The sequence below is a fragment of the Eurosta solidaginis genome, chromosome 3 (assembly GCF_040869045.1).
Source record: "Eurosta solidaginis isolate ZX-2024a chromosome 3, ASM4086904v1, whole genome shotgun sequence".
Classification (NCBI taxonomy): Eukaryota; Metazoa; Arthropoda; class Insecta; order Diptera; family Tephritidae; genus Eurosta; species Eurosta solidaginis.
This window is the reverse complement of record NC_090321.1, coordinates 225,610,420-225,754,598: the sequence shown is the minus strand read 5'-3', so window position 1 is coordinate 225,754,598 and position 144,179 is coordinate 225,610,420. Positions and strand designations below refer to the sequence as shown.

The 144,179-nt window shown below is 38.1% G+C and overlaps 5 protein-coding genes across 5 annotated transcripts; 4 read left to right on the top strand and 1 right to left on the bottom strand.

Annotated features, from left to right (window-relative positions):
• Positions 1–37,214: 37,214 nt before the first annotated feature.
• LOC137246997 (uncharacterized) lies at positions 37,215–46,267 on the top strand. The gene is made up of 5 exons (XM_067778063.1): positions 37,215–37,573; positions 42,463–42,718; positions 44,792–45,129; positions 45,700–45,911; positions 45,975–46,267. Exons 1-5 carry the CDS (start codon positions 37,322–37,324, stop codon positions 46,240–46,242), a joined length of 1,326 nt encoding a protein of 441 aa, XP_067634164.1. The 5' UTR covers positions 37,215–37,321; the 3' UTR covers positions 46,243–46,267.
• A 12,588-nt stretch (positions 46,268–58,855) lies between these two features.
• LOC137246996 (uncharacterized) lies at positions 58,856–65,970 on the top strand. Its single transcript, XM_067778061.1, has 5 exons — positions 58,856–59,230; positions 63,457–63,712; positions 64,937–65,274; positions 65,349–65,560; positions 65,629–65,970. Exons 1-5 carry the CDS (start codon positions 58,982–58,984, stop codon positions 65,894–65,896), a joined length of 1,323 nt encoding a protein of 440 aa, XP_067634162.1. The 5' UTR covers positions 58,856–58,981; the 3' UTR covers positions 65,897–65,970.
• A 26,928-nt stretch (positions 65,971–92,898) lies between these two features.
• On the top strand, positions 92,899–93,385 carry LOC137245145 (mitochondrial ribosome and complex I assembly factor AltMIEF1). The gene is made up of 2 exons (XM_067775332.1): positions 92,899–93,185; positions 93,247–93,385. Exons 1-2 carry the CDS (start codon positions 93,018–93,020, stop codon positions 93,283–93,285), a joined length of 207 nt encoding a protein of 68 aa, XP_067631433.1. The 5' UTR covers positions 92,899–93,017; the 3' UTR covers positions 93,286–93,385.
• Positions 93,306–93,906, top strand: LOC137245144 (mitochondrial translation release factor in rescue). The gene has a single exon (XM_067775331.1). The coding sequence runs from the start codon at positions 93,306–93,308 to the stop codon at positions 93,786–93,788; it is 483 nt and encodes a 160-aa protein (XP_067631432.1). The 3' UTR covers positions 93,789–93,906.
• Positions 93,575–96,286, bottom strand: LOC137245143 (RING-type E3 ubiquitin-protein ligase PPIL2). The gene is made up of 4 exons (XM_067775330.1): positions 96,169–96,286; positions 95,150–96,101; positions 94,391–94,542; positions 93,575–94,321 (listed from the first exon to the last, which is right to left on the bottom strand). Exons 1-4 carry the CDS (start codon positions 96,198–96,200, stop codon positions 93,892–93,894), a joined length of 1,566 nt encoding a protein of 521 aa, XP_067631431.1. The 5' UTR covers positions 96,201–96,286; the 3' UTR covers positions 93,575–93,891.
• Positions 96,287–144,179: the final 47,893 nt, after the last annotated feature.

Here is a 144,179-nt window from a genome sequence, read left to right as displayed (position 1 = left end):
ATACGTAGTCAATTATAAATAGGAAAGTATCACTTAAAAATGCGAAAGGGCTATATGGAAATGAGCATAGTTAATTGTAAATGCGAAAGCGTAATATAGAAATGAGAAAAGTGAGTAAATTTGGAATGAGAAAGCATTAAGTGAAAATGCAAAAGTTATTAAGAATAAAAATTGTCAATTGTACTTTAAACATTGAATTTAAATAAACGTGTAATAAAAAGTATATCGAGCAATGGCAATAACTACAAATTGGTATGGTTTAAATGCACTGCCCACGAAAGAGATGCCCACATGGTAATAGGCGAGCAAAGGACTTCCTTTGCATTTTATTTACGCACACAGCACAATTGTCTTTAAACTCCATTTTGGTGGTGCTCGAAAAGTTCAGGTATAAGTTTTTATTTGGTCAGTTACCGATAGACTTATAAATAAATTCAAATATGTATTTATAACTAACTTGCTGCAAATATACTTTCTAATCGTAAAGTGGTTTATATAAAAGTGTAATACAAAGTGGTTTATGTAAAAGTATAAATAAGGATTTCGAAGTCCGTGATAACAAAGCCTTATTAATACCTAGTGTTATTTTAGTGTAGTAAGTAGGTAGTGGTTAAATACCATCCGAAAAGCTAACCACGGTTTTAAGTTAATTAAGCAATTAGTTTGGATCTGCTTTCTCATTTGAAACTGACTATTCATATTTCCAAGTGACGCTTTCGCATTTACAATTGGCTAATCTCATTTCCAAATGACGCTTTCGCATTTACAATTCACTATTCTCATTTAAAACTGACTATTCTCATTTATAAGTGACTATTCGCATTAATATGTGACGCTTTCGCATTTACAATTGATAATTCTCATTTCCAAATGACGCTTTCGCATATACAATTCACTATTCTCATTTACAACTGACTATTCTCAATTACAATTGACGCTTTCGAAATTTCATTTACAGAAAGCGTCACATTCGCATTTTCAAGTGATACTTTCTTATTTATAACTGAGTACGTATTGTCAATTCCAAATGACGCTTTCGCATTTTCATTTGATGCTTTCTCATTTACAAGTGACTATTCTCATTTCCATATGACGCTTTCGCATTTAGAATTGACTATTCGCATTTACAACTGACGGTTTCGAATTTTCAAATGACACCTTCTCATTTACAAGTGACTATTCGCATTCCCAAAGGACACTTTCGCATTTACAATTGACTAATCTCATTTCCAAATGACGCTTTCGTATTTTCAATTCACTATTCTCATTTAAAACTGACTGTTCTCATTTACAAGTGACTATTCGCATTTCTATGTGACGCTTTCGCATTTACAATTGACAATTCTTATTTCCAAATGACGCTTTCGCATTTACAATTCACCATTCTCATTTACAACGGACTATTCTCAATTACATTTGACGCTTTCGAAATTTCATTTACAGTTTTCTCATTTACAAATGACTATTCTCATATCGAAGTGACGCTTTCGGATTTACAATTGACTATTCTCATTTCCATATGACGCTTTCGCATTTATATCTGACACTTTCTCATTTACAACTTGAAATGGTGTAGTAGGTCACTTTGACCACACCAAAAACTTTAACACAATTTTTAACATAATTTAAGCACACAAAATACACTGATTGGAGTTTTAGAGAGTAAAAATAAAATTCTGAACAGATTAGCTGAATAAAAAAGGTACAAATAATTGTTAAATAACAAAAACAGACAGTGGTAGTTTAACACATTCTGCTGTGGTGAGTGGTGAATGTGACCTACTAGAGTTTTGTGAAGCTTGCTTCACACTATTTTTCGTTCCTGCAATATCACTATCTTAAAACTGTCTCTGGCTATATCAGCAGAAGCAGCCAGAGAGCGGCAGTCATCTTCAACAGCAATTATTAATTTTTAAATGAATGCATTGACGTTGTTCTTGCTGCCTACTTCTTGAACTTTCCCGTTGTTGCTGGCGTTAATCTGAGTGCGCAGTTATGCTCCATTGAGAAATTTCTTTCACTGACTGTTTATCGTAACTAATAGAAGCAGACAGAATAAAATCAAGACACAGCCAATGATCTTGGGCTAAGCAACCAGCAACCCGTGTTCGGATTTCAATAACAACATCATCTTACGACTATTGATGGGTTTGATTCTAATTAAAACAAGTAAAGGTGGGAGTAAGCAAGTTGTGCTTTGCTTTTATATTTAAAGTCTTACACTAGATGAAATAGTCTTAAAATTCTAAAAAAAAAAATCATCAATAAAAGACGTAAATACTAAAAACTTATGAGGATATTCTCCGAAGCGATAATTTACAAAAGAATAGCTTCGTCAAAAAACAATATGAGATCCAACAGATATGCGACGATATGCCAAGGATTTCAAGGACCCATATACCAGGAAAATCTTATACAATGCCTTAGTGCGTTCCAAGTTAGAGTATGCATCAGTCATCTGGAATCCCATATACTCCTCACACTCTTTAAGAATTGAAAGAATTCAGCGCAAGGTCATACGATTTGCTCTTCAACCTCTGCACTTTGTTAATCCCCTGCCACCCTACAATGCAAGATGCATGCTTATCAATGTCTTGCCACTTGAAGTTAGACGTCTTGTTCAAAACTTAATGTTTATTTTTGACATAATATCCGGTGCCATTGACTGCTCAGAACTACTTGGGCAGTTGAATTTCAATGTCCCTAACAGAGCTCTCCGCTTTCACAGTACATTCCGCGTTGAAGTGCTGCGTTCGAATTACTTCAGTTTCGCACCTCTTATAAGAGGTCTTGTAGAATTTAATCGCCTATCCAAAAGCCTTGACCTGGACTTTGCCATGCCAAGGTCTCTGTTTAAGGCACGCATTGAGTCCTATTACTTATCTCAGTAAATCTTACTTTAAAATTGTTAAACTAGTACTAAGTTAACCTGTAATCTAGTCAGTAAGGTTGTTACCATTTGACTTAATAAAGATATGAAATATGAAATATGTTTCTAACAAAATTAAGTTATTCTATCATCACCAACTGTTTGTTGACGCCCAGACTATTTCGGCCATTGCTTAAAAAGTAACTCCAGTCATTCCTGCTTTGCGATAACTTGCACCAATTGGAATTATCTGAGCATAACATGACCTGCGAAGCCTTTGGGAAGATTGTTGATACCTGCACTCAAAAAAATTCGTAACAATCCCTGAAAACGATGAATAAATGGGTTTGATTTTACCCCATAAAAACGCTTCCCTTAATCTATTCAATCAAATAGTTTTCTCAAAAACCGAGATGTTTTTTTCCTAGGTTATAAAAATAATTTTTTTTAATGTACCCAAGTTGTGGCATGTGGCATTACCAGAATAAGCCTTACATACAAGGTATTTGTATGTATGTATATACCAGAATGAGTTTCACTTTGTATGCACTTTTATGCATAACAAAATATTGACCACACGCAGGCAAGTCATATTGCATTCATATTACAATATCGACCTAAATACGTTATGATAACCCCAACTCAGCGGGAGTTCAACATCACATACATTTTCCGACAGCAAGACCTAGGTTAGGTTAGGTGGAACTGACCGGTCCATGAGGATCTCACATAGACTGATTGAGTCCGTAGTGTTACCAGAAGTTTGTTTTAACGACCAGACTGAAAAACCCTATCAAAAACCAGGACCTATGTTATAAAATAACTCCGTCCTCTTGGCAAATACTAGAAGCTTCCTAGGACATAAGCCACTTGCTGCTTCTAGATCTGACAGCTGTATCACTCCTAATAGCTGGAGTCTTAGCCTGGCAAATGCATGGCACGAGCACAGAACGTGCTCGATCGTTTCCTCCTCCAACCCGCACTTCCTACATCTGCTATCACTGACCAAGCCTAATTTAAAGGCATGTGACGCCAGAAGGCAGTGTCCAGTCAGAATACCCGTTATGAGTCTACAGTCCTCTCTTTTTAATGATAGAAGCAACTGCGTTAGTCCTACACATAATCTTCGACACTTTACAGCCCCGCGCTTGAACCCACGCCTTTCCCGTTTGGTCGATCATGTGCACCTCTCGCCGACCGTTTGTGTAAGGCTTATAGAATCAAAAACTATCCGGTCGATTTTGTTCAAACTTTCGCATAAGTTGCGCATACCTCACGCGGTGGTTTGCACATGAGTTTGGTTGCGATCGATGCACAGGTCTCGAGATATAGGCCTAAGCGGGGACCCGGGTACCCCTAGAATGTGTTTATAGAATATGGATATCAAATGAAAGCTGTTGATGAGTGCTTTAGTAGAGGGTAGTTTTCATACTCCTGGATGACTAGGGTATCGAGATATAGGCCAAACCGTGGACCCGGGTACCCCTACAATATGTTTATAGAATATGGATAACAAATGACAGCTGTTGATGAGTGCTTTAGTAGAGGGTAATTTTCATACCCCTGGGTGACTATGGTCTCGAGATATAGGGCAAAACGTGGGCCCGTGAACGCCTAGATAGTGTTTTTACATTATGGGTATCAAATTGGAGCTGTTGATGAGTTCTTTAGTACAGGGTAGTTTTCATACCTATTGGTGAATAGGGTCTCGAGATATAGGCCAAAACGTGGGTCAGGTTAACACTAGGATGTGTTTTTACATTATGGGTAATTGAAGCTGTGGATGTGTGCTTTAGTACAGAGTAAGTTTTATGCCGCTGGGTGACTAGGGTCTCGAGATATAGGCCAAAACATGGACCCGGATATACCTAGAATATGTTTTTACATTATGGGTATCAAATTGAAGCTGCTGATGTGTGCTTTAGTACAGAGTAAGTTTTACACCGCTGGGTGACTAGGGTCCCGAGATATAGGCCAAGACATGTACCCGGATACCCCTAGAATGTGTGTGTATTATGGATATCAAATGAAGGCTATCGCTGAGAGCTTTAAAGTAATTTTCATTGTGATATTCGATTTAGTCGCATCAACTTGGCAAAATTGATAAAGATGCATGCGAAACCGAAATAAAGACACGAATTAATAATACCCACATACCTATTTACATACGTCCTATTCGATTTGCCTGAAATGTGGTATATAAGTTTGCCTATATTAGTATATACGATGCTTTTTTCCGGGAAGTAGACCAGAGACGGACTGGGACTGGGACTGAGACTGAGACTGAGACTCGGATTGGGACTGGGACTGAGACTCGGTATGGGACTGGGACAAAATATATACCACCCTCTGAGACTGGCAATAAAAAATGAAGAATGAGAAAAACTTGAGAGAAGAGAAAAGAGAGAAGGAGACCGAGAAAAAGATAGAATGAGACGAAGATGGAGATAGATGAAGCCAAAAATACGGAGGGAGGAGTGAATACAAAGATTAGGGAAGAGTGTAGAGGGGGGAGGGCAGAATTAGACGGAAAAAGCTTATTAAAATATATGCAGATAGACCAAATATAGGGCACAACAACGTCTGCCGGGTCTGCTAGTTCTGTATAAATAGTAAAACATTTTCTACAATAAATTCAATCACTTTTTAACGCTACACTTCGGCGTTCCTCCTTTTTATTTATTTAAAATATTATATGGCGATCCTGCCAGTTCGATCTTTAAGCATAAAATTTGCTGAACAAGCGAAAATTGCCTAAACGATCTTACTGGAGGAGACCCTTGCAAATTCAAGGAAAAAGCAAAAGGAACAATTTTTTTTTCTTATCCTAAAAAACAATTGATCTTCACGCTCAAAAGTTGAGCGAATGTTCGTACTTATGGGCAAGGCCAGCCTTCGCAGCAAAAGGACAACAAAAAACACAGCATACTATATTAATGAATGGCAGTTTGGCTACATAATATAGTGGAATAATATTAGACACAGCTTAGACTAGCATTGGAAGGAAAATTGAAAATAACAGCAGCAGGACCCCAGCACTGGGCGTGAATGGCGAGCAGGTGAAGTGGAATATACTACCGGCAGACTAGCAAACCAGCAAAGAAATTTATAACAGCAACACAGATAGGGTAGAGCGAGGAGGATTTGACATAAAATTGAATTTTTGTTATTTTCGACAAAAGCTTATCATATTATTAAAATATTTACATTGGTTACTGTTCCTTAGATATTTAAGTTCAAAATCATTTATAATCGAAACACGACCACTTAATATTTTTATTGGTATAAAGCGAAATAGAGAAAATGACAAATGCGTCAAATCATCCCACTTTTAAGGAGGATTTGTCACTGTCTTAGGAGGAATTCACAATATGCAGGAGGATTTATCATGTTACTAATTCCAAAGAAACTTCAAAGATTAATTTTTTGTTTTGTTTAGACATTTATTTCATTTATTATTTTAGTTCATTTGTTTACATGAGTATTAAAAAAAAGTACATGAAGACAATGCAAATAAAATTTTAGCGGACGTCAAGACCTGAAAAATTCACTTTAAACTGTATCTTTCCATTTCGTGTAGAGGTACCAGCCAATTGTATAGGATCTGGAAGTTTGGCTACCAAATCGGTTGGTAGTGCTAATTTGATATCTTCAACTACAGGTTCGCAAAAAGTAGATGTATTGTTTTGTCTTCGAAAATATTTGATTATAAATAAAAATAAATGTAAGGCGCGATAACCTCCGAAGAGATCTAAGGCCGAGCTTCTCTTCCAATTTGCGTCGTGCTCCTCTTGATTTTCCCTACAAATTGGCCGGACCGGACCTACATGTTTTATGCCGACTCCGAACGGCATCTGCAAGGCAGATGAGTTTTCACTGAGAGCTTTTCATGGCAGAAATACACCCGGAGCGCTTGCCAAACACTGCCGAGGGGTGACCCCGCTTAGAAAAATTTTCTTCTAATTTAAAAACCTTATTTCTAAAATTTTGATGTTGCTTTACTCGGGGTGCGAACACACCACGGTGGCCGGCAAATTACTCACCCTTGCAACAGCTATTACCAATCCAACATAATAGAAGTTCCTATCATTTCCAAATTTAATGAGGACATAATCATCGCAAACGGCCTCCACATTCTCGGTAAATTTAATTTTTTCCAATTCTTCACTCATGGACTCATCGCTTTCCTGCCATATCAACGAATTGTCGGAGTCTCTGACGCTATAGTTATCACTGTCATTACTGGAAGAATCAAGTAATACACGTTTAACGATCTTTGCTTTTTTAATTTTTTCTGCTTCTTGTTTTTTGGTCTTTTGCAATGTGAGATCTATTAATCGATTTTTTTCCGGGGTTTCAGTGTAAATTCTTGATTTTCCTGCCGGACGACCTTTGAACATTTTTCGGGGTTTTAGTTTTGGCAGCGGTCGAATGTTCTCTGGTGTGTTATGAAGCGTTTCAACCACTGAAGTGGTTAAAACATTAGGAGTTAAAGGAATCTCAGCCAAGCTGTTTTCAGTCGGATAGTTTGAAGAGCAAATCGGTCCATCGTTATGTTCTTTGTTCCCTTCAAATTCTTCTACTTCACAAAACTCGCTTTCATCAAATATATTGGAATTGAAAGGGTAAATTCCTGTAGACGAAAATCCCTTTGTAATGTTCTCTGGGGAAAATGCTCTGAGAAAAGGGGTAGATGACAGAGACGGAATATCGTATATTGTGATTCCTTGTGTTTTTTCTCGGTTATTTACAATGTAATTGTTAAATGAGGCCTTGCATTGTTTCTTAAATGGCCCAAATACCCCTACATCTAATGGCTGCAATCGATGAGACGTGTGCGGTGGAAAAGAGAGTAAAACAATCCCGTTATTGCGGCAGAATAAAATAGCTTCAAGTGAGCAGTGAGACGCATGATTGTCCAGAAGAAGAAGAATGGGATTTTCTTTTGAACATTTCGTAAAATTTCTTAAATGTTTCAAAACATCAAGGAAAATTACTGCATTCATCCAACCACTGTCTGGAAAAAGTCCAAGGGATCCCGACAATGCTCCTTTCATGAATAAAGGGTTCGCTCGTTTGCGGGGGCATACATATACCGGAGGCACATGATTTCCTGTTGCATTGACAATGGCACCCATTGTTACTAGAGTTCCTCTCTCTCCTGAAGCAGTTTGTGAAACAGTTCTCTTGCCTTTTTCAGCAATGATCTGAAATTTTTTAATTAAGTCAAAATATCCTTTTAAAAAAATATGCGACTTACTTTAACAGAATCCATTACTGTTGTGATACCAGTCTCGTCGAGGTTGTATATATCTTCAGGCTTAAACGAGTGTTTTAAGAGAAGACTTTCAAGTTTTCCGAAGAAGTCTAACACTACAGGTTTGGTAAAAGCTCGAAGGCGAGCTAAACTTATATTTCCGGTTTGCGTAAACTAATAGTTGGATTTCGTCTCATAAAACCCCATAACCAAACTTTTCCTGCAGCTTGATCCTTATCCCAAGAAGATGGGTATCTTATATTGTTCCTTTTTACATATTCGTAAACAAATCGTTTTGCCATATCAAAAGTTAATCCGTGATGCAAATTTGAGCAGCTGTTTAAAGTATTCCGCCAGCTCTCTTTCTTCAAAATTTGATAGGACTTGCCCTACAGAGTATTTAGTGCTAGCCTTGCCTTGTAACTCGTTAGGTAGCCGGTTTTTAGAAAGAAGCTTGAGCCGATAAATTATGGTTGTCCTGTTTACATTATATTTTCGAGAAGCACTCGTTGGCGTTTCAATTTTACTTTTTCTGTCGTGTAGCGCTTGCTGAAGACCTTCTTCATTAATAACCCTCTCGGGATGTTTCCTTTTGTATATATTAGGCATATTACCCTAAATATTATAACAGTGAAAGCACAAACACAAAAAAAAAACTATAACAGAGCACTAGGAAGATAAAAGGAGGATTTGACAATTTGATAAATCCTCCTACTGGGCAAATGTCAAATCCTCCTTTAACGATCAATAAGTATTTGTTATCAAACTTACCGAGTGTGCTTAATATTATCACACAACTGATCTTTGAATTAGTTTTGTATGAAAAATAATATCTTAAATCTCAGAGAGTTAAAATAATACCAATTCACTGTAACGCTGGACGCAGAGGAACTAAGCAAGCAAAATCAGCAACAAAACGCCACAAAACCGAAAAACACGTGCAGCACCAAGCAGACCAGAAAAATGACTGACATATTCATGTATATTGCTCAATAGTTAACAGGCTTAAAATATGGATTTTGATATTCTGTGTATCTATCAAGGTTTTCGTTATATTTGAAAATGACAAATCCTCCTTTTGTCAAATCATCCTCGCTCTACCCTAATGTTGATTTTCGGCAACAAGTTGGAGTAGCAGAAACTAAGTATAAATTTTTAGAATAAATTGAACGGCCTTAGGGACGCTAAACCATTAGCAAAAACTTCAGTTTTTGCTTAGGAATTTTTTTTTTAATTAGGACGGAAAGATAACTTAAGACCTAATGTTAAAATTTAAAATGTATTGAAACAAAAGAAATAATTAAAAATTTAAATTCAAAATGTCAGGAATTTTTTTAAATTAAAATCAACATTTTGAAAAAGTATAACATAAAATATTTCTACAATTCAAAAATTTTGTCGTAAAAAAAATTTTTTTTCTCTCCTCTCCAATTAAACTTTAAAAAGAAAATAGAAAGAGTTTCAGTTATTCCCTTGGTATGAATGACATAAAGACGGAAGAAGAATCTCATAAGATATTCGAAAAGTGTGAAAACACAATAACAAATTTTATTCAAATATCAGAAGAGATTCTAAAGAAAAGTAAACTTGAAAAGCAAGGTCCGACACCGATTACCATAGAAGAGTATCGGCGACGAAACAAGCCTATCAAAAAGGAAGAAATTCCTAAGATACATTCTCCGATTATACAAAGAAAAAGAAAACGGGGAGGTAAGCAATTTAAAAATAAAAAGGAAATAGCTGAAACTTTTAAACTCTTAAATAATGTCAGCATAGCTTATGTCGACACAGATTTTTGTTGTAAACAGTAAACATACGATTCTAACGACTTATCTCAAAACGAAAACAGGTAAGGAAGTCTAAGTTGGGGTGAAACCGAACATTACACACCCAGCTGTACACTTGAAATGCTGTTGTTTGTTTTGTGTGCTTAATAGTGTCACAAGGCTGCGCAACAATACTTATACATATGGTTCTATTCTGAACTAATTTTCGTTTAAAAGAAGCAAAAAGGATACAGAGACTAACACCAATGACCTTGAGTGGGTAATAATACAGTTTTCCTTCAGATATTGGGATTTCCCTACTGTTTACAAGTAAGTATATACAAAAAAAGTATAAAAAGGGCAGGGTTATTAACGAAATTTTCCAACTTTTACTAGAAATAGCTTATTACCTGCGTCTACACAATTTTACAAAATCTTTTATATAAAAGAAGGCTATTTAACCGATTTAGTCCATTTTTACTGAAAATATTTCCAGTTAAACACCAAATTGTTCGTCGAGTTATGACTCCAGAAACGTTGGGAAATGCATTGTAAGAAAGGAGCAGTACCACGCCCATTTTCAAGATTTGAATTTTTTTCCATTTCTTGTTATAATGGCACAAGTGAAAGTCATTTATATAAAAGTGGGCGTGGTCCTTAACCAATCTTTTCCATTTTACTAGAAACATTTCCTGCTATAAGGAAAATATTTGTACCCAATTTTGTTGCGATATGTAAATTTTTCTTCGAGTTATGGCTCCCGAAACAATGAAAATTGCTTAGACAAAAAAGGGGCTGTGCCACACCCATTTTCAAAAATTTTAGTCTTTTACAATTTAATGTTATAATTCAATTTAGAAAGTAAAATGCTTTTGATACAAAGCTGTTTTTCGCTAAGATATAGCTTATTATTTTCGTCTACGACCCTTTTAAAAATCTTTTATATAAAAATGAGCGTGATCTTTAACCGATCTCGTCCAATTTTGTTACGATGCGTTAATTTTTCTTTGATTTATGGCTCCCGAAACATAGAAAATTGCTTAGTCATAAAAGGGGCGGTGCCACGCCTATTTTATAAAATTTGAATTTTTTCGTATTTATTGTTATAAATCCACTTGGGAAATGAAATACCATTGATATAAAGCTCTTTTTTGCAAAGATATAGCTTATTTTATTCGTCCACGACCATTTTAAAAATATTTTATATAAAAGTGGGCGTGGCCCTTAACCGATTTCGTTAATTTTTCTTCAAAGCATTCCATATAGTAAAGGCAAACTCTGCCGTATTTTGTTAAGATAGGTTTAACGATTGATTACGATTAATATTTGTAAAATTGATTTTATCACAAGTAGGCGGTGCCACGCCTATTTTAAAAAATGTTTTCATATTTTAATCAAGAGTCTCAATATCAGTCCACACGTCAATCTTCAACATTCTAGGTGTATTATTTACTAAATAATCAGGTTTTTTGTGTTTTCCAAAATGTTATATTTACAAAAAGTGAGCGTGATAATCATCCGATTTCGCTCATTTTCAATACCAATCTATTCTGGATCCAGATACTGGGTTTCCGATACTGATGATTTTGATATATGGAAGTCTATATCTATCTCGATTCCTTTATACCTGTACAACCAACCATTATCCAATCAAAGCTATAATACCCTGTGTACAAGTACATCTGGGTATAATTAACAGTCTCAATATAAATATTTCATTTATTAATTTTATTTAACAATAAAAAAAAATTTTTAACATAAAAACTCACTTCATTTCATAATAAAACGAAAAAGAAAAAAGACGAGGTCATCTCACTCATATCTACGTTTATATTTAATCAGGAAGCACATCGCTGATAGTTGCATTGGAGGGAAGACTGTTATAATATGTGTGAAAAGAAGGTATCATGAAAGGTAATAAGGATTGCAAATCTTTTTCCTTTTCCGCTTTTATTATAAACCTTCCATTAAGCAGTGGAATCTTCTAGATTTTAATTGTACTTGAACCCCTATTTAGAATATTAAAAACTTTGAAATGCTCAATTTCATTTAGACCAGTTTTATAGTAAACGAGCCGGACCCGTGCGTATCTGGCGCTACAAATATAAAAGTCTCATTTCAAATATCAACAGAAATCAGCTGCTCTATCAATCAAACATCTATAACTTACATGCGCTTGCGCTGCCATCTGGCGAATGTTAGCAACTGCCGGTAATGCAGTGTTAGTTCTAATCAAATATTCACAATAGTGCCGTAGTACAAAAAGATTTATTTGTGTGCTCACAATCAATTATTTTTAACAAATTATTTAAAGAAAATATAGCCAAACAAAAGCACTACGACAATGTCCAAAGCTCGCTAATAGCACGAATCCCCATATTTTCAACCAAAACTTTATTTATAGATATGGATTCCAAATAAGAGCTTGAAAGGGACCCGTACATAAAAACAGCAATTAGAAATAATATATAATATTTTCGCGAAATTGGTTTTTTTATATCGTAACCAATTAATAGAGGGACTCATTTAACCATATAAATGCCTTATAAAGTGTGTAGACGTATAAATTTATCCAGTGCGTAAACGAACTGTCAAATTTTGTATGAAAAATCATTTACACAATTTGTGTAAATTTACGCGCACATTTCATGGTGTAAACGCGGTAATCTCAAAGGAATGCAACCTTGCAAACAATTGCCGTCCGTATGATTTAATCGGGGATTGCCCGTATTGCTTTTTTAAATGTACGAAAACATTTTTGATGAATTTTATTAGCCTTATACGTAAATATTTTTGAAGTCTTTAATGAGCTCAAGGCCTATCGAAAAAATAAAACACAATGTTTTTCTATTGTATTTTACATATATTCGTCGATATTTCGGTTTTATTCTAAAACCATCATCAGGACTAGGAAACACAAAACAGAAAAAAACAGAAAAAACAGGTACAATTGGTTATCAAAATATTTCTTTCATATAGGTATATAAATTTAACACTAAACACAACTTACACATATGACTATGTTGGATCGACTGATCATATGTTCGAAAACAAAATAATAAAAGAGCTTAAACAAGTAAAAGTAAACAATTTAAAATACCGCAATTGTAAACAAAAATATGTACTAACAACAATGTAAGGAACAACTGACAATGGGAACAGAAATATTTGTATACATATGTACGTATGTATGTATATTCATTGCTTATTAGCTATTAGCGGGAACATTGTTGGGTGCTGCTGATTTCGATGAGCGCTGTTGTTGGTTGAGAACCAAATTCCTATAAACATGAGCACAAAAATCTGTATCATTTTTTAAATTCATTTTCTTGTCATTAGGGGTGTTCGTAATATGTAACATTTCCAAAAAATATCTTTTATGGTAATTTTTCGCTTTGTCCAGTATAACGACATTTTCAAAATCTGGACAGTGCCCTGTATCCTTACAATGGGCTGTTAAGGCCGTCTTATTTTCAGAATAACTGTTTCTAAGTTTAATATTTGATTTATGAGCGGAAATCCTTGTCTTTAATTTTAATTTAGTTGTTCGTACATATACCTTCTCGCATATGTTGGATCCGTCGCCGTTGCATGGTATTCGGTAAACGACGTCAGATTTCTCGTACTTTAAGATTCTATCCTTCGTATTGCTATAAATCTGCCTCAATGTATTATGATATGTAAAAGCTATTTGGTACTTCTCATTGTCATATAAATTCGAGCTCTTAATCCTCTCCGCTATTCCCTGTACATATGTGATTGTTTTGTATATTTTATCATTTGATGGTGTTGTCTTCTCTTCATTAGGATCTCTGGCATAGAAATCCCGGACCAGTTTATTAATTAATTTATGAGGGAACTCATTCTGTCCTAAAGTTTTTTGAATAATCTTAACGTTTTTTCTGTGATATATTTTATCGCTTATTATTAGGACTCTACCTATAAAGTTTTTAGCCGTGTTTATTATTGTTTTTCTTTGATGTTTCGAGTTGAAGTTCACCAGTCTGATGTGAGCTATTTGATTGTACTAAGAAAACGTATGTATTCTTAAGAACTCAAACGTATTATACAATGGGTCCAATAGTCTTATCTTGATAAAGATCCGTTATTCGCGACATAACAAAGTTTACAATAAAAACCTATCGCTCCACTTTGTAAGTTTTTCATTTAGCAATAATCGTTTACTACGACTTAAGCTATTTCAGCGGTATACTAAAATGTGCCGCTGTGTTAAGAAAATGTGTTTGCAATAACTACTTATCAATGTCTAAAATTCTTCGTAAGTACCTGGACGGACAGCTGTTTAAACAGGTGTTTCGGTTATATCTTGTAAATCTCTTTAAAGAGTTTTCTCCCAGGTGTGAACTGTTACAAGTGCATGCAGCCGCTTCCTGCCATGGTTGCACAGTACATACATATATATATTTCGTATTATATCATGTACCATAGTCATGATCTTTGTTTTTGGCAGTTTCAAATAATAATATTTGCTTTGTTCTAATTAGACAAATACCAAGAATTAAAAATTCCTCAAATAAATGTTTTCATACATTTAAAACCAATTAGACAGCATTGTTGAATTCTTTGTTTTTCATATGTGTTCAGTTTTACTTAAGATTTTTTTAAAGAATTAATGAGCTTAACAGAGGTAAATAATACTTGTTATTAAATTATTATATTTGATTTTATTGGGAAAAACTGAACAGAAGGAAACATTTACTGGCATATCGCGATGGTACCATTTCGAAAATCAGCACGTCATCATCGTCAGGCAATTTCGTAATGTTTTTTATTACTTCAACAGGCAGCCACCGTGGTGTTATTGTAGCGTGCTCCACCTACCACACCGTATGCCCTGGGTTCACACCCCGGGAAAAGCAATATCAAAATTTTAGAAATAAGGTTTTTCAATTAGAAGAAAATTTTTCTGAGCGGGGTCACCCCTCGGCAGTGTTTGGCAAGCGCTCCGGGTGTATTTCTGCCATGAAAAGCTCTCAGTGAAAACTCATCTGCCTTGCAGATGCCGTTCGGGGTCGGCATAAAACATGTAGGTCCCGTCCGGCCAAGTTGTAGGGAAAATCAAGAGAAGCACGACGCAAGTTGGAAGAGAAAGTCGGCCTTAGATCTCTTCGGAGGTTATCGCGCCTTATATTTATTTATTTTTTTATACATATATGTACTGTGCAACCATGGTAGGAAGCGGCTGAATGCATCTGTAACAGTTCACACCTAGGAGAAAAGTCTTTGAAGAAATTTACAAGATCCAGGTACGATATTAGATGGCGCTATACTTCTTTGGCCATAAGGCCTCCATCCATGCTGCCCCGAGGCCTTAAGCCTTGTTATAGTTGCTAGCGCGATATTTTTGGCCGTTAAGTCTGCAGGCGGGATGTGTACAATGGCATGCAATTCTGCTGTCGGGGTAGATTTTAAGGCTCCCGTTATGCTGATCGAATTTTAATATATCATTCATCTGCACCCATGCGCCGACACAGGAGGAAGACGATGAGGTGAAAGACACATTAGAACGCACATACGAGCGCTGCCCCCATCATGATATAAAAGTCGTGCTTGGCGACTTTAAATCCAGGGTGGGCAAAGAAGGTGTTTTTGGTCCTACAGTCGGAAAGTTCAACCTACACAATGAAACTTCTCCTAACGGACTGGAAATTGGTTACTGGCGGCCACGAAAAAATAACTGGTAGGATGAAGAATGCCGTTGTACGTTATCGTGAGTGGAAAAGGGAAGCGAGACGCCTTTTCAGGAAGAAAAAAGCAGAAGCAGAAGGGCGTGAGTGCGAGGAGCTTGAGCTGATAGCCACCAGGAATAACGCCCGAAAATCTTACCAAAAAATACGGCGACAGACGGAAGGCCTCAATACCGGGGCAAACTCCTGTAGGAACGAAAACGGTGACGTTGTAACTGATGTCCAGAAAGTGCTTAGATTACGGAGAGAACACTTCTCAGCTCTCCTAAATGGAGGCAGCAATTCACCGCGCAGAGATGAAGAACCCGATCCCGCAATCAATGATTATAGAATATATGTCCCCCTCCCGATTATGACGAAGTTAGAATAGCAATAACCAGATTGAAAAACAACAAGGCCGCGGGCGCTGATGGATTGCCTGCGGAGCTATTCAAGTACGGCGGCGAGGAGTTGGTAAGGCGCATGCAGCAGCTTCTTAGCAAAATATGGGCGGACGAGTGCATGCCCGACGGTTAGAATCTAAGTGTTCTTTGCCCAGTCTACATGAAGGGGGATACTGCAAAACGCACCAAATATCGTGGAATCAGCCTTCTTAATATCGCAGATAAGGTCCTTTCAAGTGTATTGTGCGAAAGATTGAAGCCCACCGTGAACCGGCTCATTGGACCTTATCAGTGCGGCTTCAGACCTGGTAAATCTACCATCGACCTGATTTTCACAATGCGCCAAATCTTGGAAAAAACCCGTGAAAAGAGAATCGACACACATCACCTCTTCGTCGACTTTAAAGCCGGATTCGACAGCGCGAAAAGGAGCAGCATATATGCCGCTATGTCTGAATTTGGTTTCCCCGCAAAACTTATACGGCTGTGCAAAATGACGTTGAGCAACACCATCAGCTCAGTCAGAATTGGGAAGGACTTCTCGCAGCCGTTCGAAACTAAACGAGGTTTAAGACAGGTTGACCCCCTATCGTGCGATTTCTTTAATTTGATGCTGGAGATAATTATACTAGCTGCAGAACTTAACCGCACTGGAACAATATACTATAAAAGCGTGCAATTACTGGCATATGCTGATGACATTGACATCATCGGCATAACACCCGCGCTGTTAGTTCTGCTTACTCCAAACTGGAAAAAGAAGCGGTAAAGATGGGTTTGATGGTGAATGAGAACAAAACGAAATACTTGCTGTCATCGAGCGAAGAGCCAGCGCATACGCGCCTTTGCAACCACGCTACAGTTGGCAGCCATAATTTCGAAATAGTAAAAGACTTCGTTTGTTTGGGAATCAGCATCAACACTAGCAACAACATCAGCACTGAAATCCAGCGAAGAATCAATCTTGCCAATAAATGCTACTTTGGACTAGGTAGGCAATTGAAAAGTAAAGTCCTCTCTCGGCAAACGAAAATCATACTCTACAAGTCACTTATCGTACCCGTCCTGCTATATGGGGCAGAAGCATGGACCATGCCATCAGCAGATGAAGCGGCTTTGGGAGTGTTCGAGATAAAAGTTCTTCGAAAAATTTATGGACCTCTACGCGTTGGCGATGGCGAGTACCGAAGAAGATTTAATGATGAGCTGTACGTGCTATACGCAGATATCAACATAGTCCAGCGAATTAAAACGCAGCTGCTGCGCTGGCCATGTTATGCGAATGAAAGATAATGCTCCGGCCAAGAAAGTGTTTCTATCGGAACCCGCCTATGGAAGCAGAGGTAGAGGGCGGCCCCCACTCCGTTGGAAGAACCAGGTGGAAAACGATTTAAACTCCCTTAGTGTGACCAATTGGCGCCGGTTGGCGGAGCGAAGGAGCGACTGGCGCGCCTTGTTGGACGGCCATAACCGTTTAGACGGTTAATCGCCAATTAAGTAAGTAAGTTATGCTGATCATTGATACTCTGCATACCCTCTCAAGTTTTTTGGTATACGTAGTTTTTTGTTTGGCTGTCCACCAAAGAAGAACCCCACAGTAAAGTATGGGTTTGACAATTGCCGTAAATACCCAATAAGAGAGTTTGGGATAGGCCCCACGTGCATCGTAGCATCCTCTTGCATGCATACAGTGCCGCGGAGGCTTTCTTCGCTCTCTCTTCCACACGGAGTTTCCACGATAACTATCTTGCATAACTCCTTGATACTTTGTGCTATATTTTTCTTGCAGGGCTAAGCCTCTAAGCTTAAGCTTAGTCCAATTAGGGACCTTATACTTCCTAGTAAATAATACTAGATAGGTTTTTTCCGCGTTGGCGGTTAGCCCGACTCCATATGCCCAGGTATGTACATCCCGAAGTATCTGATCCATCAGAGAGCTGATTGTTGTTAGGCTTCTGCCGCCTATGATGACTGAAACGTCATCTGCATATGCCGTAAGTTTGACTGGTCCTCCATCGAACCGTCTAAGCAATTTGTTTATAACCAGCGTCCACAGCATTGGTGATCAAACCCCACCCTGTGGCGTTCCTCTGTTTACAGATTTCGTTGCCTCGCACAGACCCCATTGCGATGTGATCATTCTGCAGCTTAACATGGAGTCGATCCAATTCGCTAAAGCTGGATGAACTACAATCGAGTTAAGACTGTCAATGATAGCTCTTTTCGAGACATTGCTGAATGCTTCGGCAATATCCAGAAAAACACCTACGGCATATTCCTGGTGTTCCGGGATCTTCTCTATATTCATAAACACCCTATGCAATGCAGTATCGACTGACTTGCTTTTTATGTAAGCATGTTGTGCTGAACCTCTACACGTTGGCGATGGCGAGTACCAAAGAAGATTTAATGATGAGCTGTACGAGCTATACGCAGACATCAACATAGTCCAGCGAATTAAAACGCAGCGGCTGCGCTGGCTAGGCCATGTTATGCGAATGAAAGATGATGCTCCGGCCAAGAAAGTGTATCTATCGGAACCCGCCTATGGAAGCAGAGGTAGAGGGCGGCCCCCACTCCGTTGGAAGGACCATGTGGAATACGATTTAAACTCCCTTGGTGTGACCAATTGGCGCCGGTTGGCGGAGCGACGGAGCGACTGGCGCGCCTTGTTGGACGGCCATAACCGTTTAGACGGTTAAGCGCCAATTAAGTAAGTAAGTATGTTGTGCTGAAGAGTATAATTCCTCGTTCATTTTTCATTTTATATACACATCTTTTAATCTGTCTAGGGTTTTGAGTAAAAAAGATGTCAAACTAATAGGCATGTAGTCTTTCGGGTACAGATGACTGTTTTCCCCGCTTTCGGTATGAAGATTACTCGATCCGTTCTCCAAGATTGAGGGACGTGGTTCAGTGTTATGCAACCCTCAAATATTATTCTTAGACATTCTATAATCGTTCCACCAGCCATCTGCAGTATAGCAGGGAGTATCCCATCTGGTTTCCTTCAGCTGCTGTTAAAAATCACAGGTTGTTGAATATTAAGCAACTCTTAATAGCGAGGTGCAAATTGCTTTCCATGCATGTTTTATTCTTTGCACAGTACATATGTACATGTATTTCGTATAATATCATGTGATAGTCATGTTTTTGTTTTTCAGCGGTTTCCATGAATCTAATATTTGGATAGTTTTTTTTTTTTTATAGAAACACAAAGAATTCAACAAAGTTGTCTAATTGCTTTTAAATGTACGAGTATGAAAACATTTATTTGAGGGATTTTTAATTCTTGGTATTTTTCTAATTAGAACAAAGCAAATATTATTATTTGAAACTGCCAAAAACAAAGATCATGACTATGGCACATGATATAATACGAAATGTCTACTGTGCAACCATGGCAGGAAGCGGCTGAATGCATTTCTAATATTTCACACCCGGGAGAAAAGTCTTTGAGGAGATTTACTAGATATAACCGAAACAGCTGGTTAAACAGCTGTCCGTCCAGGTACTTAAAGGCCGCGGTACAACGACATTTTTCATATAGATACGTTTAACACAAGCTTATGCATTCCAATAACATCGCCACAATCAACCAATATGTTGCGTTTGTAAATATGAAGGAACTCCAGACTTGCCAATTGAAGTTTATTATGCCTTGCCCATTCACATACAAAATTTCCCGAAGCACTGTTGTAAAAATTCTCCCTGTACAACAAAAGTACTTGCTAACATATTTTGTGTCGTATTCGATTGTTATATAGCAGTTTTTAATTGCGAAAAATGTTAGAAAATTTACCAACCAGTGGGAAAAATAATTTCACTTGCAAAGTGTGCCAACACCCTTAGCCAAAGCAAATGTCAAATTCTTCTTCTTATGATTTGCTTGGAAAAAAATTGGGGAGTTGGCTACTTTTCAATATCAGATGGCGCCAGTGTCGCTTATTCTACCATTCTCCATAAAAATACGTGCAATCTACTCATAATGCATAAGCATGTGTTAAACTCATCTACATGAAAAACTGCTAATGTGTCGGATCTGTAAGAAGAATTGTAAACATTTGTTTGTGTTGCATAATACGTCTATCTCGAGATAACCGGTTACTGCTAACATATTTTCTTAACACAGCGGCACATTTTAGTATAACGTGGAAATAGCTTAAATCGTAGTAAACGATTATTGCTAAATGGAAAACTTACAAAGTGGAGCGATAGTAAGAATTTGGTTTTTATTGTAAATTTATTATCCCGCGAATAACGGACTTTTATCGAGATAAGCGGCTATTGCTCCGATTGTGTAATACGTTAGAGTTCTTAAGTATACATTAGTTTTTTTAGTACAATGAAGTAGTTCACATCCAATGTAGTTATCAATAATTTTCATACCAGATATTTCGTTAAAAGAAATAAAAATAAATAAAAACACTTTTTCTCTCCCTGGATTTGACCTCACAACCTTCCGATTGCAAGCGAGCTTTAACTGCGTTGGTTGGAGTTGAAGTTCTTCACCAGTTTATGATTTGTTTAATGTTAAGGTTACACATTAAGCATGAATGCATTAGTAAATTACACTTGAAAGCGTTCCATTTGAGCAAAAACTGCAGTATCAAATCAGTACCAATGAGTGAGAATAGAACCACCAAGAAATCGATGGAACTATTTCAAGCAATTAAGAAGGTTCCTTCTCGCGAAAAAAACTCCAAAATTAAATGGAATAATGGTGACGGTTACGTAAACTCTAAAGAAAACGTAGTAGCTGAAAAAGTTTTCCAGCCTATATTTTACGAATGCCGCAGAAAATGTAAGACTAAAATATCACCGACTCTCCAAAAAAGTACCATTGTGTTTAATCTAAATGAAAGCGGAATCAATATTCCAAGTTTCTCAAAAATATCCTCGGAAGTGTTTTGGAGAAACTGAAAGTTCTTTAAAAAGCGTTGTGAAAAAGAAAATCGAGTTTTGTTGATAGACGTGGCTCTGCAGCTGGATGGAAGAAGCTATCTGAGGATGCAATAAGCACAATAAGAGAATACAGTAACAGTTTCCAAGCTATGAGAGTCATTGCACAGGAAGGGACTCAAACTGCTAATATTTTCGCACCGATTTAACGCTTTCGAAAATGTATGCATTATTTTGTGACAAATATGCATACATCGCAATCAGTGAGCTTGTCTTCATATTGGAAGGTTTTCAAAGTTGCATGACTTAATAAGTATATAAGTGTTTCTAATCAAAACAACAACCAAGATCTAGTTCAACGATTGCAGAATGGGCAGTCAAATGGGTAGATAAGAGAACTACTAGCAAAGGAACTTCTACCTTCAACTTACAACAGAAATTGCCAACTCTTTTCCTTTTCCTTTGCATTTTGGCTTAAATCGCGCCATCTCTTATCACACTCTATGGACTTTATGCCCAGATATGAAGATTTATAAACAAATTTTGAGGCGTTCTTCACAGCACTCTGTTTTTCAAATTTTTGAGATAGGGTATTTTCAAAACGGCAGCCGAGATAAAGTTATATTCTACTCAGCTGTCGAATTATAATATTATTAGATAAAGATTGCTTAAAATAAGGTTAACATTAAAATACAGCGTGATTCAACATTATATTTCAATATTTCGCTAAAATATTGCTGTGACCAAAACGAACAAGATTTTTTCGAATTTCATAAAAAATTTTCGAAAGATTGGAGCTCAAAACAATCATGTCAGCCCCTTATCACTCATTACCTCTTGGTCGATTGCAAGCATATTTTTCATCGCACAAAGATCAAAGATGGTACGTTGGAAAAGTTCCGACTGTCTCATCATTTCTGAAGCTAAAGATATTCGCAATAACCACAAAAAGATCCTCCAAAATTAAAAAATTTTTGAATCTGTATTAATTTTATTACTTATTAGATGTTTAAACCTTTGAATGGTATTCTTTAAATTGGTGTTCCATAGTAAAATTTTCTGAGCTTTCCAACTTCAGTGAGGAAAACATAAATAGGTATACGAATATTTTGAGAAAATTTAATGATTTTTAAAAATGTCAAAAAATGTTAAAATATCTAAATTGTATCCCATTCTTCGGAATATTTTCCTAGTGATCCCGAATATCTTTAGCTTCAGGAATGAGGAGAAATCAGCTCCTTTCAACGTATCATATCTGGTCTGGCTTTCGATAACTAATACGCCCACAATCGGCCGAGATGTGTTAAGCGACCAGAGAGTTTTTAACCTCAAATTCTCGAAAACCTTGTATGAAACTCAAAATCATTCCTCCCATATATTTTTTTCGTCTTGCGTACAGGAATATGTGAGTGAAATATTTAAATGCAATTTTGGGTCATTTGAGGGCCGCTGTGGTGAGGTGGTAGCGTGCTCAGTCTACAATACCGAGGATCGTGGGTTCAACTCCTGGTCAAAGCAACATCAAATTTTAAGGAAAAAGTTTTTTCAATTTGAAAAAAGTTTTTCCAAGCAGGGTTGCCCCTCGGAAGTGATTTGGCAAACAGTATATTTATATTTTTGCAATGAAAAGCTTCTCAATGAAAATATATCTGCCGTACAGAAGTCGTTCGGAGTCGGCACAAGACATGTCCCGCCAATTTGAAAATTAAAAATGAGCACGACGCAAATTGAAGGAGAAGCTCGGCCTAAAATCTCTTCGGAGGTTATCGCGCCTTGCATTTATTTTTTATTTAATTTTGGGTTACCCTGTATAATGTTAAACGACCATACGCAAAACTGGGCCATAGAAAAAATCTGAGTGAAAACCTTTGGGAAACACTGACCAGGTAACTTCAATACAAGCAAGACAATACATGTATTAATAAGAGCTTTTATAAAGTAGCTTTTATTTAGCAAGTAGTAAGCGCGTACAACCACCAACAACTAGGCGCTGACTAATATTTACTTCAACACCGGGTGACTCTTAAATTTGTAAAAGATATACGCAAACAGGTTTATCTCCTTATGTATGCTCGCATCAGCGCCCTTCCGACTTCAGCACACCTAAGCGAATTCCAAGCACACCTCTGCCATTTTTGCCTAACACCATAGCATCAATGAATCGCAGTCAAATATGTACTCACAACCAAGAGATTTCATTTCCGGGTGTACGCCATCGATTTATTGGATAATAGATGAGAAATAAATATAAATAAAATAATACTAAAAGCTAGAAAATAATTAGGTAGGTCCTAGGTACTAGTCATCACACTCCTCATCAATCTAGAGTGTTGATCAGACGGTTAAATAAAAGCCTTGGGTGCGTGAAATTTCTAAAAATGTGAGGCGTAGCATAACCTTATTAAGGTTCAGTTGGTCTTATATATGACTATCAATAGAAATTTGACGCGTCCAACGCTTCTCTTTAATTGTCTGATCAACGCCCTAGATTGATGAGGAGTGTGATGACTAGTACCTAGGACCTACTTAATTATTTTCTAGCTTTTAGTATTATTATTACTTCATGTAAGTATTGTTTTCAATAAACCCGTTTAATTTAAAAAAAAATTATTTATTATTTTCTTTTCAGTTTTTCAGTCTTTATTTAATTGCATATTATTTCTCATTCTATTTAGTTCATTTAGTGACTCATTATTACAAGGCCTCTTTCCTGACAATTTGTTACAATCTAAGTCCCCAATACATAATCCTTCCAAAGACTTTACACGACTCCGCGCCACGTATGCTTGTCCCTCCTCCAACTCCAAAATATTTTGATGTCACTTCTACCGGATTGTATGTAATATTTGTTCCAAATATGAGCCAAATCGGACATCATAGGTCGCTTTCTAATCTTGTATGTATTATGTGTTCCAAATATGAACCAAATCGGACGAAAAATACGATTTTTGTGAATATCTCGATCCTTGCGCCACCTAGCGGCGATTTTTTTTCATAGGTCGCTTTCTATTCTTGTACGTATTATGGGTTCCAAATATAAGCCAAATCGGACCACAAACACGATTTTTTCAATATCTCGATCCTTGCGCCACCTAGCGGCGATTTTTTTCTTATTATTGCATTGTCATCGGGTTCTGAACTATATTCCAAGTTTCAAGCTTATCGGGAAGTTACTTAAATTTTAATCACAAAATTCGTTCACAACGGCCGCGCATGCGGCCTGCCTGTCAAGTCAAGCTAAATAAAACCGTTTAATAATAAATAATAAAATCGTATTTTGATTTATTTCACTATGGTTGTTGCATCAATAAATCGCCTGAGCCATTAAATTAAGCAATGTAACAATTCAAAGCAGAGGACATAAAAATAATTTATTTGCAGTATTTTTACAGATTAAATTTTCTAAACAATCAAATAATCATAAATCATTGAAGCTGGGTAACAATACTATTTTTTTTTTTTTGTAAAGTAAAATACCTGAATGTGGGCATTTATTTATTGATCATTATATGATGCATCATCATCATTAATTGGCTAAGCTATTTTCACCGTTTCATAAGAAGTCACTCCAGATATCCCTGTTTCGCGATAACTAACGCCACTTGGGAGCACCAAGGGGGTCAAGTCTTCCTCCACCCACTCGCCCCTCCCAACTAAGTTGAGGTCTCCCTTTTCCACCGCTTCCAAACTGCGGTGTCGATTGAAATACTTTCTTGACCGGAGCGTCTTCGTCCATTCGCATAAGTGTGATGACTAGTACCTAGGACCTACTTAATTATTTTCTAGCTTTTAGTATTATTATTACTTCATGTAAGTATTGTTTTCAATAAACCCGTTTAATTTAAAAAAAAATTATTTATTATTTTCTTTTCAGTTTTTCAGTCTTTATTTAATTGCATATTATTTCTCATTCTATTTAGTTCATTTAGTGACTCATTATTACAAGGCCTCTTTCCTGACAATTTGTTACAATCTAAGTCCCCAATACATAATCCTTCCAAAGACTTTACACGACTCCGCGCCACGTATGCTTGTCCCTCCTCCAACTCCAAAATATTTTGATGTCACTTCTACCGGATTGTATGTAATATTTGTTCCAAATATGAGCCAAATCGGACATCATAGGTCGCTTTCTAATCTTGTATGTATTATGTGTTCCAAATATGAACCAAATCGGACGAAAAATACGATTTTTTTCTTATTATTGCATTGTCATCGGGTTCTGAACTATATTCCAAGTTTCAAGCTTATCGGGAAGTTACTTAAATTTTAATCACAAAATTCGTTCACAACGGCCGCGCATGCGGCCTGCCTGTCAAGTCAAGCTAAATAAAACCGTTTAATAATAAATAATAAAATCGTATTTTGATTTATTTCACTATGGTTGTTGCATCAATAAATCGCCTAAGCCATTAAATTAAGCAATGTAACAATTCAAAGCAGAGGACATAAAAATAATTTATTTGCAGTATTTTTACAGATTAAATTTTCTAAACAATCAAATAATCATAAATCATTGAAGCTGGGTAACAATACTATTTTTTTTTTTTGTAAAGTAAAATACCTGAATGTGGGCATTTATTTATTGATCATTATATGATGCATCATCATCATTAATTGGCTAAGCTATTTTCACCGTTTCATAAGAAGTCACTCCAGATATCCCTGTTTCGCGATAACTAACGCCACTTGGGAGCACCAAGGGGGTCAAGTCTTCCTCCACCCACTCGCCCCTCCCAACTAAGTTGAGGTCTCCCTTTTCCACCGCTTCCAAACTGCGGTGTCGATTGAAATACTTTCTTGACCGGAGCGTCTTCGTCCATTCGCATAACATGACCTAGCACGCGAAGCCTTTGGCAGGTAAAGCGTGATTTTTGTTCATAAAGTCGTCTTACTTTTCAATTGCCTACTCAGTCCAAAGTAGCACTTATTGGAAAGAGTTATTCTCCGTTTGATTTCTAAGCTTACATTGGTTTTGTTGTAAATGCTGGTTCCCAAATAGACGAAATCCTTCACAGTCTCGAATTTATATCCGTTAACAGGGGCGTGATTGCCAAGGTGCATATGCGCCGATGCTTTCTTGGATGACAACAAGTACTTCGCTATATCCTCACTTACCGCAAGAACCATTTTTTTTTTTTTGTTTAATCCAAAGAAGGCAGAACTCACAGCGCGTTTTTTGAGACCAATAATATCAATATCATCAGGATACGCCAGAATAGATTGTACCATCACAGTTTAGTCCTTCTGTTAGAGCCATTCTATTCTAGAGCATTGGGTTAAAGAAATTGCACGAAAAAGAGTCGTCTTGTCTGAAGCCTCGTTTGGTCTAGAATGGCTCGGGAGGTCAATCCCAATGCTTATGTAAGTATTAAGTATTAGAAAAAATTTGGCAGCCTCACGGCTGCTCAACCAAGAGCAAACATTTTTAATTTCTGCTTAGGAATTTTTATTTTATTTTTTTTTTAATTATAAAGAAAATTACACTATATTATTAAAATTCAAATTGGGCGGCCGCCGTGGTGTGATGGTAGCGTGCTCGGCCTACCACACCATATGCCCTGGGTTCACACCCCGGGCAAAGCAACATCAAAATTTTAGAAATAAGGTTTTTCAATTAGAAGACAATTTTTTTAAACGGGGTCGCCCCTCGGCAGTGTTTGACAAGCGCTCCGAGTGTATTTCTGCCATGAAAAGCTCGCAGTGAAAACTCATCTGCCTTGCAGATGCTGTTCGGAAACGGCATAAAACATGTAGGTCCCGTCCGGCTAATTTGTAGGGAAAAACAAGAGGAGCACGACGCAAATTGGAGGAGAAGCTCGGCCTTAGATCTCTTCGGAGGTTATCGCGCCCTAAAAAAAATTATAAATAAAACAAGTAGGGAAAGCTTGGAGAGTGGAGCCGTGTGTAGAAGTCCACGAAAGTTGGGAAAGCTTCTGACCGCCATTCACCTGGGAATGGCCAGAGCGATTCTTTTGCATGCGGTTCAAGCAGCTCACCACTGCCGGCCGCTTGCGGCCAAGTATCCTCTGGGTAGCCGCTAAACATCCGTTTAGCGGTGAGCTAATGTGAGAAGGCGACAACCTGGCTAGGCCACTCTGACATAATCAGTTTAAGGGCTAGCCGGGGAGATCTCATCGGCAGCGTCTGTACACCTCTAGGTGCGGCTGCAAGCGGGCGTCTGTCTTGGAGCAAGCGGCTCGCTATATAAACGTGCAAGTAATATTTTCACCCCCCGCTGAGCGGGTTGTGCGCTGGGCTTGGGACCAGCCACGTAAAACCATACTCCAATGAAATATAACAACAAGCCTCGGATAAATACACTCTCTATTGATGACGGCCATGGCAAACGTTTGAAGGACAATGAATTGAGGGCATGCACCTGGAACGTCCGATCCCTGAATGGGATTGGTGCAGATGCCCGGCTGGTTGATGTCCTCGTCAAAGCAAAATCTGACATCACCGCCATCCAAGAAATGCGTTGGACGAAGCAAGGAAGAAAGAAGATCAAAAATTGTGACATCTATTGGAGTGTCCATACGAATAAGCGCAGTTTCGGCGTCGGATTCGTGGTGGGAGAGAGACTTTGTCGCCAAGTGCTGGCGTTCACGCCTGTGGACGAGCGTCTCACCGCTATCCGAATAAAAGCAAAAGTTTTTAATATATCATTCATCTGCGCCCATGCGCCGACAGAGGAGAAAGACGATGAGGTGAAAGACACTTTTTATGAACAATAAGAACGCACATAAGATACATCAAGCTACATGGCTGTCTCTTGATCGAAATACTCGGAATCAGATCGATCACGTTGTGATAGATGGACGGCATGCGTCCAGTGTTTTAGATGTGCGCACGATCCGAGGACCTAACATCGACTCGGACCATTATCTCGTTGCAGCCAAAATACGCACCCGCCTCAACGCGGCTAAAACCAAGGAACAAAAAACACAAGGAAAGCTAGACGTCGAAAAGCTTCAATCACAACAGACTGCCAATGATTTCGCAACTCGACTCTCACACCTGCTCTCTGAGAGCATTCCTGAAGGAATACAGGAGCATATCTCCAAAGCACTTCGCACTGCCGCCGAGGAAAAAATTGGTTACCGGCGGCCACGAAAAAACAACTGGTACGATGAAGAATGCCGCGTTGCAACCGAAAGAAAAGACGCTGCCTACAGGGCTACGTTAAAACGAGCGCGACAAGAGGCGTGTGTGAACGCTATCGTGAGTTGAAAAGGGAAGCGAGACGCCTTTTCAGGAAGAAAAAAGCAGAAGCAGAAAGGCGTGAGTGCGAGCAGCTTGAGCTGCTAGCCACCAGGAATAACACCCGAAAATTCTACCAAAAAATACGGCGACAGACGGAAGGTTTTAGGACCGGGGCAAACTCCTGTAGGAATGAAAACGGCGACCTTGTAACTGATGTCCAGAGAGTGCTTAGATTATGGAGGGAATACTTCTCTGCTCTCCTAAATGGAGGCAGCAATTCACCGCGCAGAGATGAAGAAACCGATCCCGCAATCGATGATGGAATATATGTCCCCCCGCCCGATTATGACAAAGGTAGAATAGCAATAACCAGATTGAAAAACAACAAGGCCATGGGCGCTGATGGATTGCCTGCGGAGCTATTCAAGAACGGTGGCGAGGAGTTGGTAAGGCGCATGCAGCAGCTTCTTAGCAAAATATGGGCGGACGAGTGCATGCCCGACGGTTGGAATCTAAGTGTTCTTTTCCCAGTCTACATGAAGGGAGATACTGCAAAACGCACCAAATATCGTGGAATCAGCCTTCTTAATATCGCATATAAGGTCCTTTCAAGTGTATTGTGCGAAAGATTGAAGCCCACCGTGAACCGGCTGATTGGACCTTATCAGTGCGGCTTCAGACCTGGTAAAACTACTATCGACCAGATTTTCACAATGCGCCAAATCTTGGAAAAAACCCGTGAAAAGAGAATCGAAACACATCACCTCTTCGTCGACTTTAAAGCCGCCTTCGACAACACGAAAAGGAGCTGCCTATATGCCGCTATGTCTGAATTTGGTTTCCCCGCAAAACTTATACGGCTGTGCAAAATGACGTTGAGCAACACCATCAGCTCAGTCAGAATTGGGAAGGACTTCTCCCAGCCGTTCGAAACTAAACGGGGTTTTAGACAGGGTGACCCCCTATCGTGCGATTTCTTTAATTTGATGCTGGAGAAAATATACTAACTGCAGAACTTAACCGCACTGGCACAATATACTATAAAAGCGTGCTTACTCTCATATGCTGAACACCCGCAATGTTAAGTTCGGGTGTAGCCGTAATAAGGGAAAATCACCATTTAGGAAAATGAACCTAGGGTAACCCTGGAATATGTTTGTATGAAATGTGTATCAAATGAAAGGTGTTAATGATTATTTAAAACGTAGTGGGCCTTAGTTCTTTTCGAGATATCGCAATAAGGGTGGACCAGGGGGACTCTAGAATGTGTTTGTACGATATGGGTATCAAATTAAAAGTATTAATGAGGGTTTTAAAAGGGAGTAGCCCTTAGTTGTATATGTGAAGGCGTTTCTGAGATATCGACCAAAATGTGGACCAGGGTGACCCAGAACATATTCTGTCGGGTACCGCTAATTTATTTATATATGTCATACCACGAACAGTATTCCTGCCAAGATTCCAAGGGCTTTTGATTTCGCCCTGCAGAACTTTTTCATTTTCTTCTACTTAATATGGTAGGTGTCACACCCATTTTATAAAGTTTTTCCTAAAGTTATATTTTGCGTCAATAAACCAATCCAATTACCATGTTTCATCTCTTTTTTTGATATTTGGTACAGAATTATGGCATTTTTTAATTTTTCGTAATTTTTATATCGGAAAAGTGGGCGTGGTCATAGTCGGATTTCGGCCATATTTTATACCAAAATAGAGTGACTTCAGATAAGTACGTGAACTAAGTTTAGTTAATATATATCATCTTTTGCGCAAGTTATCGTTTTAACGGCCGAGCGGAAGGACAGACGGTCGACTGTGTATAAAAACTGGGCGTGGCTTCAACCGATTTCGCCCATTTTCACAGAAAACAGTTATCGTCATAGAATCTATGTCCCTACCAAATTTCACAAGGATTGGTAAATTTTTGGTCGACTTATGGCATTAAAAGTATTCTAGACGAATTAAATAAAAAAGGGCGGAGTTACGCCCATTTTGAAATTTTCTTTTATCTTTGTATTTTGTTGCACCATATCATTACTGGAGTCGAATGTTGACATAATTTACTTTTATACTGTAAAGATATTAATTTTTTGTTAAAATTTGACTTACAAAAAAAATTTTTTAAAAGTGGGCGTGTTCGTCATCCGATTTCGCTAATTTAGCACACATATAGTAATAGGAGTAACGTGCCTACCAAATTTCATCATGATATATTCAACGACTGCCAAATTACAGCTTGCAAAACTTTTAAATTACCTTCTTTTAAAAGTGGGCGGTGCCACGCCCATTGTCAAAAATTTTTCTAATTTTCTATTTTGCGGCATAAGGCCAACGCATCTACCAAGTTTCATCGCTTTATCCGTCTTTGGTAATGCATTATCCCACTTTTTCGGTTTTTCGAAATTTTCGATATCGAAAAAGTGGGCGTGGTTGTAGTCCGATTTCGTTTATTTTAAATAGCGATCTGGGAACCTACATACCAAATTTCGTCAAGATACCTCAAAATTTACTCAAGTTATCGTGTTTACAGACGGACGGACAGACGGATGGACGGATGGACGGACGGACGGACGGACGGACGGACGGACGGACGCACGGGCATGGCTAAATGAATTTCTTTTTTCACCCAGATCATTTTGATACATAGAAGTCTATATTTGTCTCGATTAGTTTATGCCGTTACGGATTACCGTTATGCGAACAAAATTAATATACTCTGTGAGCTCTGCTCAGCTGAGTATAATGAAATAACAATGAAAAGCGTTGCTTAATAAAAATAGTTGAAGTGAGGAAATCTAACTCATTTATCTTTATTAGTTGTTAGAAACATCATATTAAAGAAATAAACATAAGTTTGGCCGGTCTCAGTTAGGAAAACCTCGCCTCTAGAGGTGCCATAAGTTAGATAATAAATAGGAAGGATATTATAGAGTAAAAGACATTGATAAAAACAACAATTTTACATTAATACCACATAGAATAGGAAATAGTGATAGGGCCAATAAAGATAAGGAAATAGTAATTCATGAGAATAGGCTTAAACCAATACAAACCTTATTAATAACCAAAATACTTTTATCAGAAATCTTATATTTATACAAATAAGCATTCCACTTTATTCATTCATAAATATCACTAAACACAAAAGAAAAACAAAACAAGAAATAAATGTTAACCCATGGCGGCCACCGTGGTGTGATGGGTAGCGTGCTCCGCCTACCACACCGTATGCCCTGGGTTCACACCCCGGGCAAAGCAACATCGAAATTTTAGAAATAAGGTTTTTCAATTAGAAGAAAAAATTGTTTTTTACTAGCTAGAAATTAAAAGAAATGGTCCCTGTACAACTTAAGCACACTCTGTATGTCAGTTACCAGGTCGCCATTGGCATTCCAGCGGGAATATGCCCTGGTCATCCGTCGAATTTCTTGGTAGAATTTTTGGGCATTATTCCTTATCAGCCATCATCAGCATCGCACTCACGCCGTTCTGCTCACGTGTTATCCTTCTCAATAGGCGTTTATTTTTCTTCTTCGCTTTACGATAACGCTCAAATATATTGCGCATTGACACGCTCGTACACCTCAGCGTTCTTCTTTTGCGACGTAGCGCGACATTTCTCATGGTACAAGTTGTTTTTGCGGGCTCGTTGGAAGCCTATGGTGTCAGCAGGGGCGGTACGTAATAAATAAGATAAATATGCTCCCTGCCCGGTCACATCGTCAGGTCGAAGATTACAGGTGTGAGAACCGAGTTTAGTAGTCAACAGCTGTCTGTTTCGTGGACATCTTTTCGACGGCAACATATATGTATATTGGTATATAAATATATTGTTGAAATAGCATATCTTCGCGCACCTTCTCAATTTTGAGTTAGCAAGTCAAGCTGTATATACATTTTTCAGTAAACCGTCATATTTTCAGTGGATTTTTCAAAATTTTTATGTTTGCAGATTCATGTTTTTGTCATAAAGGAGCGTGAATGTAAATGGCTTTTTAATTAATGTAATTTAGATGTTAACATTGGGCGCTTTCGGCGAACACAAGTGTTGATCAACCTTTTATTCAGCTGCCTGACAGTTTGTTGACATTTTGAAGTATTGGTTATAAATGAAATGTTTTCCTTAATATTATAATGAAGTATGAAAAATAATTTAAGAAGTCATTTTCCTTAAAGTTTAAGAATAGTTATTTAATTTGACAGTTGTCTCAACTCGCAGTTCAGAAAAAAAATGTCTATCACTCCACTGACGGAAATATGCTTACTAGGGATGATAAATGGATTTTGTACCAAACGAGGAAAAAAATGTACCAAATCATCCAAAAGTCTTCGGATGTGTATTTGAACCATAGATGTTAAGTAATTGATGATTGATTGCTAATTAACCTTCATTTGCGAAATTCTCTAATTCATTAAACAATTAGAAATAGTCAACTAATTCCCATTAGATAAATGAATTTTTTTTTCTAATGGTAAATCTAATTGCAATTAGTTGCCATTAGCAAAAAAAATTGGGTTACCTTTACAATTAGAAATGTAGTTGACTTCTGCTAATGCTATTAGATATTCAATTATCAATTATTTTGATAAAGATAAATTTTTTTCAAAGAATGATTGAAGTGAACGAATAATGATGTAAATAAATATAAATAATTGATTCTAATTCGAGCTAATTGAATATCTAATTGCATTAGCAGAATTCAACTACATTTCTAATTGTAAAGGTAACCCAATTTTTTTTGCTAATGGCACCTAATTGCAATTAGATTTACCATTAGAATAAAAATTTCAATTATCTAATGGGAATTGGTTGACTGTTTCTAATTATTTAATGAATTAGAGAATATAAACCAATTGCATCAATTACTAATTCTAATTGCAATTTAACATGTATGATTTGAACCAAGAAACTTTCTAACACAAATTAAAGGTAGTATATCAGGGAAATATGATTTATGAAGAAATACTTTTCCAGTAAAAATAATAAAAGAAGTTTATCGATTGAAACGTACAATTATGTATATATGTATATAAAAACATTTCTTTGTTGAGTACCAGTAAGGAACATTAAATTAATATTTTAAAAAATTAACAGCTGCATTCAATGCAAAAACATTTCATAAAAACATTTTATATACAAAAGATTTAGATTCAGTTATAAAAATTTACAAATTGTCCAATCACTACATTAACAGTTCTTATTCATTGATTTCTTTAAATACCTCAGTTGACAAAAATCTTTTTTTCGTATATATATTATTACAACTATTGTTAGCTGATTTCATCAAGTATTTAGTGTTTATTAAATTCGAAACTGTGTTTGTTTGAATTCTATTTCTACACTTAGTTTTAATTAGATTTTGTGTAGAAAATTACTTATGTTGCAGGTGTAATTTAAAAAAAAAAACATTTGATTTGAAAAAAATTCATTTGATTTGAAAATAAAATTCATTTGATTTGAAAAAGTTTAATTTCATTTGAAAAGAGTTTCATTTGTTTTGAAAATAGTTTTCTTTTATTTCAAAATAGATTCGTTTATTGTGAATAAGTTTCATTTGATTTAAAAAATGTTCAGTGGATTTCAAAAGCGTTCCATTTGATCTGAAAAGGATTCATTTGATTAGCAAATTTATCTTGCAAAAGGTATAATTTGAACTAAAAAAGTTTCCTTTGATTTGAAAAAGGTTTCATTTAATTTGAAAAAAGTTTCATTTGATTTAAAAAAGGTTTTATTTCGTTTGAAGTTTCATTTGATTTGTAAATAGTTTTCTTTTATTTCAAAATAGATTCATTTAATATGAAAAAGGTTTCATTTGGTTTAAAAAAGTTTCATTTAATTTGAAAAAAGTTCATTTGGTTTAAAAAAAGTGTACTTTTATTTATAAATAGTTTCATTTGACTTCAAAAATGTTCATTTGATTTGAGAAAAGTATCATTCGAATTAAAAAAATGTTTGCTTTGATTTGAAAAAGCTTTCATTTAATATGAAAAAAGTTTAACTTGATGTGGAAAAAGGTTCATTTGATAAAGAGTCGCAAATCCATTCATCTATGACTGCGCCAAATGCTCAGCGACAACTAATTGAGTATGCACAATTGTGCCACTATTTGCCGATGTCTGTTATACATCCAAAGCTTGTTATTGTTTTTGAGAATGTTATGTCGAACCGTCTGTGCTAGCTAATATGATGTGAAATGGCTCCTCAGCTATTCTCTTTACTTAAAATTTTTAGCAAAATGCGCTTTACAGTCGCTTGAGTCCCGATACTTCGGGGTTGTGTTCTCTACTATAGAACATTCTATATAAACAAAAGCAAATGCCTTCATTTGATCAAATATTATTAGACACTACAATGTGTACTCTCATTCATAAATAAAACATTTTCTCAACAAAACACTCTCTCATATATTCTCATTCGTTATCTTCTGGTCATTTTTACACTCAGCTGGACAGACCTCACAGAGTATATTAATTTTATTCGCATAACGGTACCCCGTAACGGCATAAACTTATCGAGATAGATATTGTAGCAAGTTGGGTTGTGTATATATAGATTTACTTATGTATAGCTTCTTAAACTCTCTCTTCAAAGATAACTGTTTGTTTATAGTTGTATTTCTTTTCATTGTTAAACTATTATTTATAGTAAATCAAGTAGCTTTAATTTTCATGTAAAAAACGGATTGTTAAGTTATTTCGAAATGAGATATATGGATTAATTATTAAAGAACTCTCGAACGAAGCAGACGTATCCTTAATTTTGTCGGCATCCTACAACATAGACTTCTATATATCAAAATGATCTGGGCGAAAAAAGAAATTCATTTAGCCATGTCCGTCCGTCCGCCTGTAAGTAAACACGATAACTTGAGTACGTTTTGAGGTATCTTAATGAAATTTGATATGAAAGTTCCCGGCCACTCATCTCAGATCGCTGTTTAAAATGAACGATATCGGACCATAACCACGCCCACTTTTTCGATATCGAAAATTTCGAAAAACGGAAAAAGTGCGATAATTTATTACCTGAGACGGATAAAGCGATGAACTTTGGTAGATGGGTTGACCTTATGACGCAAAATAGAAAATTAGTAAAACTTTTAGACAATGGGCGTGGCACCGCCCAATTTTAAAAGAAGGTAATTTAAATGTTTTGCAAGCTGTAATTTGGCAGCCGTTGAAGATATCATGATGAAATTTGGCAGGAACGTTACTCTTATTACTATATGTGTTCTAAATAAAAATTAGCAAAACCCGATTGACGAACACGCGCACTTTAAAAAAAAATTTTTTTTGAGTCAAATTTTAACAAAAAATTTAATATCATTACAGTATATAAGTAAATTATGTCAACATTCAACTCCAGTAATGATATGGCGCAACAAAATACAAAAAAAAGAAAATTTCAAAATGGGCGTGGCTCCGTCGTTTTTCATTTAATTTGTCTAGAATACTTTTAATGCCTTAAGTCGAACAAAAATTTAACAATCCTTGTGGCATAACTTCTATGACGATAACTGTTTTCTGTGAAAATGAGCGAAATTAGTTGAAGCCACGCCCAATTTTTATACACAGTCGACCGTCTTTCCTTACGCTCGGCCGTTAACACGATAACTTGAGCAAAAAACGATATATCTGTACTAAACATAGTTCACGTACTTATCTGAAGTCACTCTATTTTGGTATAAAATATGGCCGAAATCCGACTATGACCACGCCCACTTTTCCGATATAAAAATTACGAAAAATTAAAAAATGCCATAATTCTGTACCAAATATCAAAAAAAGAGATGAAACATGGTAATTGGATTGGTTTATTGACGCAAAATATAACTTTAGAAAAAACTTTATAAAATGGGTGTGACACCTACCATATTAAGTAGAAGAAAATGAAAAAGTTCTGCAGGGCGAAATCAAAAGCCCTTGGAATCTTGGCAGGAATACTGTTCGTGGTATTACATATATAAATAAATTAGCGGTACCCGACAAATGATGTTCTGGGTCACCCCGGTCCACATTTTGGTCGATATCTTCGCAAATACAATTAAGGGTCACTCCCTTTTAAAACCCTCATTAATACCTTTCATTTGATGCCCATATCATACAAACACTTTCCAAGGCTACCCTAGGTTCATTTTGTGACAAATGATGAAGGAAAATCGTTCCCTAAAACTTCACCCTTGGTTTACAATTATCGGACTCATAATTAAGAGTGCTTCGAAAACATGTCAGAGGTGATTTAAAAAAAACGATAAAGATGCGTACAAATTTAATCAAATTTTTAAATTAAAAAATAAAATATTCAAATAAGACGAATTGATAGCTGAAGTAAGAGAGCAGAGACAAGTGGCTCCACTTTTTAGTATTACCATTTGCATGTATGCATGAAAAAGACAATTTTGTCTCCGAAGCTCTCAACTGAGTATGTAATGTTCGGTTACACCCGAAATTAGCCTTCCTTACTTGTTGAGTGTAAGAATTTGCGAGACGGCTCTTATCAGCTCACAATGTGTAATACATATTTTCACTGCTGGATAACTTTTCCAAGACGTTGATTTCACGCTTCTAGATAATTCTTATCTTAACCCAAGTACAACTTCTTATCAAATTGGCATTTGCAAATATTTAGCAACAATATAGGGCGACTTATCATATAATTTGAAATATCGAATTTTCGGTATATTGGAAATTTTTCTATGAAACGATTACATCTACAAAACGTAAGGTTTGTTGCTGGTTTAACTCAAATATATGAAGATAGTTCTACATCCAAAGCTTTTTATTGTTTTTGACATGTTAAGTTGAACCGTCTGTTCTAGCTAATAAGATATAAATCAGTTCTTCTTTCTACTTCAAATTTTTAGCAAAATGCGCTTTACATTCGCTTCAGTCCCGATACTATACTTCGGGGTTGTGTTCTCTATTATAGAACATGCTATATAAACAAAAGCAAAATGCCTTCATTTGATCAAATAGTATTAGATACTACAATGTGTACTCTCATTCCTGAATAAAACATTTTCTCATCAAAACACACTCATTTGTAAACTCTCATTCATTATCTTCTGGTCATTTTTTATTTTATTATTTTCATTAGTATATTTTGAATAAATACCCCGCAATCACCATAAATCTGTTTCAGTTGAAGGTTGACAGTAGTTCTAAACAAACGAGAGAAATCAACTTAAAAAGTTGATTTGTTGTGAAATTTTTGTAGATCTCGGAGAGAAATGACGACAGATAAAACTGTTGCTGAAATTGAATGGGTTAAAGGTACATTATTACCTGAGCTTTTAAAGAGCGATAATTTTAAAGAGGATAATGGGTTAAGTGATGTTATATATGAAAATGTTAAATTAGATAATGTAAAGGTAAAATTTATTGGCCCAGAAGAAGCTTTCATGCTAACGAGTTGTTATCGTGCTGTTATCACATTCGAGTACGCCGATGGTGGACCAAAAACAACAAAGCTGGTTGTCAAGGTGAGATAAGTTTTTGGCAATATTTGAATATAAAAATTGAGAAAGTGTTATATGTGATTGCATGTATTTTTATACGAGGAGACTAAAAAAAGTTCGATAACCTCAGCAGTAAAAAAACAATATTCCAAAAACTTCTGAAAATTATTTACATGTTTTTTTTTTTTATTTCTCTTTTTGCTGTTTTTTTTTTATTGTACTTATTTCTGGATGATAGTCAATTCCCTAGTATTAGTTTTGATTTAGCTTTTTTTTTTTTGTATCTAAGAAGAAAAGAAAATTGTTTGTTTTAAACGCCCTATTGTGGAGTAAAATGATTATGTGTTCGACGCTTCCTTTCCATGTATATATGTATATTTATTTGAAAGGGAAAAGCAATCTTCGTTTTCAGCTAGTAAACAATTAAATCTTCGTTTTTCGAGGGAAATAAAAAAAATTGTCGATGGAAAATTATCTTTTTTCGACCCTCACTAATTTTCATTGAAAAATATACTGGAAGAAGTTAAAAGGAATATTTTATAAAAACGATGCAATATAATTAAAATAAAGTAAACACTGTTATCATACGGGGAGACTAATAGAATTTCGACAGTTTCTATAGTAAAAAATTTAATATTTATTGTTAAGCTGCCGCAATTAGTCGGAAAATTAAGTACACAAATCTCCGCATTTTTATACTCAGTTGAGCAGAGCTCACAGAGCATATTAACTTTGATTGGATAATGGTTGGTTGTACAGGTATAAAGGAATCGAGATAGATATAGACTTCCATATATCAAAATCATCAGTATCGAAAAAACTTTTGATTGAGCCATGTCCGTCCGTCCGTCCGTCTGTCCGTTAACACGATAACTTGAGTACATTTTGAGGTATCTTGATGAAATTTGGTATGTAGGTTCCTGGGCACTCATCTCAAATCGCTATTTAAAATGAACGATATCGGAATATAACCACGCCCACTTTTTCGATATCGAAAATTTCGAAAACCAGAAAAAATGCGATAATTCATTGCCAAAGACAGACAAGGCGATGAAACTTGGTAGGTGTGTTGACCTTACGACGCAGAATAGAAAACTAGTAAAATTTTGGACAATGGGCGTTGCACCGCCCACTTTTAAAAGAAGGTAATTTAAAAGTTTTGCTCGTTGAAGGTATCATGATTAAATTTGGCAGGAACGTTACTAATATTACTATATGTATGCTTAATAAAAATTAACAAAATCGGAGAACGACCACGCCCACTTTAAACAAAATTTTTTTTTAAGTCAAATTTTAACAAAAAATTCAATATCTTTACAGTATATAAGTAAATTATGTCAACATTTGACTCCAGTAATGATATTGTGCAATAACATACAAAAATAAAATACAATTTCAAAATGGGCGTGGCTCCGCCCTTTTTCATTTAATTTGTCTAGGATACTTTTAATGCCATAAGTCGAACAAAAATTTACCAATCCTTGTGAAATTTGGTAGGGGCTTAGATTCTAGGACGATAACTGTTTTCTGTGAAAAAGGGCGAAATCGGTTGAAGCCACGCCCAGTTTTTTTACACAGTCGTCCGTCTGTCCTTCCGCTCGGCCGTTAATACGATAACTTGAGCAAAAATCGATATATCTTTACTAAACTCAGTTCTCGTACTTATCTGAAGTCACTTTGTATTGGTGTAAAAAATAGACCAAATCCGACTATCGATATCGAAAGTTACGAAAAATTAAAAAAATTCCATAATTCTATACCAAATACGAAAAAAGGGATGAAAAATGGTATTTGGATTGGTTTATTGACGCAAAATATAACTTTAGAAAAAAACTTTGTAAAATGTGTGTGACACCTACCATATTAAGTAGAATGAAATTCAAAATTTCTGCAGGGCGAAATCAAGGGCTTTGAATCTTGGCAGGAATACCGTTCGTGGCATTACATATATAAATAAATTAGCGGTACCCGACAGATGATGTTCTGGGTCACCCTGGTCCACATTTTGGTCGATATCTCGAAAACGCCTTCACATATACAACTACCACCACTCCCTTTTAAAACCCTCATCAATACCTTTCATTTGGTACCCATATCGTACAAACACATTATAGAGTCACCCCTGGTCAACCTTTATGGCGATATCTCGAAAAGGCGTCCACCTATAGAACTAAGGCCCACTCCCTTTTAAAATACTCATTAACACCTTTCATTTGATACCCATATCGTACAAACAAATTCTAGCGTCAGCCCTGGTCCTAGCGATATTCCTAAATGGCGTTCACCTATAGAACTATTACCAGCTCCCTCTTAAAATACTAATACCTTCCATTTGATACACATGTCATACAAACACATTCCAGGGTTACCCTAGGTTCATTTTCCTACATGGTGATTTTCCCTTATTTTGTCTCCATAGCTCTCAACTGAGTATGTAATGTTCGGTTACACCCGAACTTAGCCTTCCTTACTTGTTTTCTTATATTATTACATTTCTTTTGATATTTTTTTTATATTACTTCATTCAATTTTAATTCCTTAAACTTTTTTGCTTCTGAGAAAAAACAAATAAAAGCATTTCTGAAACGTCCTACGATTTTTCGGGATGTTCCAAAACTACGTGTGCATACTGGGACCAGAGAGTTTTGAACACCGTTTTTTCGAACAAGTCATATAAAACTTATAGAACGGTATATTTTTCCTGCTTTTTCGTCCCAGGTATACGTGGGCGCCGTATATACATTGGGGTGGTCTTATAATTCAAATAAACGATTTGTCCAAGGTCACCCCTTCAGATGGCAATAATTAGGCCAAAGATATCACACATAGATTATGATCCTGCTTAGAGACTTTTAAAGGATGTCACAGAGGAGTCAAAATGAAGATTTTTTTATGGAGAATACAAAATTTATATTAAATTGGTTGATTTCTAGTACCCAAAATCAATAATATAGCTGGCGATACATATAAATTTTGATCCCAATAAGAATGAGTTAAGGGGTGTCGCACGGTGATTAAAGTTCAGATTTTAATATATTAAATCTTAATAGAGCAATTTGTGTTAGTTTTCTCGTCAACACTTCAAACGCGTCACACTCTTAGCGAACTTTTGTTAGTCCACCCAGTGCTGGTATCTACATAGAAATACTCATTTAATTAGTAATCGCGGCACGCAATTCCGCTTACCTATGTATATATTTTTCTTAACTAATGTTATTAGCAGCGGCGGCCACCGTGGTGTGATGGTAGCGTGCTCCGCCTACCACACCGTATGCCCTGGGTTCACACCCCGGGCAAAGCAACATCAAAATTTTAGAAATAAGGTTTTTCAATTAGAAGAAAATTTTTCTAAGCGGGGTCGCCCCTCGCCAGTGTTTGGCAAGCGCTCCGGGTGTATTTCTGCCATGAAAAGCTCTCTGTGAAAACTCATCTGCCTTGCAGATGCCGTTCGGAGTCGGCATAAAACATGTAGGTCCCGGTCCCGTCCGGTCAATTTGTAGGGAAAAATCAAGAGGAGCACGACGCAAATTGGAAGAGAAGCTCGGCCTTAGATCTCTTCGGAGGTTATCACGCCTTACATTTTTTTTTATAATGTTATTAGCAAGTTAGGTTCACTTGTGTAATGAAAAGAAGTTTTATAATAACTGACCTTTTTTATTACATCGATTTAATTCGGGATAAAAAAAATGGTCTTCGTCTAAAAGTGTGTCGGAGCGTAAGCGAACCCTGGAAAGAATTGGGCAGGGAAAAACATACATCTATATTGGGTCCTAGGGCATATAGGAATGGATGAAAATAAAAACGGGGATGAGCTAGCTAAAAAGGACGCATCCCTCGAAACTTGCTCCGTAGACGTCCTAATTAGAGGGGGCGAAATTAAGAGAAAACTAGACATGCACATGATCGACCAAGCGGGAAAGGCGTGGAACCAAGCGAAGGACTGCAAACTGTCGAAGAGCATATGTAGGTTTTACAAACTTGGACTAACAAAGTTACTTCTATCATTAAAAAGAGAGGACTGTAGACGCATGATGAGTACTTTGACTGGACACTGCTTTCTGGAGCCACATAATTTTAAATTAGGCTTGGTCAGTGATAGCAGATGTAGGAAGTGCGGGTTGGAGGAGGAAACGATCGATCACGTTATGTGTTCGTGTATCGGCAGCTTTTAGGAGTGTTACAGCTGTCAGATCTAAAAGCAGGAAGTGGCTAGAAACCTTCTAATATTTGCCAAGACAGAATTATGTTATAAATATTTTTTATGGTTTTTAATAGGGTTCTTTAGTTTGGTCGTTAAACAAACTTCTGAACCCAGTCAGTATATGTTAGATCCTCATGGACCGATCAGTTTAACTTAACCTAACCTATACAACTTGTATGGAAAAACTGAAATCGCGTTTGATTATCTTTAAGCATTAAAATAAAAAACTGAAATTTTAACAGACCATGTTTTTGGATGTCCTGAACAACATTTTCACAATACTAAAAGGAATAAGCACGAAAACAAATACAAGCAGGATAGCCTAGTGCTTAAGGCTACAGCAGTTTTACCATGTAACTCGCGGAATCTCGGTGAAAACTTTGATAACATTACGAAATTGCCTGATGATGATTACGTGGCGGTTTTCGAAATGGTACCATCGCAATATGCCAGTAAATGTTTCTTTCTTTTCAGTTTCTCTTAAAAAAACATAATAATTGAATATATATTTAAGCCGGTGTTAAGCTCATGAATTCTTAAATATTAGGTATAAATTAAACACACTTATAAAAAAACAAACATAAGAAAGGAAAACAGAGTTTTTAGGTTTTGGGCACAGCCTAATGCATATAAAGCTATTACCAGAACTACTTTTTTCAAATTAATTATATTTGCTGGGAGATATTTAATGAATTTCATTTTAAAATTACAGAGAACACCAAATCTGCCTCAACATGCTTTCGAATCATTACAATTCGAAAAACTCTTCAGTAATGAAATTAACGCCTATAAAACTATTATGCCGGCACTTGAAAAATTTTCCCAACAAACTATTAATAAACCACGATTCTATTACGGAGATTTGGGTGAAAATTATGCAACATTGGTGTTACAAGACTTCGATATGGAAAATTGGCGTATTTGCAAACAAAAGGTGAATCTATCGTTGGGACACACGCTTGTGGCAAGTAAGTAAGCGAACAATAAAAAAAAACAATTTAGGGAGACTAAGGGCCAGATTATGTATGTGGCCATGACACTTTGCTTCGCAGTCACTGACTTTCCCACTCACCACTATATAACACCAGACATTTCACAAAAGCACTTATGTCTACTTTCACTCACTGAAGTGATTGAATACTCTTATATCATTAGAATGTTCGTTCACACGAGAAAATACGACTCGTCGCGCTTTACATAATTTTCCCCTAAGCTCGGCCGAAACCGAACATTATAGGTCTATGTGTAATATATTATGGCATCCCACGTAATTCAGGTCCTTTTTGTAAAAAATAGTAAGGTATCCTTAGGCTTACAAACTTTTATCAAGGGTTGAAAAGAAATTTTATAAAAACCGAATCATTTAGGAGGGCATTAAAATTTCCAATTCAGAATTGAATGTTTATGTAAAATCTTACTTACATATATAGCGTTGTTGCCTATATGTTACTTTTTAAAACTAACAATCATATTTTCAGGACTACTGTAAAAAATGGACGTGGGTTTCAGCTGAGTTCGCTTATTTTCATAGCAAACAGGTATCGACAGAGTTGCATTCGACCAGATTCCGCCATAAGTCAACATTTTGCTTACTGCATTGATGTTATTGTGAAAATATTTGCTAAAAGGTCGCGAGACAGCCCATTTTAAATTTTTTTTTTTGGGCGTGGTCTGTAGACGGATTCGTTCATTTTCACCAGATTTATATTTAATAGCAGAGCTGGCACTCCTCTTAAATTTCAATATGTTATCTCTAACACCCTTTGATTTATGATTTGTAAGATTTCAAAGTTAACTTTCGATGAGCAAACATCAAGATATAAAATACAAGCAGACATATTTCAAGTAAACGATATGCATTTCGTTCGGTGAGCAATCGCCTACGTCAAGTACGTAAACTTCTCACACGCTTTATCACGAATTAAAAAACGTTTACCAGTAGACCAAATCATTCTTGAGACGCATGACCTACTGTTAGTGACATTGGTCCAGAACCTGGAGCGGCCATCGTGTCTAAAATATCCGCTTTTAGAGCACAGATTTGGATATCATTTGTTTACCATTCACCGACCGAACATTGACCATTCATCGTAAATTATATACCATGGTCCGTAGTGCAAATCTACACATATTTAGTAGGCGAGCCTGTCGTCAAAGGAACGATATGTTTGTGTTAAATGGTTCCCGAGTTATTAGTGAATGAACGTCCGGATCTGGAGCCGGCAAGGACCACATAACTATGCATAACGCTTTTCAAAATCTTTGAGAAGTGCCTTCATCGCTAACAACAATAACCAACTGTTCATTCTTCACCCATTCTACTGTCTATCGCTTTGTCGTTCGCAAATTTAAGTAGAAATTTTTGGCAATATGTGACCGTTCACCGGTTCAGCGGTTCTACCAGCAGCTCTGACACTCCTCATCCCCATCAACTCAACTGGTTACAACTTTCCTCCACGGTATGTGTGTGTATATGTGACTGATATAACACTAGCAAGTACGTAATTGCCGTGCATCCGTTAACACAGTCTGATGAGCATAAACTGCAATTGGTGTACGGCTTTGTCGTACGCGGAACGGATTGGTATTGACGACGATTAAGGCCCAATCAGATTCAAGGGTTGTGTGGCGGAACCATTTCAAGGGGTAGCCAGCACAAACCAAAGCTTCTTCAATCCAATTTTTTACCTCACCTGCACGTTGCTAATTCTGTTTATTTAGCAGATGGAGCTCTGGCGATCCCAAATTCCTCACGGAAGGAGGTTCACTTTATCATATAATATCGCTGACAAAATGGTCGGAATACCACTACGGGTGCTATTTTACGGACCATACCATTACAATATCGATGAAGCTCCTATCCTGCTTATCGCTGTAAGAAGAATAAGAAGCAAAGCCCGATGATAATAACGCCAACTTAATTGATATCGCATAAATATTTCACAAAAATTTCAAAAACTACATACATATGTATGTACATTGCTTTTTAAAAAGCGTATAATCAATAAAGACTAAAACCCTAATAAATTATTCTTACACAGTTAGAAATCTTGGCACATTTCACGGCATTGGCTTTGCTCTGAGACACAAAAATCGTGCAGAATTTGATCGCATCACAAAGGACTTGAAAGAGACACGTTATGAAAGGAAAACTATACATCCTAATTTTCAAATTCAAATCACAACTAGCGCTGAGCGCGTTGTTATTGCAACAAAAAAATATCAACCTCATGTAGATTCGGAGTTTTTGGAACGATACAAACGACTTACCCAAGAATATGTGTTGTTTGGGCGTCAGATGGTGAAACCAGTAGAGCCTTTCGTAACTTTATGCCATGGAGACTATTTGCGCAATAATATAGCCTTCAAATACTCAGAGGTGAGTATCAACAATACATTAGCTAGATATGATATCGGTGAGTTTGGTAATTCTCTACTTTAGTTCGCAACTGCTAAAACTCGTCCAAAAATATCGGGAGAGATGGCAAAAGACGCGCTTTGGACCCAGTATCACGAATCCGAAAGCGGAAATTGAAAATTGTATTTCTTTCCGGAGATTTTGCAAACAAAATTTAAAATTTACGTTTGGTTTTGTAATTTTGATGATTTTGTTTTATACACAAAAAAAAAATGTGGGTAAACCGGTGTTGAACCCGCCCAGGGTAATTTTTTATAAGCACGGCCGAAGGCCCCCAAAGCAGAAAGGTGCTCTGCGCAAAAAGACTATGTATCCCACCCCCGGTTTCGGAGCGCTCCGCCGCCATTTTTATTTTTTTTGGAAATATCTTTTGACAGAAATAAACTTTTTAATTTCCGCTTTCGGATTCGTGGTCCTGGGCCCAAAACGCGTCGTTGCACACCTCTCCCGGTATTTTGGACGAGTTTTGGCAGTTGTGAGCTAAAGTAAAGAATTACCGTTAGTTTATATATTTTATTGATTCTCTTGTAGAACAGTGAAGAGCCAAATGATTCTCTAACGTTCGATCTACAAACGATGCGTCTTTGTTCGCCCATGTTGGACTTTGTTACATTTTTGTCATTGTCTTGCTACACTGCTACGCGATATGAGTATTTTGATCAAATATTCGAAGAATATTATAACCAATTAACAAAGACGTTTAAAGAGAATACGGAAGTTGCTGAAACTCCTGATTATTTGAGGTTAGTGAAGAATAGAAAACCCAAATTTTAATTACATAAACTTTTATTCTTCTCTTTCTTCAGCCCTGAATCTTTGCTGAGCGAATACAGGCGCTATCTGCCATGCGGTCTCAGTTCTGCCAGCTTCTTCCTAATGCAGCTAGTAGAGCCGCTTCAACTTACGTCGGAAGAATTTATAATGCGCAAGCTTAGTCTAGAGGAACAACGACAAGACGTATTGACTCGTGGTGGCGAAGTCGTCGATCGTGAGTTATCAAATCAAATGAAAGAGTTATATGACTTTGTGCAAAAGAATGGTCTAAATATATTTAAGAGTTTTGATTATGTTTGAAATAAAGCTGACGAACACAACTGGAGATGTAATGAATTGATTTTGCAATTTAGATATTACAGATTGTGATGAAAGTGGTAATAAAGGAAAACTATAGACCTTACCCCGATCTTAGTGAAAAGTAGAATAAAATGAAAAACACTCCCGAAGTTTGTCAGAAGAGTGGACCGGGGCCATGCGAGATTTAGATTTGGTGACTTTACAATTCCTTTAGCTCAATTAACATAACTATGTCCAAGAAGAGGTGTAGTGTAAACAGCCAACAATTTAATCCCAGATATTTAAATCAGTCTGATATGCTACCCTGCTACAAAAATAGTCTAATGTTCATCAACACATAAATATGCATTTGATAATTAATGCTGACATAGCCATTAAAACAGGTGTGTTGTACAACACACAACCAAACAAATTTGAATTCCAGCAAATTTGCAAGGTATGCATTTCCCATAGAAGTCGCAGCAGAACACAGATGTGTAGGTACATATTTTGTGTCGAGTTGTATGTAGGTATGTAAGTATGTATGCTTAAGGTAGATATGCATGTAAGTATGTATGCTTAAATGTAAATATGTATGTAAGAATATGTTTAGAATAATTTAATATAAATAAGCTGAAATATTTGAATAAAGACACATTCGAAATTCACTCATCAACGTCTCAACACTTTTCATTCATTTTTAACCTTTTATATGACGATCCTGCCTATGATTCTACTGGCTGAATTTTCAGCCTAATTTCATAGCTGGCAAGGATTTTACTGGCTGATTACAGCCTAAGCCTTGTAAAAGAAGCAAATGATGTTTAGCAATTTTTACGATAATTTACGGGCTTTATAATCGAACTGATGCAGGAGCACTAGATATGACCAATTTGGAGCACTCAAGAATGACACCATTTAGCAATTTATGGGCTTTATAATCGAACTGAACATTTAGCAATTTTTATGATAATTTACGGGCTTTATAATCGAAATAATGCAGGAGCAGTGGATATGACCAGTGAAAATATTGATATTACCTTGGAAGGAACTGACCACATCAGGAATAAACTGGCAACTTAAGTATAATACGTATATTAGATTAGTTTTAACAATTTAAAAATTATTGTTGGGCAGGAAAATATTCGGGCAACCTAACGGCTGCCTATTGACAAGCAAAAATTATATTTTTGCTGTAAAATTTTTTTTTTCTCCTACTTATTGAATTATGTTCCCAGAAGAGGACATACAAAATCAAAATCAGTTTGACCAAATTAAGGAAAAATAGTTACAAAAATAAAAAACCGAATCCAACAATGTAAACATTAGGGTGTTTAAAATACAATTTTGTTAAAAAGTTTAAATTTTAAAATTATGGAAAGATCAAGAAAAATTAAAAGTTATGTAAAAGGCCTACTTGAGGACCTTACAAATGAAATTAAAATTGTAGATGAGGAAAAAACTCTGATTTGGTTGAAAAGTCATTGGAAACTTATTGAGATGCCTGGGGAACCAACAATATGGAATGTTAGGAACCCACTCGCAACAGCAGCTGAAGAGATATATAGATGGGAAGTAAAATTTATGGGAAGAACAGATTAAAATATTGGAAAAATTTTTTAATAAAGGAAAAAAAACCACAAAAAAAAAATTTTCCTGTCTGCATATTTTTTACGATGGGAGGTCAAGAATCAAAAATAGAAAAACCAACGGCAAACGTTGTAAACTCAGTCCAAGTAGTAGATCATACTGAGGCCCTAGATACTATCAAAATCATGCTTCTAATAATCTGCGTAGTCAGTTGCATCAGTTTGTTTCTGAAACTCTACTCAACCCATAATAAATTCCTAAAAAAGCGATATGCTAGCCGCGCAGACAGTTTAAATAAGGTTTAACTAAATTTTAACTGCCATCCCAAATGGGCAAATTGGAAGATATCGTTAAACTACTCATAGAAGAAAAAACGATAGGAGAAAAGTCTTACAAATGTATTAATAAAAATACAAAAGTTAAGGCAGAAACAGTAGTAAAGCATCTTAAAATAATAGTTGAAGCATTTAACAAAATAGGAAAAATAATTCAACAGTTAAATGGTAAACTCGACGGCAATCGAAAAGACTAAGCATATCAAATTTTTTCCAGCATTAGAGACAAATTGGTGTCCTCACTGGCAAGATATGATATAGAATTCATAGTACCAACGAGTTTCAAGAAGGAAATAGAAATAGACTATAGCACATTCCTTCTGGAGTCAGCATCCGACTTAGAAAAGGAACCAGAAGTAGAACAAAAGGAAAAAGAAAAACAGGAACAAAAAGAAATTTTAACAGCGACGCCAAAGTACCAAATAAGAAAAGACAAAATTGCTCAAACCACAGTAGAATTCTTAAAAACGGCTTCGTCAATTCTACCTGAGTTTGATGGTAAACATGAGAACTTACATAGCTTCTTAGACGCACTAGATATCCTAGAACAAATTAAGGATACTCACGAGACCATAGCAGTCTCCATGATAAAACAAAGCTCAAGGGAACAGCTAGAAACCTTTTGAGCACTGAAAATTCAATACTAGCAATAAGGCAAAAGTTGAGTTCAGCAATTAAAGGTGAATCTGTAGAAGTTTTGACGGCAAAACTCCTAATCGTCCAACAGCGCAGTAAAACAGCTAACCAGTACACTGCCGAAATCGAAAAATGAACAAAATCGTTGGAAGGTGCTTACATATCAGACGGTCTTGCACCTGATGTGGCAACCAAATATGCCACTCAATCAGCTGTAAAAGCCATGTGTAAAAACTCGGCTAACGAAAGAGTAAAACTGATAATGCAAGCAGGAAGGTTCACAACTATGAACGAGGCTATTTCAAAATTCGCGAATAGCTGTACTGAAGTCACCCAATACAGTGTTACGCCTGACGCGCTCCCAAGGTAATTACCGAGGTAACTTCCGAAGAAGCTACCAAAATAATAATGATCGAAGTAACCAAAACCGAAGATATTACGGTAACACTAACAGATATAATAACAACAGTAGTAATAGACAAAATAATAATATACAAAGACATAATTTTGGAGGTCAGTCAAGATCATCCAATCAGAGTAACGCAAGCAATCTCCGTAATATAAACCAACAGGAAAACCAGCAAACTCCACTCCAACAGTAAATTCTAACGGTAATAAAATATGCACATTCAACTTGCATCTAAACAGCTACATATCTTCCAATACTACCCTAAATAAGTCAACTTCGACGTTCCTGATAGATACAGGAGCGGATATCTCAATAATAAAGAAGGGTCAAATTGACAGTAATGTCACAATAAATAACTCACAGATCACAGATTTAAAAGGTATTGGCCGAGGCATAACAAGCACACTTGGATCACTAAAAGCAGATCTAACAGATGATAGTCTTTTAATACGACATAAATTTCACATAGTAGAAGAGAATTTCCCAATCCCATGTGATGGAATTTTGGGACTCGACTTCATTAAAAAATATAATTGCATTTTAGATTATAATAAAAATGGGGACAGCTTAATACTACGACCATATGACTACCCAGAAGATATAGTTATACAAATGACAAATAAACCAACAATTAATAGCATTACAATACCCGCAAGAGCCGAAGTAATTAGACAGGTTCATATCAATAGTCACAAAAGCGAACTATTAGTACCTCATCATGAATTGACGAATGGCATTTTTGTAGCCAACACGATAGTAAACTCAAATCAAGCTTTAATAGGAATAATAAATACAACAGATAAACATGCAATCATTCAAGATTATGACATCAAAACAGAAAGTTTAGAGGATTATGTAATAATTGAAAATACACCTCACTGTAAAGCTAATAATAAAGAAAAGTTAGAAAGATTGAATAAAAATTTCCCACCATTCGCTAGTAAATCACTCAACACATTATGCTCAGAATTCGTTGATATATTCTCATTAGAAACAGAACCAATTACGACCAACAACTTTTACAAACAAAAGTTGCATCTGAAGGATGTATATTAAAAATTATAGACTACCCCAAGCACATAAGAATGAAATAAATAAACAAGTAAATAAACTAATTCAAGATGATATTGTTGAACCATCAACCTCAGAGTACAATAGCCCTATTTTATTGGTACCTAAAAAATCTCTTCCGGGCAAAGAAGAAAAAAGGTGGAGATTAGTTGTTGATTTCAGACAAATAAATAAAAAATTAACAGCTGATAAATTCCCTTTGCCTAGAATAGATGATATTCTGGATCAATTGGGAAGAGCGAAATATTTCTCATGCCTAGATTTAATGTCAGGATTTCACCAAATAGAACTCAGCCCAGAATCAAGAGATATAACATCCTTTACAGCGGACAACGGTACTTATCGTTTCAAGAGATTACCTTATGGCCTCAAAGTAGCGCCAAACTCATTCCAGAGGATGATGACATTGGCATTCGCAGGTCTAAAACCATCACAAGCATTCTTATACATGGACGATTTAGTCGTATTAGGATGCTCTGAAAAACATATGATTAAAAATTTACGGGATGTATTCTCCACATGTAGAAAATATAATATAAAATTACATTCGGACAAATGTCTATTTTTCAGCCAAGAAGTCACTTATCTTGGACATAAATGCACAAGTACTGGAATTTTACCACACCCAAGCAAATTTAAAATTGTTCAAAATTACCCAACTCCCATAAATGCCGATGAAGCAAAAAGATTTGTGGCATTTTGCAATTATTATAGAAGATTCATACCAAATTTCGCGGAATACACCAGGATTCTAACAAGACTTAGTAAGAAAAATGTAATTTTCAATTGGACAGACGACTGCGAGAAATCTTTTAATTACCTAAAAAATGCATTAGTTAGTCCAAATATCCTACAATATCCCAATTTGATAAAGAGTTCTTTATTACAACCGACGCAAGTGGTTATGCTTGCGGTGCTGTGCTAAGCCAAGAATATGAAGGAAAACAATTACCCATTGCCTATGCCTCAAGATCATTTACAAAAGGCGAAATAAACAAAGCCACAATCGAAAAAGAATTAGCGGCCATACATTGGGCAATTATATATTTTAGACCATATGTTTATGGCAGAAAATTCACAGTGAAAACGGATCATCGACATTTAACGTATTTATTCTCAATGAAAAACCCTTCATCTAAATTAACTGGAGTCAGGTTAGATTTGGAAGAGTATGACTTTGGGGTTGAGTACATAGCCGGAAAAGAAAATTACGTGGCAGACGCTCTGTCACGAATAGATATCAATGATTTGAAAGAAATGTCAGTACAGGCATGTAAAAAATTGAAAGTCACGACAAGATCGCAAACTAAAAAGAATTCCAGTAATAACAGTAATAGAAATGAATAGAAGAAAAGTCACAAAGAGAACCCTATAATATACGAAGCGCTTAATAAATGTGAAGTAAAAAGACTAGTCCAGCACGTTTTCGATCCTCCGAAATTATATTTCAAAAAAGGAAAGAAAATTTGTAGTGAAATATATATAGAAAATCAAATTGTTGAGGCGAAGATTGACTTAGGCCAATTCTTTACCAGGCCAATGGAAAAAGCCGGCAATTTGGGAATTAAGAAAATACAGTTGTCCTTAGGAGACAAATTGTTTAATTATACTCGAGTAGACACATTTAAGGAAATAGGTACCAAAGTTCTCAAAAATTTAACTATTGCATTAACTCCGGAGGTTGTGCATGTGACGGAAAATTATAAAATTAAAAAGATTCTTCAAAAATATCACGATGATCCTGTTAATGGTGGCCACCCAGGAATCAATCGTACAACTAATAAAATAAGACAAAAATATTATTGGAAAAATATGAAAAATGATATAAGAAAATATATAAAGAAATGCGATAATTGCAATAAAAATAAAATTTATAAAATTTTCAAAGAACCAATGATTTTGACTGAAACACCACCAAAGGCGTTCGAAACAGTAAAAATAGATACAATTGGACCTTTACCAAGATCATTAAATGGAAACGAATACGCTGTCACTCTAATATGTGATTTGACTAAATACTTAACTGCAATTCCTATACAGAGCAAACATGCAAAAACAGTAGCCAGAGCCATATTCGAGAATTTCATATTAATTTATGGAAGTATGAAAACAATAATAACGGATATGGGATCTGAATATAAAAATAGCCTGTTTGAAGAACTATGTAAACTTCTCAATATTGAACACAAAACATCTACGGCGTATCACCACAAAACTTTAGGCACTGTTGAACGTAGCCATAGAACTTTCAATAAATATGTGCGTTCATACATATCCATTAACAAAGATGACTGGGATGAATATCTCAAATATTTTGCATACTGTTACAATACTACCCCATCTACAGTCCATAACTATTGTCCATTCGAATTGATCTTTGGCAAAAAACCCCAGACTTACGAATTTTTACAAGAAAATACGGTAAGCCCATTGTACAATTATGAGGCTTACGATAAAGAAATTAAATATAGGTTACAAATAGCACAGGATAGAGCCTTTAAATTAGTAAAAGAGGCTAAAGAAAAACAAAAGATTAGTTATGATAAAAATATTCACTATAAGGAAATAAATATAGGAGATGTAGTGTTAGTAAAAAATTAATCAGGACATAAGTTAGATAATAGATATAAAGGGCCCTTCAGAGTAGTAAATATCGATGAAAACAACAATTTTACATTAATTCCCTATAAGGTAGAAGAAATCGATGAATATAATAATTATACTCTAATACCCTATAAAGAAGAAACTACTAATAATAAAAATAATGACACTTTAATCCCATCTGGAATAGAAAATGAGGATAAGCAAACATTTCTCAGTAACATTGAGAATAGCAATATCATAAATAATAAGACAATAAAAATACACAAAAATAGACTTAAATTAGTAGAATAAGAAAATGTTTAGCCTACAAACATAAATAACAAAAGTAGAATTAATTTATAAAAATAGAATGCTCATGCATTCTCCAAATGCATAAGCATTCTGAAAAAAAGGGAGATGTAGTGTAAACAGCCAACAATTTAATCCCATATATTTAAATCAGTCTAATATGCTACCCTGCTACAAAAATAGTCTAAATGTTCATCAACACATAAATATGCATTTGATAATTAATGCTGACATAGCCATTAAAACAGGTGTGTTGTACAACACACAACCAAACAAATTTGAATTCCAGCAAATTTGCAAGGTATGCATTTCCCCTAGAAGTCGGAGCTCAACACAGATGTGTAGGTACATATTTTGTGTCGAGTTGTATGTAGGTATGTAAGTATGTATGCTTAAGGTAGATATGCATGTAAGTATGTATGCTTAAATGTAAATATGTATGTAAGAATATGTTTGGAATAATTTAATATAAATAAGTTGAAATATTTGAATAAAGACACATTCGAAATTCACTCATCAACGTCTCAACACTTTTCATTCATTTTTAACCTTTTATAGAGGAACCTATATTAGAAGGACACTCGCAGAGGAAGTTCGTGACCCTTTCTCTTTCCCCGCAGTCAACATGTGCATCCTCCATTGTAAGTAAACCCATATTCTACGTGTTTCTTCGCGTGTTACCCCATTGGCCATTGCCCTAATGTTATGGAAATGATTCTGATGGTTTCTTCTGCTGCTAACTGTATCGTCCTCTTAAGTGTATCTGATTACCTTAGAGGATGTAATCGGGGAGTTAGGTGCCTAAACGCTGTGCCTGGCTGTTCTTGGCTGGCTAAGGATATGCGCATTCTAGCCCTCTTATTGAATTTTATAGTAGGAAACCCCAGGCTCTTTCGATAATCTTCTTCCGCCTTTAAGATGCTTGCTGACTTTGGAGGAGCGATGGAGAGTGTGAGTCTGCTCCGACGAAACAATAATACCCCAAAGTTTTTATCAAAGCGCTTATTGGTCCTTCGGTCACAACCTAAGAGCTTGAGTCACCTCCAAGGAGATTTGGGCCGACTTTCTCTCCAAACTTGAGATATGTTACTCAAAATTTTCCTTCAAATCGATGGGATCTGTTGTCTTGTTGTTATGTCCCTTCATGCGGATTTCAAATGCCAGATATACATTCGAGGGGTTTGCCAAGTCACTTACAAAGGCGGCCCCATTTTTGCAAAAATTTTGTGTGGAAGATTAATTTATGATATTACTTGTCCTAAGGCATGCACAAACAGCGTAAGCTCAGTTTAAGCACAAATTTAATAATAAGGGGCTAATGGCTTCAAATACATAGTACGGTCGTCTACCTGCGTATCACCACCTTCTAGGACATTCCATCCGTTTCTGAAGAACGTACTTTATCATCAGGTATATCATGTTGCTGCACCCGCTGTAACCACAAAATAAATCCCTTGAAGCTTAACGGCAGCATTACAGATGTAAGCAGTCTTTTTCCGGATATGAATCCTGCCCTAATCTACTTAACCCTCTGGGCGGTTAAGGCTCATCATCTCTTTCTTTACTAGGTAATTTAAGATCAGATTGGGCTACAGATGTCTCAGCTTAGGACAGTCAACTTGAACACCTCTACATTTTGTTTCATATATACAGTGATAATGTCTTCCGGTTATTTGACAAAATCTCCAGGTAAGGAAGATATCGACCCAGAATAAGTCACCTGGGTTTTTTGATACATCCTAAAAATGGTCAGCCACAATACTTGGACTCTCATACGACTATGCGCTGTTAACACTTCCACGAAAATAGCGAGGTGAACTTTAGTGGTTCGGTGGGCTTTAGTAGTTGAGCTGAGCCAAATAGAGAGAATTATCACAACTCGTTGTTAAAGATAAAGTATTTCAATGGCCCCGCGAAATATGAATGTCCCTACCGATAGTAGGTGTACAGTATGTTGGTTCACATTAGTCGAACCCTTTACGAACATATACTATTTATACGTAGATCCCGTTGCCATTGCTCATTAGCTTTTAATTTGGTTGGCGAAATTCGTTCTCACATCATCTTAATTATACTCGCTCAGATTTAGCACTGTCCGAAAGTATGCACCCTGGGAACCCACAAGTTAGTATACTCTAAGAACACTTGATATTTATGAGCCGGTATTTTGTGATTGCACGTTTGAGTAGGCTGGCCTACTCGTTCGAAGGTCTCGTTCTTAACTCCCTCCCACACTTAAGACAGCGTGGCCCGGGTAGCTAACTTAAGTATGGTTTGAACGTTGGTCATCACGCTGTGGGTTATAGTTTTTGTAGGACTTTGCCTCGGTGTGATACGTTTTGTTTTTAAATCTTTCCATAAATGAGTTCGCCCATTTATAACATTATTTAGTAATCTACCTGGCAAATATCATTCCGATTACTCTATTTTAAACTATTTATTGAGTTCCAGTCCGTTCATTTTGTTATTGTTTAATCTATATTTATTTGATTGGCATATTAGCTGCGCCACGATATTCATTAAGTTCCATGGAAATTGCATATGTCTGTTCGGAAATATGTATAACAATATATATGGGGGTTTGCGAATATCCAAAATTTCGAACTATTCGTAGCGAATCGAATCGAATTATTCGATTTGAGGTTCGATCCGAATTTTCTAAGTGTTCCAATTATTCGAATATTTCGAATGTCAAATTTGACTGCAAGCCTTGTCATATGAATGAAAACGGCTTTCCATTGGACGTCAGTTGAGTTTGCCGTCTGATTTGACTACGAAGTAAATATTACGAAAAAGGAGAAAATGGATATTTTGACACTAAAAGATCATATACCGTTTTGTGGGAAATAATGAAACTGGTTGTGAAATTAAATGCAGACATTATTTTAGGTTAGGTTTTGACTATACGCTTGATTTGGGTCAGTTATGTGACATAATGGAAATTGCTTTGACAAAAAAGAAATCAAGAGCTCAGTTGTATGCAATTTTTTAGGTCAGTTATTTTGACGTAACGCAAAGCAAGCATTACTTATTTGTTCTTATTTTTTATTTTTCTAAGAGCCGTTTTCACCATCTCTAGTCAAATAAGAATTTATCTGAACCATAGCAAACGTTTAGATAGCTTCATTTGACAATTTTGGTTCAACAAAACCTATGGTAAATAAACGAAAGCCAACAAAAAAGCTGATTTTTATTTCCTTTATATTAGGTCGGTTGAATGTTTGTACGCATTTTCAATACAAATCTTGCAATCGATCTTTAAGTAACTTCTCATTAAGCTACAAACGTGAAACCTCAAATATAGGTTAAGACACCGTGACAATGCAACAAAAGGGTGGAAAATCCGTTAGGTGGCGCACGGATCGAAATAATTAGATGAGAGCTTAAACCTGCTTTAGGTAATTCTCGACGAGCTAGAGACTTGAAATTTCAAACTTGATTCAAAGGACGATGACAGTTTAAAACGCATAATGAAAAGTTTCTCTAGGGGGCTCACGGATCGAGATATGTAGAAAAATCGTTACAGAACGGAGAATTGAGCTACAAACGTGAAACTTCACAGATAGGTTGAGACATCGAGACAGTGCAACAAAGATTAAAAAAAAATCCGATAGATGGCGCACGAAACGAAATCATTAGATAAGAATTTTGAAATTTGGAGTTTTGAGATCGGTTTTTAAGTAACTTCTTGGTGAGCTAGAGACTTGAAATTTCAAACCTAATTCAGAGGCCGATGACAGTATAAAACGCATAACTAAAAGTTTCGCTAGGGGCGCACGGATCGAGATATTTAGAAAAATCATATGGAACGGATGGGATCTTGCGATCGATTTTTAAGTAACTTCTCATTTAGCTACAAACGGAAAACTTCAGATATAGGTTAAGACACCGGGACAAAGGAAAAAAATGAGAAAAAAATTCCGTTAGGTGGCGCACGGATCAAAATAAGATGAGAATTTGAAAAGCTTTGAATTTTGATAAAGATTTTTAAGTAACTTCTCATTGAGCTACAAACGTGAAACTTCACAGATAGGTTGAGACATCGAGACAATGCTACAAAAAGATACGGTAGATGGCGCACGAATCGAAATAATTAGATAAGAATTTGAAAATTTGGAATTTTGAGATCGGTTTTAAGTAACTTCTTGGTGAGCTAGAGACTTGAAATTTCAAACCTAATTCAGAGGCCGATGCCAGTATAAAATGCATAACAAAAAGTTTCGCTAGGGGGCGCAGGAATCGAGATATTTAGAAAAATCGTACGGAACGGATGGGATCTTGCGATTGATTTTTAAGTAACTTCTCATTGAGCTACAAACGTGAAACTTCACAGATAGGGTTAAGACACCGTGACAAAGGAACAAAAGGGGGAAAAATTCCGTTAGGTGGTGCACGGATCAAAATATTTAGATGAGAATTTGAAAAATTTTTAATTTTGATAAAGATTTTTAATTTTAAGTAACTTCTCAAAGACAATGCAACAAAATGGTAAAAATTCCGTTAGGAAAATTTGGAAATTGGGAATTTTCAGATTGATAATATTGCTGAGCTTCGATTTTAAAATTTTGACCTAGAAATTGTAAAAATAATTATAGTAGGGGGACTCATGTAACCGTATAAATACCTTATAAAGTGTGTAAACGTATAAATTTATCTAGTGCGTAAACGAACTGTCAAATTTTGTTTGAAAAATCATTTACACAATTTGTATAAATTTACGCGCACATTTCATTGTATAAACGCGGTAAACTCAAAGGAATGCAACCTTGCAGACATTACAGCAGGCATTTTCATCAGAAATCTCCAACATCAGCAAGTCATTTACAAGAATATATTAGTAAAGACGTTTTAGTTTTGATTTTTCACTTAATCTTGGCATTTTTTAATTTGTATAACAATCAAAAAATTTTTGTTTGCCAATATTACAGCTGATAAACAATCAAGTTTATCAAGAGTATTTCTAGGTGCGTTCATATAACAGCGTGTGTAAATGGATATAATTTTACACCTTATAAGTTTATATGCTTTCATGAGTCCCCCTAGTGTTTTGGCGACCTTTTTGTTTTTAATTTATTTTGTTTTTCCGGCTTTAGATCCTGGGTGAATAAAACCACATTTTTTTGTTTTTCAACCGATATATTTCGGTTACTCAACGGTAACCGTCTTGAGGGCGACTTTTGACAAATATAAAACATTTACAAATTAAAAATCACAATTAACAAAAATGTTTTCAAAAAAAAGTTTGTAAATATTATGTGTACACATGAGTTGAGTGCTGCCAACTCTCGTGGAACTGATCCGGATGGTTCCAATGAACTTTGTTCGTCATCCAGAGCTGGATAGCTCATTGGAACGATCTATAAGGTTGCGTTATGAATGTAAGATAAGTGCCGGTGGAAATTTAAATACACGGCTTTATAAGTGCAGTATGACCAACTATGATAGAAATTCAAAAATACATTTGAACCCGTAACTACTAAATGTTATTATCAAACGAATTTCTTAAAAGAACTACTTACACTGTTTTTTTTTTTTATTTAGTAAAAAAATATTCACAAAATTCATTAATTGTACGCTCCCTCTCTCGAGTACGCTCTTTTAATAGCAAATTCTATTGCTCATTCTCATTGTGTTAAATTGTTGCTATTTTGATTAAAATGTCGTTGATAAATACCCCGCAATTACCGTAAAGCTGTTTCAGTAGGAAACGTGTATTGAATTGGCGAAGTTCGAAATAGGCAAGCGAAGTACACCCATAATAAACCAGCTTTTGTTTTAGATCAACAATTAAATGTGTTTTTTGTGAAATTATCTAATTTGAATAGCAATGACATCAAAAGTTGAAGCAGAAATTGGATGGATTAAAACTACGCTATTTGCAGAGATTTTGAAAAATGAAAATTTTAAAGTAGATAATGAATTACATAACTGTGCAAATGAGATTATTAAATTTCATAATGTCGAAGTAAAATGCATTGGACCTGAAGAGGCTTTCATGTTAACGAGTTGTTATCGTGCTGTTATCACATTTGAGCTGAACGATAGTGGACCAAAAACAGCAAAGTTAATTGTTAAGGTGAGATAAGTTTTCGGTGTTAATTAGAAATAGAAATTTCGATCGTATATATTTAATTGAACATACGTGAAATGGATAATGCTCTGATAACCATCATCATTATTATCATAAATTGGCGGGTTTTATTGATTGCGTTGGAATCCACTGCAGTCATACCTATAATACCTGACGGCAGTTGGGAGGAGAAAGTAATATCAAGTCTAACTACACCCGTCTCTACTAACTCAGTTTCGGTAGGAAAACTTTCTATACCGGGACGTCGTCAACCAGGCATAACACGAGTTAGCCAGTTCGGCTCGCACTCTGCTCAGATTTTCGTAAAGCTCATAAAGCAGACGGACAGGGCCATATTCCGAAGAGTTTTTCAATCGAAAACTCCAAGGATCATCCCGCCTTATCTCGGCACCTTCCATGATTCCGAATAAACTATCAGAACAGGTAGGGGAGAAAGCCTTATAGATCTTAATTTTTGTTCGTCGAAAGAAATGATTAAATTTTCAATAGCCTACTCAGCCCAGAGTAGCAACGACAAAATTTTATTGTCATAAATTTTTTTGTGATAGACCATTTATCAATACCACTTAAGATATACTGTAAGCGTAATTTTTTTTATTACCACTAAATATTTAATGATAGTCCTAATTTGAAAAAATGTGATAAGACCTTTTGAAGGACTAACGTGAGGTTGAGCAATTTTATTCAATTGAAATTACGTTAGGAAGCACTGGTCGACCAATAATAACCTAATATAGACCGAACATGCCGATTACTATTATTATTATTATTAGGACTTCTTGCAATTCGACCTTAATTCAGATCTATTATGGTTGATCTTTCAGTTGATTTCTATTTGGCGAGGTTTTTAATGTATTCAAGTAGGTAACTCTGTTTACCTCAACCCCTCTGAGCGGGTTATGCGCTTAGCTTGGGACCAGCCACCTCAAATCAAAATCAAATGAAATTACCAATATCAAGTCCCGGATAAAGAGGAAACGCAATTTTGATGACGTTCATAAAGGCTCACGATTTAAGGGCATGTACCTGGAATTTACGTTCTCTTGATGGGCTTGGTGTCAATACAAGGCTTGTTGATGTGCTAGTGAAATCAAAAGCTGACGTCAACGCTATCCAAGAGATGCCAAGGACTATAGTTTACACATATTAAAATTTTTAAATGTCTCATTTCTCTGCACCCATTCACCGACGAAGGAGAAAGACGTTAAAGTGAATGAGCGCCTAGAACTCGTGCGGGCGCCGCCATGATATAATATTCGGGCTTGGCTACTTTAGTGCCAAGGTGAGCAAAGGTGTTTTAGACCTCACGGTTGAAAAGGTCAGCCTTCACAATGAAGCGTCTCCAAAGAAACCGATTCTGATCGACTTCGCCTTTCCTCGGAGCATGGCCATGGCCAGCACGTTCATATTCCGCATTGCAACCGAGGGAAAGGTTAGTGCCTACGGGGCAACGTTAAAAGCGAAGGCAACTAGAATAGCGAGTGAGAAACAGGGCAGCGTGGCGTGAGTGCGAGGAGATTAAGCTGATAGCTATCAGGAATAACTGCCGCAAATTTTACCGATTTGAGCCTGGGACAAGCTCCTGTTTAAACGAAAACGCCGATCTTGTAACCGATGTCCAGAGGGTGCTTAGATTATGGAGGGAATAGTTATCTGTGCTCCGAAATGGAGAGAGCGATGAATCGATTAGGGAAGATGATGAAACCACCTTCGGCGCACGAAAAGGAGCTACCTATATGGCGCTATTTCTGAATTTGGTTTCAGAGACACCATCAACTCTCCGAGATGTTCGAAACTAAACGAGGTTTCAGACAAGAAGGTTTCTTTAATATGATGCTGGAGAAAATTATAGGGAGCCGCAGAACTTAACCGCTAAGTGACAATATTCTATAAGAGCGTGCAATTACTGGCGTATTCTGACGACATTGACATCATCGGCCTAAACATCCGCGCCCGTAAGTTCTGCTTAGACGTTAGGTTTATTGGCGAATGAGAATAAAACGAAGTACCTGCTGTCACCGAGCAAAGAGTCAGCGTATTCGCATGTTGGAGACTACGTCACTCTTGGGAGCCATAGTAAAATAATTCGAGATAGTAAAGAAATTCGTTTATTTGGGAACCAGCAATAACACAAACAAGAACGTCAGTTGGGAAATCCAGCGAAGATACACTTTTGCCAACATATTGTAACGAATTTACTGCAATTCCGCTTATTTCAAATCTTCTACTAAGGTTCGAATCACAAAACTGTTGAATAAATAACTCCAATATTCGATAATGCAAAATGGTCTTTATTACACTACTTTCAAAATAACACTTCTATTGCTCGACAGATAGCGTGCTTAATCAAAACTGATTCTCGCGCCTCTACTGTTGTCGCCTTTTATACTGTCTGATTTCCTCGTTGCATACTTCTAGGCTTTGCCATTCCAGAACTTACTAGTTAGTTATCAGCTACAAAATCACCAGCCACAACTACGTTTATAGCTTCTCATATGTGCGTGAGTAATACTTGCACAAATTATTGCCCTCTCTTGTCAGCACCTCAGATAAGATATATGCATGTGTTTGTGCGTTGCTTCTCCGTTGCGTGTACATTTGGCCGGGTCGATTTGTGGGGAGGCAAAAAAATCGCCCATTGCTCTGTGAAAATCATATTCTAGGGATCAAAATAAGAAACTTTGCCGAAGGAACCATACCTCTAAAACGAATTCTGATGCCCCCCCCCCCCCTTTGGGTCATAGGGGCAAATTTTGAAAAATCCCACTTTGAAATGCCTATGTTTTTTCTTTTTGGAGTATATTTTTCTCTTTAGAAATTTATTTAGTCAGAACATATGTAAATGAAAAATTGAATTTAACTTAGTAATAGAAAAGAAATTAAAAAAAATTATTAGAAATTAGCGTTTTTAACCCCCTTTTAAAACCAAGGCATCACTGTGATGCATTTGCATGTCGTAAACATAGTTGTGTGGGTTTTTTATTCAACCGTTTTAAAAAATAAAGGTATCACTGTGACACAATTGCAGATCGTAAAATTGCTTGTGTTGTTTTTTTAAGCCACCACAAGACACAGCATGTAGAATTGAAATTGCCACCAAAAGCTCGACCCAAAGGGGGGGACATCAGAATTCGTTTTAGAGGTATGGTGCCTTCGGCAAAGTTTCTTATTTTGATCCCTAGAATACGATTTTCACAGAGCAGTGAGCGATTTTTAAATCTACCCGCCCTAGAGTACATACATATGTGTAGACATAGTGATTGAATTATTGATGTTCATCGGCTTAGAGATGACAGTACCCCTTAGTGTTGCTAATATTCGTAACAATATGCTATGTCTCGATGATTAACACCTTCATAGTCACAGTCCCCCACACAATTCTCTAGCAGACATTTCTATCTGAAAGATAGTTATTGATTTCTAGAAGTTTGACTTGTGGATACCCACTCCAGTTTAACAATCTTCATCATCAACCCGTGAAGCGAACATATGAGTCAGAGTTGAAATGAATTCCCTGTTTCTCAGAACATTCCGTCCCCATAGTTCCATGTAATTCCATTACCGTTGCATTAGCTAAGTCATATTTTAAGGTCTGAATGCGCCAAGTGGTGATTCCTTCTCTCACAGAGCCAGTCGATGCGGTTTGCTTATGTTGTTTCATTCTCTCTCGTTCCCGTTTCCCTTACTCTTTAATATTACACATGTTTTTGCTCCTCCCGCCTTTTACTTTTCTTTTCCCTCTCCTGTCATCCTTATCATCATCTTACTTTTGCTCATTCCCTTTAGCCCTTTTACCACCTCATTTTTACCTTTCTTATTATTTCCCCACTCATCTCTTTTCTTGACCATTCTACCTCTCTTTTTTGTACTCAACTCTCTCGTATAAGTATTTATGAGATATTTTCGAATATATGGCAGATTACACTTTCCTCTGAAGTAGCGAGGCACCACCCACTTTCCCAGGATTGCCTCTTTATTTTTAAATGCATACACGTAATTCTGTTCAAAACTGAGATTTTCCAATTTTTGCTCGCCTCTTCCTTTGCCGCATCAAAAATTGCTCATTTGTTGTTAAGAACTTGTTGATCTTCACGGAGGTCTTATAAAATACAAAATTGTATGCCTCCGTTTAAAAAGCCCTTTGTTGAAAGAAACTTTGTATACATGCACATTATTGTAAAATTTTAATTTATTCATATTTTAAATTACAGAGAACACCAAACCTGCCACAAGCAACATTCGACGGAATACAATTCGGACCACTCTTCAGCAATGAGATTTTATGTTATAGTACAATTATGCCAGCCCTTGAAAAATTTGCGGGGCGAATTATTAATATACCACGGTTCTACTATGGTGATTTAGGTAAAAATTATGCAACAGTTGTGCTACAAGATTTCGCTGTGGACAACTGGCGTATTGCCACACAAAAAGTGAATCTATCATTGGGACATGCACTTGTGGCAAGTAAGTAATCAAACGATTCCCGCATGTCTTGAATATGAGTTATTATTAGTCGAATTACGCTACTTTCATTCTAAAGCGTGAAATTTAACTAAATTAGGCCAAAAACATACGAAAAAGTTTTGACAAAAAATATTTTACGAAATAGTCCGAGTTCTGAGGATGAGGCCTCAATGAGACTTGCTTGCTTTGACTAATTTTTTAGGTGAAGAAACTACATAATGAAACTAAACCTAAGAGCTTTTTAGCTGTTATGGTTGTGGCCCCCAAAAGACTTAGTTCTTAGTACTTTATACTTTAATATGGTTAAGTATCTAAGGCATGGACAGGAGCTGTCTTAGAATTGCAACACTGAGTATAGGGCTATCAAGCACTAGGTTGCCTTGAACTGCGCTAATGTGGGCACCAGCAGCAAGAGCTGGGGTCTTTCGCGAAGAAGTCATGATTTGTAAGTTGGTAGTTAAGCTAAAACTGTTGAATGTGGTGCTGATTGGCGTAACGCATTGGATTCGGCGAGCACTACCAAAATATTAGTGTCAGTACAATTAGCAGCGCTGGTTGGTACTAGCGGTACTTTTAGAATAACACCAACCTTCGAATTCAACTCCAGCATTCCAGGAAACTTCCGTCCTGATGCAGTTGAATGGATGATTAAGATTTGGAATGAACGCGTAACTCTATGCCTGACTTTTTGAGCTCGAGCTGTTGTCAGAACTAGGCGAAGGTATTTCGATCTCGGTTCGATTCGCTATGTTTAACTTCATCGCCTAGCTCGTCGATAAAAAAAAAACAGATAAGAGTTCCATAACAGATCAGATCAATAACAAACAAGCACATAACTATAATAAGCCGATAACTCGATGACAACAGTTCCATAACAAACCGAAGGCTTTTCGATATCCAGCCGATATCAAACCGATAACTTGTCGAAAACGTTGTTATCGATAAAAAAAAAACCTATAAAGATGAAAATTATTCCGCAATGGTACGAAAATAGTCCCAAAGCCTATCCCGAAAGAAACTTGAAAGGCAGTAGACACGAAATGATCCCTATTCCTGTGATTGATGCGATTTCGGTATCTTTTTCCTATTTTAGATCCATCTATGAGTTAGAGATCTTTGTTAAATTTTTTGGTTGCAATATTCAACTTCTATACTCATTAATTGTAAATTAAGAGCCCTAACTTTTCTTAAAGTTATTTTCATATTTTTTTATTTCTCCTGCAGTTAAGAACCTTGGCGCCTTCCATGGTCTTGGCTTTGCGTTGAGACACGAAAATAGGGCGGAATTTGATCGCATCACAAAAGGTTTGAAAGAGTCACGTTATGATATAAAAGAAAAAGTGCCTACAATTGAAATTTTGATTGGAGCTGGCATGGAACGAGTTGTAATTGCATCAAAAAAATATCAACCTCATATAGATGTGGAGTTTCTGCAACGATTCCAACAAGTGGCTAAAAATTACGTATTATTTGGACGTCAGATGGTAAAGCCAGTAGAGCCGTTTGTAACTTTATGTCATGGAGACTATTTGCGCAATAATATAGCTTTCAGATACACAGAGGTGATCACCAGCGGCTTATTAACTACATTTGTTATCAGTGTGTGTATGCCTTAATGATATAAACTCTGTTGCAGGACAATGACGAGCCAAATGATTCGCTTATGTTCGATCTACAAACGATGCGCCTCTGCTCGCCTATGTTGGACTTTGCAACATTTCTCTCATTGTCGTGCTACACTGCTACGCGTTATGAGCATTTTGATCAAATATTCGAAGAATATTATAGCCAATTAACAACAACTTTTAAAGAGAATACGAAAGTAGTTGAATTTCCAGATTATTTGAGGTTTGTTAGTTTTAAAAAAATATTATTAACATATTAATAAAAAATCTTTTTTTTTTTTCATCCACCAGCCGTGAATCCTTTTTAAGCGAATACAGACGCTATTTGTTTTTTGGTTTAAGTACGGCGGCATATTTCCTTTTCCAATTAGCAGAACCAGATCAAGTATCATCGGAAGAGTTTCTAACTAGTGAGGATGATCCTGAAGAGCTTCGCCAAGATATATTGACTCGTGGCGGCGAGGTTGTTGATCGTGAGCTATCGCACCAAATGAAGGAATTATTTGACTTTGCCCAAAAGTATAGTCTCGATATATTTAAGGAATTTGATTATGTTTAAGCATAAATCCAAGGAAAGTAATATACATACCTACATATGTAAATAAAATAAGTATGACGTGATTGATTTTTCAATTTCGAGAGAAATTTATACCATTTTAAAACATGGCAAATGGATAAAAATTGTAATTGGTTTGGCAGTTGACAGCAGCCTGCAGCTAGCTGTCGGTCTAAGCACGCAACTTGAGTAGGAATGAGCTACATGTACAGTGTTTTATGTGGAGCTAATTAAAGCACAAAAATATGGAACTTGCAGATTATCACAACGACAGTCCAACATATTGCTTTTCAATATGGTTTATAAGCAAATAACGTAAGCTGAATGAGTTATTTTTTATATTCAAACCCAGCGCAGTTTCTAATACTCGGACACCATCTTTGCGTAAAACTGAATATCTTCACTTCACTACTCTTAACTGACCCTCTACCTTCAAACCATGTTATAATCATTGGTCGAGCGGTGAGGAGCTACGTGATTTCTTTTCTACATCCATAATTAAGTACTACTCGGGCGCCACCTAGATTAGGTGTGCACTGCTGCAACTAAAAGGAAACAGCTCGTTTGCACCATTTTACAGTCTTATTTGATGCCTCAATAACTAACGGCGACATTGATGTCTTTCTTTTCTGGCAAAAGTGTTACGCTTTTTGTACGCCGCGCAAGGAATGTAAATATATTTTGTTCTACTCAAAAAAGCAGGTAACGCCTTTAGGGGTATTTCGTTCTTTTGTGAAAATTGTGATTTTCGTGACGGTGTGGCAGTGCAACTCTGCTAAACCAGCTGATCGAGACAATTTATTTTCGTAACTTCACAAATTTTTAGCGAAGAAAATTTAAATGAAGGCCATAATTGCTAATGAATTTTTATCATCATTGACAGCGCGTTTGTGAAAATCAGCTAATACACGGGATAGCCATTTATGTTCTTTGCATGCACTATAAATGTTGAACATTTTCTGGGGTAGGAGTAACTCTATTAAGGCTTTACCATTTACTTAGACAACAATTTATTTCAGAAAATAAAACGCTATTAGTGAATCACTGTAGGAGCAATATATTTCCGGATAAGGCAAACATCGACCCTTCTCTGGGGAAAAGTATACATCCAAAAAGGCATACGTCTTGTCCTTGCAAAAGCCTATGAAATTAATACACCAAATATTGTTCAGAATACCGTTCCACTCCAACTGTGAGATGGGCTTTTGTAGGCCTTAGTAATTTCACCGACCAGAATAATCTCAACATCTAGCAAGTAGTACTTAATTGATCCAGGCTCACCTTCACTGGGACGACTTCAAGTGACTGCCAGTGATCAAGAGGCCCTCGGACTAAGAAAACCGCAAGGCGATTGCCGGAGATGCCGTTACGATTAACCTGTCGCTACCCGCCTGGCTGTCCAAGTAGGTGTAAAATTCTCTAAGAAACTAGGTACCGAATAGCATTCTATCAACCGCATCCTTCCTCTTTGAAGATGCTGCAGCTATCTGAAATAATACATCCCCCTTCCCAACCTTGACATCATTAATATGTTTTCCATACACCTTCCAGATATACACCAACCCCACTATTTCCTTGAGGGTATATGATTTATTAAGTTTCTGCTAAGACAAAACTGGCGTAGAGTAGGCTGTCTTGATTGAAGCTAGTGAGAATACTCGCGTGTCAAATGTTCTGTAGCCTTATAGCCTCCGTCTCCAAACCTTATTACAGCTCAGGCGGCGGCCACCCTCCCATCAATGTTCGCCGGGTGCATATATAAGGGCCAGAGTTAATGTAGTGTGAAGGGCCCGGATCATGTTAATCAGGGCTGATGGTGGTTGATATATAAACAGTGTTTAGTGCGTTCGACCATACTACCACTCGATAGAAAAGGATCGGCTAGCCAACCATATTGTACAACCAGTGCACCACCCTCACAAATCCAAGGGCCTGATTTCTCGAAGCTTTGCTCTCTATGTGCCGCAAAAAAATTTGCCCGCATTCCTGCCTTTTTATTTAAGTGTTTGTAGGGCCAATTACTTTCATTTTAGCCCAACTTTTCGCGTCCTTACTGAATTAAATAAGCTCTCTATTAGTTTAAATATTGATTTTTCTGTGTCCATTCAAGCCTTCCATTGATTTACTCTTAACTTAATGTTGTACCTATTGTACATGTTTAATGTTTATATTTAATTTTAATATTGTGACGAATATTACCATCTCTAAGGATATTAAATAAAGGCACAACAATATTTAAGCAAGCCACATAAACACATTAATCATCATGTACACACATAGAAGAAGAAACGTCTAGACATTTGGGCAGAGAGCACAAAATCAGCAGAAGTAATAAGTTTGATTTAAGCACGCTATCAGTTGCGAAGTGAAGGTTAGTTGCGATGTACTCTCAAAGTAGTCTAATAAAGACCATTTTGTAATACAGAATATTGGAGTGTTTGTTCAACAGTTTAGTGATACGAACGTAAGCAGAAGGTTGCAAATAGGCGGAATTTCACTAAATTTGTTACAATATGTTATTATATCTAGTCTGTAAGATTTTTATCATAGACTGAATGAATAAACTAAACTAAACTATATTAAGCTTCCACGACAAGGATCCCTATCCAATAGAAGCAGCAATACTCCACCAATGAGGAATGGTCTGACTTGATGGATCTCGTTCCTCCGAGTAAATGAAAATATATCATACCACATGCCACCATTCCCACCGAATGTCCGCGAATTTCCCCTGAAGAAGATTGACAGGTAGTCATCATTGACCCACGTTAAGGGAAGGGAATAGAGAGCACCTTCGTGCGAGCTCCTTCTCAACTTTCTTTCGATATCTGGCGAGTACAGACGTATTTGTCTAACACTTGGAAGCACAGCCAAACCTTTAAGAGTTGACGTAAAAGGGGGCTAGCCAGCAGGCAGGAAATCCCCAAAAATCTGCGAAGTTGCGATGAAATTACGGCAACTGGCCACGTAGATTTTGTAGGACTTAAAAAAGTTAAATTTCCCGTGCAATTTGGCTTTTCTTTAAGGGGATGGATATCATTATTCCGGAAATCGCTGGAGGCAAGCAGGTTCTTACGCAATATATCAGGAAAATGAGTGACCATAGACTCCTCACGGTTCAACGCTCAGTATTCATCAAAATCTTTGGGCATCCTAGTGGAACAGAATTCATAGGGATGATCTTCCTGAGATTCGAAGTCTGATTACAGTTTACCGCTTTCTCGCAGAAGATAACCGAAGTGTTCATGGATAAATGCTATAATCCAAGCGCATTTCTCTTTCGTTTCGTTCATACTTTTTTTGCGTGTACGTTATGTGCATACAAGTCACTGCTTAGTATCGGCTTAGAGATGATAGTATCCATTAGTGTTGTTAACAATCGTCACAGTGCCCTCCACCTAAGCCACCAAATTTCCTGATCTAATCGCCGCTAGCATCTCCAAATGTACCACTCTTATATTTCGTGGTTCCCAATGGTTTGTATGCGGTAGATGGTATCACTGATCTTCTTCACAACTTTGTACGGGCCTTCCCAACTGCACCGAAATTTGGACGGAACACCTTTCCGCCGGTGAGGGTTGTATAACAGTACCAAATCTCCCTCCAAGATACCCTCCAAATCATTGCTCTCATCGTACCTGCGTTTCATCTTACCACTCATTATCCTGGATCGTTCCCTCGCACTCTGTCGAATCTCCTCCACCAGCACTCGCTTACTGCTGAACCCTTTCTCCAAACTGAAGTTAAGTGGCACATCCTTGTTTTTATAGCGCATCATCTTTCTCCGCATATCGATCCTGATGTCATGGTCAACTAAGAAGTCCACTCCCAATATGACTTCATCAACTATCTCTGCCACAACGAATTTGTGTAGAACCATGACCTTCCCAATTAAGACTTCACAGATCACTTCTCCCAGGACTTGGTTATACTCGCCAGTGACCGTACGCAACCTTGCTCCAGGTAATGGCTTTACTCTCCTGTTGACCAAATCAGATCGAATCAAGGAATGAGATGCGCCCGTATCTACAGTCAGTACACGTTCTTTGCCATCCACATTCCCTCTGACGGTAAGACTGCTTGATTTCCTTCCAATTTGCGACACAGATATAATATAGCTGGAGATAGCTCTCGATCTCTACATCTTACTCGCTCTTGCTCATCCCCTCCAGCTTTGTTATTAAGACCACCCATGCTGTTGCAACCACTAGGATCAAGATCGCAATGACGTGCAATGTGACCGCTGAACGCTGGCTTACACAGAAGCGATGCTGTTTCCTGAATCAGAGCATGTAATACCGTTTCTGTGAATGTAGGTTTTGGGTTTGCGTATGTCGCTCGCTTCGTTTCGATATCCCGTATTCCGTTAACAAAGCTCTGGATTTTTAACCTTTCGGTATATTCCACGGGTGCGTCCGCATTCGCTAAATGTGTTAGCCTTTCAACATCCAACGCAAACTATTGCAATGTTTCACCAGGCCTCTGGAAGCGGTTCAGTAACTCCATTTGGTATATCTGTCTCTTATGCTCGGTTCCGTATCGTCTCTCTAGGGCGCCGATCAATACTTCATAACAGTTCCGTTCGCCCTCTGGAATGGTTTGTAAGATCTCAGCTGCAGGCCCTTTCAATGCCATGAACAGTGCAGCCACTTTATCATCCGCATTCCAGTTGTTCACTGCTGCGGTCTTTTCAAACTGTAGCTTAAAGACCTGGAAAGGAACAGAGCCGCCAAAAGATGGAGTTTTTACCTTCGGATTGCTTGCTGAAACAGCTGGGCGATTTAGTTGTAACTGCTCCATACGACCTTTTAAATCATCTACTTCTGCCTGAAATTGAGCCATTTTTGCATCCTGCGCTTCCAGTTTTGATGCTACCTGTTCCAAAATTTCTGCCGACATTTCAGATATACGTGCCTCTTGCACTTCCAATTGAGATACCATATATGTCTTTTGGTCTTCCAGTTGAGATGACACTTGCGACGTCATTTCTGAAATACATGCCTCCTGTGATTCCAGTTGAGTTTCCATCTTGGATGATATCTGTGTCGACATTTCTGAAATACGTGTTTCTTGTGCTTCAATTTTCGATGTTACTGTCGACGTTTGTGCAGATATTGCAGCCAATATCACGTTCAAGTCTGTGCTGGTAACTGCCTGCGATGTTACGTTTTTCTCTTCAATTTTTGTTGTTGTCTCGTCCCCATCAGGATGAAAGACATCATCGTCCACATTAATTCCTTCCGACTCCATAGCGTCCCGTAGCCGTGCTTGAAGTTCGATCTTATTGCCGGTTGTATTCAATCCACGGGCTTCCAACTCCTTTTTCAGTTGCTGGATCCTTAATTCACTAACTTCGCCATTCCTTGTTGTGCTCTGCAACTCTGGAATTTATTCAACAATTCCTCTTCTGACACCAATTGTAACGAATTTTGGGAAATTTCGCTTATTTGCAACCTTCTACTAACGTTCGAATCACTAAACTGTGGAATAATAACTCCACTATTCAATAATGGCCTTTATTAAAGTACTTTACAATAACAACTTCACAATAACACTTCTACTGCTCAACAGATAGCGTGCTTAAATCAAACTGAATTCGTCGTGCCTCAGCTGCTGCTGTTTTTATACTTTTTTGGTTTCCTCGTTGACATATTTCTAAAATTTTCTACCAGCTATAACATAACTACAGATGCACGTTATAGCTTCTCATATGTGCGTGTATATGTGAGTTATACTTGCACAAATTATTGCATACTTTTGTGAGCATCTCAGATAAGATATATGCATGTGTTTATTTCTCTCCGCTGCGTGTACATACATATGTGTAGACATAATGATTGATATGGTTATGTGCATACAAGTCACTGCTTAGTATCGGCTTAGAGATGATAGTATCCCTTAGTGTTGCCAATAATCGTCACAATATGTCTTTAGGTACTTAGTGCGATGATACAAAGTTTCACGTTTCTTGTGATCATATATGTACGTATGTATTTGATGAAATTTGAAGCTTCTGGCCGTTAAAATTGTGCAGAAATTTTAAAAGTTTCTTATCTGAACAATCGGTTGTATGGGATATATGCTATATATGCGACCGATCTCTATAATTTTTTCAGACAACAATGGGCAACAGAGAAATGTCTAGTTGGACACCTAAATATATCCACTCACAAAATTTTATCAAGATATCTCAAAAATTTAGGGACTAGTTTGCATTCAACCAAACAGACGGACAGACGGACATGGCTAAATCAACTCATCTGTTCATCCTGATCATTTCAGTATATTTATTGGTGGGTCTATCTCTTCTCTTGTAAGAACTTACAATTTTGAGATTCGTGGCAATAAAAATACAAAACGAAAGCTTTTTTGTACATAATTACTTCCTTTTCCTTCGATCCTCAAAACACTGTATTGCATTTATGCTAGACAAATACGCACATGCAAGCACATTCATACACGCAACTGACTGATATGATGTAAATAAATTGATGCTATTTGGGCGTAACAAATATTGCTGACAGCGATAAAGCGTCGCGTGACTTCGATTCGTCAGTTGAAAAAAAGTGAGGAATAGTTAAACTTAAATGAAAAAGTGTGTAAAATAAAAGTGAACCAGTTGAACGCGGAAGCGTTGAATAGAACTTGGTAACGCAGCTAGATAAACCCAAAGGCTAGTAATGTCTAGCGGCACTACATCGTACTCCCTGCGCGATCTTCGTACACTTTGGCATATACAAATAACGCGAATGTCATCTATAGATGTGCGTATGCGCAACATTTGTTTTTACAGCAAAGAACATTCAGACAGTCTTCGATTGCCACAAATCAATTGCAGTTGAAGCAACATGTTGCTGCGATATATGTATATGTATGAAGGTTGAAGGCTACTTATTATCACAATGCAACATGTTTGAGATTTTTTTTAGAAACAGCGGTTGTGTGGATTCTATTTGTCATGCAATTTAGCAATGCAACTTGTGCAGTACAATATGTTTCACTCAGTTTATAACTCAAAAATAGACTTAGTTGCATGATAGCATGATACAGAAACAGAATCTGTAGTTAGATTACGAAAATACGCATAAAACTATTATTTAAGAAGTTGTAATTCATCCCATTTTTGGTGCTGAATGGAATTGAGTGTCACAGGCATACAATTTTTACGATAAATGGTTTTGATCAAGGGAACAAACTAAGTGCTCTCGGCCCATGGGATGAAGTAAGGCCAAAACAGGGGTCACTTTACAAATAATTGCGTTATTTTTGGTTCTTATTGGTTTTTATTGGCTTCTTACTGACGGGTAACAAGTATGTCATTGATTTTATATTGAAGTTTTATCGGTATTTGTTTTATAACAAACCGATGACTAAATGATAACAAACAGATAACACCCATTGCGATTTTCGATAACAAATCCACAAATTTTCGATAACAAAGCGCTGTCGAGAACGAATCGATAACGTTTTGATAAATAATCTACAACTTTTCAATAATAAATCGATAACTTTTCGACAACAAACCGTTAACAAAAGGATAACTCGTCGTTAAGAAATAGATAACGCCCATATCCCGTCGATAAGAAAACGACAACTCATCGATAACTAACCCTTAACACGAACGATTTCGGTCCCGGCTTGAGTTTTGACTTCTTATCTTTCCGTTCTTATTCCCTCCTTTTCTTTTTTCCTTCCCTTTCCCTTCAGTAATAAGAATGAATACGTTCCGGGAGTGATGACTGGAAAAACTTAGGTACCCAGCGTGAAGAGATGCGGTACACTTATTTCCTTTATATTTAGGGGTATTACTAATAAATATGGGTAAAATCGATTGAAAAACCTCCCCACTTTAGATTATACTTAATGTCAGAAAACTGAAGCAAAATGAACCACATGATATAAGCTCTCAAGTGAGTATTATATGTTCGGTTACACGCGAACTTAGACAGTCTTACTTGTTAAGATATATTTTGGTAATAACGCAAAAACACAACAAAATCTCTATATACATACATAAGTAGGAAGTCGACATTAGATCAGTGCCTTTTTGGCGCGGTAGTTTTATATATTGTGGCGAATATTAGCTTTTCGATACATCACTATGCTGCTAGTAAATATATGCACAACATCAAAGCAAGCAGCCATACCAACAATGAACAGCGAAGCTAAAAGAGTAGGGAATATTTCACATACATGCATTCAGCAGCTAAGAGTGAAGGAGAAAGAGGAACAGTCAAAGCCCCATCACATAAGCAGTTCTTCATATAGATGCGTTTAACACAAACTTATGCATTATGAGTAGGACGGCAGATCGAGCGACACTAGCCGTCTGTCATGAAAAACTAGCCATCTTCCAACTTTTGTTGCAAGCAAAGCATAAAAAGAAGAATTTGACATTTGATTTGGCTAAGGGTGCTTTCACACTTTGCAAGTGAAAATATTTTCCCACTTGTTGGTACTTTACTAAAACTTTTCACAGTTAAAAACTGCAATTTAACAAATAAAAAGAACACAAAACATGTTAGCAAGTATTTTTCTTGTATAGTGAGAATGTTTATAACAGTGGTTTGCGAAATTTTGTATATGAATGGGCGAGGTGAATAAACTTTACTATTACTCACACATATACGCGTATATAAATAGATGACAAACGTGAATATAAGATGCGGAAATGAGAAATAAATAAGCAACTGTTCGCGACCGGGAAAAGTCGAGATCCTAGGAGAAATAGTTGAACGAGGCAACTGAGAGTATAAAAGCAACGAAATATGAGGAATAATCATCAGTTTGACTTTAACACGCTATAAGTAAGGTCCGCGAGTAATTTAACTGTGAAGTACTACAACAGTAGAGTTGTAAATAAAGAATATTTTGTTACACTGAATGTTTGAAAAATAAAAAAAGGTGCAAAATAATTAATTCCTAAAACTTGCTACAATATGTACATAAATGAAAACCTCAAATAAAAATAAAGTCGATCAAAATACTTGAACGCATGCGTGAACTTATTAAAGCGTGTAAACGGTTATATTTTGGTTTAGTATTTACACGATTTAGATACGAGAATGGAACTAACTACAATTTTCTAGAAACACCCGCTTAGGAAAAAAATCAATAAAAAAGTTGCAATTATGCGATTAGCAAAAATTACATTGTCAAATGCAAACAAAAAAGGCTTCAACATTTAATGTTGCATTGCAGTCAACTGAGATAGTTTTTGAGACTGGTTTTACGAATTTAAGCAATTTGATTTTTATTTGTATTTTATTTATTTTTGATTTATTCGTACAATTGAATTGCACCTGATTGGCTACGTTTAGTAATAAATTTTATTGTTGCTGTTGCATTAATACAGATTACTGCCTGCGTATCGAACGAATTGCTACCTTTTTATTGTTGTAGTTTGTTAGCTTTTGATTTGTTGTTATTTACATTGCACCAGCATTCACTAATTTATTTAATCACACTTGCATTGGATTTTTTAAGCAGCTTAAACAAAAAAATCTTGTTTCGAATTCAAACATGGCGCTCGTTAGTCGTACGCTTGAAATATTTACGCCATTTTGGAGCGAAGTTTAACGGTCAGTGCTAAAAAGGGAATTCATATTAACAGTGGATAAAAGCGAAACATACCAATATTAGCAACAATAAGGCGTACTGTCATCTTTAAGCCGATGCTAAGAGTGACTTGTATGCACATCCATAAATCAATCATTATGTATCTACATAAAAGAATCAATCATTATGTCTACACATATGTACGTACACGCAGCGGAGAAGCAACGCACAAACACATGCAGATATCTTATCTGAGATGCTCCCAAAAAGTATGCAGTTGTAATTGTGGAAGTGTCGCTCACAAATACACGCGCATACGAGAGCTACACACGTGCATCTGTAGTTATAATTATATACCAGTAACTAAGTAAATTCTGGAGGCGCCTAGAAGATGCAACGAGGAAATCACACAGTATAAAAACAGTAACAGTAGAGGCACGATAATGAGTTTTCGATTAAGCACGCTATCTGTCGAGCAATAGAAGTGTTATTTTGAAAGTACTTGAATAAAGGCCATTTTGTATTATTGAATATTGGAGTTATTTATTCAACAGTTTAGTGATGGAACGTTAGCAGAGAATTTGGAATAAGCGGAATTGCAGTAAATTCGTTACAATATCCTTAAAAGTGTGGAAAGGGCAGTAAGAACTGGGCTTATCGTTTTTTCTTATATAAACGATGGCGCATCGATTCATATAATAAACCTGAGTCGTCGGTTTTTCCCTGTTGTTGTTGTTGTGTTAACAAAGCTTCACCCCATTCATTGGGCAAGTCCACTCACAAATTGTCATCAAAGTCCTCTAACGGAAGTCCAAGGAAATTGGCAGTTTCCACAGGGTCGTACCATAGGGAGATTGATGTTAGAGGCGTAGGTTCCACATTACAATTGAAAAGATTATTAGTGTCATGTGGTAATACATCTCATGTACGAACATACATTACGTATGTCGGGGTTGACTTGTTTACTCAGGGTAGCTCGTGTCTCCTTGGTTGTGTGCTGTCTTCTTCTGCAAGAGTAGAATATTGTGTATTGAAAACAAGGTTCACGAGGAGTGTTTTTTCCCCTAAGGAGGCATAGCATTCAACTAAAGGTGAACACATCATGATTTGTAAAGGAGTGGATGCGAGTGCATATCAGCTGGTATATAACTAAGTGCAACCTTAGTCTATGCGTTAAGGATTGACGTACGTAGATGAAATTTTGAAGGGGATAGAAATGTATCGTTTATTCTTCAACCATTTTGGGTCTATTTCGGGACTGTTTCGTGGTCATGTAGTGATGACTTCTGGGACATTTCTATATTATTTTCGGAATCTTATAGAAACTTTTTCAGGGCCGATTTGGGACAGCTTGGACATTCTTTCGTGTTCACTTTGCGACAATTTTTCTTATCATTTCCGAGACTATTTCAGGTCTAATTAGAGACAGTTTGCCATCTTTTCTGGTTCACTTCGGGACTATTTTGTTGGAGTAATTTTTTAACTATTTCGGGGTTTAAGGCAGGGGTCGTTAGCTAGTGAAATAATTATTCGCGCTCACTTCACACACACATTACTATTCTCATTCGTTTATGTAGATTGAGCGACACTGACGCCATCTGACATGGAAAAGTAGCCAACTCCCAAATTTTGTTACAAGCAAAGCAATAGAAGAAGAATTTGATATTTGCTTTGGCTAAGGGTGTTGGTACACTTTGCAAGTGAGATTATTTTTCCCACTCGTTTTTCACAAGTAAAAACTGCAATATAACAAATGAATACGACACAAAATATGTTAGCAAGTATTTTTATACTCAGTTGAGCAGAGCTCACAGAGTATATTAAGTTTGATTAGATAACGGTTGGTTGTACAGGTATAAAGAAATCGAGATAGATAAAGACTTCCATATATCAAAATCATCAGGATCGAAAAAAAATTTGATTGAGCCATGTCCGTCCGTCCGTCCGTCCGTTAACACGATAACTTGAGTAAATTTTGAGGTATCTTGATGAAATTTGGTATATAGGTTCCTGAGCACTCATCTTAGATCGCTATTTAAAATGACCGATATCGGACTATAACCACTCCCACTTTTTCGATATCGAAAATTTCGAAAAACCGAAAAAGTGCAATAATTCATCACCAAAGACAGATAAAGTGATGAAACTTGGTAGGTGGGTTGAACTTATGACGCAGAATAGAAAGTTAGTAAAATTTTGGCCAATGGGCGTGGCATCGCCCACTTTTCAAAGAAGGTAATTTAAAACTTTTGCAAGCTGTAATTTGTCAGTCGTTGAAGATATCATGATGAAATTTAGCAGGAACGTTACTCCTATTACTATATGTACGCTTAATAAAAATTAGCAAAATCGGAGAAGGACCACGCCCACTTAAAAAAAAAAATTTTTAAGTAAAATTTTAACAAAAAATTTAATATCTTTACCGTATATAAGTAACTTATGTCAACATTCAACTCCAGTAATGATATGGTGCAACAAAATACAAAAATAAAAGAAAATTTCAAAATGGGCGTGACGCCGCACTTTTTCATTTAATTTGTCTAGGATACTTTTAATGCCATAAGTCGAACAAAAATTTACCAATCCTTTTGAAATTTGGTAGGGGCATAGATTTTATGACGCTAACTGTTTTCTGTGAAAATGGGCGAAATCGGTTGAAGCCACGCCCAGTTTTTATACACAGTCGTCCGTCTGTCCTTCCGCATGGCCTTTAACACGATAACTTGAGCAAAAATCGACATATCTTTACTGAACTTGGTTCACGTACTTATCTGAACTCACTTTATCTTGGTATAAAAAATGAACGAAATCCGACTATGACCACGACCACTTTTTCGATATCGAAAATTACGAAAAATGAAAAAAATGCCATAATTCTTACCAAATACGAAAAAAGGGATGAAACATGGTAATTGGATTGGTTTATTGACGCGAAATATAACTTTAGAAAAAACTATGTAAAATGGTTGTGACACCTACCTAAGTAGAAGAAAATTAAAAAGTTCTGCAGGGCGAAATAAAAAACCCTTGAAATCTTGGCAGGTATTACATATATAAATAAATTATCGGTATCCAGAAGATTATGTTCTGGGTCACCCTGGTCCACATTTTGGTCGATATCTGAAAAACGCCTTCACATATACAACTACCACCACTCCCTTTTAAAACTCTCATTAATACCTTTAATTTGATAGTAATATCGTACAAACAGGTTCTAGAGTCACCCCTGGTCCACCTTTATGGCGATATATCGAAAGTGCGACCACCTATAGAACGAAGGCCCACCTCCTTTTAAAAATACTCATTAACAGCTTTCATTTGATACCCATATCGTACAAACAAAGTCTAGAGTCACCCCTGGTCCACCTTTATTGCGATACCTCGAAAAGGTGTCCACCTATAGAACTAAGGCCCACTCCCTTTTAAAATACTCATTAACACCTTTCGTTTGATACCCATATTGTACAAACGTATTCTAGAGTCACCCCTGGTCCACCTTTATGGCGATATCTCGAAAAGGCGGCCACCTATACAACTACCACCACTCCCCTTTAAAACCCTCATTAATACCTTTAATTTGATACCCATATCGTACAAACACATTCTAGAGTCACCCCTAGTCCACTTTTATGGCGATATTTGGAAACGGCGTCCACCTATAGAACTAAGGCACTCCCTTTTAAAATACTCATTAACACCTTTCGTTTGATACCCATATTGTACAAACGCATTCTAGAGTCACCCCTGGTCCACCTTTATGGCGATATCTGGAAAAGGCGACTACCTATACAACTACCACCACTCCCTTTTAAAACCCTCATTAATACCTTTAATATGATACCCATATCGTACAAACAAATTCTAGGGTCACCCCTGGTCCACCTTTATGGCGATATCTCGAAACGGCGTCCACCTATGGAACTAAGGATTACTCCCTTTTAAAACACTCATTAACACCTTTCATTTGATACCCATATTGTACAAACAAATTCTAGGGTCACCCCTGGTCCACCTTTATGGAGATATCTCGAAACGGCGTCCACCTATGGAACTAAGGATTACTCCCTTTTAAAATACTCATTAACACCTTTCATTTGATACCCATATCGTACAACCAAATTCTAGAGTCAGCCCTGGTACACCTTTATGGCGTTATCCCTAAATGGCGTCCACCTATAGAACTATGTCCCACTCCCTCTTAAAATACTCTTTAATACCTTCCATTTGATACACATGTCATACAAACACATTCCAGGGTTACCCTCGGTTCATTTCTCTACATGGTTATTTTCCCTTATGTTGTCACCATAGCTCTCAACTGAGTATGTAATGTTCGGTTACACCCGAACTTAACCTTCCTTACTTGTTGTTGTATAGGGAGAATGTTTAAACAGTGCTTCGTGAAATTTTGTATGTGAATGGGCAAGGCGAAATAAGCTTCAATTGCCAAGTCTGAAGTTCCTTCATATTTACAAACGCAACATCTTGGTTGATTGTGGCGATGTTATTGGAATGCACAAGCTTGTGTTAAACGCATCTATATGAAAAATGTCATTGTGCCGCGGCCTTAAGATGATTTTAGTTTTACTCACACAGCCACAGTTTCAATTTAAGGTATAAGCCATCATCCGGTGGCAAAGATCCTGAGCCAGATAAATAATTTTGCATGTAAATACAACAACAACGATTTGAGCCAGATAAATCCAAAAAGAAGTCTGGTTCAATTTGTGAGCCAGATAATTTGTTAATTACTTGTCTTTAGTTTGTCAACGCTGCCTTTAATAAACCTACTTTTTCAAAAATAGATGTCGCTGCTTAGCCTTTCGCCGTATGAGTTCAATGAAAAACAGCGGCGACATCTGCCTAACACATTTCACGTGTGCGAAAATATCACGACATCTGCTTCTCAATTCTCTCAATGATCCAGAGCATTCCCGTGAGGGTGAGCCGGAGCTGTAAAACTCACTGGATGACGGCAATCATTTTAAGTTTATTTTGGGACCAATTTGATACAAATTCAGAATCATTTCGGGACTATTTTAGATATCACTTTTGAACAACTTCAAAATAATTTCGAGGCTGTTTCAGAACAATTTTTTCATCGTTTCGGGTTCAATTCGGGACTACTTTTTTACTTCCGTTTCGTTTGATGTTTTACCGCCAATTTCCATACAAAATTGGAGAATCTTGCAATCCATTTTTGAGTATTTTCCCGGATAGCTAGAGTCTTGAAACTTGGAACACACATTGGAGCCCGATGAAAATTTAACATGAGGGAAAAAGCTTTGATATGTGGTCCAAGGATCGTGAAAATTCAAAAAATCGTCCGAACTTCGAAATTTTTGCTTTCGAGTTTTAAGAAACTTCCCGATAACCCAAAGACCTAAAACTTTTAACCAATCTTTGTACTTTATTAGGTTATATTGTTTAGGGAAACAGAGTTTTCCAAATGAGACAGGTATCGCGATATTTAGAGGAATTGAGAAGTCTATTTAAAATTGTTGAATCTTGCGATATATTTTTAAGTAACTACTCATTTTATTTATTTATTATTCAGGTCACCTTGACAAATGCAACAAAAGGAGAAAATAAAAAGATAAACAACTTTTAAGTACTTCCTTTATATTAATGGGCAAGAAAAAACGAGCTCGTAAAATCGTTTGTCTCTGCTGAGGGTCCAATATCAAATTCTTGTACAGGAAAGCTGAGTTCCTTGGAGTTGCGTGCTACCCGATGCGATGTTTGTCAGGCATGTCCTGCCTATCTCCTTATAACAAAAACCAATTGTGGTGTGAAATCAAAGCATCTAAGATCAATGCCCCTATTTAACAATTCTGATGAAACGGCAAGTTTTCTAGGACTCCTGTAGGAGGATTTCGATGGCACAAGGTATGTAGTCACACCTGCATGATGGGACGAAACAATATTAAAATGCCATCATGGAGAGAAAGGGGAGTCAATTAACTCGATCTATTGATTGCAGACTGCAGATAACGCGACTTAGACTTCCAAGGACACATTCTATCGGAATTATTTTGAAAGTCAGGGAAGTTGAAACACCAAACGTGATTAAGTGGGAGGTGTCGAGCTTCGCTGGTGTCCCTAAGGCATCGAATATCTCTCTTAGCTGAGTTCCTGGGCACAGCGATATTGAAAGAAATGAATTTACAGATGAGACAACCACCGCTCGTGAAAGGAAAATCGAGAAACCGGCTTGATTGCGAGGTCTCAAGATCCTTTTGCAATGTTTGGATAGGAAAAGATCTAGCTTCTTTCACAAGTTAAACAAATCTGTAGTGACAGTACTCACGGGTGTCATCAGAGGTCATTGAGCTATTGCGACGATGCTCCGACGGTGGCGCATACCAACAAGCTCCGTCATCAAAAGCGCTTAGGATGTGAAGAAAAAGGTGTGGGTTTATCCATTTCTCTGCCGATGTCCAGGGCTGCAAAAAAACGAGGATTAAGTTGGCGCCCGGTCTTTCGACAGTCTGTCAGAGGTTGCAAATGTGGATATTTCACCCCTACTGTAGTTCGCTACAGAAAGCAAGTGGTTCTTTAAGGACTACTAGGAAGTAATATGGTTGAACGAATATGCCGCGAGAACACTCAAAATGACGATGTGTGGGAAATCCCCAATCAAGCTCCTAACCTAACCTAAGTTTTCATGTGTGCGAAAGTATGCGGTACAGTAGGCATTAAGTAAGAGTATTCGCAGTGCACATCAATGTCTCCGAGTGAAAGTGCATTAAATCTAATCTCAACCTTAAATAACCCAGCTGAACTCAAACTTTATTGATCGCCAAATATGTACATATGTATAAAGAAATGCACTTTTTGCAAGTCAATCAAGAGTACATTACTTCTAACTTCATCTTCACTGCCAGTTATTGTGTACTGCGATTTCCAGCCTCTATTGCTTAAGGTTAACAAAGTATGTAAGTACATGAGTAGGCGTTAGTAGCGCTATCTGCTACTGCCAGCTTGCGGCTTACTTAGAGCTCAAATCTTTTATGTATGCATGTCCCTCCAGCATCAGTTAGCCCGCCAATTTTTTATGTGCAACATGTAAATTTACAACTTGCAACAGTCTATAACTTTCAAGAAAATTTTAATCTATTGCAAGTACAAACAGTTGCCGCAAGCCACATCATCAGGCAACATGTAGCCGCAGCAACATGCCAATTCATGCTAGCCAATTAAGCAAAAATGCCAGCAAAAGCCATTTGCCACACTAGACGACGAATTGGCGATAATTGAATGCATTTATAGATTGCAGCTAACTATGTATGCAACTTACAACAACAACTTGTTAAGTATCAGCATTCATTCGTACTCCTCAAATTGTCATCAAAAGTGCGCACAATTGTTACATAACTTCCAGCAGCAGCAGCAGTCAAGCGAGTGGCAATTACCGAGCACCTCACCAATGGGAAATACCCAGCTTCAGCTGCTTCATAGCTTAGAATTGAAAATTATATGCAATTTTTAGCTGCATAATAGCAAGCACAAACGTCGTCGGACATTTGAAAATTGAATGCGGAGATCTGTATTTTGTCTGATTAGCAATCACTCTGTCGCCGATTAGATCGCCCGCGACTGAGTTTAACCGTACATTTTCTTTGCCAAATAGATGAGCGCTTCCTTTTGGAATGTGCAAGATTATTTGAGCCGATACGTCATGCCACATACTTAAACCCATGGTAAATAGAAATAGGCTTACATTTTGCACAAATAACTTTGTTTTATCATTTCCATTAGCCCCTGGAATAAGGGGTAATGTTTTGTTTGTAGGCACCTGTTCGGCAACCATCATTTCACAAGTTCATTTGCCATGCTTCTGTCTGTTGAATGTCCAATTAAACTGACAAGCTGTGATCCAGTCTCTAAAAGATCGACATTGACCTAATGGTCTGGCAATTTTATTTAAGAGGATGCGTGCATAAATGGCAGAATTTGCTAGATGTTGTGACTGCCTGGCATTGTGACTGTGGAATTTAAATTTGCATTCTTTCAAGAAGTCGAGGATGTGTTTTGTTGATGAGCTACAATTTATTGTCATTTCGCAGTTATTGAGGAAATTAACGATTATGGTTTAGCGCGTACATAAGTAAAAGACTTTGTAGTATGCTGATCGAAGCATTCCAAAACTATTGTAGTCATATTGATGTATAAGAAGCATCTAAGTTCAGCCGGGTTCCCTGAAGCGAATTCCTGTTTGTGTACTGCATGTGAAGTAAGCAAGACCGATCCCGTACCGGACTCGACGAAGTGCGCGGTGGAAATGAAGATTGAAAAAATTATCCAGCGCAATTTATGACTACCTCCAGAAAAATTTCAGTCTCGCGTGAGCTTGGCGAATCCGTTCAAATATGAATGCATCATACATGGATGACCTGGAAAGCTCGAAGTGGTCATATCAAATCTTTTCCAATATTTTTGGACTGGTACCTTCATCGTGCTAGGTAAAACCTTCGGGTAAGGTTTTTGTACAGACAAGGAGAAGTGGGCAGTGTACAAGAGATAGGGGAAATAAGACAACAAGTACAGAGGCAACCAGCGCAATTTATAGCTTCTCCAAATCAATTGTGACTACTCATGGCGAATCATAAGCAGATGAGATTAACAGAGAACTCGCTGTGCATTAAAGCCACAGAATATTATTCGAATTTTGTCTCATGATAGTCGGGTGACGGCATGGGATAGGGGTGCAGTCGAGCTAGGCCGCAGCAGTGCCGAACTTTCCAGCACCACACTCAAGTTGCATATGGTTACAATCCTCTCACAGCGCTAAATGTTGTTGTTGTTGTTGTTGTTGTAGCGATAAGGACACTCCCCGAAGGCCTTGGGGACTGTTATCGATGTTGATGGTCCTTTGCCGGATGCAGATCCGGTACGTTCCGGTACCAATCCCGACCAGCTCAGGGTCGCCAGAGCCTCGGCTGGTAATGAAACAGGATTCGCCACGGATAGGTGAGGTTGGCAATTGCGTTTGGAGAAGCTATATATTGCGCTGGCAACCTGAAAGGGTTGCGCTACACAACCCCTTGAATCTATTTGGTATTTTAGTCGCCTATTACGATTAAACTGAATTGTAATACACTACGTGGGAAGATTTCTAGTTCCACTGACTTCATGAAGCGGCACCTTATCCGCCATATAACAAAAACTATTAACATTTCCGGGTACATTGCGACATATTTCCCAAATTTTAATAAATAATCATGATAAAAGATCTCCTATCGTGTAGAGGTAAATATCCATAAAATGGATATGGAGAGATGTAACAATGCGGCTGCAAATGCTGTAAAATTAACAACTATCTGTCCGGCACCAAAAAATAATGGGTGTGACTTTCGATAATGACCTGCATTTTGGCGAGCATGCAGCCGCAATTGTACCTGAAGTTCGCTGGCAGCACTTGGGGCAAAGACAATAAAGCGACCATATCGTCTTCGATGTAGACGCCGAGCTTAAAAGAAACACACTTGAAGAAACTGCAGGTCAGTAAAAACACCGTACTCAGAACTGCCATGACCTATCTTCCTATGTCGGCAGAATAACATCTACCCAGTGAAGCAGGAGTACTCGCCATAAAAAAAAGAAATGAAATACTGAGCATACAGGCACAATTGAATAGTCAAAAACCTGGGAATCCTAACAGACATCTGATTGAAGAGGCCTCACCATGGATATCGATAACACTCTCCAAAAACCTTCGGGAAGTGTTTATATCGCTGCAACAACACCAAAAACAAGAGGCTACGCCTTTCAACAAAATAATTAGTAATCTCCGCAAGCACTACAAAAATATCCGTGACACAATAATTCAGCCGTTTGTACCAAAAAAAGCCTCAAAGTCAGCAAAGTCTTATACAGGTCAATGTCCGGGGAACCCCATTCTCAATGACGAATACCCAGATCTCGCAGTTGAGGAAGGCAGACATCTCAGAAAGACGCGCGTAACTCTGGCACTACTTCGATCTGGATTCTGTAATAGATTCAACTCTTATCAATAATCGACCCAGACATACTTAGTGTAGAACCAACGCTTCTAAGGCCGGTTTTCCAGTGAAAGTTTAAACTCCAGTGGACGTTGACTAGATTTTAACGAGGCCATATCGGCCGCTTTAGCTGAGATGAGCAGCAAAATTGTATGTTATCGAACAAAGAGGCAAGGTTAAACTCTAGTCAACTTTAACTGGAGTCTAAACTCGCACTGAAAAACTGGACCTGACTCCCATGTCTATTTGGTCCAACCCTGCAGAAACTGCATGTTTCCTTAGTGAGTGACTGCACTTATTAGATGGAGCGAAGCAATGGTACAAGAAGGAGACGACCTTCCCGTGATGGTCGGGCTGGTACCTTAATGGTGTTTATTACCGGACCGTATCCGGAAAAGAACCATCAACATCGATAACACTCCTGAAAACCTTCGTTGAGTGGCCTTATCGCTACCTAGGTATCTATCTAATATTCATAACGGTTAGATCCGTTGGTCTTAGGTTTGGTTTTTGAGTACGAGTTTAAACTCCAATTAAAGTTGACTAGAGTTTTACCCTGCCACTTCAGCCGCTTAAGCTGCGATTAGCAACAGAATTTGGTGCTATCTCTGGTCAACTTAAGTTGGAGTTTAAAATCACACTGAGAAAACCCGGCCTTAAGGGCCAATTAATGGTGACTTATAACCATAAAACCATAACCAGATAAAACAGCTGATCGAACCTTCCTTATGGAATTTAATGTAATCGATTAATGGTGCTATACCATAACGCTAACGCCATAACCATATCATAGCCAACCAATTGGTTTTTGGTTTTTGGTTTCTCGCCATATCCATAACCTAAAAATATTTGAGTTGGTGAATTTAATAACTTTTCGTAGATTTTATTCGTTGTTTTGGATACATTATGACACATACATACGTAAAATTACCCGTATGTGTACAACAACATACAAATACATACTTTGGTGCGTATATTAAATATAGTTATATACATATATAAGCATATACATACGTAAAATTACACATATGTGTGCAATGACATGAAAATACCTACTTAGGATCTTTTATATTAGATATAGTTGTATATAAGCAAATACCTAGATGGAAATGCATTAGGCCGGGTCGATTTGTGTGGAGGCAAAAAAATCGCCCATTGCTCTGTGAAAATCATATTCTAGGGATCAAAATAAGAAACTTTGCCGAAGGAACCATACCTCTAAAACGAATTCTAATGTCCCCCCTCCCCCCTTTGGGTCGTAGGGGCAAATTTTGAAAAATCTCACTTTGAAATGCCTATGTTTTTTCTTTTTGGAGTTTATTTTTCTCTTTAGAAATTTATTTAGTCAGAACATATGTAAATGAAAAAATGAATTTAACTTATTAATAGAAAAGAAATTAAAAAAAATTATTAGAAATTAGCGTTTTTACAACCCACTTTTAAAACCAAGGCATCACTGTGATGCGTTTTAAAAAATGAAGGTATCACTGTGACACAATTGCAGATCGTAAAATTGCTTGTGTTGTTTTTTTTAAGCCACCACAAGACACAGCAGGTAGAATTGAAATTTCCCCTACCCAAAAGTTCCACCCAAAGGGGGGGGGGGGGTCATCAGAATTCGTTTTAGAGGTATGGTTCCTTCGGCAAAGTTTCTTATTTTGATCCCTAGAATGCGATTTTCACAGAGCAATGAGCGATTTTTAAATCGACCCGCCCTATAATGCACGTATGCATACCCTTATGTAGAATATGATTATATCGATATATAAGCATATACATAATATTGTAACGATTTTACTTGCAAATCCTCTTATTTGCAATCCTCTGCTAAGTTCGAATCACTAAACTGTTGAATAAATAACTCCAATATTGAATAATGGAAAAATGGCCTTTATTAAAGTACTTCACAATAACACTTATGCGGCAGTTACCCACGAACGTACGTAGAAAAAACGTGTCAGCTGACACAACCTATCTTATGAGTGTGCAATGTAAACGAAAACTCACCGACGTGGAACGCCCGTACGTACGTAGCCCGGAACGTAGAAATCAAAACAATTTTGATTTTTTCCGTAAGAACGTGTCAGCTGATCGCTCTCTCACTAGACAGAGTTGCCTAGTAAACTTTTGTACGCTAATTTTTGACCGTTTGCAATTTTATGCAAAAACGCCTAATTAAAGTTTGAAAAATTGTGAAAATAATTCGAAATAATAATGTCAAAGTGCTGATTATAAATATTTTATCTATTTATACTTATTTAATATGTATTCCGGCCTTTTACAATATCAAAAATTAAATTGGAAAAAGTTGATGTTTCCATAAGCATGCATGCAAAATGGTCAATGGCAACAGTGCTTATCTGTAAACAATACACACACAAATATGTTATGTACATGTACACAGACGCACACATTGATTCCTACGGGCTTGAGAGTTCGGTCAAACTGCTTCGTACGACAAACGTTCTTACGTACGGCACACGTCGGTGGGTAACTGCCACATTATACTTTGCTACTCGCTGGCTTAATAACCAAACTGACTGATAACTCAAATGAAACTCTACTATTGGCCGCCAGATCGCGTGCTTAATCAAACTGATTGATAGCTCAACTCAAACGGAATTACTTCTTACTCGCCTGCCCCGCTTTTATAGTTTACGCTGCATACTTCTAGCCTCTTCCATTTCCAGAACTTACCAACTATATTCGTGTGTGTATAGTTCTCATATAGTTTCTACTTGTTTACAATTGTCTACTTTTTAGCGCTTCTCAGATGTACATATGTGAGTTTGTAGTTTACAGTCTCCGCACACACATAAGCGTATAAGTAAATTCATCTGTGTGTGACATCTCATCTCTCGCTGCCTTGTATGTAAATGTTGCTCGTCGGAATGTGTACATATGTGTAGACGCAATTATTGATTCGTTTATGTAGATACATAATGATTGAATTATTGATGTGAATTCACGTCACTGCTTAGCATCGGCCTGGAGATGGCAGCACTCCTTAGTTTTGCTAATATTCGTAACACTGCCCTCCACCTAAGTCTGGTCATCCCGATCAGACAAATCTCCCAATCTAAACGCCGCTAGCATCTCCAAATGTACCACCCTTCTAATCCGTGGTTTCCCAGTGATTTGTATGCGGTAGATGGTATCACTGATCTTCTTCACAACTTTGTACGGGCCTTCCCAACTGCACCGTAATTTGGCTGGAACACCTTTCCGCCGGTGAGGGTTGTTTAACAGTACCAAATCTCCCGCCAAGAAACCTTCCGAATTAAAGTTCTTGTCATGCCAGTGTTTCATCTTACTACTCGTTACCCTGGGCCGTTCCTTCACACTCTGTTGTTTGGTCAATGAACCACTTCGTAGAGCTTGCGCTGGACGGATTTGCTTTGCATAATCGGTATCGTTCCCACATTTCACAACAGTAGTGCGCTCCGGCTTGAAACTGCCCTCGCATTCTTTCTCGGAAATTCGTTGCTTTGTTTTCCTGCGTCTTTTAGATTTTGTCAATGCCAGTGTTTCTCTCGCAGGTATTTTTGATTTTGATTTATTTGGCCCATTCGATCTATCAACCTTTGCCTTTGACTTTCGTGGTCTTTGTCGAGTCTTTTCCACCAGTACCCGATTACTGCTGAACCCTTTTTCCAAACTAAAGTTAAGTGGTATGTCCTGGTTCTTATAGCGCATAATTTTTCTCCGCATATCGATCCTGACGTCATGGTCAACCAAGAAGTCCACTCCCAATATGACTTCATCAACGATCTCCGCCACAACGAATTTGTGTAGAACCATGACTTTTCCAATTAATACCTCACATACAACTTCGCCTTGAACTTGGTTATACTCGCCAGTGACCGTGCGCAACTTTGCTCCAGGTAACGGTTTTACTCTCCTGTTGACCAAGTCAGATCGGATCAAGGAATGAGATGCGCCCGTATCTACAGTCAGTACTCGTTCTTTGCCATCCACATTCCCTCTGACGGTAATACTGCTCGATTTTCTACCAATTTGCGACACAGATATCACAGGGCATTCAATAGCTGGATCTAGTTCTCTACCTCTTACTCGCTCTTTCTCATCTCCTCCAGTTTTGCGTTTACGGCCACCCACATTGTTGGAACTATTAAGACCAAGATCGCAATGACATGCTATGTGACCGGACTTCCCGCATTTGAAGCATTTGATAACTTTTTCACTTCGCTTTTGCGATCTTTTCAGTGCCTCCAATATTGCGTCTACCCACTCTGGCCTGAATACTTCCACACGGCGTGCTTTGGAAACTGGCTTACACAGAAGCGACGCTGTTTCCTGAATCAGAGCATGTGATACCGTTTCTGCGAATGTTGGCTTTGGGTTTGCGTATGTAGCTCGCTTTGTTTCGACATCCCGTATGCCATTTATAAAGCTTTGAATCTTTACCCTTTCAGTGTATTGCACGGGTGCGTCCGCATTCGCTAAATGTGCTAGCCTTTCAATATCCGACGCAAACTCTTGCAATGTTTCACCAGGCCTCTGGAAGCGGTTCAGCAACTCCATTTGGTATATCTGTCTCCTATGCTCAATTCCGTATCGTCTCTCTAGAGCGTCCATCAATGCTTCATAACAGTTCCGTTCGCCCTCTGGAATGGTTTGTAAAATCTCAGCTGCAGGCCCTTTCAACGCCATGAACAATGCAGCAACTTTATCTTCCACATTCCAGTTGTTCACTGCTGCGGTCTTCTCAAACTGTAGCTTGAAGACCTGGAAAGGAACAGAACCGTCAAAAGATGGAGTTTTTACCTTTGTATTACTCGCTGAAGCAGCCGGCCGATTAAGTTGCAATTCCTGTATACGACCTCTCAACGCATCCAACTCTGCCTCGAATTTTTCTTCAAACTGCATTATTTTTTCGTCCATGCGCGCTTCGAGTTTTGATGATATACGCGCCTCTTGTGCTTCTAGTTGTACTGTTATGCGTGTCTCTTGTTCTTTCAGTTGGGTTGCCATATATGTCTTTTGTTCTTCCAGCTGTGATGACATATTTGTGGATATTTGTGATGACATTTCTGTTATACGTGCCTCTTGTGCTTCCATCTTGGATGTTAAAAGTGTCTCCTGCGATTCTAGTTGTGATGCCATATATGTCTTCTGTTCTTCCATCTTGGATGTTATACGGTTCTCCTGCGATTCCATATATGTCTGCTGTTCTGCCAGTTGAGATGACACTGTCGATGTTTGAGCAGATATTGCAGCTAAAATCATGTTCAAGTCTGTACTGGTAACCGTCTGCGATGTTTCGTTCTTCTCTTAAATTTTTGTTGTCTCCTCGCCATCAAGATGAAAGACATGCTCTTCCACATCGATTCCTTCTGCTTCCATTGCTTCTCGTAGCCGTGCCTGAAGTTCGATCTTATTGCCGGTTGTATTTAATCCACGGTTCTCCAACTCCTTTTTCAGTTGCTGGATCTTCAATTCACTGAACTTTGCCATGTCCAAGTTGAATTCCCAATCTTCGGAATTTATTCAACAATTCCTCTTCTGACACCAATTGTAACGAATTTACTTGCAAATCCTCTTATTTGCAATCCTCTGCTAAGTTCGAATCACTAAACTGTTGAATAAATAACTCCAATATTGAATAATGGAAAAATGGCCTTTATTAAAGTACTTCACAATAACACTTATACTTTGCTACTCGCTGGCTTAATAACCAAACTGACTGATAACTCAAATGAAACTCTACTATTGGCCGCCAGATCGCGTGCTTAATCAAACTGATTGATAGCTCAACTCAAACTGAATTACTTCTTACTCGCCTGCCCCGCTTTTATAGTTTACGCTGCATACTTCTAGCCTCTTCCATTTCCAGAACTTACCAACTATATTCGTGTGTGTATAGTTCTCATATAGTTTCTACTTGTTTACAATTGTCTACTTTTTAGCGCTTCTCAGATGTACATATGTGAGTTTGTAGTTTACAGTCTCCGCACACACATAAGCGTATAAGTAAATTCATCTGTGTGTGACATCTCATCTCTCGCTGCCTTGTATGTAAATGTTGCTCGTCGGAATGTGTACATATGTGTAGACGCAATTATTGATTCGTTTATGTAGATACATAATGATTGAATTATTGATGTGAATTCACGTCACTGCTTAGCATCGGCCTGGAGATGGCAGCACTCCTTAGTTTTGCTAATATTCGTAACAATATGAACCCACCTGTATGCACTGACGTATACATACTTACGTATAGACTTATAGTTAAATATAATTATATATATAATCATTTCAAACATACAAATGATAAATACATTCAGGCACATATACTTGCATCGAGTACCTATATATAAACATGTATAAGCATTTAACTACCTAGAATTAACCGGTCATATACAAGGAAAGAATTTTGAATAATGAGTTATAAATAAAATTGTAATTAAAATCCGGTTCGGTAATTTTTTTTTTTGCGTTTAGTTTTTTTAAGTTTCTTTTTTTTGAATTGTAAATTTTTGAATGTCTAACGGTCTGTCCGTGGCATCCGGTTCGACCGGATGTCGTTTTAGTTTGAATTTATAAGCGTTTTGAATTAGTTCTGCGCTTTTGTCAGTTTTTTTTTTTGAATTTGACAGCTGAGTCTTGAATAGGCATGATATAGACTTTTCTTTTGTTATGGCGCAGGAACAGTAAGGTCGGCAAGGACCCCGCCCGGCCGACGTGACTAGCCACTGTGCACCACTACATCATGCCGACTGCCTTCCTTGCTGTTCCCATAGTAGATGCGATTCCATAACAGTTTCTGGTTTCTCGCCATATCCATAACCTAAAAATATTTGAGTTGGTGAATTTAATAACTTTTTGTATATTTTATTCATTGTTTTGGATACGTTATGACTAAGTGACCTATTTTTTGTGGAATATGTAATTTTTTGCGTTTTCTTCATGTTTATGAAATTTTCCCGATTTTTAGGTTAAGGCACCATTAATCGATCACATAGGAGATGGTTATGGATATGGGTATGGTTACGAATATAGCGTTAGGGCTAAGGAAGTTTAATTCACACTTAAGGAAGTTTAATTAGCCCTTTACCCTTCAAAAATTGTTGGAGCATGTGGCCCACTTGTGTCATACTGGAGTACTCCATGGATTACTCTGATGTAATGCTGAGCTAGTGTATATGGTCCAGTCCTAGTATATCGCAATGTTAATTGGACCATATTTTTTGTATGAATTGCGGTTAATTTTGGAGCATTTGCTTGGTCCATTGCGATTACTCCATATATGCATGCATGGAATACTCGCAATTATTGCAGGGTATTTCAGGGTTGAACAGTTTTTTTTTTTACTTTACAGTGCTACTGAAATATTGAAAGTTACTATCGATCACAACTGATTTGTGCTATCGATTTCATCAACAGTTTTATGGCCACGTGCAAAGGGAAACAGCTGATTTTTTTGACAGTTGGAAACAGCTGGTCGAAATGGATATCTTTTGATCAACAAAGCTTTGCATGCAAAATTTTTATTTTTAAATCAACAAAATAATTAAATAAAACATAAGAAACGACGCGAAATGTTGCAGCCCTCCAAACAGCAAGTTCTACGTCTCTATAAGCATCTAATACGTTACGGCAATCAATTGCAATTAACCGATAAAAACTATTTTCTTGGACGCATAAGACGTGAATTTAAAGAAGGACGTGCGCTCAGCGATCCAGTACAGATTGAATTCAGTTTTAAGGTAAGTAGTATTGTGCTATATGGTTGAAAAAAATAGTGCCACCGTTGTTTCTTTATTGTAGCGTGGTGAAACGCTTTTGCGTAAAGGACGTATCGTTTAACTCACTTTCAACCATTAAAAATGCTACGCCTACTGCACACATTTATTGCTAATAGCAATGCAATAACCACCGCCTATGCACCACTCATAAACAATAGCCGCTGGAAAACATCAAACTGCAAAATCGACTATTCACGCTATCCCAAATTAGATGAGAACGATTTAGAAGAGGATTTTATGCGCGGCAGTGGACCAGGGGGGCAATCTGTGAACAAAACTTCCAATTGTGTGTTTCTGCGTCACATACCAACAAATCTAATCGTCAAATGTCACACACATCGGTTAGCGTCAAAAAATCGCGTTGAAGCACGCAAATTACTTTTGGAAAAATTGGATGCACATTTCAATGGCGAACACGCAGTGGCGGCACAGTTGAAAGTATTAGAAGCGAAAAAAGGCGCAGAGCGCAAGCGTCGTCAAGAAAAGTTAAACGAGATGAAAAGGAACTGGAAAGAACGTGAGCAGGCGCATATTGAGGGAAAAGGGAAAACAACTGTGACCTGAAATACATTATCAATTACCATTTTAATTAGTTACATTTAAAACCCCCGATCATATTTCACTTAAGCTACTTATGTTGAATAAAAAGTTATACCTGTTCTTAAGTCTACCAACTGGAAAAGTCTCCAAAATTTGCTTTGCCCACTGCTTTGGTTTTCTTTTTCGTTGTATCTTTGCTTACACCATTCTCTTCTGTTGCGCTAGCCAACTTCAACGCATTTAAATTCAAATATTTTCCCACACCTTGTCGATAAACTTTCAATGGTTCATTTAAACGTTTTTGTTTTTTCACTTCAGCAGCAGCTTGCACTTGTTTTTCCGCCTCTTCTGCGCGTTCCTTTGCCAATTCTTCCAAAGCCTCCTTGAAAGGATCAACAAACACTTGTGCTGTTTCAATGATTATATCCTCTATGGGTCGGTCTTTGTTGTCTACTTCAATTTTTTCCATTTGTGTTAATGTATCCATGCCGCCGACAAGCTTTCCGAACACTGTATGCTTACCATCTAAATGCTTGCAAGAACGATATGTAATGAAGCTAATATAAAGGGAAAATTTATTCATTTATAGATATTTGAATTTGGCCAACAAAAAAATAGTTACTAACAATTGCGAGCCATTTGTATTAGGACCAGAATTCGCCATTGACAGCATGCCACGTCCTGAATGTGATAGATTTGGTTTAAATTCGTCTTCAAACGGTTTGTCCCACACTGATGCACCGCCAGTGCCGGTACCCGTTGGATCACCACCTTGGATCTAAAGAGGATAAAAAAGCAGCTAAAGTTATTCTGTAGAAGTGTTCGATTTAGTTTGTTCTTGCGAAGGTCCATGGGCAAGAGTGAGCGAACTGGAGTTGCCTCATTTGGCAGCATTCTGAAACAAATTCTTGAAGAATTTTTGGTGCTACCATAACAAAAAAATTGGCTCTGACGGAGGAGAGTTCCTGACTAAACCTCTAAGATTCCAGAGCAGCGGAAATGAGTTCTCCTTAATCATTAACCAAAGCCGCAATGACAGTGAGAGATAATAACACCTGCCTAGACGATATGGCAGGTTGATCTTTGCAATCGGCTTTATGACAGAAACTGAAAAATGCCAGGCAGGTTGGTGATACCCAGATCCCACCGGGCAGACACGCAGGCCGAAGCCATCTGAAAAGTTGATCAGAGTTGTGTACAAAGCATTGGGGATATAGTTTGTGTATCCCAAAAACCAAGCAGGAATGAAAGTGTTTGTCTGCATAACTTCCATAGAACCGACGTATAAAGTGGCAATCTTTCTAGGATATTGTTAAAATTATCACGACCAAAGCAAATTAAATTCCATGTAAATAAACTTAGCTAAGATTCATTAAGTAACTTACCATAAAATTCCGTATCGAACGGTGAAACTTGGTATTATTGTAATAGCCATCAATGCAGTGTCGAATGAAGTTGTCACAGGCACGTGGCACAGCATCACAATAAAGTTCAAAATTAAGCGGCCCACAATTTGTTTGCAAACGCACATAGCCCTTCTTTTTGACACGTTCGTATTTTACTAAATCATCTTCAATTATTGCCGCCTCATGATTAGAAACTGGTACCATAGCTGTCGAGGTGAAACTTGCAGCGACGGCACCTGTAGAATAATGTGCTGCATTAAATTTATCCGCTGTACGCTTCGATGTACTTGGCGCTTCTTCGGGCTCCTTATAATCTCGCTTTAATTGTGCTAATGTTTCCTTAGTTTCCATATTCATAGTTTTAATACGTTTTGTGGGATCTTTACGTTCCAATTGCTCTTCTTCGGAGAGCACACGCAAATTTTTACGTATATGATGAAAACGTGAAATATCAAATTTTTCTAAATGTTGCGGATCTTGTATTGTAATGAGATCTTTGCGTTGAAACGGTGAATCATCGACTAGATCCTTCCAATTTTTAGTTTTGATATTCAATTGCTCAATAGCTTCCCATGAGAAAACATTACCAGTAGTGGCCAAAGCGACGATGTGCGAGTTTTTAGTGAATGGTTTAAATAAGGCAGGACAATGATATTCACCATCGGCATTTTTATGAAAATTTAATTTTATCAAAACTTTTGCATCTTGCGCTTTGCCAGTGATTGGATTTACTTTGAAAGTTTTTAAGAATGCATGTATAGCCTCCAAACTGAATACGTTGCCATCAACATCACAATATGGCGTATCAAAGGGCACCATGGTAATGGTACAATGATCAAAGGGCAGACGCTTGAATTTGATGTGTTCATTTTCGGCTGACTCGAATTTCTTGCCGCCATAGAATTCTGTCCACTCGGTGTACGTGAGGTACCTGCAGCCATATATCGTAATTGTGCTTAAGTTTTTCTAAATTTGATTTCACAATGGTGTTTACTTACATTTTATCCTTTTGATGCTGCCGCTTGCCCATTGTGATTATATATTTTATTTATCTAACTGCTCTCAAGAAAAACAAATGCTAAAATTTAACGTTTTGGTGCTCAATTGACAGTTGTCAAGTTTCACTTGTCAAATGAAATACTTCAGTGGCCTCAAAACTGCAAGCTTCATAAGATAAACAGTTTGGCGCTTAATCATAGTCAAAATAAAATAGATTTTAAATTTGGTTGCAGCTTTTTGACATAATTTTCTATGAGCTATCTGTCAAAAAAGCTGAAACTAAATTTAAAACCTATTTTATTTTGACTATGATTATGCGCCATTATGTTTTTGGTTAAAATTTCAACAGTTTCGGCTGATAATATGCGTCCAAAAATATCGGGAGGGATATCAAACGCCGCACCTTTACCTGTTATTTTTTGTCCGGAGATATGATAAAAGTCTAGTTGAGGGGTCGACTGCTAATACGCGTCAAAAATATCGAGGGAGGTGTCAAAAGACCTATTGACCTCGACACCTCGACAACAAGAATCCGAAGGCAGAAAAGAAAAATTGTATCTCTGTCCGGAGATATTTGCAGTTGAAGTTGGCGATTTTCATTTGGTTGTTGTAATTTTGTTTACCCACAAAAAAAAATTGTGAACATAAGTTCTTTGCGCGGATATAGTTTTGGTCTCCAAACCGGTGTTGGACCCACCAGGGTAATTTTTTATAAGCGCGGCGGAAGGCCGCCAATCCAGAAAGGGGTTCTGCGCAAAAATACTCTGAACCCACCGCAGGTTTCGGAGGGACCCACGGGTCATTTTTCGGTTTTTCGTTAATATCTTTTGAACGAGTTAAAATGTTTATTTTCCGCCTTCGGATTATTAATACTGATGTCAAGACGCGTCGTTTGACATCTCTCTTGATATGTTTGGTAGCGTATTAGAAGTCGACCCCTCAACTGGACTTTTACCGAAGATTTTTGCAGTTTAAATTGGCAATTTTCACGTGGTTGTTGTAATGCTTATCATCTCGAAGCCGATGCTAAGAGTGACTTGTATGCACATCCAAAAATCAATCATTATGTATCTACACAAACGAATCAATCATTATGTCTACACATATGTACATACACGCAGCGGAGAAGCAACGCACAAACACATGCTGATGCTCCCAAAAGTATGCAATTTTAATTGTGGAAGGGTCGCTCACAAACATCAACGCTCACAAAATACACGCGCATATGATACACACGTGCATCTGTAGTTATAATTATATACCAGTAACTGGAAGCGCCTAGAAGATGCAACGAGGAAATCGCACAGTATAAAAGCAGCAACAGTAGAGGCGCGAGTTTCAGTTTGATTTAAGCATTCCATCTATCGAGCAGTAGCAGAGTTATTTTTGAAAGTACTTTAATAAAGGCCATTTTGCATTACTGAATAGTGGTGTTATTTATTCAACAGTTTAGTGATTCGAGCATTAGCAGAGAATTTGCAAATAAGGGGAAAGCAGAAAATTCGTTGTTGAATAAATTCCGAAGATTGGGAATACAACTTGGACATGGCAAAGTTGAGTGAATTGAGGATCCAGCAACTGAAAAAGGAGTTGGAGAACCGTGGATTGAATACAACCGGCAATAAGATCGACCTTCAAACACGGCTACGAGAGGTAATGGAGTCACAAGGAATTCATGTGGACGAGTATGTCTTTTATCCTGATGGGGACGAGACAACAACAAAAATTGAAGAGAAAAACGAAACATCGCAGACAGTTACGAGCACAGACTTGAACATGATTTTGGCTGCAATATCTGCACAACATCGACAGTAACATCAATGCCGTCGCAAATGTCAGAAATGTCGACACAGATTACATCAAAGATGGAAACTCAACTGGAAGAACAGAAAACATATATGGCATCCCAACTGGAAAAGCAAAAGACATATATGACATCTCAGTTGGCTGAGCAGTTGAAAGCACAGGGGGCCCGCATATCCTCGCAGCTGGAGGCACAGGGGATAAGGGTAACATCGAAGTTGGAGGCCCAGGATACAAAAATTTTACAGTTTGGGAAAAAATCGAGGCCGAGGTGGATGCTTTGAGAGGACGTATCGAGCAGTTGCAATTAAATCGCCCAGCATTTTCAACGAATAAGCCTGGTTTCATTGGGCCACTTGAAGGCAGCGCGCTGCCACAACATCCATTAAAAAAAAAAATGTAAAAACACCATCCTTTGACGGTTCTATTCCTTTTCAGGTCTTTATGCTACAATTTGAGAAGACCGCAACAGTGAACAACTGGAATGCTGAAGATAAAGTTGCTGCACTCTTCGTAGAATTGAAAGGACCAGCTGCCGAAATCTCACAGACTATTCCAGAGTACTAACGGAACAGTTATGACGCATTGATGGCTGCTGTAGAACGACGGTACGGAAGCGAACACAGGAAACATATATATCAAATAGAATTACAAAACCTTTACCAAAAAGCTAATGAGACTTTGCAAGAGTTTGCTTCGGATGTTGAAAGGTTGGCTCATTTGGCAAATGCCGACGCACCCGTAGAGTACACCGAGAGGGTAAAAATCCAGAGTTTTATAAATGGCATACGGGACGTAGAAACGAAGCGAGCGACATATGCAAACCCAAAACCCACATTCGCAGAAACGGCATCCCATGCACTGACTCAAGAAACAGCGTCACTTTTGAGTAAGCACGGATGCAAAGCTCATCGCGTGGAAGTGGAAAGGAGACACAATTTTGGAAGCATTAAAGGGTACGCAGCAGAAGAATAATGATGCAGTCAAATGCTTTAAGTGTGGAAAGCCAGGGCACATTGCACGTTATTGCAGTACCAATCCTAACAGTTCCAGCAATGTGGGTGGCCGTAAACGCAGAGCTGAAGGGGATAAGCAAATCTCCAAATCCACCCAATCGTTAAACTAAAGAAAGTCAGCCGCAAGGAGCGACAGCTGGCTCCCTCAATTGAATGCCCCATAATACCTATCTCGCAAATTGCAAGAATGTTAAGCAGTCTTACTGTCGGAGGACATGTAGATGGAAAGGAACGTTTACTGACTGTAGATACGGGTGCATCTCATTCCATCATTCGAGTGGATTTAGCCAACAAGAAGATAAGACCATTGCTTGGAGCAAGATTAGGTACAGCTACGGGAGAGGACACACGGATAACTGGAGTATTAGCATGTGAAATAGCAATTGGGAACGTCATGGTAGTACACAATTTTATAGTGGGGGAGATTGTTGATGAAATCATAATTGGAGTGGATTTCTTAATCGACCAAGGCATCAAGATCGATATGCAAAGCAAGACGATGCGATATAAGAATATGGATGTGCCACTAAATTTCGGCTACGAGAGAGGTTACAGCAGTAAACGAGTGCTGGTGGAAGAGAGTCAGCAAATACCACCAAAATTCGAAGCAGTCATCTGGGCAAAGGTTGATGGAGATTGTGGGACAAACAAATTGTGGGTTGTCGAGGCAGCAAACAAATCAACACCGAACATACTTGTAGGAAAAGCACTGGCTATGACAAAACAAGATGGACGTATCCCGGTAAGAGTACTCAATGAGTTCAAGAGGCTGAAGTAATAATCAATTGTGAACAGCTCCAGGAGGAGGTTTCAACTAGCAATATTTATCGTTCAGATGACATCATGGCATGGACGGAGGGACTAGAGGAAGACTATCAGAGTAAGGCAAAACAACTGCTCCTAAAATACGCGAGCATATTCCACCAAGATGGTTCCAAACCAGGTCGCACCAACGTTGTGAAACATCAAATTGACACTGGAGATGCGAGGCCGATCCGTCAAGCTCCTCGTAGTGTTCCACTGGCGAAGCGGGAAGTTGTGAGTCAAATCATACAAGAAATGAGCAACAGCGGCGTCATCGAACCATCAGCTAGTCCATGGAGCTCACCGGTAGTACTTGTAAAGAAGAAGGATGGAAAAATGAGGTTTTGCGTGGACTACCGGAAGTTGAATGACGTTACGAAAAAGGATAGCTACTACCCATTGCCAAGAATTGACAACACTCTGGACTCGCTCTCTGGTACGAAATGGTTTTCCACACTGGACTTGAAAAGCGGCTACTGGCAAGTGGAAGTGAAAGAGAAAACAGCCTTCAGTGCCGGTGATGGTCTTTGGCAATTTACAGTGATGCCTTTTGCACGATGTAATGCACCAGCTACTTCTGAAAGACTCATGGATCAGGTACTGAAAGGACTACATTGGAAAACATGCTTAGTGTACCTAAACGACATCATCGTATTGGGAAAGAACTTCGAAGAACATCTGAAGAACTTGGAGGAGGTTTTCCAAAGAATAGCTGGTGCTGGTCTTAAAGTAAGTCCCAAAAAGTGTTCGCTATTTAAAAAGGAAGTAAATTATTTGGGTCATAAGGTAACGACAGAAGGCATCTGTAATGCGAATGAAAAGATAGAGGCAGTTAAGGATTGGCCAAGACCACTGAACCTGCATGAATTGAGAAGTTTTTTTGGGCTGTGCACATATTACCGCCGATTTGTACCAAACTTTTCCAGCTTACCACAGCCTCCATGAGCTTACAAGAAAAAATAAAGCTTTTGAATGGAAAAAGGAGCAAGAGGTGGCTTTCCAAACATTGAAGGAACGTTTGTGTACTGCCCCAATGTTGGAATATCCGATTACAGGAGCAACATTTATTCTAGATACAGATGCGAGTGGATATGCTATAGGAGGCGTTTTGTCACAACTGGTTGATGGACAGGAGAAGGTAGTTTCATATTACAGCCGTTCAATTGGAAAACCAGAGAGGAACTACTGCGTTACCCGGAGAGAGCTATTGGCATTGGTAGAGTGCATTAAACATTTTCCCAAATACCTCTACGGCCAGCGATTCCGCGTCAGGACAGATCACGCAGCGTTGAAATGGCTTCTGCAGTTCCGTAATCCGGAAGGACAATTGGCACGGTGGATTGAGCGACTACAAAGCTATGACTTTTCCATTGAGCATCGAAAAGGTAGTACCCATGGAAATGCTGATGCAATGTCACGAAGACCATGTAGTTTGGAATGCAAGAACTGTTCAAAGGCCGAGGCTAAAGAAAACATTATAGATGTCCGGCTAATGACGATAACATGTACAGATGAATGGGACAAGGAACAACTAAGGAAGTGTCAGCTAGAAGATAGTGATCTGTCACACGTTATGCAAGGGCTCGAACGAAATGAAAGACCAAATAAAGAGGAGATGTCAGCAGAGAGTCCCATTGCGAAGTCATATTGGGCACAGTGGAACAGTTTGGAATTGATATTCGGTTCGTGCTCAGCGCGCTGCATAATGGTCCAAGCGGGGGTCATCTTGGAATCACGAAGAAGCTCGAGGAGATTAAACAGAGATTCTATTGGGTTGGTTTCCGTTAGTCGGTCGCTGAGTGGATTGCGAACTGAGAGGTTTGCAGCAGAGCGAATGGGCCCAAAACCCGAAGTCATGGCCAGATGAAGCAATATAACTCAGGTGCGCCATTTGAAAGGATCGCTATGGATGTCGCAGATCCATTTACTACTAGCAACTGCGGAAACAAATATGTACTGGTGGTTATGGATTTTTTCAGCAAATGGCCAGATGTATACCCAATCCCAAATCAAAAAGCTGAAACAGTAGCAGAAGTGTTTATAAACAATTGGGTTGCAAGGTATGGTGTACCAATGGAGTTACATTCTGACCAAGGCAGCAATTTCGAATCAGCTGTATTCCAGGAAATGTGTAAAAAATCATTGGGAATTCGAAAAACACGGACAACTGTATTGCATCCTCAGTCCGATGGTATGGTGGAACGATTCAATAGAACATTGGAGGAACATTTAAGGAAAGTAGTAGATAAGTACCATAAGGAGTGGGATACTCATATATCATTATTCTTGATGGCTTACCGATCGGCAGTGCATGAGACAACGGCCCAAACTCCCGCAAAGATAATTTTTGGCAATGACCTTCGACTGCCAGCTGATTTGAAGTTTGGGATAGATGCCGATGCGGAGAGAAATGTCAAGAAATCCACTAGTGTCTTGGAAGAAGAGCTGAGAGAGATACACGATCTTGTAAGGCAACGATCAAAGATTATGAGTGACAAGATGAAAGCGAGGTACGATAAAGCAACTAATTCGGAAGGGTTTCAGGAAGGATATTTGGTGCTGTTATACAACCCACAACGAAAAAAAGGTTTGTCCCCGAAATTGCAGTGTAATTGGAAGGCCCATACAAAGTTGTAAAACGGATCAACGATGTAGTGTACCGCATACAAACCATTGACAAACCACGAACCAAAATGAAAGTGGTTCATTTGGAAAGGCTGGCAGCGTTTAGATCGAGAAATTTGTCTGATCGGGACGATCAGACTTAGGTGGAGGGCAGTGTGACGAATATTAGCTGTTACAGAGAATCAGTAGTAAGCTCTTAAATAAAACGCGCAAGTGAATGTACAAAAGGTTTAATTCAAACTGATAACTTCAATATGTACAAAGTAATGAATGTTGCGTACCACAGCTACTGTGGTGTAAAACTCAAATTGACATTTTATATGCAATGTTGCCACACAGGACAAATATTAATCTTATTATTTGAACACTTCTTCTTAAGGTTAAATATTTGTTTCAAAAAACTAACTTTAATTTATTTTAACCCAAGCAAATTTACAAAATGACAATGTTTTTTCTTGTTCAAACATTTGGTTAAAATATCGGCAACATTTTCATTGGTAGAAATATACTTTAAATCAATTTCATTATTTTCTACTTTTTCACGAATGAAATGGTACTTAATATCTATGTGTTTGGTCCGTTTATGATGAACTGGATTACGTGCTATATGCTGCGCACTGACATTGTCACCATAGAGAACCATTGGAGCTGTATTCGACCAACCTATTTCATTTAATAATCTTTGGATAAAAACCGCTTCCTTCGTTGCTGTTGCTAAAGCCACATACTCGGCTTCAGTGCTGCTTAAAGCTGTCACATTTTGTTTTGTTGAAGCCCATGAAAATGCACTGCTTCCCAAATAGAACGCATAACCGGAATATGACTTTCTGTCGTATGGATCGTTAGCCCAATCTGCGTCAGCGAACCCTTTCACATATTCACCAGTCTTACGATATACAATACTTAAATTCATTGTAGCCGAAAGATAACGCAATACGTGTTTAGCCGCTGTTTCGTGTTCTTTATGTGGATCAGTATTACGCCTAGAAAGCTTACTAACAGCGTGTAAAATATCTGGGCGACTCAAGACTGCTAAATACATCAGAGAACCTATTAAAGATTGGTATTCAGTGACATTTACCTTAACACATTTCTCGTCTCTGCATCCAACTTGAAAACCTGGATCAAGTGGTGTTGCAACTTCTCTACACTCCTGCATTCCGTATGTTTCAAGCACAGATTTAATGTACTTCTTCTGATTTAGAGAAATTGTACCTATTTCCCCTTGTCGCTGAATTTCTAAGCCAAGAAAATACCTTACAGCACCGCCATCATGCATTTGAAATTTCGACGCTATCTTCATTTTAATTGCTGATATTTCGATCGCACTGGAACAAACTATAAGTATATCATCCACGTAGACTGCTATGTAACAAAACTGCTGTTTGTCTTTTCTCACATATAAACATGGTTCATATTTGCATTTTTTGAAGCCAATGTCGTTTAAAACTGCATCCAAAGTACTATTCCATACACGGCCGGACTGCTTTAATCCATAAATCGCTTTCTGAAGTTTCAAAACTTTGTTAGGATACTCTTTGCTAATGAAACCCTTTGGTTGTTTCATATAAACATTTTCGTATAGCTTTCCATTTAAATACGCATTAGATATGTCCACCTGGTGCATAAACATCTGTTTTTCCGCAGCTATCGCAAAAAGCATGCGTATAGTTTCATACCGAATTACTGGAGAGAATGTCTCCCAGTAATTGACTCCCAGTTGTTGCCCACAACCTTTAGCAACTAACCTTGATTTGAATCTTTCGATCTCACCGTGCTCGTCTCTTTTTATTCGAAAAACCCATTTCGACCCTATGACTTTTTGCCCCTTTGGCAAATCAACCATATTCCACGTATTGTTTGCTATAAGCGCGTCGTACTCTGATTGCATGGAACTTCGCCATTCATCAGCATATTGACCATTTAATGCTTCTTCAGGAGTTTCTGGTGTCTCGCTGTCTTCTAAACCATTTATGTTATTAAGTGTTTGATACTGTTTCCTTGGCCTGCCTCGTTGACCTGTATAAACATATGCTGGTCGTCCAGGTCCGCGTTTTTGTATTTCATGTTTTTGTATTTCTTGTTCATCACTTTCAGCTTCGTCAGGAGTTGCATACTCTTCTTCTCCGCCGGAGTCACTTTTTATTACATGCTCGACTACTTCATCTGCTAATTGTTCATTTTCTTTAATTTCAGTAGATTCCAGACGTATAATGTTTGTCGCAAAATCATCATTTATATCTGACATAACACTTTCTGACGTAGTACTCTTACAAAAATCGCCTTCTACAAATTTAACATCACGCCGCTCTATAATAGCACGTTTTTGCCTGTCATATAAGCGATATGCTTTTGCTGTTTTTGAATATCCGACAAATATATACTCATGACCTTTTGCTTCAAATTTCTTCTTACTTGTTTTATTAACTGCATATGCTCTTGACCCGAAAATACGGAGATGTTTCACTGAAGGTTTGCGCTTTTTCCATATTTCAAATGGAGTAACTTGATTTAGTATTTGAGTAGGACATCTATTGCGCAAATACACTGCAGTTTGTACTGCTTCAGCCCACAAAAACTCTTCAAGGTTCGCTTGAATCAATAAACTTTTCGCCATTTCAATTATGGTTCTATTTGCTCGCTCCGCTACACCGTTTTGTTGAGGTGTATACGGTACAGTCAATTCTCTTTTTATGCCACATTTTTTTAAATAATTTTCAAAATCACCATTAACATATTCTGTGCCGTTATCGCTTCGCACAGTCATAATTTTACAGTCCATTTGACATTCAACATAGCTTTTAAATTCTTTGAATTTTTCAAAAACTTCATTTTTCGCCCTCACAAAATATACAAATATTTTTCGAGAAAAATCGTCTATGAATGTGACAAAATAGCGATTGCCACCCAATGATTTTATATTCATAGGCCCACACACATCTGTGTGTATGAGTTCAAGCACTTTCTTTGTTGAACGTTCAACTTTTCGTGTAAATGGCAATGCACAAATTTTCGCTTTATTGCATGTATCGCAATTTACCTGCCTCGGCATATTTTTTAAATTTATACCACAAACCAGACCTTTCTCACAAAGTTCTTTTAGGCTTTGAAAATTCAAATGTCCATACCTATTATGCCACATCGTTGTCATTGAATCAACACTTAACATACTTACACTAGCTATTTTGTTTTCAGTGTACAAATACAAGTTATTTGTTTGTTTTGCTTGCAATACTATTGCATTCTTTTTATCTCTCACTGTGGCCAATTGTTTTTCAAACGTCGTGAAATTACCAAATTCTGCTGCTTTACTCACAGACAAAAAATTCATACGCAACGATGGCACATACAAAACGTTTTGAAGGGTTATTTTTTTATTACTATTTTGTAACACTACAGTACCTATACCGGGCGAATCAACAAATTTATCTGCTGCCAACATTACTTTAATTTCATTGGCAATAAAAGAAACAAACGCACTTCTATCACAACACATATGTGACGTAGCACCACTGTCTATGCACCAAATATTTTTCTTTTGCATATAATCGCTACTACAATACATCAAACAATTTGACGTTTCTAGCGCTTCTTCTTTTGTTTGAATGTTCTTTCTTTTATTTCGGCAATCATTAGCCCGATGACCTGTTTGTTGACAAACGAAGCATTTCCCCTTAAATTGAGATTTCTTCGGTTTCTTTGTCGCCTTTGAATTCACCTCACTTTGCTTATCGTTGTTTGTGTTAGCCGTGTTTGTATGCTTTGGTGCAATGCTTGTATTTTTAGTTTTATTTGCACATACATATACTGCTTGCATGCCCTCTCGTTCGTCTCGCTCTTGTCTTCTTACACCTTCTTCTAGAATTTTCGACTTAATGGCATCGAACGTCGGCAAACTGTCGCGTGTCTCAACAAATGAGTGTACATACTTTGATACATTATCATCTTGATGCATGTTTAAACGTAATAGTTTCTGGTACAGCTGAACTTTTCTAACAGGACCGACTGGCATATGAATTTGGCGTAACTTTTGCCATGCTTCTGCTGCAGTTTTGCATGCTTTGATATGCATTAACTGCATAGGTTTTACATTTAAAAATATGCATGCCAGCGCCTTCTGGTCTGTTACTTTCCACTTTTGCTCCAATTCACCAGTTGCTCCTTCCGGCAATTTGTCGCAAACAGCGCTCCATAAGTCCGTTGTAATTAGCACACTACGCACCGATACCGACCACACGTCGTAATTGTCTTCTGCAAGTTTTTCTATTTGCAGTGCGAGACTCATTTTTTCGCAAATTAAAAAACCGGTATTTCGCGTCACAAACTTATTCAAAAATTTATTTTATATATCTTGTATTTAAAAGCTCCTTTTACGTTCTTCTGGGCCCATAACCATTGTTACAGAGAATCAGTAGTAAGCTCTTAAATAAAACGCGCAAGTGAATGTACAAAAGGTTTAATTCAAACTGATAACTTCAATATGTACAAAGTAATGAATGTTGCGTACCACAGCTACTGTGGTGTAAAACTCAAATTGACATTTTATATGCAATGTTGCCACACAGGACAAATATTAATCTTATTATTTGAACATTAGCAACACTAAGAGATACGTTCATCTCTAAGCCGATGCTAAGAGTGACTTTTATGCACATCCATAAATCAATCATTATGTATCTACATAAACGAATCAATCATTATGTCTACACATATGTACATACACGCAGCGGAGAAGCAACGCACAAACACATGCAGATAACTTATCTGAGATGCTCCCAAAAGTATGCAATTGTAATTGTGGAAGTGTCGCTCACAAATACACGCGCATATAAGAGCTACACACGTGCATCTGTAGTTATAATTATATACCAGTAACTAGTAAATTCTGGAAGCGCCTAGAAGATGCAACGAGGAAATCACACAGTATAAAAGCAGCAACAGTAGAAGCGCGAGTTTCAGTTTGATTTAAGCATTCAATCTGTCGAGCAGTAGCAGAGTTATTTTTGAAAGTACTTTAATAAAGGCCATTTTTCATTACTGAATAGTGGTGTTATTTATTCAACAGTTTAGTGTTTCGAACGTTAGCAGAGACTTTGCAAATAAGGGGAATTGCAGAAAATTCGTTACGGTATGTTAGAGATGATCTGCGGCTAGTGCGTATCTTTGCTTCCGGTAGATATAGAAACCTCGGATTTTAAGCGCAACACAGAGCACCGAAAAGTCGCTGACGATGTTGATCTCTTAAGCTATTATGGAATAGTTTAGACGAGCATCGGCAAGACGGACTTGATAATTGTGTACCTATCGGATCCCACCTGTGGATCCCACCCCCTGTTTCAGAGGGATAAATCAGTGTTTTGGAGCGGTACGGGTTATTTTTCGGTTTTTTGGCAATCTCTTTTTACGGAAGCAAAATTGTACATTTCCAATTTGGGATTCGCGATACTGGGTTCAAAAACTTCTGTATTAAGAATGTCATGGTATCGCATAGGATTACCGCGCTGGCAACGGGACAGTGGATGCTTGAACTCTCTGCAGTTCGCAACGCCCGCTTCTATTGTAACGCCTCGAGCGAAGAGATCGGCGTGACGATAATTCGAGGCAATTGAGAACGAACTAAGGGACTCTTAGACCACTCTCTATACAGCCGAGCTTCGGGGCTTAGGTTGAGAGAATACTGGGTATCCTAAGTCATATGCACATCCCAAATCAAGAAGACTGGTCAGCTTGTCTATCACTGGCAGCATGTCTAGAATTGGCTGCCTTGATTATATGGCATTAGCCAACGATGTATTTGAAAACATTTTGTGTTTGAAGGAAAACAAAAAAACTGTCAAGACGGTTTCAAAATTCGTTTATTCTCTATTACAAACTGAACAGAGCTCTTTTAAATTTTCTTCGGGGAGGCATGTTTTTCATCATCTCCGCTTTTGCCATTTTCCAGTAATGTGTTGTTCGTCAGAGTCATCGGCTTAGATGAGGGGAACATATCCTTCGGCTACTTCGGCTTTTATAGGGAAGTGTTTCCCAAAGTAGTATGTTAGAGATGATCTGCGAGTGGAATAGTTTAGACGAGCATCGGCAATACGGACTTGATAATTGTGTTCCTACCGGAAGATATTACACAAAGGAGTGAGATTTTCAACAGTACGGCGCTTGTCTCACATATCTTTACCGGGGATTGCATTTAACGTTAAACTTTCACAGTGAGATATGTTTATTTTTGAGAATTTTCGGTATTTCTTAGTGATTAATTTAAAACTGTTATCTTGAGACCGAAATAGGTTTCGGTCATGGTTGATCCCTATTCTGCTCGGTTAGAATTAACATAATGTAAACTTAACATTATGTATTTTTTAGATAAAAATCAAAAATGATTCTAAACCATATTGATATTTTTACGGCAATTGGTTCTTCTCCTTCACTGATCATTCCCTTTATTTTTCTTGCACAACGGAATTTCCCTTTGAGAAACCGAGACCAGCAGTGAACTAACTGTTTTAATTGAAAATATCGGTTTCGGGAACTGTTATTTGCTATCTCTGATCTTGACTTAAAGTCGCCAAAGAAAATTTTGCTCATCCATAGAAAAATCTAGGTACTCGAGGAATTGTTCAGCATTAAAGCTCAGAATCAGCTCCTCCAACACAAATGTCACCCTCAATTACTCGAAGCAAATCCAGCTACGAGCGGAAGGAATGGTTTACTTCAAAATGTGAGGATTCGACGTGATCATATCAAATTGTTACCAGGATAGTCCAGATTAGGTGTTAGCTTCGGAGCGTACTGAATCTGTACCCGTCACGCGTCGCAAGTAGACATCATTTCCCGACAGTATTCGAATTAAGGAAAATGCTTCGGCCCAGAATGTTTACCTCCCGATGTTCTCTGGTGGCAGAAAAAAATGGTATCTTTTCTGGCTAAGATAGCATAGCTGATCCGCTTTTATCAACTAAACGCCAATTTAAAAATGAAGAACAAGAAGGAGTTATCTCATCTCATTGGTAATCCCATTAATCGAGGAAAGTTGTTTTCATTCTTTGTTAATAATAGCCGTGTTTTTTAACACGCGTATATCCGTTTACGCTTAAACTTTATATTGACTGCTAGTCGACAAACTATAAATAACTGAAATTGCTGCGCATAAATTTTGTCCTACTAAATTTAAATACGCATTATACTCAGATGTAACTGAAATATGTGTCTTTGTTTCACCCTCTACACTAATTCTATGTATTCTATGTGTGTCCACAATTCTTCGCAACTGATTCAGCTATATGTTATACCCTATGGCCATCAGAGCGTTGCGTCTCCGCTTTTCGGTACACCCTGTTGCTGTAGCTAGTTGTTTAACCACAGCCGCTAGATGGGTCTCCTAAGCATTATCTAAGCGAAGATAGGCGTTTTTTAACACGCGCAAACGAAACGTATACGCGCGTGTTAAAAAACACGGCTAATGACCGATGTGTGCACGCAATACCTTCATTACTCTTAAGCATTGTTCACACAGTCTACTTTTCGCATGCAATACTTACTTACACTCATTTAACATTTTACCTGAGTAGAGCTCACAGAGTATTTTAGTATTGTTCGCAAAACGGTACCCCCTAACGGCATAAGTTCATCGAGATAGATATAGACTTCTATATATCAAAATGATCTGGGCGAAAAAAGAAATTCATTCAGCCATGTCCGTATGTCCATGAACACGATAACTAGAGTAAATTTTGAGGTATCTTAATGAAATTTGGTAAGTAAGTTCCTGAGCACTCATCTCAGATCGGACTATAACCACACCCACTTTTTCGATATCGAAAATTTCGAAAATCCGAAAAAGTGCGATAATTCATTACCAAAGACTGATAAAGCAACGAAACGTGGTAGGTGGCTTGATATTATGACGCAGAATAGAAAATTAGTAAAATTTTGTACAATGGGCGTGGCACCGCCCACTTTTAAAAACAGGTAACTTAAAAGTTTTGGAAGCTGTAATTTGGCCGCTGAGTATACAAATTTCGGTTACACCCGAACTTAGCCTTCCTTACTTGTTTAATCGAGAGCTTTTATGGAGATTCGATGTGTGTTCTTTAGTGTAGTTTATGGCTGTTCGACATGTTGTTGGTTGTTGTCTATGCGTTGTTATCATTCGCGTTATTATTGCTGTCATATATTTTCGACTTATTTGTTTTGCCATACCAAACAAAGCACAGCAACAAAAACAAACAAAATGCTTAAACAACAACAAAACATGTCGCTGCAAGAACTGGATTTCGATGTAGCGTGTGTAGTCTGCACAGTGTAGATGCCAAACTACGGGTGCAAAGTTTTGAAAACGTGCTCCACCACTAAGAAGTCAATAGATAATTGAAAATTAGCCAGATTTTCGACATCGTACTTACATTTTCATATTTTCGCAATTTTCTTCCCAACATATCCATAGTGTAATTGAGATCGAATCGCTGTCTGCTAAGTTGCGTCCACTAATCATTAGCCACATTATGGCCGAGACTTGTTCCGCCACACAGATTGCATCTTTATTAGAGAGTGCGCGCCACGTAGTAACTAGAGGTTTACGCCGATCACTTTATCGGCGGCGGCGACGTAGACTCTGTTATATACCGGCGGCGGCGGCGTGGGCGGCCCAACAGGCTTCGAACCTAACCCCCGTCTTTGGAATTGGTACTGCTGCGTCAGTTGAAAAGAAATAGAGATACATAAAATAGTCACACTTTTGTTTGTATATCTCGTGCAAAGCGGAGTTTCAACAAGGGATAACTCCTAATAATCGTCGCGAACACAATTTCTTTAAATCAGTTGTGGCTCCTTGGCGGTCACGCACAAAAGCGACTTACGGTTGCTATTAATGGTCTATTAATACTCATGACTCTCATGGCACAGGGCGCCTCCAGTTTTTCGGCTGTTTTTAAGAGCTACAATTCTCGATGTGAGAACAGTAGCAATCCCGATCACCAGTCGCTACCACGCCTCCTGACCCTCACACCATATGCCAGCGCAGAAGCTATAGGACTGCGACTTCGTCGACGGTACTTTCCAAGAAGCTCTAGGTGTAACTCCGAAGACTTTCCAACGGATGCTTTTATCGAGCTATGCTGCCGAACTACACCAGAGAAACACCTTGAAACTTTAGGGAGTGATTATTCGGCCAAGGATGCCGCCCTCGAAATCATAAGCTGTCTAAGTGGATGTCATTGCGTAATGGGTGAACATCGTTTAATCCTCGGCGCATCTACATAATGAAAATTTTACAAGGACCCTGGATAAAATTTTCAAAATGTAGACCAAAGTTTGCAGACGTTTTGCGTTCACAGTATCGATTTCAATAGTCTTCATTAAATCAAAACGATATTTTTTTGAAAGTCGACCGATTTTAGCTTGAAAGATGTTAAATTCTGTTTCAGTTCGACTAGTTCGACTATCCACTACGTTAGGGTAGTAGCACAGACGGTCATTAGTTCGACTGTCTTGGGAAAGCTTTTGCTTCACCACTTTGAGTGTTCTTGCGAAGGACAAAGCCTCACCAGGTAAATATATATGCCTACGTATTCACATTTGTAAAAGGAGCCGTAACGTGTAGGTGATATTTAAACTTGGTTGATAGGCTATAATCAATGTGATACACTCCAAGGGACTAGTTTTGGATAGGGCCGCCAACTTTAGGAAATGTCAAAGCGGGAGACTTGGGTGTTGAAGGATAAATTGTGAAAATCAAAATTAACATTTCAGACAGCACCTTTTTAGGTAATTTGGTTTTTCTAACCTTGGGTAATTTTATTTGAATTGATTGTTCATTATTAGTTTCTTGAAAAAAATATCCAAAGTGAGCATACAAATTTATAATTTAACTCTTCTTTTAGTCTTTTGTTTTCATAAGTCCGTGTTAAGCTAGCATTGAAAGTGCCTGTTTTTTAAATAACTTTTGAAAAGTTAGAAAGAGTTAAATTTCGCAATTAGTTTCTTATAACTGGCAGTAATGCGCATCCCTTGATACCACTTTCGACCATTTCCTACCTATTTTCGGCATGAACAATAAATGGCCTAAACAGTCTTAAAGGAGTAGAAAATATAGTAACGCGCCGGACCCCGCCGCCACCGCGCCTATATTTTTGACATTCGGCGGCAGCGTGCGAAAAACGTCAAAATTCGCGGCGGCGTATATCTTTAGTAGAAACTTATTGATTTTCTATATAAAATGTTTTTTTTTGTACTGTAAATTAGCTTTGTATTAGCAATTTGTATGTAAATATTGATGTTCTTATCAACGATATTACGGTACTAAATGTTCTTTCCATTAGCTCTGGCGTGATGTTACTCTTGTAATATCAAATAACAACATGCACCAAATGACCAAGTACCAACCGTTGCGCCTGTGCTTGACCTTCTTCTTTTTTTGGGGTTGTGTGTGTGTATGTGTCTGCAAAGTATTATGTGTCTGACAGGTTTGCTGGTTTGATGTCATCTTCGGTGTCGTCTGGTAGATTAATTACGATTTATGACTTCTTCTTGTAAATAGTTATGATATATTAAAAGATGCACCAGCAAAACTTAAGTCCAAATTGGAAAACGCATAAACAGACTTATTAATTAGGAATTGATTTATCTCAACTAGTAGTCTCCAAGGCAGCAGAAGGCATCTGGAAACTTTGGCGAGGTCAAAAAAGCGCGTTAACGAGTTATGGCGCTTCCCAACCAATAATAACACCAAACGTGTAGGAGATGTGTAAAAATTCGTGGTAATGAACGACCTGCTTCAAGACCTTGGAGGTAGGGGATGCCCAGTGTCGGCGTATACCAATGACCTCACATTTTTTATCAGGGATACAAATCTAAATACACCGTGGGACGTTTGACAGGATTACCTAGGTATAGTGACCAGGTGGTGCGGGTGCGGATATGTTGTCAACCTTAGCAAAACTGAGCAAGCTGTCATGGATGTGGAGGACAGGGCTGGGAAGACTTCGGTTGCCTTATACTAATATCGAGGGGCAATTGGAAAACGCTGGGGGCTCCTTACAAGGGTGGTACGTTGGCTGTGCTATGGTCAAGCCGATTCTCTTTTACCACGTTCTGGTCAGGTGGATAGCATTAGATACTTCCACGGTGAAAAGTTGGAAGCAGTGCACCGATTGGTAATAGTTGGAATTAGTGGGTGGACTTCTGACAACATCTACACTGGCACTATACGCGATGCTGAAAATGTAATGGGTAACATATCTTGCAAAATAGCGGCTGAGCGGCCGGAAATATGGCTTCGTGACGCAGAATATAGGCTTGTGTATTACGGGCACTCCAACATTCTGACAGCATTCGACCTCATCCTTGGCAGGATAGACTATAGTGTTCCGGCTTCCCTCAATAGATGAATGGAGTCGAAATTAATATGGTACGGGAACCTGGAGTTTTCTGCTATGAGCTAGTTATTGGCCGGCAAATGAGGCTCCCCGATCACCATAGCGTTTTTCAGGCTAAGGTTGTCTCTATAAAGGATGAAGTGGACGGGGTGCCATCCTCCAGGGTGCCAGGACATAAGGATATCTCAAGCAACAGTCAGTCTGATCTGTTGGTCGGGGCCGGCACGGGCGAATTGCATCTATCTATCAATGGGGACTTTGGGATTCCGCTGGACCCTTGCTTTCTTCTTCTGGACATGTGGGTATTAAATCAGTTTAGCAAACGCTGGAAAAACCCCGCCTCCTCTTGCCGTGTGTCGAGGTCTTTCTGGCCCTTGTTGACCGATCGGCGGAGCTATTAAATCTCATATATCCATAGGTATAGTATTAACAGGGTACTGCCTAATTAATGCCTTAACATATTGGGCAGCCGCAGCTATGTTACCTCTATGGAAGACGACGAGGTATAAGCATTCAGTCACTTTATGCTCAGCTGTGCAGCCTTTGCGAGAACTGGGCGTAAATAACTAGGTTGGGACGCATTCGGCTCTCCAGAGGAAGTTTTTAAAATCGAAGTGTACCTTTTTCGTAGCTTTATCGTTGCCACGCATCGATTCGCTAAATAACTGAAAACCAGTTTCACCGTTTGAGTGTATGGTAACACAACACACCCAGCGGGTTAGAGGGTCAGAATATACCCGCGGTAGGTAGGCCTGGCGTAAACTACCAGATTGAAGGGGCTGTGTTGCGCAACCCTTCAGGTTGCCAGCGCAATATATAGCTTCTCCAAACCTAATTGTCAACCTCACCTATCCGTCGCGAGTCCTGTTACATTAACAACCGAGGCTCTGGCGACCCCAAGCTCTTCATGGAACTTGGGGTGGGGAGGGAGGGATGGCCTGAAGGTTTAATGTGGTCATATAAATCGTTCCCGAGATGGTCGGGCTATCACCTTAATGGTGCTGTGTTACCGGAGCGCACCGGATCTGTATCCGCCAAAGAACCATCACATCGATAACACTCCCCAAACCCTTCGGGGAGCAGACTTATCGCTACAACAAAAACAAAAACAACAACACCAACACCAAAGGTTCCAAGTGAGCAGTTCCTCAACTGGACAGATACCACCCAACATTATCTAACCCAACCTAGATTCTAATTCCTAAAGTAGACTTCACAAGCCGCAAAATTAACTTGCTCCGCCCCGAAGTAGAGTGTACTTAAAAACAAAATTTGATATAGACTGCATTTCAAATTATTACTCATTCAGGGCGTTTTCGAAACGGCAAGCGACTTTCAAGTGTCGCAATTAAGTTGTTTGCTTTCAAAGAGACGTCCGGCTGCAACACCACACGGAGGTTAATTGGACTATGGTGGGAGATACAAATGGGTCAACAGCTGCCTCCTCAGCGGGTTCAAGGCTTGTTGTAAGAGGTGACTAAAATCTACTGGTCAGGTGACTAAATTGCAATAGTACCGCAGCGTACGGAGTCATACCCGACAAATAACTGATCTGATCATAGTGTCATCACGGTGGCGGGAGAAATGTTTTTCCGGCGAGGGCTTTTGCGGTGACTACAACAACAACTAAACAGCTGCCTGAGGGCCACTGCATGAGCTCGAACGGGTAAGTTTCCAGAGTCATATTTATAAAAGGCGCTCCTAATTTCGTGGGAAGAGACTTTAACAAGTCCGTGCGTCGGTCATCAGCGTCTGTCAGCAATTTCGCGCTCATGTAATAAATAATGTGCGATTGGTTTGTTTCTGCTGCTCGGACTGGCACTATCACTTTCGCCCGAATGGGAGTCGACTTCACTTGGCCGTGATGATTAGGGGGATCCCTCCCAATAATGACGAATCAATAAGGGTTGCACTTGTAAGTCTTGCAAAGGAGCTAATTCAAAAAAAAACTGGTATCCCTGTTGTCGGGAGCCACCATAATATAATTTAAGTAGTACAATTTTCCATAAGTAGATCATTAGTTCAGACAGATCTCTTTGAGAAAGGGATTATATCCATCCACATTGTGTCATATGAATAAAAATTCCCATAACAGGAACTAATAAGGCTGATCGGTCACGATCTTAATATCACTTAAGCGAATTTACTTCTTTAACCAAACTTCACGCTTACGAAATTATGCCAATCTTATTGTAACTCAGTCCAAAGCTAAACTTAGCAAAACAAATACAAAATATAATACCATTTTTCTGCATCCATATGTCTATCGTATATGAAACAGCGTGCCTCCTTGTATTTTCTTACAATACGCCTCCTTCTCGTGTTTTGTGTCCGGAGCCGTGAAGATGACATGAAACATGCATTAAGTTGACAGGGACACTTGAAATGCGGCAACTAATTAAAAATTAATTACCTCAACAGTGTTGCAGGTGAGGAAAAAAAAAGTGGTTTTTGTAGGTATATTGAAATACACTGGTTTGGATTGGATCGTGGGCTTGAGTTAGCTGAGCTTTTAGTCTTTCATGCAGGCACACTTGTAATATGACAAAAGTGATGACTTTCGGCCGGTTATTATTTTGTAAATTTTGATTGGCTGTTGATTTTGTTGAAATGTTGCATGATTATGCATGTCTAAGTTTCTGGGATCAAGCGGCTCACTAGATATGCAATCGCTTTTTAATCTCATGCCCGCGTTGTGCGTTGGTCTTGTGTCCCACAACGGCGACCTCGGCAAACGTTTAAGGACAATGATTTGAGGGCATACACTGGAATAACCTGGCCACTTCAATGTGAGGTACCGATGCCCGGCTGGTTTCTGTCGTCCTATAAGCAAAAGGACGAGCTTTCTCTCAATAAAGAGAAAAGCACAAAAAGTAGCCACGGTGCTGCTTTTGAAGTGTGAAAAAGACGTTGCCCTTAAGAACGTTCATGAACGTTGAGGTTTTTCATCTTGAATTAAACGTTTTCCTGCAACTACGCGCGAACAGCTGAAGCGGTCGATGTGGTTCATGGCTTTTCCTAGCGAAGCTAAGGATAGACGATGTTCGCAGAATATATGATGACCCTTTGAGTATTCGAGAAAAAATCTCTGCTAAAGATTTAGGGTTCTGCCTTTGTAAGTTTATGACCTTTACGCACCTATAAACATAGTGCACCGAATAAAATCAATTCATGTAATGTCAAGGAATGAAGACGCTCTGGCTCAGAAAGTATTCTTATCGATACCCGTGTTTGGTCACAGAGAAATGGAAACCTTGACTGAGGTAGAAAATACATTTGGAGTAAAGTTCTATTTCTGTTTGTCCGAGGTTATAAGCCGACGACTGGATTTTCATTCTTGGCGAAATAGCCTGTGACGACATGCATTGAATGTATATATATCAACCAAAAGCTGTCCAACGATGAAATATAGTTAGCCCTGTCGTCTTGGCTCTGTTGCTACTTAACAGGGATATATCCTTTCAGTAGAGATGAGATGTTTGAAGTAGGACTTCTTCTTCTAATAGGATGTTTTTTATGAGAATTTCTGTCCATCCTTCTCATGACAAGGAGACCGAGTTCGGTTCAGCTACAGAAGCCAGCTATCGTAGTTTATAAATGCCTGCAGGTCTAAGATGCTCTTTAGAGATATTTAGCATTGCGACCTCTGGCAGATCACAGAAAATGGGACGATGGAATGTGAAGGAGCAAACTAGGTTGGGGCCTTTTATTTTAAGCATAATCTGTCCCAATAGGGAAGCTACTGTAACTCCTTCAAAAGCTCTATCTAATTACCCATTCACACATACCCGGGACGAGAAGGGAAAGTGGATGTGACTTGAAAAAAATATATACGGACGGGGAGAAAAAATTGTACTGTCTTACTTACAAAAACAACTGCTCACACGTCCGAGATATGGCTAGGACTTGTTCTCCATGCGCGGGACGTGCAGCTGACAGGATTTCTGAATTTTTTTGATTTCGGTGCGCGGAAAACCAAGTTATCTACACGGACATAGCCCCATCCCGTCACTTCTCGGATATCTGTGGATTCATCGTATTCCGCTGACTCAGAAAATTTAATTTAAATTTTTAACTGTAGAAGGATTAATTATAATACTGCTGACAATTCGGTAGGGTGTTCTAAGCATTAATTGTAGTCAAACTCTGGACTGAATCGGCGATTTGCTTACAATTCTCAGAAATAAATCTGTCGATATGTTATGGCGGATATGCTGCGGTAAGGATGTGCAACTTGAAGGCTGCTCAACGAATACGATGCCTCCAACTTCTTACTATCAAGCTTTCACTCACGTTGTACTGCTATCGCCTTCATAATAAAGATTAGCAGGGTAGGTCTGTGTGGCCGTTCGAAGGGTTAAGCAAATCATTTCCGCAGCAGGTGCGTTGGTATCATAACGTTGTAGAACTGGAGCGCACCGCATTCGTGTTCGGCAAAGCACTGGGCTCTTCGGTAATATTAACCAAAAATTAGCATGAGGTGTGAGACCCCTGAAGAAGACATTTCAACTGTTTATCTTGTATTTTTTTAAGATTTTGCTTTCATATGACATTTCTTACCAATGCCATTTTGCACAGAGAAAAAATAATGTTGCCACCAACTAGAATCAATTCTTTCCTCATCAGCGCTCCTCCAATTTCTTGTCACTCCAATATACCACCGAAAGCAATCCGCATTAGAGCTCAAACGTCTTTTCAATGTAATTTTAATGTGCTCATCTGCGACTTAAGTCTGTCACATAAGAATGTTTACAACAGATATTACAACATTCTCAATACTTCATCAAAGCACCACAAACAAACTTAACAATGGACAAGATGCAAATACTAAGCACACAAAGTCCCTTGCAATAAGCCCGGCTTACAATTGTAAAAATGTGTACACTGCCCACGCGTTGTTGTTAGCGACTGTGTCGTTGCACGCGCAAGCTTATGTGGAATTGCGTAGCGTGTCATTTCGTTTAATAGACGCATTGCAATGCAAAAAATGTCACAAAACAAGGCGAACACAACCACACAACATTGTTGCTGGTCACATTTGTAGTCACGCCATGCCATATTACCATGTTACAGCATTAAGGAGACATCTTCATAAAAGTAGCGCTTCCCAAAGGCACTAAAGAAAACTGCGCGCCAATAAAATGCAAAAGAAAACCACAAAATAAAATGAATACTGAAAAAGTTCGCATGTGCGGAATATTTGAAAGTAACCACCACCAAACCGCGCTGCGTCTTGCGTGGGCGATGCGCGCATATTGCTATATCGAATATCGGACGATGTCGATATCGGCGCGTATCTATCTATCTATCCATTGCTGTACGAACGACATAAATTTATGTCAAACTGCGTGGCAAGCAGCATGTGGCTGGTAGCGCAGTAAAGGGATATTCTACTGATCCAAGTCTAAGTAAAAATGGCTTTCCATCAGCAAAGTAGACATTCAGCTGCGGGTGATGATGCTAAGCGTGAGCGCGCGCGTACTTGCATACAAAAACTGGTCAGAATAAAGTCATTTGTATGCGACGACGCATTTTAAACTGGAACAATTTTTCTTAAGTTATTTTGCAATTCCTGCAACGGCTCTGACATTTGCGTATTAAAATGCAATTTTTATATTACCATCAAATTGGCAACGATTGCTTTAAGTTGATTGCTTGCTCTTATGCTGGTTGTTCGTGACATTTCCGCATTCACTTCTGGCAATTAATTGCTCATTAAACTTTAAAAGCTATGCCACAAACTTAACAACTTTTGTGTTGCATGTGTGCACGTGCGCCATGCACTTAACATGTTTCAGATAGTACTTGAGATGCACTAAAACGGCGCAGTGGTGGTGACGCGGCGTATGCGCATGGTTGTAAAATAACGCGATTTGCATAGTAATTAAGAAGTACTTAATAGAACGGCTTCGCGTATATGCGTGCAACAGGCGTACAACCGCTTCCCGCGGTGTGTTTTAATAGACTTGCACTATCAGCGAATGAAACGATTGCGCCTGTTGCACTTTACTCCTTAAAAGTAGAAGCGGGCTCTATGCCACCGTAAAGATTAATGATAATCAAACATTGATTAGCATTTAAAACGGCGCTGATTAGATTAAAACGGCAGATGTGCATAAATTGGGCAGCTGTTTTTAAATATGCTTACTGTCGCACTTGATAAAAGTGCGTTACGCAAAAATATAGTCAGTAGCGGAAAGACGCGTCAATGCGTGAGATATTTAAATCATTCACAACGCACACTCACATACAGTGGAATATACATATGCGCGCACATAGATAAACAATTTAATCACTGAGTAAAGCTGCAACGAATTTTCGATAGCTTAATTGCAACGCTTCTATGTATATCGCCGAAGCGCGCTATGTTGAACACTAAACTACGAGAGTGACCGCACGCGCACATAGAGGTACATCTTCATCCATTAAAATGTGCATTCCGCTTGCTGCCCATCTAGCGCGCGTTTTGTTTTGTGCATATTTTTATACATATTTGTTTTTACTATTTCTTACGCTTGTTGTTCAATTAAAGTGCACACCTTTGGCTGTCTTTTTTGCCATCGATGGTGGTGGAGGCGGTGGCAGCATTGATATTTCTGGTTGGTGTGGCGCGCGCGCACGTTCACAGATTTGACTGTTCTACGTAAATTTGCATAAAAGCCATTTAGTGTTTAAACTTTATTTGAATTGGCAATTGAAGCGTTGCGAATACAATTTGCAATTCTAATTTCGCTGTGGTGTCGCGTACAACTATTTTTTTTTTTATAATTGTGTGATTTTTTGTTTAAATGTGTGCGCATTTGTGGATTTGTGCTTTATCTGCCAGCTGTTGCAAAAATTCATAGCAACAATTTATTCCCGCTGGATTTTATTTTGTTCTGTAAGAGGCGCTTACACGAATAATTGGAATGCAGGCGATTAAATATAATTTATGATGTTGGAAGTGTTGTAGCTTAGAAAATTTCGAACTATTAAAATACTTTGGCATGCTGAGTTCGAAGATTGATCCGTGTCCAGAAGCCAAAAAGTGAAAAAAAAATTTTGTTTATCGCCACCATTCCGATTCTCAAAACGTTATTTCAAAATTCCTTCACCAGTAGGTGTCGCTACGAAGAGTCGTCAGTGAGGATTGTATCTTTTCGGCACACAGCGTAGTCAATTTTCCCTACAAGAGCTTAGAATCTCACTTATTCGGCTATTAATAAGTGAGATTCTTTGGAAGAGAATTGGAGCTACATATCTTGGCTCGACAAATTTTTTAGACAAGCAAATCTGAAGAGAAGTTAATCGAGACAGAATATGACTACCCAATGATCAGATATAAGTAGATCATCATTGCTGAGAGATAAATGTAGTGATTTTCAGGTGAAATTTTTAGAAGTGAAGAAAGCAGCAGAAATTCTGGAGGACGGGTGTTTAAGCTGAAGTCGCATCAATATATAAATTGATAGTCAGGCGTCAATTAAGGAAAAAATCTCACAGAGTACTTCATCAAGAAGTGTTCTGGAATGGAAAGAAGCAATGGAGAGACTTCGCTCAGGTCGCGCCATAAAGCTATTCTGGATTACTGGTCATAAAGGGACAGAAGGCACCAAAAAGCCCAACCGATGAGTTGGCAAAGGAGGGTGCTGCACTCGATGAGTCGACAGTAAGCATCACAATTCGCTTGGGAGAAATCAATAGGCGTCAGGAGTTCCACATGATCCATCAAACACGAAAGGCATAGAAAGAAGCGCGGGGTTGCAAAATCAAAAAAGAGGAAGACTTAAGGATCATGCTGGACATCCTAACTGAAAACTGCTTAGTTGCAAGTTGTACCGGAGGCCGTTATGTGTGTGAGAAGCTAGTGGGTTGGATGTGCCACGTTATGCGAATGAAAGAATATATTGCGATTCGACCTCCGCCGATGATCCTAACTCAAGGACCGCTTCCCAGCTTTTGAGATCAAGTCATCTTTTCCAAAATTCTGGGAAACTCGGAGAATTTAATAAACTAACTTAGATCTTAAGAAGGTGGGATGGCCCTTTGGCTAACTATTCGAGATAATCATTCTGTTGCTGCTGTTTTAACTCAGAAAACACTCTCCGCAGACCCCCTAAGTCTTGTCGATGTAGATAGTCTCTTTTCGGATTGAAGCGCGAATGTCTTAACCTTCATTTTAAAGGTGTTTTAGTCGCCTCTCACGACAGGCATGCGAACTGTTTGAAATGTTCTCCAGAAGATAAACTGTCCTTATCGTGATGCATAATTCGATTAACAGTTTCAAGGCATCGATGGCAAGGTCTTGAATGCGGATACATAGGGACTGTCGTGCACAAAGAGTCTACTCTGCTACAGCCGAATTCGGGAGAAGAGAAATGGAGAGCCCTTCGCTGAGTAGGAAACAAGTAGAGAGAGAGGAAGACTTTGTGTCGCTTAATGCTCCTACCTGGCGTCAGTTATATCAAAGCAAGATTAAAGGCGGTTCAACTCCAAACTATGATGATGGTGGAGCCCAGCATACTACTGTAGCTCTGAAAAGTAAGCTCAATAAATTGTTTTAGGGTCAGGTAAAAGTAGCGTCGCCATTGCTTACACTAATGTTGGCGTATTTCTAAGAGAAACGATCCTTGATGAGTCATAGTACTGCAAATACTTCCTTTGCTAATATTACATAGTTTCTCTGTACGCTACAGTACTCTCGTATCCAAATTAGAGACAAGTTATATCGACTTATAAATTCCAACGCACTGGCCAACCAGATTTGCAGCAATGATAACATGCTCACCTGAAAGACTTTGAAACAGCTATAGTCCAAATGCCCGCTGAATAGCAAGGGTTGGACGGGGTTAAGCGTGTTGCAGAGTCGGTTCTCTATGTAAGCTTCCCATCTTTACAACTCTTTCTTATAGGAAAGAGGACCTTATAGCTCCTGCATTCCGTGTGATGTAGTTTTGTAGTGATACAGATGCCGTGAGTAGAGAAGTACCACGAAATATAGTCCTTAAATGAAGCACCGAGACTTCCTTAAGGGCTCTGGTGCTTGTCGTATACATACGGAATCGTGTGCACATGGAAATACCGCTACGTGAATAAGGTGCACTTCCCCCCTAAGGATGTGGGACGGTTTATGGTTTCCAGCTGGTGCAACTTCGTAACCACAACCATTGGCCACTAGCTATTATTCCAATACCCACCTGTAGTGGTCCCGATACTCTCATTGCTACCACGATCGGCTGGTCTCACGATCGTTTGCTCAACTGTTTCTGAGAACCGATCATCGCACATTAAAAATAATCTCCGATACCGTCCGACCTCAACTGTTCCGTCCGTAGCATACTGCCATACGGCCAGGCCGTGCTCTTTTGCTTAGCAGGAGATGAAGGAGCTCTACTTAACCGTGGATTGACTAAGTTCTGTATACCTGCGACAAAACTTACTTCATTGGTTCGATCCACATATGCCCCTTCAGTGCAAGTCTATTAAAGGCTTGTTAACTGCGATACCGTAAGTCTTTTCGACTTTCATGGGTTCAAACCAGCCTTGGAGCTTCATTCTTTCACTATACGTGATAAAGGCCAACATCTAAACATACATACATATATATACCACAAAAGACACTAAAACACATCTCACCAACACTATCAGAGTTCAACGATCTGGAAGTGTCAATCAAAAAAAGCTGATTAAGCTTCACACTTCACAAACCCAAAAAGAGACAGCAGCGATCATCATTAATAGAGCAAACTAAAGAGACAAACAGGCTATCAGACGATTGCAAGAATGAATTTAAAATGTGAATTAAAAAAGAAAAAACTTTAAAATTGTCTGATTGTGAGGGGGGAATGGGTGCATATGTCCCATTTACCAGCATGGTAACTTAAGTCACACAAGTAAGCGAGGAACAGATTGGATAGCTACAATGGTCTACAGAGGATTGAATTGCGCTCACACGCCACATAAGCCCAATCACACATTGCCGCATCCATAATCGTAGCAGTCAAGTAAATTAAATTGATCGAGATATAGCCGAAACCGGAGAAGCATAGCTAAAGCAACCAGCAGAAGCAGCTGCCACTGTCTTGATTCCAAGAGGAATGTTAGCGGATGCGCAAACGGTTGAATGTAAACGGATGCATAAAGTATTTCTATTACAATTTGCCGGTCATTTGCAAGTTTCAGTTGCATTCGTAGCATCAGCAGCCAGCTACAGCTTCAAAGCCGGCTTAATTGGTTGGTTACATTCACAGCTAATGCAAATCTCAGATAGAACTTGAACTGGTTCTTAGTGAAAATCTACATTAGTCTACCGCATTGGTGGTCTGGTAGACTGAAATGTAAATGCAAAGCTCCCGCGGACTGGGATAAATGACAAATGCATGTACATTAGTGTGTCTACGAGGGCGAATCAATAGATGCTTGTGAAGCGTATTTTTTAGTTCAGGCTCCAACACAGAGGAGCGAAGATCAACAGCATCTTAAAGACCCAATTTTTTTAAGCTAGTTCAATGATTTTCAACACCCCAATAAGGGCACATTAAACAGATTTTCCTCTCCGGTGTGCACGTTAAGCCTCGTCCAAAACGAAACCAATCAGTAGGCTACAACAAACTTCAGTTACATAACCATCTTGTGGGCCTGTTTAAAAGATACCCAGTAGATGGGATTTCATTTTGGCTCCAGCGAATTGTAATATGGACGGCATCACCTGATCTGTTACCGGTGATTTGAAAGGTTGGAAAGATATCATAGCTCATAGTATCCTACCTTGCTCTAAAGTTTTTGTGAAATCGATTTCTGAAGAACAAACGCAACTCCCTGGCATAATGATGTTTGTCACACATGTACATCCCGGAAAGTGTGTCACCATCACAACAGAACCCGGAGTATGATCCATCTTTGCTTGTAGGAGCTACGTTTGACCTAGAAGCAAAGTACCTCAACGTACACTACAGTACCGTATCGAACCACACCGCGAAGTAAAGTACAGTTTAGTGTCGAACGGTTCTGGAAAGTGCAAATCGGTATCATACCGTATAATTACAATTCGGCATCTCAAAGTAAAGTTTACTTACAGTTCGTACATTATAGTACAATTCGAAATTATACCGTACAGTTCACTCATGTACAATGTAAATTGTACAGTGTTCTAAAGTACAATTCGGTATCGTAAAGTGTAGGTTAATCCGTATCGTGCTGTACAGGTATGGTGCAGTACAGTACACAAGAAATCTTACAGTATAGTAGTCTAAACTACGATTCAGTGTGTTGTTGTTGTTGTACAATAAGGCCACTCCCTGAAGGCCTTGGGGAGTGTTATCGATGTTGATGGGCCCTTGCCGGATGCAGATCCAGTACGTTCCGGTAAGAAACACCATTAAGCTACTAGCGCGACCATCTCGGGAACGATTTGGTATGACAACATGATACCTTCTAGGCCATACCGCCCTCCCACCCCCTAGAACTATCGGGTAGGGTAGGGTAGGTAGGGTAGGTGAGGTTGACAATTGGATTGCAGAAGCTATATATTGCGCTGGCATCCCTTTGAAAGGGTTGCGCTACACAACCCCTTGAATCAATTTGGTATTTTAGTCGCCTCTTAGGACAGGCTTACCTGTCGCGGGTATATTCTAAGCCCCCTAACATTCTGGCTATGCACAGTGCAGTGCCATCCGGTACCGTGCTGTACAGCACACTAAAGTACAACTCCAACAGTACAGTATAATTCGGTATCGGCTTAGTTTAGTGTTTATTTAAGTACAATTCGTACAATACAGAACAATTTAGTACTGTACCGTACAAAAGAAGAAAGTACTTTTCGGGATCGTACCGTACAGTAAACTAAAGGATAATTCGTATAACACAGTACACTTTGTAATCGTCCACTAAAGTACAATTCAGTATCTCACTATACAGTCTACTAATATATAATTCACACAGTACAGTTTAATTCGGTTCAGTGCAGTACATTTAATACGTACAGTACAGTATAGTGCAGTATAGTCCAGTATGTTACATTATAGAATCAGATTTAAGTGTAGTAAATTTACCATATTCCTTTTATCCAGATCAAACACCCAGCAACATATATAGTTTCTTATCCAGGCAGGGTATAGTATCTAAAACAGCCGGAAAATGTAGTAATCTAGTAAAAACTTAACAGTTCTCCTACGGCATCTAGACAGACCTTTTTATTTGGGAAATACATCGATTAATCTAGCTAGACCCTGTACAAAACGACCTTTCCCTTAAAAAGGCAAGCATACATTTTCCAAACTGGAGCCTCTCTATCTGCACATATTACGTATTGATTGACTATTGTGCTACACTTTTATAGATTTGTAGGTATGTATATACATATGTGCAAAGAACTTGATAGCAACAAGGGCATTGACTGCCGGCACACTTTCGGCAGACCCCGACAGATGTTGAATGCAACAGCACATACATACATATGAACCAGCAGCAACAGGTCAGACGTCCCGCTGTTTTACGATCGAAGATTTCGCAAATAAATATTGCGTGTGAACGTGATTTCTGGAAAAGTTTACGACTATTAATATATGTATTTCAAATAAACAAAATTGTTTTTTGATGTAGCTTTGATTTATATGCATTTATTTAACTAAAAAAAAAAAAAATTTACAAACGCTGGCATGCTGGAGATTTATGTAAATTTCTTTTGTTAGGAGGTCCTCCGCCAGGGAAAAAGGGTGGAAAAGCCAAAAGTACAATGTTTGAAGTTAACTCGCATTAAATACACAGGCTCACATATGCAGTTAAATATTCATACAAGTATTCGTAATATGCCTACCTTACCACCCGGTACCTCTGGTCTCCTGCGTTAAGTCAGTGAATTAATCTCTGCAATCCTTTATTTCCCCAGGCATTTGTTGTGATTTCTTGCATGTCATTTGTGCTATAATTTTTATTGTTCGCTTTATTGCATTTTGCTGCACCACGTTCACTTCTCTCTCCTTCTATCCATCGAAGCAATGTCACAATGCCACATATCACCGTAGCAGCAGACTCGTTTCTAACGCCCAAGGAAATCATAAATTAGAATCGATAGTTTGACAAGTAGCTTAAAATATGCATAACCAAACACGTGCGTGTGCATGTACGAATGTATGTGTATGCGTGTGTGTGTTATACTTCAATTGGCAATGTCAATGTGGTGCCTACCTCCTTTAGCCCACCAGTCAGAGCACTCTGTCGCGTGTTGCATTTAAAGACCAACGTTGGACGGCATACGTTCGAGTATTTAGCAATTGTTCCAAATGGTAATTTTGTCACATTTTCCTTTCGCTTTAGGGTATCATGCGGAACCTACAACGGCACGCACATGTACATATGTATCTGTACATTTCCATGTTCGAGCCACCCAGCTGCTGAAGGTACTATTACTAAACCACTCAGTTCACATGTTTTTGGCATGTAGCTGTGGTTGTTGCTTTTGTTATAGCCGTAAAAATACTCTGCTAAGGTTTAAGGGATTTCTTGGACAGATATGAATCTGATAGGCTCCGGTACTAGTAGCATGTGCTACTATCCCAGCTAACGCAGAACCCGTCATTCTCTTGTTTCCGTAGATTTAAGTCGCCTCTTACGACCGGCATGCCCTACGGCGGTATTAGCAGTTCTTTTAACCGTTGGAAATTCAAAGGAACTTTCGTGGTGGAATAAGGTATTGCACAATCTTTGAGCTTTCAATGCACTAATACCAGGCTGGAAACTGTACTGGATACGATAGGTATTTATAAATCAGAAATAAAGAAAACCAAGCGCAGCTCCAGGAAATACTTGTGAGAAAATGAGGAGGGGTGCAATGAGTCAGCGAATCCCAATAGCTTTGGGTGCTAGTGGAAGATCGATAGTATTTGGACAATGAACGGTGAATGAAACGTAAATTTTTTTATGTAACACATTTTCCGGTTGCACAATAATTCTTTACGTCACGGCAAGCGATGGCAACGCCGACTCTATAGGAATGCTTATAATTTCCCTGAGAGTCAAAGTGCTTGTCTGTGGCATTAAATCTTCCAACCAGTACAGTCATCCAGGGTCTGATAAAAAATGCTGGTAAAAAATTCCAGGGATAACTTGCTGCTGGAACTCCTATCCACGCCTCCTACTTGAAGTTGGGTTATACTCATGTCTTTTTCGAGTAGTTAAGACCGATAAGTCTCTCCTGTTTCGTTAAAGTGGAGTGGATCACTTGATCGGTATCTATATACGCAGAGGGAATTCTCGCGATTATCGGAATCGGAAGATGCAGGTCTACTGAAGCAACGCTGGTGGTTCTCAACCATATAGAGGGCTTACTCGATCGCAAATACTACATGCTTTATGCCTTTTCTAGCATCGTAGGGGTTTCAATAATGTCGGTTATCGGGAAGGCTTTAACAGGGTAAGATGTGGTTTTGTCACTGGTCCCAGTGGATGTGAGGTGGGATAGAGAAGAGTGGGCAGGTGGATGTTCTGTCTCCCTCCTGGGTGTTTCAAAACCTTGAATGTAGGGAACACCAAATAGAAGTCTATACTGACCACCTAGCCAACCTTCGTCGGAAGTTCGCTGACACCCTAAGAGGCCGTCAAGTCTAAATAGTCGGACAAGTAGTTAACCTCGATTAAACCGAATTATTTATATTCACGAGAAGGTAAAACATATAGGCTTAGACTTTTGCCATTATTCTTGACAGCAATATGTTTAGAAGCTTAATATAGACAGAGTTAGGAAAGCCTCCGTTTTTTGTACTACTGCCACTGACAAACGCTAGGGGATCTCTCCAAGCATAACCAGTATATAATGTGGTAGTCTAGCCGATTCTCATAGAGTGTTGGTCTGGTGGATCGCACTTGTATAAGCGGGATGTAGAAAATAAGAGTGACATCCGCGCACCAGTTTTTGATTGGGTTGCTGGCTTTGAAAATAATTTATCCTTAAGGTAGGAATTCATCTAGTACGGGGCTGTGGCGAACTTGCTGACAGATTTGTCCCACATGGATGGAAGATTGAGGAAAAAGTAATAGATGTAGCATCGGGCTTCTTTTTAATAAAAACCAAGTAAGGAAGGTTAAGTTCGGGTGTAACCGAACATTACATACTCAGTTGGGAGCTATGGTGACAACATAAGGGAAAATAACCATGTAGGAAAATGAACCGAGGGAAAACCTGGAATATGTTTGTATGACATGTGTATCAAATGAAAGGCATTAAAGAGTATTTTATGAGGGAGTGGGCCATAGTTCTATAGGTGGACGCCATTTAGGGATATAGCCATAAAGGTGGATCAGGGTTGACTCTAGAATGCGTTTGTACGATATGGGTATCAAATTAAAGGTGTTAATGAGTATTTTTAAAAAGGAGTGGTGGTTGTTGTATAGGTGGTCGCCTTTTCGAGATATCGCCATAAAGGTGGACCAGGGGTGACTCTAGAATGTGTTTGTACAATATGGGCATCAAACGAATGGTGTTAATGAGTATTTTAAAAGGGAGTGGGCCTTAGTTCTATAGGTGGACGCCGTTTCGAAATATCGCCATAAAGGTGGACCAGGGGTGACTCTAGACTTTGTTTGTACGATATGGGTATCAAATTAAAGGTGTTAATGAGTATTTTTAAAAAGGAGTGGTAGTTGTTGTATAGGTGGTCGCCTTTTCGAGATATCGCCATAAAGATGGACCAGGGGTGACTCTAGAATGCGTTTGTACGATATGGGTATCAAATGAAAGGTGTTAATGAGTATTTTAAAAGCGAGTAATCCTTAGTTCCATAGGTGGACGCCGTTTCGAGATATCGCCATAAACGTGGACCAGGGCTGACCCTTGAATTTGTTTGTACAATATGGGTATCAAATGAAAGGTGTTAATGAGTATTTTAAAAGGGAGTAATCCTTAGTTCCATAGGTGGACGCCGTTTCGAGATATCGCCATAAAGGTGGACCAGGAGTGACCCTAGAATTTGTTTGTACAATATGGGTATCAAAAGAAGGGTGTTAATGAGTATTTTAAAAGGGAGTAATCCTTAGTTCCATAGGTGGGCGCCGTTTCGAGATATCGCCACAAAAGTGAACCAGGGGTGACCCTAGAATTTGTTTGTACAATATGGGCATCAAACGAATGGTGTTAATGAGTATTTTAAAAGGGAGTGGGCCTTAGTTCTATAGGTGGACGCCGTTTCGAAATATCGCTATAAAGGTGGACCAGGGGTTACTCTAGACTTTGTTTGTACGATATGGGTATCAAATTAAAGGTATTAATGAGGGTTTTAAAAGGGAGTGGTGGTAGTTGTATAGGTGGTCGCCTTTTCGAGATATCGCCATAAAGGTGGACCAGGGGTGACTGTAGAATGCGTTTGTACGATATGGGTATAAAATGAAAGGTGTTAATGAGTATTTTAAAAGGGAGTAATCCTTAGTTCCATAGATGGGCGCCGTTTCGAGATATCGCCACAAAAGTGGACCAGGGGTGACCCTAGAATTTGTTTGTACAATATGGGCATCAAACGAATGGTCTTAATGAGTATTTTAAAAGGGAGTGGGCCTTAGTTCTATAGGTGGACGCCGTTTCGAAATATCGCCATAAAGGTGGACCAGGGGTGACTCTAGACTTTGTTTGTACGATATGGGTATCAAATGAAAGGTGTTAATGAGTCTTTTAAAAGGGAGTGGGCCTTAGTTCTATAGGTGGACGCCTTTTCAAGGTATCGCAATAAAGGTGGACCAGGGGTGACTCCAGAATATGTTTGTACGATATGGGTATCAAATTAAAGGTATTAATGAGAGTTTTAAAAGGGAGTGGTGGTAGTTGTATGTAGTGTCCTTAGTTCCATAGGTGGACGCCGTTTCGAGATATCGCCATAAACGTGGACCAGGGGTGACCCTTGAATTTGTTTGTACAATATGGGTATCAAAAGAAAGGTGTTAATGAGTATTTTAAAAAGAAGTAATCCTTAGTTCCACAGGTGGACGCCGTTTCGAGATATCGCCATAAAGGTGGACCAGGGGTGACCCTAGAATTTGTTTGTACAATATGGGTATGAAAAGAAAGGTGTTAATGAGTATTTTAAAAGGGAGTAATCCTTAGTTCCACAGGTGGACGCCGTTTCGAGATATCGCCATAAAGGTGGACCAGGGGTGACCCTAGAATTTGTTTGTACAATATGGGTATTAAAAGAAAGGTGTTAGTGAGTATTTTAAAAGGGAGTAATCCTTAGTTCCATAGGTGGACGCCGTTTCGAGATACCGCCATAAAGGTGGACCAGGGGTGACTCTAGAATTCGTTTGTGCAATATGGGTATCAAACGAAAGGTGTTAATTGGTATTTTAAAAGGGAGGGGGCCTTAGTTCTATAGGTGGACGCCTTTTCGAGGTATTGCAATAAAGGTGGACCAGGGGTGACTCCAGAATATGTTTGTACGATATGGGTATCAAATGAAAGCTGTTAATGAGTATTTTTAAAAGGAGGTGGGCCTTCGTTCTATAGGTGGTCGCACTTTCGATATATCGCCATAAAGGTGGACCAGGGGTGACTCTAGAACCTGTTTGTACGATATTAGTATCAAATTAAAGGTATTAATGAGAGTTTTAAAAGGGAGTGGTGGTAGTTGTATATTTGAAGGCGTTTTCCAGATATTGACCAAAATGTGGACCAGGGTGACCCGGAACATCATCTGTTGGATACCGCTAATTTATTTATATATGTAATACCTGCCAAGATTTTAAGGGTTTTTTATTTCGCCCTGCAGAACTTTTTCATTTTCTTCTACTTAATATGGTAGGTGTCACACCCATTTTACAAAGTTTTTTCTAAAGTTATATTTCGCGTCAATAAACCAATCCAATTACCTCACCATGTTTCATCCCTTTTTTTCGTATCTGGTATAGAATTATGGCATTTTTTTTCATTTTTCGTAATTTTCGATATCGAAAAAGTGGGCGTGGTCATTGTCGGATTTCGTTCATTTTTCATACCAAGGTAAAGTGAGTTCAAGTAAGTACGTGAACTAAGTTCATTAAAGATATGTCGATTTTTGCTCAAGTTATCGTGTTAACGGCCATGCGGAAGGACAAGCGGACGACTGTGTATAAAAACTGGGCGTGGCATCAACCGATTTCGCCCATTTTCACAGAAAACAGTTAACGTCATAAGATCTATGCCCCTACCAAATTTCAAAAGGATTGCTTAATTTTTGTTCGACTTATGGCGTTAAAAGTATCCTAGACAAATTAAATGAAAAAGGGCGGAGCCACGCCCATTTTGAAATTTTCTTTTATTTTTGTATTTTGTTGCACCATATCATTACTGGAGTTGAATGTTGACATAATTTACTTATATACTGTAAAGATAATAAATTTTTTGTTAAAATTTTACTTTAAAAACAATTTTTTTTTAAAAGTGGACGTGGTCCTTCTGCGATTTTGCTAATTTTTATTAAGCGTACATATAGTAATAGGAGTAACGTTCCTACCAAATTTCATCATGATATCTTCAACGACTGACAAATTACAGCTTGCAAATTTTTAAATTAGCAGCCACTGAGACCTCCGCTAGATCAGTTAAAAATGGCTGACCGAAAGCGGCCAACCTTCTTTTGCTCAGTGCTGGACAGTGGCACAGGAGGTGCTGCACGCTTTCATCCTCCTCAATACATCTGCAGCTGCGGCAGTAATCGTACGATACGACGCCCATCCTAGCGGCGTGAGTACCTATCAAGCAGTGACCGGTAAGAACCCTTATCAGGGTCGAAATTCCTGATTTATTCAGGGTCAAGAGAGTGTTAGTGCGACCTTTATTATAGGATGGCCACACCAAATTGGGTGTCTAGCATGTAGGAAGCCCTGACAATAGCATATTCGCCCTACCTATAGTGGTCCTGCTCACGCGGAACTTAATAGGGGCCATTGGAATACCTACCGAGTCCTTTTCAGGAAGGATGTGGGCGGTCGTACCTTTCCTGGCCAGCTCGTCAGCTGCACAGTTGCCCTCAATACCCCTGTGACCAGGTACCCATTCAAGGCTAATTCTGAATTGCTGAGCCATCTTATTAAGAGATCTGCGGCATTCAGTGATCGACTTTGTGTTGTCGACATATGAGCTCAAAGCTTTTAGCACGGCCTGACTGTCCGAGAAAATTATCACCCTTCTCCCGTTTTTAGGCACAAGTGCCAGCTGATTTACAGCACCGCGTATTGCTAAGATTTCCGCTTGATAGACGCTACAATGGTCAGGAAGCCGGAAAGAGATATCCAATCCCAGGTCCGGTGAAAAGATACCACCCCCACCTTCCCGTCGAGCATGCTGCATGCTCGCCCATTCTTGCCGTGTGGGAATGCACACTGTGTAATACTTAGTGAAAATGTTGCAGGGAATGCAATAGTCAGTGAGTGCTGGTATTAAAACTGGAGCTTCAGTTGTCAAGATATTAGAGTGGCCACCACCTCCATTCCTCCAGCCACCAGTTTCTCTAATCCGTAGGGCATTTTGTACCTTCTTGTGAAGAGGACAACCTCAGTTTTATCCGGATTTACCCCGAGCCCTGAGCTTTTTGATTTTTTTCAGCCAAAAACAATCAATTAAACTAGAAAAGAATAAGTCTTTAAGAATTCATTAGCCCATACAATGCAAGCCATTTTGAAGCACAACTACACATTTTAAGCTCTAACAGACGCCAATTGCAAGCGTCAAAATAAGTCAGTTTATCCTCCATCGGTATTTTTTCCACTCAGTAATGTCTCTCAAAATAAGGACTATCGTCATGCATAACTCCTCCCAAAACATTTCTTAAGCACAGCATCCTGTCAAATATAAAAATAAAAAAAAAAATGTCAAATATAGCCTCTAGATATTTAATCCTATCAGATGGCGTGCCTTTGCACGCCTTTTTCTCAAATGTGGCGCCATCCCACTCCGCTACACCAGTTCTGAAAGCACTTTCGATGACTTTAGGCGGGATATTATTAAAAGCCCCTTCGATGAATACTAGAAAGGCACGCTTTCCATGGTTGTCATCAAAAATTTGATTCTAAAAGGTTGAGAGGGCAGTGGAGAAGGTCTAAGCGAATTAAAAAATGGCCAGTCAGCCAATGTTAAATTGGACCAAATTTCAATGATCTGCACTTCTCAACCTAGCTGTGACAACAACTGCTACCGTCACAGCGCTAACAGAGTTCAGTATGATAATGCTGCATACCAAACAACAGACGGCCTACCAAACTGGCCTGCATTGTTTTTATCAAGAACTTGTTTCACTTTATTGTAAAATTCCGAATTCTTCACTCAAAATATTTATTAATGAGCTCATTTACCTGTTACAAACCGCATTCATATTTTCGATAATATAGCGAAATAAATACTTATGACTCAACCACATAGTCACCGTCCAACGACTTCAACTGCTGACTATTACCACCACGTTCGTCTCCCAATTCGAGGTCAACACTCATAAATTGTCAACATTAAAACGTAACCATGATGTGTAATCAAATTCCCAAATGGAATTTTAAACAAAAACTGTAGCTACTCTACTCTTGGTATGAGTTTGCGTGTTAATGTGTTGAGCCAGGGATGTCAGCAGTGCGTTGTTCGTTGAAAATTAAGGCACCTAAGCCATGTTGTCATTCCAGAGTACATATATATTATTTTACTAACTAACCGACAGTTGAACGTCAAATCCCATTGGGCACTATCTTGCTTTGGCACACTCAAGAACATCATGTCTTAGTTGATGCTGTGTAACTTGTACGTTGGTACTACATAGGACATATATGTACATGGATAAGTATCATGCAGCATATGTTGCAAGTTGGCGAAAGCATGCAACAGCAATCATGTGGATATATGTATATGTATGTATTTTTGAAACAGCCGCAAATACTGATTTAGTTGACGGTTATTGTAGAAGTTACTGGAGCTTGAAATGTTGCTGCCGTTGTTGCTTAGTGTTGTTGTTACGCGTGCGTCTATTATTGTTAGAGTTGTTGTGTCCATTGCTGTTGTTGATGTGCATCTTATTACGATTAAAATCTGTTAAAAAATATTTCTTCATAAGCAAAAAACATATTTGCTTGTTGTACCGATTAAAATACGACCACATAAATAGATATGAACACATACATATGTATATGCATACATTCAATACTTACTAACGCTTGCATCTATTATACCTAGTAGGGTTTTTGATGAAAACATCTTTGATCACGGTATTTAGTAATACGAGCCGGACCCGTGCGCATCTTGCGAAACCAATATAAAAGTCTCTCATCAAATATCAACAGATATGAGCTCTTCTATCAATCAATTAAAACTTACAAATGTATATTGGAAACATTTTTCGTCATCCCTTGTCAAATTTGGTTTCGAGACAAACCAGTTTCGGCGTTGTGCCATCATCAGTGTCGAGAACAAAAATCGAAACTGAGGATGGCACAACGCTGAATCAGTTTGTCTCGAAACCAAATTTGACAAGGGATGACGGAAAATCGTTCCAATATACATCATTTATCCACCCTGTCGGAAAATCAACAAAATAAATAAAATTACAGCTTGCGCTGCCAACTAGCGCATGGTAGCAACTGCCGATAATGCAGTGCAAATATTCACAATACTGCCATAGTACTGTAATGAATTTAGTGCAATTCCGCTTATTTGCAACCTTTTACTAACGTTCGTATTGCTAAACTGTTGAATAAATAACTCTAATATTCGATAATGCAAAATGGCTTTTATTAAAGTACTTCACAATAACACTGATACTTCACAACCAATAGCTTGCTTAAATCAAACTGATTGCTGTTTACTCAGTTTTCGCTCCTTTTATAGTCTCTGCTGTCTCATTCGCATACTTCTAGGCGTTTCTTCTTCTAGAATTTACTACTTGTTTACCAGCTATAAACTTATCAGCTATAAACTACAGATGCACGATTATAGCTTCGCGCATAGCTATATGCGCGTGTATATGTGAATGATACTTCCACCGATGATTGCCTACTTTTGGGAGTATCTCAGATATATGCATGTGTTTTGTGCGTTTCTCTCCGCTGCTTGTATGGACATATGTGTAGACAAAATGATTGATTTGTTTATGGTCACTGCTTAGTTCGGCTTAGAGATGTGTTGCTAATATTCGTCACAATACAAATAGATTTCTTTGTGTACTCACAATCGTTTATTTTTTACAAATTATTTTAATAAAATATAGCTGAACAAAAGCTCTACGACCAAAATTGCCCAAACCTCGCTAATAGCCCGAATCTCCATCCTTACAACCAACAGTTTATTTATAGATTTGGATTCCAAATAGGAGCGAAAAATGGGCCCGTACATAAAAACAGCAATTAAATAATATATGATAAATTGCAAGCGTCACTACACTGTAGCGTAATGTGGGGACAATGTACGTGGTAGAGTTGGTATGAGCGAAATCAGACAGCAAATCAAGGCAAGACAGCGAAAGGATAGGAGAGGAAAGGATAGCAAAGGAAAGCAAATGAGAAGGGAGGAAAAGATAGGATAGAAAACGAAAGGAAGAGAAAGGAAAGGAAAAATGGGAAAGGAAAGGGAAGGAAACGGAAAGAAAGTTTGTTGAAGATGGGTTATCGACGAAGGAAAAACAAGTTATCGTTTTATTAATTTTCTATCGATAACAAAAGTTGACGAAGAGCTATCCATTTTTAATGTATATTGTTTTATAATCGAAAAGTTAAGGATTATTCATCGAAGAGTTATCGATTTGTTATCGGCGTGTTATCGAAAAGTAATCGCTTTGCTATCGAACATTTTTTATTTCAATAAAAAATGTATAAATTTGTTATCTGAGTGCTACCAATTTCTTATCGAAAAGTATTACCAATTTCTTATGGGAGTGCTATATATTTGTATCGATTTGTTAACGAAAAGCTGTCGACTTATTAAGAAAAGGAACGGACAGGATAGGATAGGAAAGGAAAGGAAAGGAAAGGAAAAATGGGAAAGGAGAGGGAAAGAAACGAAAAGAAAGGTTTGTTAAAGATGGGTTTTCGACGAAGCATAAGCAAGTTATCGTTTTATTAATTTTCTATCGATAACAAAAGTTGAAGAAGGGCTATCTATATTTATTGTATATGTTTTTATTATCGAATAGTTAAGGATTTTCATCGAAGAGGTATCGATTTGTTATCGGTGTATTTTCGAAAAGTAATCACTTTGCTATCGAACATTTTTTATTTGAATCAAATACGTATACATTTTTCATCGGAAAAGCTATCGATTTGTTATCTGAGTGCTGCCAATTTCTTATCGAAAAGTATTACTAATTTCTTATCGCCGTGCTATATATTTTATCCATTTGTTATCGAAAGTCGACAGTATTATCGAAAACTTGTCGATTTGTTATCGAAATTTTATCGGTTTTTCGTTGAAGTGTTATAAAATTTTCAACGATTTATTATAAATTTATTAATTTGTTATAGACGCATGATGAAAGTTATGGATTTGTTATCAAAAATGTATCGATTTATTATCGAAAAGTCAAAAGTCTTAAAAGAGTTCTTGATTTGTTATCGAAGTGTTCCGCTTGACTATTCGTAATTTTGTGCTATAATTACCCACCTCAACAACGTAAACTTCCCAGTCTGACGGTAGAATACTCCTACACGTCTTGTTGATAAGTTTAGTGTTACCGTCTTTCAAGGATTATTTCGCCTACCGCAATAAGTATTCAGATAGCAATCGAATTGACAAACACTCGGCTTTATCAGCAAGCTTATCACTGAGCCACTTCAATCACTCAACATGTCACCATCAACCGCCCCCATACAGCAATTCATCGTTCATTAATACTGCGGCTCACAATTTATGTATAAATTTGACACCGAACAACGACTACGACACGGCATCATTTACCTCCGCTGGTTGGTGGGACACTAGCCATTTTTGACCCACTTACCAAATCACTGTTTACCAATCTAGATAGCCACTTTACCTTTAACCACCTGCTTCCTCTATTATTTGGACGAACGTTTTAGTCATCTAAAGGTCATCTTTCCATCATCTAGACTACTTACAACTCTCCTGCACGGAGTGAGACGGTGACTAGTTCAGCAACTACAGAACTGAAAGAAACTCGCCATTGAGAACTATATTTACCTTGGTACAGCTTTGTGAGATGTGTTTTAGTCTTAAGCAAGCTTTAAATAAAAGTTGCCGTTCTATGTTAGGTAAATATTTTAGCATAACACTTATACGAATCCTTTCAAAATTTACATTACTACGTCGTATATTCCACAACTAAGCTTTTTTAGTCTCCATATGGCTTGTAGCTCTCTGGACGCCTGCAACGAAACATGTTATTAAATCTGCAACTGTTCAGCGGAATAAACGCGTTGATGTTGCTCCTGCGCGTGTGTCACAGCATGTAATGTATTGAATTACTACAACAACGTTACGCAACAAATGTAAATTTGAAAAGTAGCAGCAACAACAATACACATTTCATTGGTGCGTAGGATATTTGAATGGCTTTAGTGAGCACATGGCCCCGGCTAGCAACAAATGGCGTTTACCTGGCGGCCTAGCAATGCCGTCGCAACTCCGCTGCGTATTATGAGTTCTTCTAAGGCTGATTCTGTTGAAATTATTTTTCAGCAATAATTATAGGCTTCAAAGGCTTCATATCGTAATAACTGACTAACTATGGCACTTCATTTAATAAATTCCTCCGTTTTCTAACTTCCTCATACAACAACAATGTCTTAGAATTCACGTAGATGAGTTGTGCATGACAGCAGCTAGCGAAATGCAATATGTAGAAGAGATAAATTTTCAACTTGAGGTTTGGGGCGTTGTCTTCATGATTAACAAGCCTCATGGCAGGTAGGTGGAGCTATTGCTGAAGCGCTAATAAGGAGTTTACAGTTTTTTTTTTCTTTTTGATTGGCACTTTTGGTCAAGAGCTCGGTAAATTGGCAATTCCCCTCCCTTAGTTATCCTCATAAGTTCAGGTACTCGCGCCACAAATGTGTCTCCTCTTTGTAGCTGTATCGATAAGTCTTAAAATCCACCAACAGCTTTTTCCTTTGAGTATTACTTTTAGGAAATATGCAAATAATTTCAGGATGAAGAATCTAAACAAAAACAGCGCAAAACCTTGGAAAAAGCGGCTCGATACCGATGCGTGGTTCGTAGTTAAGCCCTGAAGTAAATCGGACCTAGCGGTAGCTCAATCTACGCAGCTTTGAACATTATAGGGTTCAGCTAGTCCGCGAAAATAAGGAAGTCAAGAAAACTCTTTAAAGTGCTTAGAATAGACCCGTCATTAAGCATGCTTGTCAGTAAGTAATAGGAGACTTAAATCCAATTGGGTCCTACTACACAAAAACTCCAACCAATGAAATAAACATAACAACAAGCCTCGGATGAGATACATAGTTTCGGATGACACTTAAAGACTATGATTTGAAGGCTTGTACCTTAGATGTCTGGACCCTTTCATTCCGCTCTAGTTGATGTCCCCGTGAAAGCAAAGGCTGGCATCACTGTCATACATGAATTTTGAAGGATAGGAAAAAGCAAGCTGACAAGAGCGCCATGAGACTTCTGCCGCAAAGGCAACTATAAGAGTATACCGATTCAGAGCCATGGTGTTGAATTTATGGTGGGAAATAGACTTCGCCACCAAGTGCTGTTGTTGTAGCGATAAAGTGTGCTATCTTTCATGGCTGTGAACAAGCGTGTCTTCTCTCTCGGTAATTAATTAATAAAACATTTATTTCCTCCTTCGCACCATTAACGATGCGGACGAAAAAGTTTAGAGGTCCTTCTATAAGAAACTAAATAAAAGCTAGGAATTTTGAACCATCTTGACATCAACGTCATGCTTGGCGATTTTTACTCCAAAGTGGACAAAGAAAGGGTCTTTGGTCTCACAATTAGAAAGTTCAGTCTCACGCTATAAAATCACCCAAAAAAGTTGAGGTTGTTCGACTTCACCTAGGCTAGAAATAAGGTAATATGCAGCACTAGAAATTCAACTAAGCCCCGTGGCTATCTGCAATTAGCAAAGTTTGCCGTCGAGAAGCTGTTCGCGGAACAGACAGCTGATGATTACTTCATTCCGCTCTCAAATTTTTATCTCATTGAGAGCAATATTCAACCTGATGTGCCGCCGCACAGTGTTTCGTGTAGAACAAGCTAGCTGGACAAAATTATTTTATGAGATTTTCCGTTTCATATGCAGTCATTTATTACAACTACGTCATTTTTTCAGCCATATGTTCTTATTTTCTTCCAAAATTTTACTTCATATGCATACAAGTGCTTATTTCATGTGAATAAGTGACATAGATCCAAAAAAATTTAAAGGACTTAAGAATATTACTTTATTGTACTTAAATTGAACGGACTACAAATCTCAATACTCTAAAAAATTCGGAAAAAAAAATTTTAATTTTTTATGAAAATTCGTCGAATTTTTCAAAAATTTTTTAAATATAATTTAGTTTTTGTTATAGATCGTGACAAATTTTCTTATGGGAAATTAGTTAAAATAAATTTGCGAAAGCGAAAATTGTAAGAAATGTCCAAAAAGGGGTGTCTTAGTAACAGTCAGGAATGTAAAAGTGAATTACAATAATAATAATAACAATGTAAATAATTAAATTAATTATGTGAAAATTACTTATTACAAAAACTTAAAAGAAAAATATCATACAAAGTAGAAAAGACAATAGATTTAAATTAAATAAAACCTGATCCAACAAAAAGTTATAGGGTAGGTTATCTTTTATAATTATGTTATTATTTGCTATCATCACTTTCATTCGATGAGTCACTTGTGGAATTGTCATGAGCATCAGCAACACTACTGTGAAAGCTTAAAACAACTGGGGCATTTATTGACTCCTCAACATAATCGGGGGACAGTAAATTTAAGACTTCTGAAGTCAGACTTTTAAATGTTTTCTTAGGTATCTCCCTAAAACTGTTAACTAAAGGATCCGATGTTATAAGCAATATATTCATAAGATCTCTATTCGTGGCTTCACGCGACTGCTTTTGTGTGTTATCATCCCTGAATCGTCTCAAATCTTTGCTACGGGCTTCCTGTGCTTCCTCAGAAAGTTGACCAATATGTAAAATTGCTGATTTTATAATATCAGTACTATACACTAAGATTTTATGAACTATAACAGGCATATTAAACCATGGATAGAGATCTGTGTATAGTTTTTTAGTCTCGACCGCAAATTTTTCAAATCTTTGGATATTTATATGGTACCCAGATGCTAATGCGCGAAGGAGAGTGTCGAATCTTTTGATCAGCGTTACATTCAATACCGTAATCTCAGCACTAGCCGCAGAATTTTCGAAAAACCTACGAGCAGTGTTGCCGTCATTGGTATTGCCGAAACCTGGTTTTGGTTTATCTACTATCAATCCAAGTACACTTTTAAATTATTCTGGATTTCGTTGGAACGTAGCTTTACACTCTCACTAAGCTGCCATTTTTTTACTTCGAGGCGAAGCAAGCATTCAAATTATCTTATCCATGCATGGAGAGTAGACAAACCAAAACCAATATTACCTCGGTTAGGCGTAAAGTCCCGTAACTCATTATTCATATATTTTGGAGTGGCACCACAAATACACCACTTTTGTGCGGAAGAAGTTTCAGTCAAAGCATTGCAAACTTTTCCGTCAATCACTGTTAGAAGCATATTGTGATTTACGGAAACTTCGTATTCTTCGAGCATGTACTTTGTTGGCAACAACGCATTTATCTCCTCTAAAACTTTGTTCGTTTCAAAAATAATAAAATCTTTTGTTTCTTTAGAAAAAATAAATTTAATTGGACGACAATACATGGTAGAAGAAGGTCGAGGATTCTGCCAAACAATGTTACCTTTTTCATCCTGTAATTGAAGAGGAACGAAAGAAAATATAAACAAAAACTCATCAGTGTCAGAACTGCATGTAGAATTTTGCTTATATGTGCTATGGCCAGAGCTTCCATCGCAACCCCACTTCCTGATTAAAGTATACGTCAAGTTTGTATGTAATAAACTAACAAAAACTTCTTGATTTGCTAAAACTAAACGCTCAACAGTTTTATCTAATACGGACTGGACTTTAATTTCCGCACGTGTTCCACCCACATCAATTTCATTTGGACAGGATTCTGCCTTAGCTTTTCTTAGACTATAAAATGATTGATAAACCTTATGGCCTACCTTGATGCTCCACTTCCGAGTCGTTTTGTACCCATGAGTCGTCGACTTGCTATCTACGTAGTATGCTAAATCTTCTAGATTGCTCAAGCATCTTGCATCTGGCTCACATTTCATCTTTTTGCCGGATATTTGAGTGGTTTCCTGTGATTTTTTTATAATGTTAGCAACATTTCTGTTGCCGGACATACGCGTTGATACTTCTTCCGCATAAAGTAGCTCACCAGGACTTCTATATTGCAAGAGGTCATCCACTTGACACCGTTAGGTTTTTTCACTGCAGCTAACAAAGTCCTTCCTTCGTTTTCCGGGCCGGGTTTACCTGAAGAAGTGGTTGGTTGGTCTGATGGCAACTTTGAATACACCGTTATTGTAAATGTGAAGTCTGGAGCCGAAAGCCACTCCGAATTTTTATTCGACGAATATACCGATATTTGTAAGCTTAGACTTTTTATCGAATACTTGGCTGCTTCGCTTAAATCGTACTTAAGTACAACAAAACTCAATAATACTTTATATCTGGTTTCCTTCGATTGTTGAACCCAAATGTCAAAAAACTCTGTTCTTGGTACGGTTATAACTAAACTGCTTTGTGTTGTTGATTTTCTGATAGGGTGAAATGCTGATGATTGTTTTGCTGCCATCTTAAGTGTCGTTGATCGTTCTGGTTTGTTATCAGTTGTGCTGTATTTATATTACATTCAGGTATTGGCGTAGATGCTACCAAATGGGGTTGTTTTGTGTAGTGTTCCTGTGTGGTTATACCTGCATTAGGATTGCTTTGTATGTACCTGTTTTTATGCCTTGGTGACTGATGCGGTAGGTTGTGTCAGGTTGAAGTCAGTGATCTTCGCCTTTTTGCTTTTGGTGTGCTCTTGTTGACCTTGCGCGTTTATTTTTGTGTGTTTTATGGCTACGTGTTTGTTCCCTGTACTTGGGAATCGGTTTTGCCGTTTGTAGATCAGCTTTAAAGGTTCAAATATCTCGTTGGAGCTGGTACGTACATACGTCCTATTTTATATATAGAGATAACTAAATCTACAGGAAAAAAAATTTAAAATAGATGTGCGAAGAATTCGCAATGGTTTTTTCTTTCGACTATTAGAGAACACTTGCGACTATAACATATATAAAATTTAACCCGGATGACCGCGGATGTATGTAACTTTTTTGTCCCTTAAGTAAAAAATATAGAGAAAAAATACATTTTCTTCTTAATAACGGAATGTTAAATATGTTGAAAATACTCTAATTGCGAAAGAATTACTAATAAAAATTTTTACTTACCTTCGAGCTTAGAATCCATCAAAAAATTATATAAAAGTGTTCACTTAAAAGAAATATGAAGCGTAATATTCAACAAGAATTTTGCAAATTAATCAATGCATTTTACGGCCACTCCTGCCTTCTTACTTCAATTACTCAATATATATGAGCAAAAATATCAAAAAAAAAGCAAAAATCCATTAGTTTGTTTGTTTTCTTCCATTTCTCATTACACTTTTCTTGGAATAAGAACTTTGTTTTTGTCCAGCTAGCTTGTTGTGTTGGGTGTTAAGTGTATATGTATGTATATAGATGTAAAAAAACACACAGCTAATATAACAGGGCGCTGGTAACCAATTGACTACCCCTTGAGCTACTCAAAGACGGAGGCGAAGAATTTCAGTGTGCACTGGCCCATCCACATGTCTTCTTTATGCTGACGCTGAAGATAATAATTGTGGCAGCAAATCTAAACCGCCAAGGTATAGTGGATATTGGGATTAACGAGGACAAAAGAAGTACTTGTTGTCACAAAGGAAAGAATCCCCCAGCGGATTAGGGGGTCAGAATATACCCGCGGTAGGTATGCCTGTCGTAAGAGGCGACTAAATTACCAGTTTAAAGGGGTTGTGTAGCGCAACCCTTTCAGGTTGCCAGCGCAATATATATCTTCTCCAAATCTAATTGTCAACCTCAGCTATCCGTGGCGAATCCTGTTTCATTAACAGCCGTGGCTTTGGCGACCCCGAACTCCTCATGGATCTAGGGGTCGGGCTTGGTACCGGAACGTGCCGGATCTGCATCCGGCAAAGGACCATCAACATCGATAACACTCCTGTCCTTATCGCTACAAAAACAACAACAACAACAAAGGAAAGAATCAGCGCATTCGTGCCTTAACACCTAAATCACTATTGACGGATATAAATTCGAGACTATGAAGAA

Coding starts and splice junctions, on each gene's coding strand:
- LOC137245144 (XM_067775331.1), top strand. CDS start 93,306: ATGCTACGCCTACTGCACACATTTATTGCTAATAGCAATGCAATAACC.
- LOC137246997 (XM_067778063.1), top strand. CDS start 37,322: ATGACGACAGATAAAACTGTTGCTGAAATTGAATGGGTTAAAGGTACA. Junction 42,719..44,791: donor GGGACACACGCTTGTGGCAA/GTAAGTAAGCGA, acceptor ATTCTTACACAG/TTAGAAATCTTGGCACATTT. Junction 45,130..45,699: donor TAGCCTTCAAATACTCAGAG/GTGAGTATCAAC, acceptor ATTCTCTTGTAG/AACAGTGAAGAGCCAAATGA.
- LOC137245143 (XM_067775330.1), bottom strand. CDS start 96,200: ATGGGCAAGCGGCAGCATCAAAAGGATAAAAT. Junction 94,543..95,149: donor GTTCGATACGGAATTTTATG/GTAAGTTACTTA, acceptor TATCCTCTTTAG/ATCCAAGGTGGTGATCCAAC. Junction 94,322..94,390: donor AATACAAATGGCTCGCAATT/GTTAGTAACTAT, acceptor CCTTTATATTAG/CTTCATTACATATCGTTCTT.
- LOC137245145 (XM_067775332.1), top strand. CDS start 93,018: ATGTTGCAGCCCTCCAAACAGCAAGTTCTACGTCTCTATAAGCATCTA. Junction 93,186..93,246: donor AGATTGAATTCAGTTTTAAG/GTAAGTAGTATT, acceptor TCTTTATTGTAG/CGTGGTGAAACGCTTTTGCG.
- LOC137246996 (XM_067778061.1), top strand. CDS start 58,982: ATGACATCAAAAGTTGAAGCAGAAATTGGATGGATTAAAACTACGCTA. Junction 65,275..65,348: donor TAGCTTTCAGATACACAGAG/GTGATCACCAGC, acceptor ACTCTGTTGCAG/GACAATGACGAGCCAAATGA. Junction 65,561..65,628: donor GAATTTCCAGATTATTTGAG/GTTTGTTAGTTT, acceptor TTCATCCACCAG/CCGTGAATCCTTTTTAAGCG.